This window comes from Heterocephalus glaber, unplaced genomic scaffold (assembly GCF_053883595.1).
Source record: "Heterocephalus glaber isolate CG9 unplaced genomic scaffold, H.glaber_assembly_v1.0 deba00001613, whole genome shotgun sequence".
NCBI lineage: Eukaryota > Metazoa > Chordata > Mammalia > Rodentia > Bathyergidae > Heterocephalus > Heterocephalus glaber.
The window spans coordinates 27,390,641-27,505,880 of record NW_028258384.1 but is presented as its reverse complement, the minus strand read 5'-3'; the positions used below and the strand labels follow the sequence as shown (position 1 = coordinate 27,505,880).

General features: G+C 39.3%; 5 protein-coding genes and 3 pseudogenes across 13 annotated transcripts; 5 read left to right on the top strand and 3 right to left on the bottom strand.

The window, feature by feature from the left end:
• Window positions 1-15,079: 15,079 nt before the first annotated feature.
• Window positions 15,080-15,601, top strand: LOC101712868 (chromobox protein homolog 3 pseudogene; annotated as a pseudogene).
• A 4,596-nt stretch (window positions 15,602-20,197) lies between these two features.
• On the top strand, window positions 20,198-28,723 carry LOC147822526 (sorting nexin-3 pseudogene; annotated as a pseudogene).
• An 11,765-nt stretch (window positions 28,724-40,488) lies between these two features.
• On the bottom strand, window positions 40,489-43,729 carry LOC101698755 (cytohesin-2 pseudogene; annotated as a pseudogene). Its single transcript, XR_015445590.1, has one exon. The product of XR_015445590.1 is annotated as a cytohesin-2 pseudogene (transcript).
• A 5,174-nt stretch (window positions 43,730-48,903) lies between these two features.
• On the bottom strand, window positions 48,904-54,548 carry Hnrnph2 (heterogeneous nuclear ribonucleoprotein H2). 2 transcript variants are annotated; one of them, XM_004872571.4, is made up of 2 exons: window positions 54,369-54,548; window positions 48,904-51,146 (listed from the first exon to the last, which is right to left on the bottom strand). In XM_004872571.4, exon 2 carries the CDS (start codon window positions 51,091-51,093, stop codon window positions 49,747-49,749), a length of 1,347 nt encoding a protein of 448 aa, XP_004872628.1. In that variant the 5' UTR covers window positions 51,094-51,146; window positions 54,369-54,548; the 3' UTR covers window positions 48,904-49,746. The 2 variants fall into 2 exon arrangements, with proteins under 2 accessions (XP_004872628.1, XP_004872627.1); XM_004872570.3 differs by having other exon boundaries at window positions 54,357-54,545.
• Gla (galactosidase alpha) lies at window positions 54,504-64,244 on the top strand. 4 transcript variants are annotated; one of them, XM_004872569.3, is made up of 7 exons: window positions 54,504-54,626; window positions 58,848-59,022; window positions 60,295-60,472; window positions 61,035-61,126; window positions 62,598-62,759; window positions 62,971-63,168; window positions 63,847-64,244. In XM_004872569.3, the coding sequence occupies exons 2-7, from the start codon at window positions 58,861-58,863 to the stop codon at window positions 64,126-64,128; spliced, it is 1,074 nt and encodes a 357-aa protein (XP_004872626.1). In that variant the 5' UTR covers window positions 54,504-54,626; window positions 58,848-58,860; the 3' UTR covers window positions 64,129-64,244. The 4 variants fall into 4 exon arrangements, with proteins under 4 accessions (XP_004872626.1, XP_004872625.1, XP_004872624.1 ...); XM_004872568.4 differs by having other exon boundaries at window positions 54,609-54,961; window positions 63,076-63,168; XM_004872567.4 differs by lacking the exon at window positions 54,504-54,626 and adding an exon at window positions 54,660-54,961.
• A 1,842-nt stretch (window positions 64,245-66,086) lies between these two features.
• Window positions 66,087-68,927, bottom strand: Rpl36a (ribosomal protein L36a). Of its 2 annotated transcripts, none has more exons than XM_021250484.2 (5): window positions 68,732-68,927; window positions 68,291-68,372; window positions 67,859-67,926; window positions 66,472-66,594; window positions 66,087-66,162 (listed from the first exon to the last, which is right to left on the bottom strand). In XM_021250484.2, the coding sequence occupies exons 1-5, from the start codon at window positions 68,732-68,734 to the stop codon at window positions 66,142-66,144; spliced, it is 297 nt and encodes a 98-aa protein (XP_021106143.1). In that variant the 5' UTR covers window positions 68,735-68,927; the 3' UTR covers window positions 66,087-66,141. The 2 variants fall into 2 exon arrangements, with proteins under 2 accessions (XP_021106143.1, XP_021106142.1); XM_021250483.2 differs by having other exon boundaries at window positions 68,267-68,372; window positions 68,732-68,925.
• A 4,838-nt stretch (window positions 68,928-73,765) lies between these two features.
• Window positions 73,766-107,007, top strand: Btk (Bruton tyrosine kinase). 3 transcript variants are annotated; one of them, XM_087196670.1, is made up of 20 exons: window positions 73,766-74,007; window positions 80,510-80,624; window positions 83,033-83,203; window positions 83,725-83,823; window positions 87,338-87,406; window positions 90,283-90,364; window positions 96,139-96,267; window positions 96,692-96,759; window positions 97,833-98,020; window positions 98,404-98,466; window positions 99,050-99,104; window positions 99,372-99,451; window positions 99,842-99,969; window positions 100,704-100,778; window positions 101,321-101,492; window positions 102,000-102,216; window positions 103,228-103,292; window positions 103,855-103,973; window positions 104,554-104,711; window positions 106,806-107,007. In XM_087196670.1, the coding sequence occupies exons 3-20, from the start codon at window positions 83,063-83,065 to the stop codon at window positions 106,875-106,877; spliced, it is 1,980 nt and encodes a 659-aa protein (XP_087052796.1). In that variant the 5' UTR covers window positions 73,766-74,007; window positions 80,510-80,624; window positions 83,033-83,062; the 3' UTR covers window positions 106,878-107,007. The 3 variants fall into 3 exon arrangements, with proteins under 3 accessions (XP_087052796.1, XP_004872630.1, XP_021106140.2); XM_004872573.4 differs by lacking the exon at window positions 80,510-80,624 and having other exon boundaries at window positions 73,767-74,007; XM_021250481.2 differs by lacking the exons at window positions 73,766-74,007; window positions 80,510-80,624 and adding an exon at window positions 80,655-81,011.
• Window positions 107,008-107,545: 538 nt separating this feature from the next.
• Timm8a (translocase of inner mitochondrial membrane 8A) lies at window positions 107,546-114,773 on the top strand. The gene is made up of 2 exons (XM_004872574.3): window positions 107,546-108,376; window positions 110,018-114,773. The coding sequence occupies exons 1-2, from the start codon at window positions 108,245-108,247 to the stop codon at window positions 110,177-110,179; spliced, it is 294 nt and encodes a 97-aa protein (XP_004872631.1). The 5' UTR covers window positions 107,546-108,244; the 3' UTR covers window positions 110,180-114,773.
• Window positions 114,774-115,240: the final 467 nt, after the last annotated feature.

The window sequence follows — 115,240 nt, the reverse complement described above, 5'->3', positions numbered from 1 at the left end:
GGTGGAATCTCAGCATTGTTTTCATTTGCAACTCTCGAATGACCAGTGATGTTGAACATTTTTTCATGTATTTATTTGCTATTTCTACTTCTTTGTCTGAGAAATGTCTATTCATTTCAGATGCCCATGTTTGAATTGGGTCTTTAAATGTGGGAGGTCTGATCTTTTTAAGTTCTTTATAGATTCGAGATAGTATACCTTTGTCTGAGGAAGAACAGGTGAAGATTTGTTCCCACATTGTGGGTTGTCTCTTCACACTGCTGGTGGTTTCTCTTGCTGTGCAGAAGCTTTTTAATAAGAAGAGATCCCACTTGTTGATTGTTTGTGCTAGTTCACGGTCAACTGAGGTTTTGTTTATGAAATCTTTTCCTACACCAATGTCTTCAACAGTTCTACCTAACCTCTGTTCCAACTGGTTCAGAGTTTCTATTTTAATATTTAGATCTTTGATCCATTTTGATTTTATTTTAGTTCATGGTGAGAGATATAGGTCTAGTTTTAATCTTTGGCAAGTTGAAGACCAATTTTTCCAGCACCATTTATTAAAGAGGCTATCTTTCCTCCACTGAGGGTGTTTGGCTCCTTTATCAAAGATGAGATGGCTGAGTGTGCCTGGCGTTGTTTCTGCATCTTCTAATCTGTTCCACTGGTCCTCAGGTCTGTTTCTTTGCCAGTACCATGCTGTTTTTATCACAGTAGCTTTGTAGTAGAGTTGCAGGTTGGGGATTGTGATACCCCCTGCCATGTCTCTGTTACCTAGAATTACTTTTGCTATTCTGGGTCTCTTCTTGTTCCAAATGAATTTTTGGATTGTTTTCTCAAGGTCCATGAAGTATGCTGCTGGGATCTCAATTGAAATTGTATTAAAGCTATATAGCAGTTTTGGAAGTATGGCCATTTTCACTATATTAATCCTTCCTACCCAGGAGCAGGGGATGTCTGTCCATTTTCTGATATCATCTTCAATCTCTCTTTTCGGAGTGCCATAGTTTTCAGAGAAGAGGTCTTTGATTTCTTTCATTAGGTTGATTCCTAGATATTTCAGGTTTTGGATGCTATTGTAAAAGGAATTATTTGCCCTATTTCTCTCTCAGTGAGTCTGTCATTGGTGTAGAGGAAAGCTATTGATTTTTGTGTGTTGACCTTGTAACCAGCTACTTGACTGAATTTGGTTATTAAGTCTAGAAGACTTTTGGTGGAGTTCTTGGGGTCTTCTATTTGGAGTATCATGTCATCTGCAAATAATGACAATTTGACTTCTTCATTACCTATCTTTATTCCTTTTATTTCTTTCTCTTGTCTAATTGCCATGGCTAATGTTTCCAGAACTATATTGAACAAGAGTGGTGATAGTGGACAGCCTTGTCTTGTTCCTGATTTTAGTGTGAAGGATTTCAGTTTTTGACCATTTAGTATGATATTGGCTGTTGGTTTTTCATAGATGGCTTCTATCAGTTTGAGGTAGAGACCATCTATTCCAATTTTTTGTAGGGTTTTTATCATAAATGCATGTTGGATTTTGTCAAATGCTTTTTCTGCATCTATGGAGATAATCATATGGTTTTTGTCCTTGGCTCTATTGATATAGTGTATTAAATTGATTGATTTGCGTATGTTGAACCATCCCTGCATCCCTGGGATGAATCCCACTTGATCAGGGTGTATGATCTTCTTGATGATCTTCTGCATTCTATTCACCAGTATCTTATTAAGGATTTTTGCATCTATGTTCATTAGTGAGATTGGCCAATGGTTCTCCTTTTTGGTTGGGTCTTTCTCTGCGTTGGGGATCAAGGTGATGCTTGCTTCCAGGAATGAATTTGGCAGTATTGCTTCCCTTTCAATTTCATTGACGAGTTTCAACAGTAGTGGCAGCAGTTCCTCTCTAAATGTCTTGTAGAATTCAGCAGTGAAGCCATCAGAGCCTGGGCTTTTCTTAGTTGGTAAGTTTTTAATTACATTTTCAATTTCATTGGTTGATATTGGGTTGTTTAGAATTTTTAGGTCTTCTTCATTCAACTTTGGTAATTCATATGTATCTAGGAATTTGCCCATTTCTTCTGTGTTTTCCATCTTATTGGCGTATAGGTTCTGGAAGTAGGTATTGATGATCCTCTGGATTTCTGTTGGGTCTGTTGTAATTTCACCTTTTTCATTCTTAATTGCATGGATTTGGGCCTTTTATTTCCTTTTTCTGATAAGGTTGGCTAAAGATTTGTCAATTTTGTTGATTCTTTCAAAGAACCAACTCTTGGCTTCATTGATTTTTTTGTATCGTTCTCTTAGTCTCCATTGCATAGATTTCTCCTCTGATCTTTATAATTTCCTCCCTTCTTTTTTTTTCCCACATTAAGTTTATTGGTACATTTTCGGTATAAAATACAGTTACATTCATCATTGGGATCTTGTACCATTACATGAATATCTTGACTCTTATTTTTTCCCCTTCCTCTGCCCTCCCTTCACCCCCTCCACCCTTCCCTACTTGCAAAGACTTTGTTTCCACTTTTTTCCTTTTCTCATATTTTTTCACTTCCTTTTTTCCGTTCCCCTACCCCTCCCACTTCCTCTGCTCCTTTAGAACTTTTCTTCCTGTTACACAATATGACTTATACATTTTTTAAATTATAACATCAAGATCTAGGAGACATTACCACAGATTTTACAGAATTTAAAAGGATATAGAAAGCATATTTCAAAAATCTGCTTTGAAATAAATTTGACAACTTCTAAGAAATACCTTGGAAAACAAATTAATGAAACTAACTCTGGAGGAAATATAAAATTTGAATAGCACCTATTAAAGAAAGTATATTCCTAGCTTGAAAACCTACCTATATGACAACAGCAGGCTCATATACATTTTAACTGATGAATTATATCAAACAATTAAAGCAGAAAAAAGAAGGAACACTTCTCCCCTCATTTTAGGAACTCAACATTGTGCTAATCCTAAAACTGGATAAAGATAATAGAAGAAAAAAGTATGACCATAGATAGAAATTTGTTTAACAAAACAAACTGTTGGAAGTCAGATTGGACAGTATGTAGAAAGTGGTTTTATTTTAGGGATGGCAGTGTTGGTTCAGCATTGGAAGATCCACCCTCAAAAGTCATCATTTTAACAGAGGAAAGGAAAAAGCCATATGATCCTGTCACTAGTTCGAGAAAAAGTATTGGACTAAATTCTACAGCTGGCCATGGTAAAAGCTATCAGGAGCCTAGAAGTAGAACAGAACCTTCTCAACAGATTAAAGACATGTACTCCATACTTCCAGCGGGAACACCTTGTATGAATGGGGAAGATACAATGCTTTCTCCTTAAGGTGGGGAACAAGGGCAGATATGCTTAGTCTTTATCTGTCCATTAAACTTTGAAACCTAGGCCCACGAAAATAGTCTGGCAAAAAAATGACACAACTAGGATAGGATTGGCAAGGTAGAAGCAAAGTCTTTATATGCAGATGAAATGATCATCTACAGAGAAAATACTAAGAAATCTGTAGGAGCCCCTAGAACTTGTACTTGAATTTAGCAGGATTAGAAAACACAAGGTATATATAAAAATTCAGGTCTGTGTATACTTGCTATAAATGAAGAATTGGATATTGAAACTAAAAAATTATGTAGGAGTACAAAGGACCTAGAAAAGTTAAAAACAAATACAAAAACAAAAACAAAAACAGTGTTGGAAGAAGTTTAGTACCTAATTTTAAGACTTCTTCTAAAGCTACAGTAATCAAGGCAGTGTTGATGTAAGGAAAGACATATAGATCATTGGAATAAAACAGAGAATCTAGAAATAGAACCACACACATATGGTCCACTGAGTTTTGAAAGATTATTTAACATTAGCATTTTATAGAATAAAAACTCAATTCTGGAGCCAAGGAAGAGATAGTGTTTTCAGCAAATGGCACTAGAACACCTGGTATCTGTATATTAAAAATTAACCTCATCCCTTTATTTCCATACATAAAAATAACTTGAAGGGATCTATGAACCTAAATATGAAAGCCTAAAAGTATAAAATTTAAAGAAGAAATTACAAGGGAAAATGTTTATGAATTCCAGGTAGGCAAGAACTACCTAAGATACAAAAGACATGATGTATAAAAGAAAAAAATTGATAAATGAGATGCCATCAAAATTTAGAACTTTAATTGACATCATTAAAATTAAAAGTAGTCCTTAAACAGACCATATTTACAATGGGTATAACCTATGACCAGAATATATAAAGAATTCTTAGAGCTCATTAACAGACAACCCAATTAAAAAGTAGACATAAGAAGATGATAAATAACCAGTACAGCACAAAGAAAGGTGTGCAACTCTAGAATCAGAAAATTACTAATCAGTACAATAACAAGATTGAATTATTCACTCATTAGGGAGACGAAGTTAAAAGTTTTCAAAGCCTTGTCATGACTTTTTCTTTTTGTTGGATTCTCCCCCTTTGCCTTTAATTTGTCACGCCCAATGGATTCATTCTGCTGGGTTTCCTGGGGTTGTGATCCTCATTGGCTTTTCCTAGGGTATTGTCTAAAAGTTTTTGGAGTGCCAGTTTGATATTCATGAAGTTCCTGAGGTGCTCTTTATCATGAAAGTATCTTATTTCTCCATCAATTTTGAAAGATAGTTTTGCAGGGTACATCAATCTGGGTTGGAGGCTGTTTTCCTTTAGGGCTTGAAATACATCACTCCAAGCTCTTCTTGCCTTGAGAAGTCTGCTGTGATTCTGATGGGCTTTCCTTTGTATGTGATTAGTTTCTTTTCTCTCACTGCTTGTAGAATTTTGTTCTTCTGTTGGATTTCTGGAATCCTAACTATTATATGCCTATGTGTAGATTTTTTTTTGATCAAGGCTATTTGGAGTCCTATATGCCTCACTTATCTGTATGTCAAGTTCTTTTCCCCTGCTTGGGAAGTTTCCTGCCATCGCTTCTGTGAAGAGTTTTTTTATGTCATCTGCACTCCCTCCTCTTTCTTCATTGACTCCAATCAGTCTTATATTATTCTTCTTTGCATCATCTAGAAGCTGCTGGATTGATTTCTCATGTTCCTTCACAATTATCAAGCAATTTTTCTTTTCCTGGTCACTAATTGCAATCTTATCTTCTATATCTGGAATTCTATCCTCACATTGGTTCGTTCTGCTGTGCAGACTTTCGATGGAGTTTTTAATCTCCTAGAAATCTATTTACATCTGTTTTATGCATTCCATTTGTTTCCTATGTTGGGATTCCATCATGTTCCTCAGATCCTCTATTTTTTTTATCTGTGTCCTCTCTAGATTTATTAATTATGTCTTGCACCATGAGCACAATCTTTGCTGTTATCTGAGTAATTATTTCTGATTTCATTTTTCCCAGATCCTCTTTTGTTGCCAGTTCAGAGAGTCTGGGTGGTTGAGTACCAGATTGTTCCATCTCGTTTCCCTTTGAGGTTGCTGTAGGTGATCCAGAAGTCTGGTTTTGAGGCTTGTTTACGTGTCTTCTCATTTCCATGGGGGGCGGGGTTGCTTGTGGCACCCGCGCCCCTTACCTTCTCTTCCCTAGGAGCTTGGGATGACAGCAAGAGAGCTTCCTTCCGGGTTCTGGGACCGGCTCACCTTCTCTGCCCTAGGAGCTTGGGATGGCGGTGGGGGAGCTTCCTTCTGGGTTCTGGAACCTGCTCACCTTCTCTGCCCTAGGAGCCTGGAATGGTAGTGGGGGAGCTTCCTTACAGGTGCTGGGACCAGCTCAGCTTCTCTGCCCTAGGAGCTTGGGATGGCGATGGGGGAGCTATCTTCCGGGTTCTGGAACCAGCTCACCTTCTCTGCCCTAGGAGCTTCTCTGCCCTAGGAGCTTGTGATGGTGGTGGGGCAGCTTCCTTCCGGGTGCTGGGACCAGCTCCGCTTCTCTGCCCTAGGAGCTTGGGATGGCAGTGGGGGATCTTCCTCTATTTCCTCCCTTCTATGAGCTCTGGGGTTGTCCTGTTCTTCTTTTTCTAGAAGCTTGAGGTTCAGCATCAGGTTGTGTAATTGGGCTCATTCTGTTTTCCTAATATGCGTATTCACTGCTATGAATTTCACTTGTAAGACTACTTTCATTGTGTCCCATAGATTCCGATATGTTGTATTGTCATTGTCATTTAATTGAAGGAACTGTCTGATTTCTTCTTTAATTTCCTCTGTGACCCATTGGTTATTCAGAAGTGTGTTGTTCAATTTCCACATGCTTATGAAATTTTTTGAGTTTCTTTTGCTATGGATCTCCAATTTCATCGCACTATGGTCTGATAATATACAGGGGATAACTTCAATTCCTTTGCACTTACTTAAACATGTTCTATGTGTGAGTATGTGGTCTATTTTGGAGAATGACCCATGTGCAGCTGAGAAGAATGTGTACTCTGATTTTGTGGGGTGGAAGACTCTGTAAACATCTGTTAAGTTCATTTGTTCAAGAGTTCAATTGAGTTCTAGTATTTCATTACTTATTTTTTGTCTAGTTGATCTATCTATTTGTGACTGTGGGGTGTTGAGGTCGCCCCACTACAGTTGTATTAGTGCATATATGACTTTTCATGTCCGTTAGTATTTGTTTTATATAGTTGGGTGCACTAATGTTTGTTGCATAGATATTTATGATTGTCATCTCTTCCTCTTGGATTCTTCCCTTTACAAGGATGTAGTGTCCTTCTTCGTCTCTCTTAATCAGTGTTGGCTTGAAATCTACTTGATCTGCAAAGAAGATCGCTACTCTTGCTTTTTTCAGGTTCCCATCGCATGGAGTATTGTTTTCCACCCTTTAACCTTCAGTCTATGAGTTTCATTTTGAATGAAGTGTGTTTCTTGTATGCAGCATATTGTTGCATTTTGCTTCTTGACCCATTCTGCCAGTCTGTTTCTTTTGATTGGTGAATTGAGACCATTAACGTTGATGGTTATAACTGAAAAGTATTGACTTGTCATTGACATGACTTTTTCACTTTGTTGGGTTCTCCCCCTTTACATTTAATTTCTTGTCATGCCAGATGGGTTCATTCTACTTTGTTTCCTGGGGTTGTGATCCTCAATGTCTGTTCCTAGGATATTGTGTAAAAATTTTTGGAGTGCTGATTTGGTATTCATGAAGTTCCTAAGGTGCTCTTTGTCATGAAAGTATCTTATTACTCCATCAATTTTGAAAGACAGTTTTGCAGGGTACATCAATCTGGGTTGGAGGCTGTTTTCTTTTAGGGCTTGGAATATGTCACTCCAAGTTCTTCTTGCCTTGATGGTTTGTGTTGAGAAGTCTGCTGTGATTCTGATGCGTTTTCCTTTGTATGTGATTTTCTTTTCTCTAACTGGTTGTAGAACTTTGTTCTTCTGTTGAGTTTCTGGAATCCTAACTATTCTATGCCTATGTGTAGATTTTTTTTTTGATCAAGGCTATTTGGAGTCCTATATGCCTCACTTATCTGTATGTCAAGCTCTTTTCCCCTCCTTGGGAAGTTTTCTGCCATTACTTCTGTGAAGCGTTTTTTATATCATCTGCACTCTCTCCTGTTTCTTCATTGACTCCAGTCAGTCTTATGTTATTCTTCTATGCATCATCTAGCAGCTGCTGGATTGATTTCTTGTGTTCCCTTATATTTTTGAAGCAATTTTTCTTTTCCTGGTCATTAACTGCAATCTTATCTTCTATATCTGAAATTCTGTCCTCACATTGGCTCATTCTGCTGTGTAGACTTTCAATGGAGTTTTTCATGTCCTGTAAATCTATTTGCATCTCTTTTATGGATTCCATTTGTTTCCTATGTCGGGATTCCATCATGTTCCTGAGCTCTTCTCTAGATTTATTAATCATGTCTTGCACTAGGAGCACAATCTCTCCTGTTATCTGAGAAGTTGTTTCTGATTTCATTTTTTCCAGATCCTCTTTTGTTGCCAGTTCAGTAGGTCCAGGTAGTTGAATATCAGCGTTTTCCATCTCATTTCCCTTTGGAGTTGCTGTAGGTGATCTGGAAGTCTGGTTTTGAGACTTATTTACGTGTTTTCTCATTTTGATTGTGGGGGCGGGGGGGGTGCTGTTGGCAACTGTGATGATCACCTCCTCTGATCTGGGAGAGGTGGGACAGGGGCTGGGACCAACGGTAGGGATGGTGGCCCAGAAGCCCCTTCCTCTGGGCTGGGAGCAGCAGGACAGAAGGTGGCCCAAAAGCCCTAGGAAAGAGTTATTGCTAGATACTTGAATACTTGAAATATGAGGTGCTAGTTATGAGGAAAAAAATCACAACTTTACAAAAGAGGGATTATATCACCACAAACTTAACCTAGTTTAAGTTGTTTGGGGTTTTTCCCTAGTTCCTTGAAATAAATGCTTTGATGTTTTATTTCCAGTTTCTTACATTCACAGATTTTTTTTCTTATTTTATGACAAAATAAAACAAAATTTAATAATAAAATGATAAGAATAACAATAGTTAACACAGCAGTGTTGTGTATCCTTATCTTTAATTACTCAGGGTACAAAAATTGACAACAGAATTCTCTTTTACAAAGAAGCAACAAAATCAAATTTATTGAGGTATAATTTGAAGACCATAAAATTCACTTTCAAAATATAAAGTTCTGTGAATTTTAATAACTGCATGCAGCCATGTAAACACTACCACAATCAAGATGTGGGATATCTTCATTACTTCATAAAGTTCCCTCGTGTCCTGTATAATATACCCTCTTTTCTCAAACTAAACCCCTGGAGACCACTGTTATGGCTTTTCTTTTCTTTTTCTATTTGTCCTTTTTCTTTCTCAGTACTTAGTACTAAATTCAGGGTTATAGAGCTGGGCTCAAACTCCCCTCAAAGAAAAAACTCCCACTATTTTTATACAATGAAATGCCATACAGCAATAATTATAACTAATGTTATCTACATATAACAAAATGGATGATCAATAGATGGATAATGTTGAATGGAAAAAGCAATATATACAGTAGTTGATTCCATTTAGATAAAATTAATAAACAGACAAAAGTAATTTATGTTTTTAGAATGATGGTTACACATGGTAGGAGAGAGTTTAGCAACTAGAATGAAATACCAATGGGAATTTTAGAGTACTGGTAATGTTCTTTTTCTGCCAGACTCCTGCAGTTAGTCTCTAATCCCCACCTATACAGTGTGCGATGCAAGGTTGAAGAAAAACTTAAGACCGAGTTAAAGAGAAAATGTGAGCTGGGATGGCCAATGCTCCTTTGGCAAAAGACACTGACTGGCCCGCCTCTTCCACAGAATTTCATTATTCATCAATCGGGGTAAAGGTGCATGTATAGATGCACAGTACATGATGTTACCATGGAAACTAATGCAGGCAAGGCTTTAAAGAGAAGAGTCAAAGCATTTTCAAATTAGAAGCAAAAGAGACAAAATATATGGTTGTTATTAAAGCATTATCCTTCAAGCTATGAAAGCACTAATTGTGGGAATGGAATTTGGGTGCAATTTACTCTGACCTCAGCTGTGGATATTATCTTGCATTAGCCCCACAGCTTCATAGGCTATTACTCTGGTCTCAGCTGTGGCCGTTAGCAGGGAGGTCATGTTGACCTGCACACTGCCGCAGTGCTCATGAGATGCTTCTGTGAGTCACGTACCTTTAGTCAGACTCACTTCTTAAAGTAAGCCAACCGAGGGATTTAACTCTGCAGCCTGCACTGCTTACAGCATGTTTTAGTCATAATGAACATTGAGGGCTCTGGCATATTTCCAAATCTGAGTTCCGGCCATACAGATATGTTCATTTTGTGAAAATGTATCAAGGTTTATATTTATGGTTTGCATAATTTTTTGTCTGTTGTACTTCCACACATTTACTTTTTTGAAAAAATAAATAAATTTCACCAGTAGTCAAGAATCTAAAAATTCAAATGACAGTGAAGTATTATATATTCTCACAAAAATTATAATTCTCGGAGTAAAGACCAGCAGCAAAGTAAAGCCCCTCCAGGACCTGCAATCAAGACACCTGGAAAACAGTAATGTGGTGAAGAACAAAAATGAAGTAGATCTCTGGGAATTGGGAGGGAGCTGACAGGAAAGCTAGAAACTACAGACAAGCCAGAGAAACTGAGAGCAACACAGAGAAAGGAACAAAGCAGCCTGGAAAGCTCATCTCAGCTCCCAGGAAGAGGAACCTGTCTCTTCTGACACAAGGTAAGCCTGGAGAAGGTTGGTAGCCCAAGGGAGAAACAACAGACTGGACTCACAGCACTAGCCCCAAGAAAAGCCCATGATTATTGTAAACTGTAAAAACTGGATGGGGTTTTACTCTGAAAGTGACACCTTCTGCATGGCAGGCTAGAAATGGAAAAGATAGCCAGTGCAAAACCCACTACATTTGAAAATGTTTAATTCAGAGTCATTTGGGGAAGAGATTAACTGTATAAGATTGAGCCACAGAACAACTCTACCTCAGGATTTCTGGAGTGACAATACTATAGTGACTGGGTGGGTGACTGCCACAAAAGACAATCATGGAAAGAGCACAGGATAGACATAGACCCCCCTGAGAAGTTTAAGCTCACACTGGGGCCCCAACTTCCAAGGTGAGAAGCCAGGCTAGTCGTTCATGGCTATCAGAAGGGGTTGGGTCTGAAAAGTGCCTACGTTCAGCCTCCATCCAGAACTCAGTGTCCTGTTGGCTTTCCATATCTAACAATGTGAGCAAGAATGTTCCATCAAAATTCCAATGAAATTTTCCAAAAAGATAAAATTCTAAAATTGTTAGGGAACAAAAGACCCCAAACAGACAAAGCAATCTTGAGCAAAAAGAACTAAGCTGGAAGTATCATACTACCTGACTTCAAAATATAATGAAATATATAGTCACCAAAGTGAGGCAGGGGGCTAGGGCACAACTAAAACTAACTGGGAAATTAGGTGTGACCTGTTAATTACAAAATCCCAGCAGGTAATGGCAGACTAGCTGGAAAAATAGGCATAACCTGTGATAATTACAAAATCCCAGGGTGCGTGTGCAGAACAGTTCTCAAAGCCCTGCACATAGACTTCTCATGAGAACTCAAGCTAGATGTCAATAAGATGGCCAAGACCTGACACCAGTCTCAGGAGTGGGAGATATAAAAAGGACAGTCATCATTGAGATATTCCTACTGTGTTCTTTCATAGTAATCCACCCTCACACTATAGGGTGTACCTTTTTCCTACTTTTATTTAACCCATACTGGCTCTGCAGAACCTGTATCTTTTCCTACCTTTAATAAATGTAAAACCTTGGTACTGTTTGCACTTGTTTTGACCAATTCTTTGTTCAGGACAGAAAGAACCTAGAAATCATTTCTAGAAGAAGATTCCAGGACCCCAAAACCCAGTAACAAAAGTACCATGACTTTGGAATGAAAATAGATAAACCAATGGAACAGAATAGACAGCACAGAAATAAATCCACTCAGAAATTTAAAATAGTAGAGTAGAGACAAGTAGCAAAATACAGCTTCTCTGGGACCTGGAATCAAGACACCTGGAAAACAAAATCTTAGTGAAGAGGAGAAAAAGTAGATCTCTGGAAACTGGGAGGAAGCTGACAGGAAAACTAGAACCTGCAGAGAAGCAAGAGAAACAGAGCACAACACAGAGAAAAGAACAAAGCAGTCTAGAGAGCTCACCCAAGCTCACAGGGACAGGGACCTATCTCCACTGACACAAGGTAAGCTTGGGGAGGGTCAGCAGCCCCAGGGAGAGACAACAGACCAGGCCAGAAGCACTAGCTCCAAGAAAAGTCCAGGATGATGGAAACTCCAAAAACAGTGTGGATTTTACTCTAAAAGTGTCTCTTTCCACATGGCAGACTGGAGTTGGGGAAGAAATCCCATTCAGAGCCCACCATATTTGAAGGTGTTTAGTAAGAGCCATTTTGGGATGAGTTTAACTGTTTAAGACTGAATAAAAAAAAAAACTACAGAACAACCATACTTCAGGGGTTTTGGTGTCACCCTACCACAGTGGCTAAGGAAGTGATGATCACAAGAGACACACATGGAGAGGACACAGGTTTGAGATAGAACCACTGAGAAATTTAAGAGGATCAGAGGGGTACAGGTTTGACAGTGATGGCACTAATTCCAGTAGACAGCTTGACCTCCCTGCATGGCTGCCTGTGTCCAGCACATAACTCAGTGGTTTGTTTGCTTTCCAAATCTGCAAATGTGAGTGTGGATAAAGCTCAGCTTAAATGGTTGCCACGGGCTGGGACGTACAGACAGAGGGGCCTCTGGAGAGAGGAGGGAGGCATCTCACAAACCCACAGGCCATGGGCTGGGGATTTAGCTCAGTGGTTCCACTGCCTGCCTCACAAGCGCAAGGACCCGAGTTTGATCCCTGGTACCAAAACAAAAACAAAAACAAAAAAAACAATAAAAAAAACCCCCACAGGCCATAAAGCTAATTGGAGAAAGCTGTGACTTGGGGTTCACAGAGGGACACAAAAAGGAAACCACCAACAGAGTGAAGAAGCAACCCACAGAATGGGGGAAAAATTTTACCTGTTACTTTTCAGACAAATGATCCAGAATATACAAAGAACTTAAAAAAAGTAGACCACCAAAATTTAAAGACCCACACCAAATTGGGCATCTGAAATGAATAGACATTTCTCAGGTGAAGAAGTACAAACAACAAATAAATACATGAAAAAAATGTTCAACACCATTAGTCATCCAGGACATGCAAATTAAAACAATACTGAGATTCCCTCTCACTCCAGATAGAATGGCTATCATCAAGAAATGAAACAATAACAAATGCCAGTGGGGCTGTGGGGAAAAGGAAACCCTTCTCCACTGTTGGTGGGAGTGTAAATTGGTACAACCACTATGGAAATCAGTATGGAGATTCCTCAAAAAACTAAACTTAGAGATTCCATTGGACCCAGCTGTTCCCCTCCTACATATCTTCCCAAAAGAATTAAAAGCATCATACCACAGGGACATATGTGCACCCTTGATTATAGCAGCACAATTTACAATAGCTAAATCTTGGAAATCACCCAAATGCCCATCAACTGGTGACTGGATAAAGAAAATTTGGTATTTATGTACAAAGAAGTACTACTCTGCCATAAAGGATAACCTTGAGTCATTTGTAGGAAAATGGATGCACCTTAAGACCATAATCTTAAATGAAATAAATTAGATACAGCTTTAAATATCATTTTGCCTCTCATGTGTGAAAAACCCACAGGATAAACAAGGAGCATAATGGAAGATAGATATTGAGAAGTAGGAAGAACATGTTAAAATGGAAAGGGGAACAAGGGAGGGAGGAGGAGTAAGGGAAGGAAGGGAAAAAAGAAAAAAAGAATAGAAGGGGAAAATGGAAAAAGAGCTCTTATAAATGGGGAGGGGAAGAAGGGTTGACAGAGGGGAGGGGAATGGGAAAAAAAGAAGAATCGAGATATATCATGTATAGGTACAAATTCCCTATGATGAATGTGATCATTATGTATACCTAAAATGTACTAATAAACCTAATTAATTAAAAAAAGAAAACAAAAATTTCCTGAAATTAATAAGCAAATTCAGTAATGTAGCAGGACACAAAATCAACAAACCAAAATCCATAGTATTCCCACACATGAATAATGAACCCATTGAGAAATTAGGAAAACAGTACCATTCACAAAACTTCAAGATAAATTAAATACTTAGGATTTAACCTAACCAAGGAAGTGAGAGACTTCTATAATGAAAACTATAGTACTTAGGAAAAGGAGATGAAAGAGGACATCAGAAAATGCCAAAATATCCCCTGCTCTTGGATAGGCAGAGACAATACAGTCAAAATGGCCATACTTCCAAAACTGATAAATAGATTTAATGTTATCCCAATCAAAATATCAACAGCGTTCTTCGTGGTACTAGAAGAAAATGATCTTAATATTCATATGGAATAAGAAGAGGCCCAGAATACCAAAAGCAATCCTGGCAAATATCAGCAAAGCAGGAAGCACCACAATCCAAGATTTCAACTTATAATACATATCTACAGAGATAAAAACAGTATGGCCAGGCATGGTGGTGCACGCCTGTAATCCCAGTACCCAGGAAGCTGAGGCAGGAGGATTGCCATGAATACGAAGACATCCTGGACTACATAGTGAGTTCAAGACCAGCCTAGACTAAACAGCAAGACACTGTCTCAAAAAAATAAAAATAAAAACAAACCAGCATAATACTGGCACTAAAACAGACATGTGGATCAGTGCAACAGAACAGAGGATGCAGATACAACCCCAAGCATGTTCAGCCATCTGATCTTCGACAAAGGGGCCAAAAACATATGCTACAGGAAAGATGGCCTCTCTAATAAATGATGTTGGGAAAATTGGCCATACACACACACAGAAGACTGAACCCAGACCCATATCTCTAAATGTACTAAAATAAAATCAAAATTAGTCAGAGTTAAATATTAAAACATAAATACTTAATCTGCTGGAAAATCAAAGATGTAAAACTTTTGAAGACATAGAACTCGAAAAAAGACTTCCCAGAATAAAAGACCCAATCAAAAATTGGTAACTGAAATGAATAGACACTTTTCAGAAGAAGTACATATAGCCACCAAATAAATGAAGAAATGTTCAATATCTCTGACCATTAAAGTACTGCAAATTAAAACAATACTGAGTGTCTTGGTTACTTTGCTCATTGCTGAGACAAAATATCCAACACCCAAAGTTAAATAAGGAAAGGTTTATTTCAGTTCACAGTTTGTAGAGGTTTCAGTCCATAATCGGCTGGTTCCAAGGCAGAGGGGCATGGTAGAGGAGCATGGCAGAGCAGGCAGCAAAAAAGCAGCAGCAGCAAGTCTGCCTTCTTTCTGTCCCTTTATATTCCATCCAGGCTACAATCCTTTTGTATGGTGCTACCTACACCCAGGTTGAGCCTTCTCATTATCCACACCCAGAACTATGCTAAACCAGTCAGTGAACCAATTTAGTGACCACACACCCTTATTCCTAGTATCACACCCTTAATCCCAGCATCACACACCCTAGATTGGCCTCCAATAAAACTACATTGCAAAAAATGGGAAAGAAACAAAATGGAAAAAGTGAAAAAATTGAGAAAGCAGAACCTGAAGAATTTGTGGTAGAAAAAGTACTGGACCGTTGTGCAGTCAATGGGAAGGTGGAGTATTTTCTGAAGTGGAAGGGATTTACAGACGCTGACAATACATGAGAACCTGAAGAAAATTTAGATTGTCCAGAATTAATCTAAGCATTTCTTAATTCTCAAAAAGCTGGTAAAGAAAAAGATGGTACAAAAAGAAAATCTTTATCTGACAGTGAATCTGATGATAGCAAATCAAAGAAGAAAAGAGACGCTGCTGACAAACCTAGAGGATTAGCTAGAGGTCTTGATCCTGAACAAATAATTGGTGCCACAGACAGTAGTGCAGAATTGATGTTTCTCATGAAATGGAAAGATTCAGATGAGGCTGACTTGGTGCTGGCAAAAGAGGCAAATATGAAAGGTCCTCAAATTGTAATTGCTTTTTATGAAGAGAGACTAACTTGGCATTCTTGTCCAGAAGATGAAGCTCAATAACTTACATCATATGTATATATGTATATATATATATGTATATACATATGTATATAATGGGTCTTGGTGTTTGATTTACTAGTGTGAAAAAAACAGCATTCTAATGAAAATCAAGTTTAATATGTTGGTTTTGAAAGTATTTGGGGAAGTTGTTGGATTTTGTTTCGCATCAATAGCACTGGTTACTTTGAACAAATAAAAAGCTTTCTGTAGTTTCTTCCTTTATCAGAAAACAGCATTTGATAGCCTGATATATTTCCTCTGCTTTTCTAAATATTGGGAAAATTATCCATAGTCAAACTCAAAAACAGAACTCATTTTTAGCTCACATGCTTAAGGACCATTCTGAGTTTTTTGTTTGTGTGTGTATAAATAAAATACTTATGTAAATGTTTTTGTTTTTAAACATTCACCAGAACAAAAACTATGGGTGATAAGCTCATGTTTGAGATGCCATCATTCTGAGCAACCTAAGAAATAAATCACAGTTAAATTGAAAGTTTTCCTGAAGCCATAACTTTTCAAGTTAAATAGATGATTCTGTGGTTAATTGGACAGTTTAAAGTGGGTATTTTCAAAGCAGCCATATCAGAATCCATATCTGTGTGTCTAGTTACAAAAATACAGCAATTTGCTTGCAAAATTCCTGAAAAAAAATTGTATTACTACCAACAACTTCCCCAACCAAATAAAGTAACTAGTCAACCTGGTTTGTTTGAATTAGCTAAGGAAGACTTGTTAAGGGAACGTTAAAGACTGCTCATGACCTATTCCCTTACAACAAGTTGAAATCTGTATTCAAAGTCAGGATTCATGGATGTCTAAGACTTGGCTCATGGAAACCTACTGAGTGGCTAGAGGTGGTCACAGTTTAGGACCTGCTAGAATAAATGAGTGAACAAACTTATAATTTAAATTATTGACCTGCATGTTTTTCTTGACCCCAACTTGTTCCTTACATGTAGGCTCAACCTTCAGTATTCAGGTTACTGTTTCAGCAGAAGCCAGAAAAATAACTTTGTAGTAGTCAGAATGTTATCCTACTGTATATTGTTTACTTTATTGTAAATAATGGTGAGCAGTGGTCAATAGTTCTATATTTAAAAAATATATTTGCATGGCATGCATTTTCCCATTATTTTACTTTCCACCTTCTGTAGCTTTATATAAGTGGATTTCTTCTAAGTTACATATAGTTCTTTTTTAAATCCAGCCTGAAAAAAAATATGTTATGTGCATGGACCAACTCTCCACGAGGAATGTAATCATTATGTACTGCAAACATGTACTAATACAAAATAAAATTAAATAATTGAGTTTTTTAAAATAGAAATAAAATCCAGCCTGACAAGTTTTGTCTTTTAATTGGAATGTTTAGGCTGTTTACCTATAATGTAATCACTGATATAGCTGGTCTTAAACCTACTATTTTACTATTTGCTTTCTATTTATTCTGCTTGTTCTATGTTGCTTTTTCTTTTTTCTTACTCTTTTTGGATTGGTTAATCATTTTTTTCAGTTCCATTTTCCTTATTACCTTAACTATATATTCTATTACTATTCATGAACTGATTATATATGTAAATGATCAATCTGACTATGTAGTGCTATCTATGGAGTGCCCCTAAGTAAATATTACATCCTTTCCCTTCATTCCTCAGTTCTGTGTCATTTCAAAGCCTCAGCTCTTTCCTCTATATATATCACTGCCTTGGAGACCAAGAGGTGTTGGTCCTTATGCCTTGGCCCTTTCGCACAATGTAGCAGATTTTATTTCCATAAGAGTAGTTGACGAACTGGTACTTATCTGCATTATAATTTCATCATATATGTTTACCATTCCAAATAAGTATAAAAGGCCAACATTTAAGAAAGAAGCAATGTGATAAAATTGGGAAATTGTACCTATTAACACCAGAGTAAAATGAAACCTGGAAATTTTTTTTTCCCCCCTATCTTCACCTCTCTTCAATTATAGGTATAACTTGACATTAAACCTACCACTAGATGTCAGCGATTTCTAGAACGGTGTGGGCTATTCCAGTTGTGAGATTTTGGATTTACTCCCTTTCTTTTGTTTGTTTTTGTTTTCATATATTTTCCAAGTGCTCTACAAACAACATATGTATTAGATTTCCCATTGCTGGACACAATACCCAACACTCACAATTTAAAGGAGGAGAGGTTTAATTTGGCTTATGGTCTCAAGGAATTCAATTCAAGGTTGGCTGGCGCCAAGACAGAAACTGCATAGGGGAAGGGCATGGCAGAGCAAAGATACTTAGTTCATGATGGCTGAGAAGTATGGCCAGGGAACAGTACCAGAGAGGAATGAGTAAGTGACCCTATATCGTGCCCAAGGCACAACCCACCCAGACACACCCGGGAGCATGTTCTACTAATCTTCTAGACATTTTTTAATCCAATGAAGTTGACATATCAGGATTAATAGTCACAAAATGTATAATTTAAATCCTAGGAAAATATAAAATTAATACTACACATAGTAGGAGAGCACCTTATCCATCCCTCTTTATTACAGAGCAAAACAATACTGTTCACTGTCGCTACCAAGCTATCACTAGGTCTCTTCTTTCTCTAACTCCAGTATCTTTCTCGAATGACAAGACCTGGTTCTTATCTTCTCTGAGACTCAGTTTACATGTGTTTAACATGAAGATAACAATCCTCCTTAAGAGTTGACCAAATACTTCATAGCGGCACAGTTTGTAATAGCTAAAGCTTGGAAGCAGCCCAAGTGCCCATCAACTGGAAACTGGATCAAGAAAATGTGTTTTTTTTAATAAAATGGAGTACTACTCAGCCATAAAGAACGAAAAACTAGAGTCATTTATAGCTAAATGGATGCATATCGAGGCCATACTCTTAAATGAAATAAATAGGACACATATGTGTAAATACCCAATAGTTTCTCTAGTGTGAGAAACTGAAAGTGTAAATAAGGACTAAAAGGTATAATAGATAATGTGAAATAGGAAAAAAGGTCCAAAGATGAAGGAGTGAAGGGAGGGGAAGGGGAAAGGAAAAGAGGGTAAGGAAAAACTACGAGAAAAGAAAAAATAATGGAAATGAAATCTATGTAAATAGGGAAGGGTGGAGGGGGTGAAGGGCCCACAGGCAATGGGGAAAAAAATAAGAACCAAGATATATCATGTACAGGTACAAACACCCAATGATAAATGTAAACGAATTGCATACCTAAAATGTACCAATAAAAGAACTAAAAAAAAGAAAAAAAAAAGTTGAACAAATGTGGCATGTCACCATGTACTTGCAAAGGCCAAGGTCTATCCACTTGCTAGAGAGGTACAGAAGGAATACAGGAGTCCGTTGAGGGAGTAACCCAGGATGCAGTTTGCCAAGAGTGCATAGGACTTGGAAGACATGGTTAGAAACGTAATCTGGATCCATGTGGATGGAATCTTGAATGCCAGCTGGGATGGACTTTGTAGTTCCCTTGGTCGGCAGTGGATTGCCTCTGAGGGTGTTGGTATGATATCAGAGCCAGCATCAGAGAAATTGCCCTGGGCAACTAAGTAAAGTGGTGTGGAAAGGATGTTAAATCAAACTTTTGGGACCAAGAAGTCTCTGAAACTAAAGGATTTTGAGCTATTACAGATGCTAGCCAAAAGGTGAAGGACCAGTCCTGGGGCAAATTACCTAAGCTAACCAGCCGCTGGGCCAGACAACAGTTGGAAAAATGGCCACTGGCTCTAAGGGCCAGAGTGTTCCATAATAAAATTTTGGAGAGAGAAAACATAAATTGTTTACATTGGACCTACACTGGCTATAAGGAGAGTTGAACAACATGAAGTGGGCAAAGTCCTGCGACAGAAGGATAATCCATAAAGAGAAGTTTTTGCTGCTTCTTGGTTTACTTGTTACAAGAGCAGAATGCAATGTGGCCTAGGTGGGTAATCTTCAGCATACAGGAAAAGAATGTAGACCAGCTTTTGATGATTTAGCTTGAAGCTGGCCTTCTCATCACTTTCCTCTCCCTGTTCTTGGGTCTTTAACCGAATTCAGGCCATCTCAGAATTCTCCTCTTTATCAATAGGCAAGTGGCAATAAGGGTTGGAAAGCCATTATAAAGGGGCATGTTACTTGGACACTAGAACCATATGCTGTCTCCAGAGAGCCCTCACTACTGTACAGTGTGGACAGGTAGGCCCATGGGGAATTAGGGGGAAGGGAGGAAGAAATGCATATAAAACTGAATAGATATCCTTTAGTATTTTCATACAAAAAAAAATTAAAACACTGTATTTGGGAATGTAGCTCAATGGTAGAGTGCTAGTCTACTATATGCAAGGTCCTGGGTTGGAGCGCCAGCACTACACAAAACTAAAAACACTATATCACCTTACGTATACTTTTTCAAAAGCAACTTTTAAAATACCATTTTGTCCCAGCCTCAGCTAGGCCTCCTAGGTTCTGGACGTGGCGTTCTGGCGAATGAGCTATCTGTCCCTTGGCACTTGGGAAGCTCTCGGGATGGGGGGAGGAGCTTCGCGCGGAGGCGAACTGTTTTTTCGCCTTGTAATCGCCTCTCGATCACTGCGCGAGCCTCGAGTCCTCGCAGCGGGCGGAGGCGGTGGCTTTGGTGAAACGCGAAGGGGCGGAGGGAACCCTGGAGGCGGCAGTTACAGCGAAATGGCGGAGACTGTGGCCAATGCCCGCTCGCTGATCACCTCTAAAATGTAGAACCTGAATGCCGCCTACGGGCTGTCCAGCAGCTTCCTTGAGATTGATGTGAGGCTGTGAGGGTCAGCCGGGCGGCAGCTCCACCACCTACGAGATCAGGGTCAAGACAAATCTTCCTATTTTCAAATTGAAAGAGTCTACTGTCAAAAGAAGATACGTGAGCATTTTTGCATCTACTTCCTTTCAGAGGAGATGATGGAATATTTGACAATTTTACTGAGGAAGGAAACAGGGGCTAGAGCAGTTTATAAACAAGATCACTGGTCATACTCTAGCACATATGAACGTTGTCTTCATATGTTTTTACGGCATGAAATAGTAAATAAAAGCTATACTCCATCTAAAGTAAGATATGCATGATATTTGTCAAGAAGAGGAAAGAATGTGGCCATTAATGATTCAGATGCACCAGTGAAGACATTGTAACTAACCTTTAGTGTGCCGCCCAGAAATTGGTATAACACGCTTTCATATACTAATACTCACATGTTCAGTTTTGTTTTGGCAGTGGACAAGCTGATTTGCTTTAGTGAAAATCTCTCAGTCCAGTCTTTATAAATAGCTCTTCCTTGCTGTTTTAATGTGGTACGTACTACAGCCTCACAAGCCTTTCTCATACAGTCAATCTGCAGTTTCCTAACTAGTTATTGACTTGGTGTAATTTGCACAGTTTTTGTATCATGTTGCTTCTACAGTCTGATTAGCTAGAATACTCCCTTTTAATGTGTATGAGCACTACACCATTCGTTTTCAGTGCCACACACATTAAGATACACAAGTGTGCAGAATGTATTTTCCTTCTGGCCTGTAATATCCTTCACATGGAAGACTGAGGGAATTTTTTATATTCTATATTAAAAATCAAATTCATATACTAAAATCATTTGTCTAAAAATTTAAGCTGTTTTCAGATAAAAATTAAAATGAATTTCTGGTATGCAAAAAAATACCAGTTTGTTTCTTCTTTAAAATCTATAAGCCTCTTCATTGAAAAGAGGAAATGAAGATAGATGCCACCCGGTGATCAGAATTAGGACAGTAGTTCTAAAAATCTAGGGATAGAGGATTTGCAAAGAGAGAAGGGAATAAGGGAGGAGCTTGCTTCCCTGACGTCAGTCAGATCTTTCTGGAATTTACCACCCACTGGCAGCAATCCTCTAAATACAGGATTTTCTCCAGTCTCTAAACCCTAAAACTAAATATCCACTCCCTGTCTGATCTGAAGAGAAAGCTGCGGGTGTGTGTTCATTATTTGGGATAAAGAAGTTTGAGGCATAGATATATTTGTAGATAATTTATATATCAAGAAAAACATTTATATAAAATATATAAAAATACACCAAATCTTCAAAATTATAATCATTATATATATTCTTCTGTAATTTGCCTATTTCACTGAATATTACGTCTGGTTTTCACTGATATTTTAATCTTCACTGAGTACAGATATTGCTCTTTAAGTGATTTTCTGATATTGACTCACCTATCTCTTGGTTAGTCTAGGTAACATATTATCAATATGAACCCTGTATAGTTTGCAGATTTTCTACTTTTCACATAACTCATACCTATATTTTCTGCCATATGCAGTATTTTAAATTTTTCAATAATATTGTTAATTAAAATTATATGCTTTTAAATGTAAAATTAGTATAAAATAAAGTCTGTTTTTGAAACAAACCATGGCAGTGCACACCTGTAATCCCAACACTCTAGGAGACTGAGACAGGAAGATCACAATTTCAAGCCTAGTCTAGGTAACTTAGTGTTATGGTTTATATGTAAAATGTCCCACAAAGCCTCATGTGCTCCCTGGTGGGGCTTTGGGAGTAACTGGATCATGGGTGGGTAGTAACTGGATTAGTCAACTGATTGGATTAGCATGGCTCTGGGTTCGTTGGATGGATTTACTGAAGATAGAAGACCCACCCTGTGTGTGAGTGGCAGCAGTCAATAGGCTTGTAACCTGAATGGTAAAAAGGAAAAGGGAGGCTCAGTGCTGCTGCCTTTTTGCTGCCTGTTCTGCCATGTTCCCCTCTGCCATGTCACCCTGCCTTGGATCCAGCTTACTATGGACTGAAACCTCTACAAACTGTGAGCTAAAATAAACCTTTCCACCTTCAACTTATGTATGTCAGGTATTTTGTTCCAGTAACAAAGAAGTAACTAAGACACCTTGTGATTTAAGGAAAACTTGTCTCAAAATAAAAAAATTTTAAAAGGGCTGGGGGTGCAGCTCAGGGCAAAGACCCTGGGTTCAATCCCCAGTACCTCTTAAAAAATAAATCATACCCATTAGGAAGCTATTATTTACAAAAATATATTAATAAAGTATTGATGGGGATGTGAAAAAATTGGGACCGTTGTGCTTTGCTGATCAGAATGTAAAATGGTAGAGCCTCTGTGGAAACAGTATGGCAGTTCCACAAAAAGTGAGGTATAGAATTATCATATGATCCAAAAATTCCACCTCTGGGTATGTACACCAAAAAATGAAAGCAGAGACTCAAACAGGTACTTTCACATCCATGTTCATAGTAACATTATTCACAGTAGGCAAATGGTGAAATAACCCAAATGCCCATAAATTAGGGTATGGATAAACAAAATATGATATATCCATACAACAGAATATTATTCAACTTTAAAAAGGAAGGAAAGTATGTCAGTTGCTATAATAGGGGTGAATTTGTAAATTATTGTGCAAAGTGAAAGAAGCCAGATACCAAAGGACAAATATATATACTGTATGATTCCACTCTTCTCGGGTACATTGAGTAGTGGAGTTCATATAGATAGAAAGTAGAATGGGGTTGGAGGAGGGGAAAAACAGGAAATTATCATTTAATAGATATAGAATTTCACTTATGCTAAATGAAGAGTTCTGAAAATGAATAGTGGTCTACGGCCATACCATCCTGAATGCACCTGATCTCATCTGAAAATGGAGAGTGGTGATAGTTGCACAACAATGTGAATGTTCTTTTTTTTTTCTGGTGCTGGGTTTGGAACCCAGGGCATTGCACAATCTAGGCAAGTGTTCTACCACTGAGCTACATCCCCAGCCCAATGTGAATGTACTTAATGTCACTGAACTGTACACTTGAAAAATAATTAAAATGGTAATCTTTTTGGTATTTATATTTTATAATTGTTTGTTACAACACAAATTGAGCAACTCTCTGGGAAGCATCATATGTCAACCTCCCAAGGAGGTTAGAGGGTTTAGAGACCCCTACGCTATCAAAACACAAAAAGAAAACCTTTACAATAATTCAAGCTTGGACCAGGGATTTAGATCAGTGGTGCCCTGCCCGCCTCATAGGCGTAAGGTCCTGAGTTCAACCCCCATACCGCAAGATAATAATAATAATAATTCAAGCTTAAACTACTGTACTCTCCTAAACTCCTACCCACATTCAAGGATGAGGATTGCACAAATACAAGAAGGTAGGAGATGGTCTTAGAGGCTGCCTACTCTACTTGCTCCTCTGTTTATTGGCTACTGGAAATGCATCATATATTATATGAATTCGCCACATATAATTTGTACATATTTGCTGTAATCTCAGACAAGCTTTACTGCTTTTTTGTCATATATGTTGTTTTTTATTTTAAAAACAATAATAATTTAAAAAGTAATGTAGCTCACTATTTTTAAAAAATTAAACAATGCTCTCTGGCCAGCATCAATCACCCAGGGAAATTAAAATACTTGGAGCCCCAGCTTTCAGACACAAGGAGAAAGCTTTAGAGTAATTCCACGTTTCACTATTTAACAGGATTTACAAGGGAGTTTCCCTGGTTTACTTATCCTCTTATCTTCCTATACCTTTATCTGATTACAGATTTGATAATAAGTAAATTGAATAATTTAAAATGAAGGGAGATCTTGGGGTCCAGGATCATAATCCCTCACCCATAGGGATTCCAGGATGAGAGATGTGATAAAAATCACCAGTGCCTCCGGGCCTTTATTCAGCCTGCTTCTTTATCCCATCAATATCCCCAAATACTATCCTTGGGGCTGCGAATTTGAGGCATGGGTCTCCCCCTCCTCACTCAGCCATCTTGTGAATTAACTCTTTTGCAAAACTCGCCTCAATGATTAGCATACTGTGTAGTGGGAAAAATAGGCCTGTCTAGTAACAGTGGAAGGAATAATAGAAAATTCTGTGTAGATAATACCTGATGATACTTCTGTGTTAAGAAATTACTTTTGGGGCTGAAGAAAAGTAAAAAAATCTTTATATAATTTCCTCTTTTTAAAAAATAAGTGGGAGGATTTCTTGTGCTTTATCTTCTAGATGACTAAGAGAAATCAATGAGAAAATCTACAAGAACTATCTGGCACACAATAGGACTTCAAAAAATATTAGCGCTGGCATACATATGTTGCTTTCTCTCTCACATAAAGACATGATTTTGACATAAATTGCATAGAACATAGCTATCATAGACAGCTTTTGGAAATGTAAGCCAGAAATAAAACATGCACACATTTTCAGAATGTATTAAGCTTTGGTGTTGTCTTCATTGCAAGATAAATCTTGAGGGAAGAAAATACTCCCACTGTTTTTTTTTTTCTTAATTCCAGGAGCTTACTTGACTCAGGTTAGTTCTGGTTTAACATTAGAAAGGGATCATTCCTGCCTGATCAGTCTGTCTAGAAGTTTATCAATTCCCAGTTAGGGCAGTAGTCTGTCAAAGCAGTAGTAACCAATCAGAGTCTCTAGGCTAATGCAAACATTGTTATCATGTCCAGAATGCTGTCTGGAACAGATAAGCCACTCTGTATATGGAAATGAATGAGTGAATGTCCTTGGGCTCAGTCTGAATGATTACCAGTGTCCTTGTGCAGGAGGCTATAATCACAATTTCTGTTAAAAGGAACATTACAGATTCCAAGCACTTTAGCATATCAGGCCCTGTTCTGTGTTTGGGACACATTAATGAGAAAAACAAAAGTCCTTGCTTTCAATGCAACTATGATCTGGGGTCTTAGAATATACAGGAGGAAATAGACAATAAACAATGAAATACCACATACACAATAATGCCAAGTAGTGATAAGTGAGATGAATATGAATGTGGATGTACGGTTTAGCAGATGAAATTTTTGTTCCATCAACAGTTTAAAGCAATAGTTTATGCCAATTTGGGTATATTGAATGTACAAGATAAGTATAGAGTATCATGTACATAGCAAAGATGCTGTCAGAGATTACTGGGATGGGGATGGAGATTAAAGAATATTGAAGTCATGACAAAAGGACACAAGAAGCCAGGTGTGGTAGTGCACACCTATAATCCTAGCATTCTGGGAAGCTGAGGCAAGAGGAGAATTGAAAATTTGAGCCCAACCCGGGCAATTTAACAAGACCCTCTCTCAAAAAGAAAGAAAAGAAAACCTGAGGAGGTTTCTACTGGCCAAAAAATAGTACTTGAGCATTAAAAAAAGACCATAATATATTGAAGCACATTAAATATGTTTTTTAAACTGTCAAGCCAGGACTCAAGAAATTATACAAACAATTCAAATATGAAAAATATTCAACCTTATTCATAATAACAAAAATTAAAACTATATTGTTATATGATTTCTCACTTAACAGACTGGCAGAAATTTAAAGGTTTGACCACATAGTCTTTTGGTTAGCCTATGAACAGACATTCTTATACTTTGATGGTAGGAATGTAAAACAACATCACTGCATTAGAAGAGAAATGGTCAATATCCAGCACAATTACCTTTCACTCAACAATCTCACTTCTTGGAATCCATGCCAAATAAACACTGGCAAAAAATACGTTATGACATATTACTGGATTATTTATTGCAACTCTATACGTAATAGCAGAATGACAAAACGTAAACTAAATGTTCCTCAGTAGGACTCGCAATACATCCACTAGATGAAGTATTATGAAGCTATAAAAATGAAGAATATATACTCTGTATGCTACTTTGATGTGATCTCCTGACAGATTGTTAGGTGAAAAAAGCCAAGTGGAGAGAATTATATGAAGTATGCTACCATTTGTTTATTAAAGGGAGGAAGGAATGTTGAATACATAGGTTATTGATAAATAATTTTTTAATCTGGTCCATCTAATTCTTACACCATGGTAGTTTAGACTGTAGGATTGGCACCAACCTGACGGCCTAGCTCTGTGAATACCCATAAACCTAGAACCCACCTTTCCACACCAGCACCAAGATTTCTATGAAGAAAGTTAATTCAGCTCAAGAGGCAGTAAAGAGCCAAGAGATCTGTAGATTTCAGGTCAAACCTGCTCCTGCAAAAGATGAAACTATACCAAAAACAAAAGTCAATAGGAAAAAAAGATAAACCTTTAGGAAAAGAAGTACAAACATAAGGAAAAGGAGGAGCTAAATGAAAACCCACTGGAGTGGCTAAAGAAGACAGTAAAGACTGCAGGAAAGGAACAAAAGAGGATAGCCTCCTCTCTGAAGCAGCCCAACAGAAAGAAGCCAAGTTTGACTGGCATATTTACACCAAGTCTTATTGGTGGTCCCAGAACTTCCCTCTACAATGTGAAAAAATGGCTTTTATCAACTATTCCAAGAGCTCAAGGTACATATTTTTAAGAAGGAAGAAATTTCACCTCATTTCATTTTTCAAAATATACTTAGATAACAGTAAATGCTTTGCTTAGGAGGTGAAATCATGTATTAACTGTTTTTCTGTAAAAACAAATTTGTAGAATATTGAATTAAAGGAAGCTTTGATTACCTTGTATGTCAATTTAATACCCATAGACTGGAGACTAACGTGGTTTTATGTTTATATAAAACATAACTAAATGGTAATTTAGAGTTGTGATTATGCAGTTAACATGTCATAAATATTCAAATATTACTTATTCAAATTTTACTTATGCATATTATTTTATGGATTACCATACCACAAAGCAATCCAAGATTATTGGAGTTGTCAGAAGCATTTAGAGCCAACACAAAAAGGATTACAACAACCAATTTAAGCACAATTTAAGAATAATAACTGTAGAAACATCCTAGAAGTGGTGAGTGGGAGGAAGGCGGAGCATGCTGTGGAGGCTCTGATGTGCATCAAGTGTGACCCAAGGGCCCTGGCTGGGGGGTGAGGGAGGTAAGGTCAGGAAAAGCTGGAGCCAATGGGACTCAAGCCAATAAGGGACCCTTTTTCTTCCAAGGGAAAACCAGTGGGGAGAGAAGGAGGAGAAAGAGGAGGATGTGAAGAGAGAGGAAAAGAAAGAGGAAGGTGAAAAGAGAGATGTGTCTGTAAGTGCTCATCCATGCTCAGAGGGAGAGGGTTGGAGAGAATAAAGGGAGAGAAAAGCAGAATAATAAGTGGGCTAGCCAGGAATTTAGCTCAGTGGTGCTGCCGCCTGCCTCGCAAGCTCAAGGTCCTGAGTTCAATCCCCAGTTAAAATAAAAAAAAAAAAGAATGTAGAGTTTAATTTATAGGGCTGGGGATTTAGCTCAGTGGCACTGCACCTGCCTGGCAAGCAAACGGTCCTGAGCTCAATCCCCAGTACTGCAAAAAAAAAAAAAAAAAAAAAAAAGAGGGCTAGGGTTGTAGATCACTTGTGCCAGAACCTGGGTTCAATCTCCAGCACCGTAAAAAAAATGGAAAGGATAGAGCAATCATCGAGAATAACTCTAATGAACTGATGAATTCAAATGCATTAAATATATTAAATTCCACCTTCATAGAATGAAGTATAGGGAATCCAAAGTGCCTCTCATAGTGACCAAATAGTTTTTGAGAGGAATTTTTCCTTTATAGGAGTTTTTCAACTAACAAATGAAGGAAAAATTACAAAAGTGGAATCTCACCATCTTAAAAAATGCCAGTAAAATAATGAATCTAGGCAATAATCATTGACTGCTGCTAACATCATAAAAAAGAGATTCACCTACATATATCTCTTAATAAAAATCCACACCACACTTACAAAAACTTTCTGCCAAAAATCAATCCTGAATCAGAACAAGCCTCTAGATCTACAAATTTACAGGAAATAGAGGGAACAAAAGATTGTTAACAGCACAGGAAATCCAGGATGTGAGAGATTTTAAAGGATAAACAACCTGTTTTCTTCAACAACAAAACTGAAACCATAATATAAAAAAATTTTGAGGGGAGTACCGGGGATCAAACTCAGGACCTTGCACTTGTGAGGCAGGCACAGTGCCACTGAGCTAAATCCCCGGTCCTCATAATTGAAAATTAAAATAGAAGATCAGGTAACCAATTAATTAAGAGAGACATAAGAGAAGTATTAATGAAATACAGAGTGTATGGACCTTATCTGAGACCTGTTTCAAACAAATTGCATAAGAAAAATTAAACAATTAGGAAAATTAGAACACTAAATTGAGATTTAATAAGATTAAAGAATATTGTTAATTGTTTTCATCAATAATAACAATAATATTGAAGTTATGGATTTTTTAAAAGTCCATACTGGTTAAGGGAATTAAGTAAAAGTGGCTATGAGTTGATAATTGTTGAATTTAATTCATAAGAACATAGTAACCCATTACTAGTCTACTTTTATGTATATTTGAAAAGGCCCATAATAAAAAGTAAGAAGTACATATCTATAATGTTTTAAAATTCATGTCCCTACTAAGAGTTAAAATTATCATGGACATAAGTGAACCATTGGTCTAGTTTGGTGGAAATGGTTTGGCAAAAGCAAAAGTGAGCTCAGAAAAGTAAGTATAATTAAATGCATATAATTAAATGTCTACCCATTGGGAAATCTAGCGCTGTCTATTCCCACTCTTTAATTACATAAGCCTATTATATCTTGCTATCAGAGCATCATATTTACTATCAAATTCAGTCTTTTATCTTTTTTTCTTTTGGTACCAGGGATCAAACTCATGACCTTGCAGGTGTTGTGCCACTGAACTAAATCTCTGGCTCAAATTCAGTCTTTTGTTCCTCTTGTTCCTTCTACCTGGGATTTCCTTATCTTTCCAGCCCAAGTACAGACTTCCTTGGACAGACACACAAGGTCCACCCTCTCTTCTTCTACCCCTAATTTGTCTGGGTTCTTATTACATGGAGTATTGTTTTCCATCCTTTGACTTTCAGTCTATGAATTTCTTTTTAAGTTAAACATGTTTCTTGTATGCAGCATATGGTTGGATCTTGTTTTGTAGTTAATCCATTCTGCTAATCTGTTTCTTTTGTTTGTTTGTTTTTTGTTTCTTTCTTTCTTTTTGGTACCGAAGATCAAACTCAGGACCTTGTGCTTACCAGACTCAGGCAATGCCACTGAGCTACATCCTCAGCCCTAATCTGTTTCTTTTGATTGATGAATTGAGACCATTTACATTGATGTTTATAACTAATATCTATTGACTTATCCATGTCATATTATTTTCCTGTTGTTGGTTCCCTTTCTTTACCCTTTGTCTAATTGTTTGCCTTGCCTGGTGGATTCATTCTATGGAGATTCATGGAATTGATGTCTTCATTGTCTTTTTCCTAGAATATCCTTCAGAGCTTTTTGGGGTGTTGGTTTGGTGGTCATGAATTTCTTCAAGTGTTCTTTATCGTGGAAGTATCTTATTTCTCCATCAATTCTGAAAGATAAATGTCTTAGTTATTTTTTTCGTTGCTGAGACAAAATACTCAACACCCAAAGTTAGAAGAGGAAAGGTTTATTTATCTCACAGTTTGTAGAGGCTTCAGTTCATAGTTGGCTGGCTCCAAGGCAGAGTGGCGAGGCAGAAGGGGATCACAGAGGAGAAACACAGGCAGAAGACATCAAGCAACAAGAGACAAGAGACCAAAGACCTCTTTCTGTCCCTCATATTTTAAGCTACCTATCCTTAGGGTGGATAGCACTCAAAAGCACGTTGGAGCACCGTTAATCCTACCCAGAACTATGCCAAACCAATCAGTGGACTAATTTATTAACCACACATCTTGAACCCAGCATCACACACTCCAGATCCAGCCATTGAGAAGTCAGCTGTGATTCCAATGGGCTTTTTGTTTGTTGGTTGGTTTTGTTTTTGTACTGGGGATTGAACTCATGACCTTGCGCCTGCAAAGCAGGTGCGGTGCCTCTGAGCTAAATCTCAGGCCCCCGGGGGGCTTTTCTTTAAAGGTGATTTGGTTCTTTTCTCTAACATCTTTTAATATTCTGTTCTTTTTTTTTTTTTTTTTTTGTACCGGGGATCGAACTTGAGTCCTTGCACTTGTGCAGCAGGCGGCTAAACCACTGAACTAAATCCCCAGCCCTAATATTCTGTTCTTTGTTGAATTTCTGGAATCTTGACTATTATGTGCCTTAATGTAGTTTTTTTCTGATCATGGCTAGCTGGAGTTCTGTATACCTCAGTTATCTCTATGTCAAATTCTTTTTCCATGCTTGGGATGTTTTCTGCCATTACTTCTGTAAAAAGGTTTTTATTTATTTTGTGCTATCTTCTGATTTTTTCATTGATTCCAGTCAATCTTATCTCATTATTCTTTGCATCACTCAGCAGCTGTTGGATTGATTTTTTTGTAGCCGCCTACTATTTTTAAGAAGTCTTTCATTTTATGATTGCTAACCATAAACCTATCTTCTAGATCTGATATTCTGCCCTCACATTACTTGATTCTGCTGCATACACTTTCAATTAGAATTTTTAATCTCCTAGATATCTGTTTGAATCTGTTTCATGGAATCCAGTCCTTTCCTATGTTGGGCATCCATGGTTTCCATCATTTTCCTAAGCTCCTCTATTTTTTTAATCTGTATCTACTCTAGATTCACTAACCAAGTCCTTCATTATGGTCATCATTTCCTTAGTTATCTGTGAAATTATTTCTGATTTGTTTTTTCTAGAGACTCATTCATCTGCTTTGTTACTTCTGCTGCTACAATTTCAGAAAGTTCAGCTGGGTAGCTTCTGATTTCTACCACAATGCCCTCTGGATTTGCCTTGGTGACATCTAGCTTCCATGTCTTCTCATTTTCTATTTTTTTAAAATTTATTTTCTCCTTTGATGCTTATAAATTGCTTATAGTAGGTAGTTTTATTACTAGAAATGACTACTTTCAAGAGATGTCTTCTATGTGTAGCTGGCTTTTGGCTTTTGAGTCTGTCCCAAGATCCTGCCTCTTCAATTCATTAGGGATGAGAAGTTGCTGCCTATTTGGCCTAGCACCCAGTTCTTTGGTTTTGGACAACAGTATTGTCTATGACTCCCAGACAATCTCAGTATTGGCATACAAGGAAGAACAACTGATCACAACAACTATGTCACCTTGGCTAGAGTAATACAGTCAGTAATAATACAGTAATACAGTAACAATAGCATCAATCACATTCTACTAAATTGCAAACTATAGTAACTGTTAATTTGTCACATTTAACCATAGGTACAAGATTTATAGTTATATAATAAAATCTGAAACAAATCAGAAAATTATATACAGTACAAGAGAAATGCTGCAAAAACCAATGCAGTCCTTGAGGGATAGCATTGAAGACTCAGCAGTCTTGGTGTGATGAGGGGGAGGGGTTGCTTTGTGTTTCATATTTCCTTGTGTTTTGCTCTCAGCCATGTGGTTTGTACTCTACATCCACCTGCACATTTGAGTATGGCCTGGGGCAATTACAAAGCAAGGCCAGACCAGGGCAGATTTAATTTGACTTTCCCTTTCTGAAGTCATTTTCTTCCTGATGAAGATCCAGAGAAGCAGTAAATCTATCCAATATTTGAAGGAAATAATAAAAATGTTGCTACCCTAATAATTGAATTTATAATAAGCTTGTAAGAAATGTATGGAGAATTGTGTTTTTTGTTTTTATTAGTATGTTTACAGCACAGAATTATTACATTCATCATGAAGAGTTGGTACCTATACTAAACACTTCTTTTATGTCCCCTTCCTCTACCTTCCTTTTCCCCTTCCTTTCACCTCTTGGTTCTCTTCCCATTTGTAAAAGATTCCTCTCTATTTCCTATCTTTTATTTTACTCTTTAATTTATTTATACTATGGGTTCAACACAAAACATGTACAGTCTTTAATAATGGCTTATTCAGACAATGAAATTGCTCACAAAAACACAGGAATGATTTTGCTTTACATCCTGGGAATCAACTTGATACTAAAGAAAGGAGAGGGAAATTTTTTTTTCTTAAATTCTTTTATTGGTACATTTTAGATATATAATACAATTACATTCATCATTGGGAACTTGTACCTTTACATGACGTATCTTGTTCTTATTTTTTCCCTGTTCCTCAGCCCTCCGTTCACCCCCTCCTCCCTTCCCTAGTTATAAAGACTTTGTTTCCATTTTTCCTTTTCTCATATTTTTTCCTTTCCCTTCCTTCCTTTCCCCTACTCCTCCCAATTTCCCCTACCCCTTTGGACTTTTTCTTCCTATTTCACATTATCAAATATTTATTTTAATCTTTATTTACACTTTCAGTTTCTCACACCAGAGAAACTATTCAGTATTTACACATGTGTGTCCTATTTATTTCATGTAAGAGTATGGCCTCAATGTGCATCCACTTAGCTATAAAAGTCTCTAGTTTCTCATTCTTTGTGGCTGAGAAGTACTCCATTTTACTAAAAAATAAGAACACATCTTCTTTATCCAGTCTCCAGTTGATGGGCACTTGGGCTGTTTCCAAGCTTTAGCTATTACAAATTATGCCGGTATAAACATGGGTACACATACATCACTGTGGTATGATTCTTTTAATTCTTTTGATAAGATTCCCAGCAGAGGAATAGCTGGGTCAAATGGGACCTCTAATCCTAGTTTTTTGAGGTATCTGCATATTGATTTCCAGAGTGGTTGCACCAGTCTGCACTCCCACCAACAACGGAGAAGCGTTCCTTTCTCCCCACACCTCCACCAGCATTTGTTATTGGTTGATTTCTTGATAGCAGCCATTTTTTCTGGGGTGAGGTGGAATCCCAGTGTTGTTTTCATATGGATCTCTCGAATGACAAGTGATGTTGAACATGTTTTCATATGTTTATTTGCTGCTTTTACTTCTTTGTCTGAGAAATATCTGTTCATTTCAGATGCCCATTTTTGAATTGGGTCTTTGAATTTTGGGGGTCTGATTTTTTTCAGTTCTTTATATATTCTAGATAGTAGTCCTTTGTCTGAGGAACAGCTTGTAAAAAAAATTTTCCCACATTGTAGGTTGTCTGTTAGCTCTGTTGGTGGTTTCTCTTGCACTGCAGAAGCTTTTTAATAAGATGAGATCCCAATTGCTGATTCTTTGTGCTAGTTCACATGCTACTGAGGTTTTGTTCATAAAGTCTTTTCCTATGCCAATGTCTTCAAGAGTTCTACCTAACTTATCTTAGAGGAAGAATATTGAATAATCCCACCCAAATAATTTACATAGCATCTAAGTCAGAAATAAACATATTAAAAGGAAAAATGCATTTCTATTTCTTCATAGAGTAAAAATTATACTTTTAATTCAAAGAAATTTAGTCAAGGTGATATGACATTTCAAATGAGTTACTATTCTTCTGAACAGGCTTACACACAGTTCTATAAAGAGAAAACATTAAATTAGATTAAAATTAGATTTCAATTGCATTAAATTTTTATTGTATTATTAATGAATGCTTACAAAAATTTAAAACTATAACCTCTACATTATAGTACTAATGTGTATGTCCATTTTGGTAAAAATTGGTGATAATGGTGAGGCCTGATGATAGCACTGATTGATTCTTCTGAATTTAATGCAGCAAGTTAATTTAGTCATGAACAGAACCATGGATTAACACCATATCTAACTTATAATATCAAAAGTTGAAAAATGAAAAGAAACCCAGCCATGAAAAATCAAACCTATTCAAAATTAAAAATAGGGCATAACTAAAAAGATTTACTGATTTACTCATTTTTCTTACATGAAATAAAATTACCTTAAGAAAAATATGTGTATTCTTATTTTAACACTTTTGAAAAAAAGACTGTTTTTCTTGATTGGAAGCTAATTTTCACTTGTACAAGAGTAATTACTAAAGTGAATTAGAGGGCCCAGGATTTAGCTCAGCAGCACTGTACCTGCCTGGCAAGTGCAAGGTCCTGAGTTCAATCCCCAGTACCAGAAAAAAAATTGATTTAATAAAACAAATGCGGACAACATAGTCTCCATGGTTACAACTATTTGTGTATTTGATGGAGGCTCCCAAACATAATTTTTATAACCAGCTGCACCCGCAATACCTAAACCACTTTTTAGAAACTCCAATTCCTGAGTCCTATATATTAAAACAGAACTGACAGTACTATTAAAAATAAAAGAAAGAAAATTATGTACAGTAAATATTCCCACAATAAAGTGATTTTACCCTCAGAGGAGAAAATTTAAAATGGATAAGGGAAAAATAGAGAAATAAAAGAAGAGAAAGAGATTAGAAGCAAGGCTGAAGGACAAAGGAGGATTACACAAGCTCTGGGAAACTGGTGAAAAAGACAGGAAGGAACTAAAGAAGGAAAAAGCAAAAACAAGAACTAAACAAAACCAAAAAACTAATAACAATGTTCACATTCATGAAAAATAAAAAACAAGCAATCAAGAAAAAAAAAAGCAAATTTATAAAATAGATTTCTCTGTGATTTAAAGTCTGTGTTTAGCTTCTGGGGTCCACAGTTTTGTGGTAGTGTCTAATTCAGGGCCTGTCTCTGCTGTCAGGGGTATACAAACGAGGCAGACAGAGCCCAGATCCATGCTAGATGATCCCAACAAGCCTGCAGTAGGATTAGGGTCGGGTATTGGATAATCCCAGTGAGCCTCCAGTTAGGAATACAGCAAGGTCCTGATTCTGGCAGTCTTTCAAACTTTTGAAATTGTTTAAGTCTGTTTGAGTGTGAATATGGAAGTGCAGACTCCCTTACATGTGAATACTTCAGGGTTGTTATTTGTTCAGAATGCCTAGCAACAGAGACAGCCCATGCCTGACAAGGTCTCTAAGTTCTATCCTACATTACAGAAATTCTTGGCCAGCACAGAACCTAGTGCTAATAGTGCAGGATCCTGTAAGGCATGAGTAGGCAGCTCAGCATGAGCAGCTGTTGGCTGAGATTGTGAAGGTGGGGAAGGGGATAATACACAGTACAGCATATGTTTCTTGGAAGGAAGAAGCCTGCCTGACCCATCATCATCTGCTTGTCTATATAACTTGGATTCTCCTTCCACCTATTCCTTTCTACTTAGCTTTACCTACAGCCACTTCAACCTTTTTCTGGCCAAATATCCCCTTGGGCCCAAATTACTTGCTTCCTGCTTTGTCATTGCTAACATTCACATTAGATAATTTGCTGCGCTTTAATCTTCCTTGGCCTGCTACCACCACGGTAGTAAGTTTTAGCTGGTATTGTATGGTCCCTTTTGATTAATTTAAGTATTTAGTTTTCATCTTCCTTCCTTGGATCTGTTTGGCCTCTCATGACCTGAGATTTCTGTTTAAAAGACTGATGTTATTGTCTCGTGTAGAGGAAACTAATAAAGTATGTGTGTGTAAAAAAGAAAAATTCAGGCTGATCCTAGCCTCTGGTTGTCGAGTTGTGGCCAGAATTGTTCAGCCTATAACAAACACTCTGTGTGTCTCTTTGCCAGCTTGTCCTTGACTCCCTGACCCTGGATGTCTCCCACAGTTGTGCCTCTCCCAGTCACTGGGAGCCCTGAAATGAAGTGAACCTGTGGCTGCTCCAAGTCCTGGATTCAGTTGGCCCTTTACTAAAATGGCATCTGGCCAAGCTCCCTCTCCAGGGCATGCTTGGACTCAGTCACTCCAGCTGTTGTAGCTCACAGCATTCACTGTGTCTCTAGATTCAACCCTCCTCCCCCACACTGCAAGCCAGAAGTCAGGAAGACAGTGCAGCTTGCCACTTCCTTTTTCTGCATTGAGATCTGTCTCTGCATCTTCCCTGTGGGATCCAATTCTCCCTTCAGATCCTTCCTGGTTCCCAGGGACCCACCTCTCCCCTACTTATCTTCCCCAAGTTGTTATATTCCAGTGTCTGGATTCCGAATCGTGGAGAGGTTGATTTGCTGCTGTTTACTGCTCCAATATCTTCCCAGAAGTCTGAGAGTAACACTATAATCTCAAGTGGTGACATATGAATATTTTTTTTCTTTTTTTTGGTGCTAGGAATTGAACCCAGACCCTTCTCACTAAGCTACATCCACAGCCCCTTTCTTATTTTTATTTTTATTTGTTATTTTGAGACAAAGTCTCACTAAGTTGTCAAGTTGCTCAGGCTAGCAGACTGGACTCAAACTTATAATCATCTTCCTTCAGCCTTCTGGAATGCTGGAATTACAACCATGTACCACCATATCTGGCTAGGAATGTTATCTTTTGTCTCTTTCCACTTATTTGAAGATCTCATTAATTGTGGTTAATATGCAACCATGTATTGGTTTCTAGAATCTTAACTCCCAGATTTAATATCATATAAATCTATGTACATATGTAATGTTTTCATTTTACTCACTTTAGACAGTTATTTGAAGACTTTGGGGGATGAAGAGAGGAGATACTCAGGGCAAGCTATATGTCTTTCTGTTGGTAGGCAGTGGTATGCCTCAGTATCTGGGTGACAAGATCAGAGCAAGTTTCAGGAAAACTGATCAGAGCAGCTGCAGGCTGTTAAAGAGATATTATTAGTTGCAGCACTGTTCACAATAGCAAAAATATGGTAACAACTTCCATTCATTGACAGTTAAATAGATAAAAATGTATTATGTATATACAATAGCATACTATTCAACATTTTTGAAAAGGGTATCTTGGGCTGAAGTTGTATAGAGTTCATATTTATATGCAAGGCCTTGGGTTCAATCCTCAACGCCCCCACCATGAAAGAAGGAAAGTTTGCCTTTGTAACAACATAGATGAACCTGGAGGATATTATGCTAAGTGAAATATGGCAGGCACATCAAGACACATCCACATGATCTCATTTACATGTGCAATCGAAAAAAGTGGAGCTCATAAAAGCAGAAAGTAGAATGGTGGTTGCTTGCAGATGGGAGATGGGATAAAAGAGATGGTCAAAGTATAAACAGCTAAGTTAAATAGAAATTAATATACAGTCAGAGAGGGACTGGGCTCTCAAGGAAGTCAGCAGAAAAAATTAAAATCTGAGAATTGTGGCTGGGGGCACATCTGAAAAAGACCAGGCCTCAAAATAAAGAGGCAATGGTCAGATCTACATGTTTTCCTAAAGGATAAGCCGTAACTTGGAATTATACTATAATTAGCACCACTTGGTCCAAGAAGTCCAGCTAATCATCAGTTCCTCATCTCTTCTCCAAAGTGCCTTTGTTCTTTCCATCCACTCTTGCTACATGACCTGCTTCCCTATTGGATCAATATTAGCTAAGCAGCTATACTTGTAATCCTATAGGTTGATTATGGCTTGACCCATGTTGTACCCACATTGTGACTTTGCTGTATTAATTACGCCTGACAAAGTGCCTCAGTGGCAACCCACTTTCAGAACCTCTCCTGTCTCTCAGGCACTATTTCTCAATAAATCTTTCCTATTATTAACCTCCATTGTTACTTAGAAGTCATTCTTCGATTTTGAGGGACACAAACTCCCTACATCCAACATCTAGCAGGTTGGGAATGATATTTCTCCTACATCAAAAAGGTACAAAGTTTCAGTAAGACATGTTTTGGGAGTGTAATATATAGCCTGGTGACTATAGTTAATAATAATGTAGAGTATACTTGAAATTTGCTAGTAGAATAGACTAAGTATCCTTACCACACATAACACACACACACACACACACACACAATGATAACTATGTGAGGTGATGGATGTGTTAATTAACTTGATTCTGGGGATAATTTCTCAGCAGCCTCTTATCAGTTCCTTTCATTGGAAGGAAATGTACTGGGGGGGTAGAGAATGGGGTGGGGGGCATGAAGGGATTGGAGTAGCCCTTTGAGACCAAGGTACCCCTTAGTTCTTATGCCACTAATGTTTCAATATCAGTCAGCTCCCACAAAGCTGCTAGCCTGAAGGTCACCATGCTTGCTCCTGCTCAACTCCAATTATTGAGAGTACACAACGGCCAGCTGCCTGCCTGAAGGACAACCATCCCAGGCCAGTTCCAATTCCCATTCTCACCACCCCCCAACCCCATAAGAATCATGAGTCTGTAAGAGACCAGGCTGCTTTATCCTTATACCAGTGGTCCCTCTCAAGTTTGTCCTAAATAAACCCATCCTGGCTGTTGACTTCCTATCTTTCTTCCTCTGTTTAACTAACAGGGCATGTTTGAGGGCCTCTGAAATCCAGGGGAGAGAGGGACAGATGCATTCTTACCAAACTCTCTCTCCCTCCTGAGGCACCTGCTGCCTCTCCCTTTCCCTGCCTCCCACTGAACTAGCAGAAGAGAAAAAAGGGACCCCAGGCTAGGGAGCAAGAGAAGAAGAGCTAGTTCCAGCACTGGTCACCACCTTCACCCCACAGGTCCCAGTGTTACTGGCTGCTTAGGCTCATATGCGCAGGTTCATCTGCTCACAGCTGACCAAATCAAAGGAGGCCATACATTTGGGTAAAAAGGAAAAAGTAGTATTAGGGGCATTGTGATGGGTAAAGTACACTTGACCATAATTTTCTAATAAAAATATGTACTTTAAAAAAAAACATGTACTTTAGCATAATGGTAGCTGGCTGTGCATCTCAGTAGCTGTGCTGGGGGAAACAATCTTTGTGTTCACTCACTTGGTATGACGAACAGCAAGGTATGCACACGTGTGTCAAAGTATAAATGGGTTTTACCTACGTTATGTGCATGTTACATTTTTGTGTATTTATAATTTTTATTACATGTTTTCTTTTGATTTTTCTTATAGAAGTAGCCGGATTCTGTACAGTGTGCGATGAAAATCTGCTTTTACAGCTTTGGGAGGAAACTGAAAATGAGTCATCAGATGATTCAGCTACCAATGATGATTTGGATCACGTAAGCCAAAAAAGTTAGCAAAATATGACAGAGAAGTACAGAATTAAGATCTTGGAATCAAGGTGTAGATGAGGAAGAAAACAGTAATGTATCCACTTAGCTATAAATGTCTCTAATTTCTCATTTTTTATGGCTGAGTAGTACTCCATTTTATAAAAAAAAAAAACCCACATTTTCTTTATCCAGTCTCCAGTTGATGGGCATTTGGGCTGTTTCCAAGTTTTAGCTATTACAAACTGTGCTGCTATGAACATGAGTGCACATATATCACTGTGGTATGATTCTTTTAATTCTTTGGGGAAGATCCCCAGCAGTGGAATAGCGGGGTCAAATCAGACTTCCAGTCCTAGTTCTTTGAGGTATCTCCATACTGATTTCCACAGTGGTTGCACCAGTCTACACTCCCACCAGCAGTGGAGCAGGGTTCCTCTTTCCCCACAGCCCTGCCAGCATTTGTTATTGGTTGATTTCATGATAGCAGCCATTCTTTCTGGAGTGAAGTGGAATCTCAGGTTTGTTTTCATTTGCATCTCTCGAATGACCAGTGATGTTGAACATTTTTTCATGTATTTATTTGCTATTTCTACTTCTTTGTCTGAGAAATGTCTGTTCATTTCAGATGCCCATTTTTGGACTGGATCTTTAAATCTGGGAGGTCTGATCTTTTTAAGTTCTTTATAGATTCGAGATAGTAGACCTTTGTCTGAGGAAGAGCAGGTGAAGATTTTTTCCCACATTGTGGGTTGTCTCTTCACACTGCTGGTGGTTTCTCTTGCTGTGCAGAAGCCTTTTAATAAGAAGAGATCCCACTTGTTGATTGTGCTAGTTCACGGGCAACTGAGGTTTTGTTCATAAAATCTTTTCCTATACTGATGTCTTCATGAATGACATTATATTGTATACCTAAAATGTACCAATGATTAGAATGAATAATCGATAATACAAAATAGGAAGAAAAGGTCCAAAGGGGTAGGGGTAGTGGGAGGGGCAGGGGAAAGGAAAGAAGGGAAAGGAAAAATGATGAGAAATGGAAAAAATGGAAATAAAGTCTTTGTAAACAGGGAAGGGTGTAGGGGGTGAAGGGAGGGCTAGGAATGGGGAAAAAATAAGAACCAAGATGCATTATGTAAAGGTACAATTCCCAATGAGAAATGTAATTGTGTTGTATACCTACAATGTACCAATAAAAGAATTTAATAAAGTGCAAAAAAAAAAAAAAGAAATATCTAGCAACTTGAAAAAAAAAAGAAAACAGTAATGTAAATAAATATTTGGCTAGTCAAAATGCTACAAAATGGTCTTGTATACCTGAATGATCCAATGTTAGAACTAGGTCAGACAATGTTATTAGGTTCTTGCCAAGGGTGAAACCTATCAGATGCAATGCCAACACTGCAATTCAATGTTAGAAATTGTTTGTAATGGGCGATATGTTACAAGATGTTTTGAAATACACTAATAATGAAATAAAAGTAAAGCATTCTATATACATCAATAGTAATACTCAAAAATATATTTATCATGACATCTCACTATCTGAACTAAAGGACTTCATAGCAGGATTTTATCATTCTAATCGTCAGAATCTAAAGGATTTATGGAGAAGTGACAGATGTGACATTGAGATTTTAGAACAATATTGACCCTCAGAGATTTGGTTTCTTTCAAAATTGCCTATGTTTTGATGACATAAAGACTCGCCAAGAAAGAAAAATCTCACAATTTGGCTGCTATTTGCTCAGTTTTTGAAAGCTTTGTTTTGAACTGCCAAGCAATTTATATGCCATCTGAATACATGACAATTGACACACAACTTGTTTCATGATAATAAGATTTTTTTTGAGTGGTTAAATAATTAATAAGATTACCAACAGAATGTTAATTACAAATCAGGAGGAGCTGGAGGAAGATGGTGAATTTTCCAAATGGAGGACCAGGGTCCACAGCCTCTGGGCCCAGGGGTCCGGCCACCTGGGCAGGGCAGCTCCATAATAAATAACAGAGTTGGGGGCAGGGAACAGGGCTGCTCCTGCTTCTTCTTGACGGAAATCCTCTTCTTCCTTGCTGCCAGCATCTCACAGAAGGGGTCCACGCTCACAGCAGCCTGAATGGACTTGATCCACTTGTCCTTTTCCTCCTGCATGGGGGCCGAGATCCGGTACACCATTTGGTTCCCCTCCACCACCCATCCATCTGCTTCCCTTTTGCAGGCTTTGATGAGCTGCCCCTTGTTGTTGGGGATGTAAAGCTCAAAGCAGTCTGGCTTCCGGGGATCATCCACTTCTCTGATCCTCAGGTTTTCCAGGGGAATGATTCATCAGGGCTCCTTGTCCATCGTGTACTCGAAGTAGTAGAGGCAGTTGTCAGTGAGGATGAAATCAGCACCTCTTTCACGTCTTCACCCGGCCCCCCAGCTTAGGGAGCCAGCCCTCCCGATCCAGGTTGAAGAAGGTGTATATCAGGTCGTTCCCGTCATCCTCAAGAATATTTTAAGGGCTCATTCCGGATGCTGTTCTAGAGAGTTCCTGAGCAGCTCCTCAGGCGGGTCCCCGCCCTCGTTGATGACCCGGTTCATGGCTACAAAACGCTCTACCTCAGGCTTGACCCTGTCGTTGGGATTCTGAAGGCTGGTGTTCAGCATGATCACGGCAAAGGACAGTACATAGCAAGTGTCTGTGGACTGGAAAACCCCAGGGTTGCACAGGCAGTATCGCTGAGCAAAGGCCTCCATCATCAGGTCAATTTTCTGGGCCTCTCCAGGGAGGTGAAAGCTCCACAGAAATTGCCTGAGGGCCTGCACCAAATTGAGGTCGGTGAATTCATGCAGATCCACAAAAGCATGAAGCACTGCCAGGTTCAGTTCTTCCCTCTCCCCCAGGTAGTCCCCGGTGGCGGTCTTCTTCAGCCCCTCTCCCTTGTACAGGAACTGGGCGATCTCCTTGGGTGTGTTCTGCAGCAGCTTGTTGTCCACCAAGAACTGGATGCCCTTCTTGGGGTCCATGTTGAATTTCTTCCTGCCCATTGCCATCTTCCGGTTCTGCTGCAGTCTTGCTGCCTTCATGGGCCTCCAGAACCTCCACCTCGCTCATGGCTTCGCTGAGCTCCTCCTGGAGGCTCTGGATCTCCACCAGCAGCTCCTGTTTCCCCTGGCTGTTCTCCAGATCCATCCATTCCTCCGGGGTCAGGTCCAGGAGCTCAAACACACGGTCCTCTATGGCAGCTAGGAAGGCCCGCGGGGAGTCCGGGGCGGTCGGACCTGGATCCGCGTTGGCCCACGGGCTTAGGTGAGCCCGCTCAAATGCCCAGGGAGCCACGGCCGCCTCCTCAGCGCCAGTCCTCAGCACTGAAAAGATTCTGCTTTCCATGATGATAAGATTGATAGTGAAGCCAGGCCTGGTGGTGCATGCCTATAATCCCAGTACTCAGGAAGCTGAGGCAAGAGGATCCTGTGAGTTCAAGGTCAGCCTTTGTTACGTAGCGAATTCCAGGCAGCCTGGAATATATTATGGTGAAGAAAAACAACGTAATATTGATACTGTCAATGTTACACCATGATGATAAGATTGATAGTGTGGCCAGGAATGGTGGTGCATGCCTGTAATTCCACCACTCACAGGGCTGAGGCAGGAGGATCCTGTGAGTTCAAGGTCATCCGATGCTATATAGTGAGTTCAAGGCTAACCTGGACTACATAGAGAGACCGGGTCTCAAAAACCCAAACAACAACAACAAAAAAGATTGATAGTGAATCCTCAACACAAATGAAGCCACAAATGGGCACATTTTACAACAAAAGGCAGAGTAGATGTTGTTGATGAGTTATGCAGCAACTCGATATGATATCACTCGAAACACAAAGTGTTGGCCAATGGATGTATTTTACTGGATCCTATATATGTCAAGCATAAATAATTTCAAAGTTTACAAAGAGAATAACAAGCACAAAATATCTCAGAGAAATCTTCCTAGAGGATTGGGACTAGAGTTCATAAATGATCAATTACAACAGAGGAAGAACAGCATGTATCTGCCCAAAGAACTCCATAAAAGAATTCCGGAGCAGACTGGTGAACAGACAGGTGAACCATCACAAGAAACTCCAAAGAAAACAGGAAGAGCAGCGAGATGTCAAGTGTGTGCTACCAAAGAAGACAGGAAGACAACACACATGTGCTGTCAGTGTGAGCGATACTTGTGTATGGAACATGCTGTTCTCATGTGTGAAAACTGCCTTAGGTGTGATAATTGATGTAAAGATTATTTCTGTGGTAGTTTTATTGGTATTCTCATTGTAGTTCATATAGGCATTTATTTCTGCTATTTATAATAAATAAAATACTTATTTTTTCAGATATTGTAAGCAGGTAAACAGTTGATGTTGAAAATGTTTACGTTTATTCTAAACACTCATTACATATTTGTTTGTTATATTGATATTTCATTTTTCTGCTAAGTGCACGTTATATAATAGGAACCTCCTGACAAAAGGAAGAGAAGTGACAAGTATGGCCAGCCAAACAGGAAAGGAAAGCTAAGCACACGTGCTATCAGTGTAACCAAGACTTGTGTATGGAACATGCTGTTGTCATGTGTGAAGACTGCCTTATTTCTATGGTAGAGTTTTATTTGTATTTTCATTGTAGTTCAAATAGGAATTAATTTCTACTGTTTTTTTTTTAGATATTGTAAGCAGGTAAGAAGTTGATGTTGAAAATGTTGATATTCTGCACACTCATTACATACTAAAATTTTAATATTTTATTGATATTTTATTTTCCTGTTAAGTATATATTAATATAAAAGCCAAAATTAAAATTAATAATTCATCAGTAGAAATACTACTAAAAAATAAACGTGGGCATCACACACCCCCATGACTCCTGTTTTTTAAAAACTTACTGTTTTGGGCTGGGGATTTAGCTCAGTGGTTCTGCCACCTGCCCCACAAGTGCAAGGACCAGAGTTCAATCCCTGGAACCAAAAAAAAGAAACAAAAAAAACCTCACTGTGTTGCCTCTTGGGTTTAACTCAAAGCTAGCTCCCTGGACATGGAGGAGCTCATTAGCCTCAAATCACCATCTCACTGTTTATGTTTACAAGTAGGCAAGGGTCTTTTAGGGTAAGGAACAGAGGGAAGGGGGGCACAGAGACAATGCAGATCTCCACACTTGCTTTATCACTTCCAGCCACCTTCACCTCATCCTCCTCTTTTTTGTGGAAAACAAACCAGGCTCCAGGGCTTCTGGGGCTGGCATCTGCATATTCTGTCACTTCTTTTGAGGTGGGAGGAGGAGGTCAGCAGGAGGAAGTTTGGAGTTCTGGTTTTATAGTGCTAGTTACACGAGTCCAGCCTTACACTACCTCATTTGGGTCCCAGCAATGACCTTCTCTTTCATCTTCCGAAGATCATTCACTCCCCCCTCCCTCCAGCATCCTGTTTCTTTCCTCAGAGTTCATTCTTACCTTCCCTGAGACTCAGTTTCCTCATCTCTAAAGTTAGGATGGCAATGAAACAGGACATCTTGTGTAGGAAAAACAGGCCTGTGCAAAGGAAGGAAAGCAGGAAGAGAGAAAAGGAAGGAGGGTAGCCCAGGCCGGGCTGTACCCTACATTGGAGCGCCACCTGTAGCCCACCCACCAGCCAGCCTTGTTCCCAGACCTAGACCTGCCACTTTGTTCTCCTTGACCCTGGGGCAAACAAGGATGAATGACTGAGTCCTAGAGTCAGTTTAACATGCTAGCAGCCAGAGAACTCTTGCCTCTAGCAGGCGGAGGAGCCCCCACCATCTGGCTCAGTTTACTTTTATTTACTCAAACACAGGTACAAGCAATCAAAGTAACACAAGATTCATCTGCTTTCCAGTATCCATTAGTCCATACTCTAGTAAACAACTTAACCTCAGCTGTCTTAACTTTTCCCTAGACCCTGCAATATGCAATCACCTCTGAGTGCAGCCTTTCTCCTTTGTGCTCACAGGGGAGGCCAATTAGGCCTCAGTTCTCTGGTCTCCTATAAGAGAGGAAGGAGGGAGAGAAAGGATCCTGGAAAAGGGCCTTGTCAATATGGAAGTAGATGTCCTAATGAGTTGATCCAAGCATTAGAACAAATAAATGGTTGAGAAAATAAGTATGAAGTCATTGTGGTTCTCAGATGAGGTTGCTCAGTACAAATCTCTTATTTCAGAAGCCTGACTGTCCAGAGGACTGAAGCCATGTATGTGCGGTGCACTTGGCTGTGCTGACCAGAAAAGACAGAGGGGAAGGTGAACTCAGCAGTCCAAGCAGGTTTATTGCTAAATGTGAGAGGGACCTCTCTGTCAAGCAGAACATAGAAGATGTCTCCTGCAGGCTATGAGGCTTTTTTAAATATTTCTTTTTGCAGGCTTTTGAGGGGGTGAGTCAGAGAAGCAGTGGGCTAATGTGTCCTTTATGTCCTCTATAACCCACTGACATGTCCTCTGTGGAACCTACGTTTCTCTGAGATGGCAGGTGGACTCATTTGAACTGGTGGTGTCCCTGTGTGGGCTTTCACTGGGCACTGCTGGGAGAGGAGTCTCCACATACAGGCTCTAGTCAACACCTAACTCCTCACCTCCTCAGTGGGATTTTTCACTCCCCTAACATGGTGACCCTATGGATGTGCCTGCTTTGCATTCATAAGACTGAATGGCAGTCATTATGGGAGCAGGTGGTGAACAGGATCTTGTGACACTCTCCACCTGATATCAGGCTCAGCAAGTGGAATTTCATTCCAACAGCAGCTGTTTTATAATAGCACCAGAGGCCCATCTTGAAGAAATCATTTTTACTACTGATAGCACTAGGAATTCTCACTGATTGATGGAAAAGTTATTTGATCTGGAAATGAATTCCTTATCAATTGGCTGGGGGATGAGGAAGAAATGTGCCATGCTTATGCACAGGATTGTCTGTTTTGGCTACCCACTTTAGGATTGATAAATAAGTGCAGGAATAACTGAATAGGTAAATAACAGAATCTAAGCATAAGCCAATGGTTCTCTGCAGCAAAACTATCTGGAGCACTTGTTGAAATAGTTCTAACTGGGCTGCACCTCCAGAGTTTCCTAATGAGGCCCCAGGTGATGATACACAAACCACACTCTGAGAAACACAGGCACACACCATCCGTGGAGAGGCCAGTTTTGCCTGATCCTACCAAGATTTAACATGAATCCCCTGACTCAGTGGCTGGGGGTGTGAATGGGATGCCCACTTTACCTCCTAGAATACTCTCCTGGGTAGTGTTAGATTTGAGTTTGGGATCATTTGGGGTATGGCTGTGTGCACATCCAGGGATCTGTGCAGCTGACCTGACAAGTAGTGCTGTCCCTTTGCACATCTATAATGCTGACCTCTCCTTTGCTTCCAGAGCTTTTTTCTTATCCAGCAAACAAGCAAATGTCACGATCTCAAGATCTGGCCTATCCTCTCCTGGGATTTGGGAACACCTAGTGGCCAAATAGAGAATCGCCACTCATAGTTAAGAGAAACTTCTGGAAAATTCACTGAGCCGTGTGAAAAACAAACACCTACTAGAAACACCTACTAGTTTACTCTCTGAGAAAGGCTTCCTGTTGGGCTTAAGAGAGCTGAGTAAGACCAGCCCATGAATTATGAGTCAAAATATGAAATTTATTTCGAGAGAACTGTATAATTGATACCAATAACAACACACTTGATTAAACATTTGTAGAGTGGCCACACATGTGGACAGAAACACGCATACACAAAGCCAAAATGTTTCCTGGCAATTGTGATAGAAATTATAAGTCATCAGAGACTCTCAAATCTCCCACTGCATGTTCAGTTTGAAATTTCTCTAGACAGTGATTAATGAAGTGTCTCTGAATAAAAGTGGTCAGGTAATATCAACTTGGTATTCCCATCTCAGGATATTTCTTTGGGTCCCGAGGTCTAAATAGCAATCCAGTTCCAAGGTAGTCAGATCTATGAAAGTTCAGGTGCAGCTGAACTGAGGTACTAATCTGAGGAAACCTAAGACTGAAAGTCACTGTGAGGTAAAACTAACAGCCACTGTAATGCAGACAGAAATGTAAGATATCCCCAGATGAAGGTGCCATGGGTACAAGGTATTATAAATAAATAATCAGATGTGTTTTGTACCTTAAAAGAAATTTTAAACTATTTGTTACAGGAATCAAAAGGAAGGCACTAAGAAATCAGGAAAGTGCTTCTTAAAGTTGCTTTTTTAATTAGACCTTTTTTTCGTTAGACTTTTGGCAGTTGCACTGTGATGAATCTCAAAATATTGCCTTGGGACCAGCAATATCAGTACATTCTGAGACAATATCCAGAGCTACTGAATCAGAACGTTCCAGGTAGGAGGCCCAACAATGTTTTAATAGGCCCTGCAAGTGATACTGATGCAAGATAAAAGTTTGAGAACCATTAATTCAAAACAAGTTTTAGATTCCCTGGTAGCGAGGAACAGCAAGCAGCACATACTAAAATACCAGCACTTGGGAGGCTGAGGGAAGAAAATCTTGAGTTTGAAGCCAGTGTAGCCCACAATGGCTCTATTAATGAATTCATGGAGATAGGATTGTTTCTATAATACTGTATAGGCCTACTTTTTTTTAAAGACAGTCTTGTATTCCGGGTTTGCCTTGAACTCACTATGTAGACTGGTCTGGCCTCCAACTCACAGCAATCCTCCTGCCTCAGCCTCCCAAGTGCTGGGATTATAGGTGTGCACCACCTCACCTGGCCCTACTTCTTTTTTAACAAATGTGTGCCAAATCTTCTCATTCGTGGCTAAATGAAGAATTTTTTACCTTTTTGGATTTTAGAGAATATTGTTTTGATAAAGTACAAGGTCTCCAAGGGTCCTGTGGAGATGGAAATAAGTTTAGAAACAAAGAGGAAAATGTTCAACTTAATATTAGTACAAATTAAAATAGCAACAGTGTATCATTTTTCAACACTCAAACTGGCAAAGATTAAAAATAATGTAAGCCAGAGATAGTGGTGCATGCCTGTAATCCCAGCACTCTGGGAGGATGAGGCAGGAGAATTCCAAGTTCAAGTTCAGCCTAGGCAATTTGGGGACTGAGCAAGATGATGACGCAAAATATAAAATTCAAAAAGGGCTGGGGATGTAGCTCAGTGTGAAGGCCCTGAGTTCAAGCCTCAGTAGAAAGAAGGAAAGAAGTGAGAAAGGGAAGGGAAGGAGGCAAAGAGGGAGGGAAGGAGGGAAAATAAGAGAAGGGAGGAAGGGAAGGAGGAAGGAAAAATATGTATCATTAAGGATGGTACAGGAGAAAAAAAGCTTGCACTTTGGGGGTGAAGACCAAGTACCATAATGTTTCTGGTAAGGTAAGAAACATCAAAAGCTTTAAAAATGTGTATACCTTTGACTCAGCAATTCAAAATGTAGAAATATCTTAGAACTAATGATATATAAAATGATGTATATATGAAAATGCTAGTGTAATATTTAGTTTAAAAATTAAGAATTTAAACTTCAAGGGATTTTAAAGTCAATTAAAATGTATCCATATAATAAAACATCATTTAAAAAAATCAAGCTATTTTTCCAGTTTTTAAAAGGAAGATTTATTTAACAAGTTTCACTTAGTACAATACATCTAAATGGAAATCACAATACAAGGAAAGATTTAAATCAAAGCCTCAGAGTTCCATACAAACGACATGACCAAACTCCTAAAGTATTGGTATTACATCTCAAAATTGTCCCAGATCTTTTTAAAAAAAAGTGAAAGTGTACACTCACGTGCCTTACAGGATATTAAACTAAAAAGCTAGAATTAACAAACATGCCAAATGTTTTCACTTTGAATCATAGACACAGCTCCTATATTTGAGTTTTACAGAACAGCATGTTTCTCAACATGCATCTGAAGTTTTCAATGTACTGTGGTATAAGAGCAACATTTAACATAAGTGAAACTGCTTTAACCTAAATATGCTTACTGCTTAGGTACACTCCTACAACATAACTAACTTGAGGAAAGCTGAAAGTTGTTTTATGTTACGGTCAATACTGAACTTTGTTATTATGTCCTAGATGATGTTTCAGTGTTCAAAATTACTTAAGTTTTAAAACAATCTTGATTTCCACTTTACAGTAAGCATGAATCACAAGCCTGTAATGCAAAACTGTTAATTTTTTATTTTCTTAAAAAAGGAGAGAAAGAGGAGGAAAGAAAGAAAGGAGGAAAGGACAAGAAAAAAGAAGAGGGAGAGAAAGAACGGGAGAGCAGGCAAGCTAGCTGACCAAGAGTAATCAGAATCAATTATATTTTCCATTTACCAATCATACTAGATATACTAGATATACCTCCCATTCTATCCAACTCCCATAATGCACAGCTTTTATTTCTATAGTAGCTGTTTAATGCTCTTTCTCTACCTTAAGCGAGGTTTGACTGATAGTCACTGGAGTTTTCCTGCAGAACTTGGTCATATCCACTCATACTGCTCTGACCACCATAACCACCTCCATAACCACTCAGCTGCTGGCTGGCAGGACCCCCGTAACTAGACTGGTTAGATAAGCCCATCCCTCCCATCATTTGGCTACCATAAGCACCACCACTTGCCCCTGCTGTAGAATTCAAAAAGAGTTCTACATAGCTATGATCATAACCTCCTCCACTTGTTCCTGCAGTAGAATTCAAGAAGAGCTCCACATATCTGTGCTGCATATTAGCTTTATCTTTTGCCATAGCTGCCACTGCATCTTCATGAGTAGCAAATTCAACATCTGCCTCACCGGTAACCCGCCCATCAGGTCCAATTTCAATGTGTACTCTCATGGGGTTAAGAGGCGAGAAAAAATTATAAATATCATTCTCAGTGGCTCTGTAAGGTAACCCCCTCATGTGTACACAGTGCCCCGTGGTGCTCTGGAAACTAGACCCACCATCTCCATATCTATGATCAGTCATTCCTGAGAAACAGTAATTGAGGTCTCTTCCAAACCTATCAGACCCAAAGCCATAGCCATCATTATAGCCACCATAGTCATCATAGCCTCCATACCCTCCACCATATGCACCCCGCCTCATCCTTTCAAATCCAGCTCCTCTGCCAATGCTATTATATCCTCGGCCAGCTCCAGGCCTATCATAAGGACCTGGCCGCTGCATAGCCATGAGCTTTCGAGGGGGATCATAGTGGGTTCGGACTTCAGCTCTGCTACTCTTGAATATTTCAATGTACCTGTGCCCTATTCTTTCCTTGTGTTTCTTTAAGGCTTTTTCAGCTATCTCCTGTGAAGCAAACTGCACAAAGGCTTCCCCCGTGCTCCGCCCCTGAAAGTCCACTGGCAGTGTCATCCCATTTGGCACAATTTCCAGCCCTGAAAAGAACTGAACAATCTCTTCCTTGCTACAGCCAAATGGGAGTCCTCTAAGCCGGACGAAGCCATCATTGGCAGTATCAGGACTGTTTGGACCTGTATGCTTCAACACCCAATCCATTTCAACACTGTTGGACTTGAATACTTCAACATATCTGTGACCCATGGTTTCTCTGTCCTTCTTCAAAGCCAATTTCACTTCATCTTCTGATTCAAGTTCAACAAATGCTTCACCACTTGGTCTGCCTTCTCTGGTGTAGATGAAACGAATACCTGCTGTGCCATTCTGGATTTTGCAATCAGAGAAGAAGCGCATCACTTCATCAGCTGAGCAGGACCAGGGTAGGCCCCTGACCTTCACCACGAACCCCTCCCTGCCTTCTGTGCTCAGCATCATGATGACTGTTGGGCTCTTGATGGCAAGCTTGGCTCAATGCAATCTTAATGTGGCTGAAAAAATAATTAAGAGACTATTGTCATGGGAAAATGTTCACAATATATAGTAAGAGAAAAAAAGCAAACAATATAAAACAATTACACTGGTACCTCTTTAAAAATATATCCATATAAACAAAAAGACTATACCAAATGTTTAACTCATTCATTCAACCATTACTTATCCAATGCCTATTATGTGTCAGGTATCATTAATGGTTATTTCTGGGTGGTAGGACTATGGGAGCTTTTTGTTTCAGAGGATTTTTCCCCCCTTTGGATATTTCTATATGTTCTAAGTTTTCTGCTCTGACCATGTATAAACAACATAGACAGTAAATAAAAAGACCTAAAAAGCTGACAGCAACAAAACCAGTAAAAGATATCAACAAACAAAATACAGCTAAATGTGATTAAAGATGAAAAACTTCATCAGATCAAAGGATTAAACAGAATTAAAACACATGAGAAGATACCTGCAACAAATACATTAACATCATATAAAAATATGTGCAAGTCAATAAAATCAGGGAAATACTAAGGCCTAAGACATAAATGGAAAATAGACATTAATGGGAACTTACATATTCAAACGTTTTTAGGTACCAGGTCCAGTGCTCACCTCTAGCACACAAGGATCAATAAACCAAGAAAAGGCTTATGGTCCTACAGGGCACTGAATGTCTTTACTAAAGACAAAAATGCAAATATACATCATACCTGCTATGACAGAACACTGCAGTGGGTAAGGAAAGTATAATGGAGGAACTAGTTGGTCAGTTCTATCAGATAGAGGCAGGATGGTTAAATAAAACAGATTAGCTCCTTCAGAGATCCAGACAAATTTAAAAAAATTTGATGGAACATAAAATAGGGGGCAAACAAGAAGCAAGGCTGACAAGGTAGAGATCAGATCCCAAGTGATGTCATCATAACTCTTTCAGACACATCACCCAGGCAACAGTGTGGCACTAAAACAAAAGGGGTTCTAGGTGCAGTGAGCAATAGCATGGCCTCTTAAAGATACGTTAAGGGATTCAGTAAGAAAACAAAAGTAAAAAGGGGAAGGAATATTGATCTACATGAAAAAGTAGAATCTTGGGACATGATAGCAGATTAAATAGCACAGGATACAGGAGAGGAATCTGGGAAACATTCAAACCTCATCAATCATTGGAAATGCAAGTTAAAACCAGAATTAATCACCTATTTTTTACCCATCAAGAAGTAGAAATTAAACGGTGACAATAAGTCAATGCTACTCAGAATTCACAAACTAATACAATACTAGAGGAGTAAAAACTGATAAAATATTCTGGGAAACAATTTGGTATTAATCACACTTTTTGACAGTAAACCCACTTCAGATTATGTACTTTAAAGATCATTTTAAATTCAGACCAAGACTTATGGAGCTGTATCTTCTTTGAAAGGCATTTTATTAAGAAAAATGTAGTGTAATTCATGTAATCAAAAATTATAAAAATATTTAACATGAGAAATGACTTATAATCATAAATGATCCAAGATCACAGCTACTTTATAATATAATCTCAAAATAAATGTCTACATACTCCTTGACCTTGCTAGAATTCCTTCCAGGAATCTGGTCAACAGAAATACTTACAAATGTTCTCTGCAGCACTATAATGGCAGAAAATTAGAAACCTAGACAACTGATCAACAGGGGTATGGCTTAATAAAGTATAGCTTATCCTTAAAATGGAATGCTATGGCAGCCATCTAATAAAACAGCTCTATCTGCTCTGACCTAGATTTTCAAAACCCATTAAATGAAAGATTTATACATATACTATGATTTTATTTATATTAAAATATAAGCATGTTGGTAAATGTATATAAAATAGTATCTAGAAGTATATAATACAAACTTGTTTTTGAGAAAACAAATGGAGGGCAGGAGAAACGAAGTAAGACTTTCACTTTTTATCCTACAAATTTCCATATAATTTTAATTCTTTAAACTGACTGTATTGGAATATAAATAACAATGTTAGAAAACCGTAACCATGGGGAGTATGTCAAATGTTAAAAGTGGTTATTCTGAGTAGTAGATTTATGGCTTTTTACATTTTATTTTTTCAATTATTTGTGCATTAATTTTCCACAGAAAGAATAACTACTTTCATTTCAACAAAAAAGCAACAAATTAAAGTGTTTGCTTTTCTGGGATTTGATCTATTAAATTTTATAAAATTTTCTAATTTTTATGTGGATGGTTTATCTGACATGGTCTGAGAACAATGGGACTCTTAGAAAGTAAAAAGTGAATAGCTGCCATAAAGTCACACTGAGAACTAAATTCTAACATTTACTAATTGTTTAATGTGTGCTCGCTTCTGCTATGGCGACAGTCTTCCTACAAACCATCCTTAGGGCTCAGTGACAGACCACCCCTGGGATAAAAATGAATCCTGCATCATTCTAAGCCTTAATAGTCTCTGTGTAATGGCCAAGAGGTTGTGCTTCCTAACATCTCCTGCGAACATCAACAAAACTCTGTGGCCTTAAGCAGGAACTCGGATTCCATATAAAAGGTAAGAATCTGTGTATTTGTGTGTGTTATAATACAAATTTCTTTAAAACTAACGACAAAAAGTTGAGTATTGATGAATTACGTTTGTCTTTAAAATGTATAAAGTATATTGTAATTTTCGAATGATCAAATTCAACATGTCGATTATTATTGTAAGCAGAAAAACAAACGTTATTCAAATTCTCAAGTGAAAGCCTTTATTGGGCGCCTCTGGCGGTCACGCAGCGTTTGCCTAGCTGCGACTCTACTGATAATTAACTTGGGACCTTTCCCGACAGTCACACAATCGGGCAATATAGACTGAGGGCCTGAATGGCTGGACATGCACTCAGACCAATGGTCTCAATACGTTTTTCTTAATTCTTTTCAGACATTTTTCACTGTACAGTCCCCGCTAGCGTCCCTGAGACCGGCTCGGACAAGCAGATACACATACATACATACACACACACACACACACACACACACAGCCAGGAACGTCCACCATTTCCCCACCAGGCTTAGCAAAGGCGGCTTTCCGGCAAAGAGACGAGGGGGAGGGGGAGGGGAAGGGAAGCGGGGGGGAGGGGAAAACAGTTAACGAAAAAGGCGGAGGCAGGCCGAGAACCCCACATTGGGTCCTTCATCATCATCAACCCCGGGTTCCCACTGTCCACCCACACACCAACCTCTAAAGATACCGGGTAATTTTCCTCCTTCTTCCCTCAAACGGCTATAGCGAGATGGTAGACGACGACCAGAACTACTTCTGCTCACGTAAGCGATAGATCACGTGACCGCCTACGTCATGTGAGATCTCAGTCACATGAGCAACTCACGGTTTAAATTCGGGAACTCTGAGGTGCTGCATTTCCTTCTGGTCTGAAAATAAGGCGGGCCGATATCAAGAAACGAAGCGTATGATTGGTTGGCGATGCGTCTTACGTGATTAATCATTGGTAGGCCTCTAGAGATAGCCGTCCAGTTAACTGAGAAATAATAACGTCATTATTTAATAATTCATCGGCGATTGGTCCCTAAGGTTAAATTTAAAAGCCCAGGTTACTTGCAGAAGTCTCTTTTGTATAGTCATTGGGATAATGAAGCTTAGGAGCACAGATCAGCGGCTGGTCTGTACGCTTATGCTCCGCTCCCTGGCCCTAGTTCTTTATGGAGTCCTTGCAGCCAGGGCACTGAACAATGGCTTAGCGAAGACGCCTACCATGGGCTGGCTGCACTGGGAACGTTTCATGTGCAACCTTAACTGCCAGGAAGAGCCGGATTCCTGCATCAGGTATCAGATACTGGATGCCCCCTTCCTTTGGCTTTTCCGTATTTAGGTGTGTTTACGGAAGTGGAGGGTCTCAGCTGGAACCTTTGAGCCCGAGGGTGAACTCCCCTACCGTTGTTGCTTTTTTGTCCCTAGCAAACTGTTCTAATGGGACTAGCCATAAACTTTCTCCCTTCCTAGAGTAGGTGTCGAGTCAGCTGCACTTGCTTCACTTCCTTTCACTCTCTGCTCGGTAGCCCAGATAGACTTCATTTACCTCCTGGTTCTATTCCGATCCTTCTTGTGAGCTTTTGCTGTGCCTTTGCTGGGCTCTAGGCGTGAGCTAGCCATAAGCACAACTGGAGTGTGTAGAAGGGATGGAGAACTAAGATTCATGTGATTTCTTCTCCTTTTTGGATCACGGGTCCCTTAGCTGTAACTGGAGCGAGTTAGACCTTGAAGTCTTTGAGATTTCCCTCAGCTCCTCGCCCCGCCACCCCCCGTTGAATGTGGCGTCCCACTGGATGGTTGACCTGGAGGAACTTTAACAGGTCAAAATTGAGAGTTGTGACGATTACACAGGTAGTGAATTTATCTAATCCTTACAATCCTAGTCTATAAATTGAGATAACATCTTTTTTTTTTGCATCAGGGAGATGACTCAGAAAAAGTTATAAAATAGTTCCTATCTCACATAGGTGAGTTTTCAGTGAGATAAACCTATTTAAATTGCAAAGCACAGTGTCTGACTCCTCAATTAGTCAAATGAAATGCATGTTATTTTCCTGGCGTCTATGGTCAAGCGAATGTTCTGCAAATGTGAGTATATGTATTTTCTGGAGAGGAGATCTTTAGATTTTCAAAGAAATCTGTGATCTAGAAAAGGTTAAGAATCACTGGGAGATATTGTTGAAAACATTAGGTAGCCCACTAAACATAGCAGTCACAGTAACAGTGTCTTTGTTCATAAATGGTCCCTGAATATGTCTTCACAGGTAAAGTCAGGATGTTGATCACAAATCACAAAAAAAATTGGCCTTCGAAGTTTCAGACTAAGTCTATTGTGACCCTGGGCTACAGTGTGTGGCAGTTGTTCGTTGTGGATTTCTTTTTGTCTTTTTAAGTGGTGGTTGCCTTATTTTTGTCTGATTAAAAAACTAATGCATAATGATTGCAAAAATTGTAGATAGTAAAGAAGAGAATAATGAAAATTAAAACTCCATTTCACCACTCAGAAGTAATCATGATTAAAACGTTCTTGGGCCAGGGATTTAGCTCAGTGGTTCTGGCACCTGCCTTGCAAGAGCAAGGTCCCGAGTTCGATCACCGGTACCAAAAAAACAAAACAAAACAAACGTTCTTATAGCCCTTGCAGTTATTTACTATGTAAATGAACAGGTTTTTTTCACTATTTCCCATAAAAATAGTATGTTTATGTCATGAGTGGTTAACCACAAGACTGTAGTACACTGCATTATATGTATATATCATAATTTATTTAAGCAGTTCTTTTTGATAGCTACTTGGGAGTCTCAGTTTTTGTACATCATCTGATTCTTATCTGATTCTTTCTTTAGGACACTGATTAAAGTATGTTTTTGTGATACATGTCAAACTATCCTTCCCAAAGATTTTATAAGTATGCATTCCCAATGAAAATTTTTAAGAATACTGTACCTGTTTCCCAAAAACTTGGCCAACATTGCAGTCTTGTAAGTTTTATTATTTGCATTGAATTTTTTGTTTGTATGTTTGGTTTGGTTTGGTGCAGTGCGGTGCTGAGAATCAACCCCAGGGCCTCATACAGGCTAAGCAGGTCCTGTCCCTTTGAGCTACACCCCCAGCCAAATCATTTACATTCTTCAATTACATACTAAAAAGGTGGAACATCTTTTCCTTTGTTAAATTGGCTCCTTGCATAGCGGTTCCTTTCATGGATTACCCCTTTGTGTCAGCTTCCTATTCAGTTGGAATCTCTGGGGGTTGTTTTGTTTTATTTTTGTCTTGAATATGTTGCCAATACAGGTAGCTCTTGTTGTGTATTGGTTTTGATACTTACGTGATTAACATCAATTCTTTCCCTGATGATTTCTGGTATTGAGGTCTGTAAACAAAGAAATCATAAATGAGGTTAAGAAAAAAGGAAAGACAAGTGATGAGTATGGTGATACACACCTGTAATCCCAGCTATTCTGGAGGCCAAGGCAGGAGGATCACAAGTTCCAGGCTAGCCTACTCAGCACAGCAAGACTCTGCCTCAAAAAAAAAGGTTTTTTTCAGTCCAGAATAGATTTACAGATCTGGAATTCAGGTTTAGTTAGACAGAACCAGCATTCCTCAGAGAGCAGGTGAACTTGGGCTTTCACACACACAAAAATAAATTGGGTAGCTCAGTTTAGCATTCTTTGCAGGAGATAAAATCCCATAGGTATCAAATGGCTGCATCTCTTTCAGAACTTTCTCTTGAATTCCATATATCTTTGTATTTTAATGCTAAGCTACACTAGCTTCCTTTATCTTTTATAGTACACATTTAATCTTTTAGATGAACTTTTTAATCTTCCCATCAATTTCTTTTAAAACTTGGGATTTGTTCAGGGCTTTATTAAATATAACATTTAATAACTATACAGAGCTTTATAAAGGATTAGCTTTTTTAAAATATTGAGTTTTCTTTTTTTGCTTTTTGTTTTTTTGAAACAGGGTCTTGCTCTGTAGGTCAGGCTGGCCTTAAACTCACTGTGTAGCCCATGCTGGCCTCAAAACAAGGTAATCCTCCTGGCTCAGCCTCCCCAGTGCTGGGACTACAGGCATATACCACCACACTTGGCATAATCATTTCTTTTCTTTTTTGTGGTACTGGCAGTTGGACCTACACCCTCATGGACGCTAGGCAAATGCTGTAGTGCTAAGCTACATCCTGAGTCCTACGTTTTCTTATCCAAGAACGAAATGATTTTTCTCCATTTAAGGGCCTCATAGTTTTTTATGTTTTGTTTTTTTTTTTGGTACCGGAGATCGAACTCGGGTCCTTGAGCTTGCAAAGCAGGCAGGGGAACCACTGCGCTAAATCCCCGGCCCCAAGGGCCTCATAGTTTAAATGTGGGCTCTTAAATTTATCTCTAGATATTTGAAGTTTTCTATTTTTTTTTTTCAGTTGCTCTTGTGAATGGGATTTTTAAAATTAATTTTATTGGTATACTTTTGACATACATAATAATCATAGGGAATCTGTACTTGTACATAAACATGTGTGTCCAATTAATTTCATTTAAAATTATGTTCTCAAGGTGCATCCATTTACCTTAAAATGTCTCAAGTTTATCCTTCTTTTTGGCAGTGTAGTACTCCATTGCATGTAAAAACATTTTCTTTATCCATTCAGCTGTTGATGCGCTTCTGTTTCCAAGATTTACCTGTGAATGGGATAATTTTCTCTAAATAGGTTAGTGTTGATATCTAAGGAAGTTGTTTATTACGTTAACTTTGTTGCTTCTTTCTTTACTGAACTTTACTTGTTCTAGTAACATTTTTGTTTTCTTCCTGTACCCGTCATTCCTACTTTAAGTCATTCCTACTTTAATCGTTTGAAGTTTTTTGTTTGGGGATTTTTTTTGTTTTGTTTTGTATTGCTGGGGAGGGAACCCAGGGCCTTCCACATGCTGGGCAAGTTCTTCACCGCTGAGTTATATCCCCAGTCCCTGGTTTGAAATTCTTAGGGTAGCAGTATTTAGGGGTAAGGGGAAGAAGATAAGAAAAATTGGAAGAACATCTCATTTTATCTTGTGCTACTTGTCATTACTACCACAGTATAAATGGATTTTAAAATCCATGAAATCCGAAGGGTCCAATAGGAATACCTAAGCATTTACCTAATGAATTGTAATGATTATGGGAATTTCTCTTTCAGTGAGCAGCTCTTCATGCAGATGGCAGAGCTCATGGTCTCAGATGGCTGGAAAGATGTAGGTTATGAGTACCTCTGCATTGATGACTGTTGGATGGCCCCCCAAAGAGATTCAGAAGACAGACTTCAGGCAGACCCTCAACGCTTTCCTGGTGGAATCCGCCACCTAGCTAATTATGTGAGTTTATAGATCAGTGGTGGTGAACCTATGGCACATGTGCTGCAGTGGGCTGTTATTGAAAGCTTTAAGAGGTTTGCCATAGCTGTTATAGATTAATTTGTTTTTTTAATCCAAGGGTTTTGTAAGGACTTTTGTCGATCAACAGTCCTCATGACAGAATGACTGTTATCGGAATGTTGAACTGTAAGGCTTATCAGGCGGTATTTTCATCCCATCAGCATATACATGTTTTGCAGTAGTTGGGGTTTTTTTCTCTCTTGTTTTTTTGGTTTTTGGTTTTTGAGACAGGGTCTTGCTATGTAATGCAGGCTGGCCTTTGAACTCACTATGTAGCCCAGGGTGGCCTTAAATTCATGGTGATTCTCCTGCCTCAGCCTCCCAAGTGCTGGGATTACAGGTGTATGCTTTGCAGTAGTTCTTGAGGCCTTTTGTTAAGACCATCAAATTTTCTGAGAAGAAAAAGGAACTTGGTTCTCTTCACATGTGTGGATGTGTTCACATATAAGCTTTAGGCAGCAATTGCAGTTCAATTGTAAACTAGAATTTTACAAGATAGAATTATAATATTCTGGAGATTATTGAAGACAAATAGGGCCTAACACTAGCTAAAGTTGATGAAGATAGATTTTATTCAGTACTGTTGCAGTGGAGGAAAGAGACATACTCAAATCCAAATGCAACAAAGACAAGTGAGGGTTTATATCCAAGGACAGATTGAGGAGGTCAGTAGATGAAAATTTACTAAAGGTAGAAGGGCTAACTTAGCATGATGCTTGCTCTAACAGCTTTCTAGGACAGACACAGCCAAGGCCAAGGTGAAAAGAAGGCTCAGAGAGCCTAACTAAATTTTATTGAAGGAGAGAGTCTTTGTTGAAATAAATCTGTTACTGGCCTGGGGATGTAGCTCAGTGGCACTGCCTCACAAGCACAAGGTCCTGAGTTCGACACCCCACCCCACCCCCGCCAAAAAAGAAATCTGTTACTGTCCCAGAAAGGTACCTTTTAGTAACCCCTCAAGAAATTAGAGTAGCTGATAGCATTTTCTTCAGTGCTGTGCTATAGCTCACAGATAGTTTAAACTTCGCAGAATTGAGGGATTTGTTCTTTGTCTCCCAACAGACTCATCTGGAAAATGAAAATGAGGGCTCATGAAAAAAGGCTCCCAATACCTAGTGAAGCACACTTGTCTCTGCCCCTGGCCTGGAGTGGGTCTCTCTGCTTCTTCATGATTGTCCTTGTATTTGTAGTAACTTTTTCTTCTCATTTCAGGTTCATAGCAAAGGGCTGAAGCTAGGGATTTATGCAGATGTTGGAAATAAAACCTGCGCTGGCTTCCCTGGAAGTTTTGGACACTATGACCTTGATGCCCAGACCTTTGCTGACTGGGGAGTAGATCTGCTAAAATTTGATGGTTGTTACTGTGACAGTATAAAGCATTTGGAAAACGGTATGTTTCAATCGAGAGATTTAGCCATAACCAAAGGGAATAACTTTGAGGCCAAGGTAGCTAAGTATCCAAAGAACTACTCTTCAGATTTTAAAAACCCAGTCACAGTATTGGAAATAATCCTTCTCAATGTGCCAGAACTCCTACTTCTTTTCTTTCAGTGTTTTTATTTATTCACTTATTCATGTATGTGGAATCTGTGCATGCCTAACCATGGCTAATATTGTGCACTTTTAATTCAAGAGGGCTCTAAGAATTAAATACAATTAATAATTGTAACTCTTTGTAACATCATTTAGGAAAAAGTCCAGGATGTCACAGTCACAGAGAAATCATCTTTATTCTTGCTTTTCCTCAATATACACACCATCTCTGTGCTGCCTCCTCAGAACAATCCCAGTAGTCTAGAAGATACTCCATGTAATTTATATACAAAGCAACAACCTGTCCCTGGCACTGGTTTAAAATGTAAACATGGACCTTCCAGAAACCTCCTCAAATATACAGCCCCAACTGGAAATTCCATTCTTTCCTTTATTTTACCCGTTGTTTTTTCATACAGGTTATAAATATATGTCCTTGGCCTTAAACAGGACTGGCAGAAGCATTGTATACTCCTGTGAGTGGCCTTTTTATCTGTGGCCCTTTCATAAGGTAAGCTAGTGAGCCCAGGATCTGATTTTCAGAACTTGACAACTAAAGAAACAAAATTCTTCAAAGCCCAACCACTTTTCAACACTGCTATAATTATCCTCTAAACTGTCACCACCTAGCAAGTCATCTTTGATTCTTTCTTTTATCTCACCATTCATGCCTCATCCATCAGCAGTCCTTCCTAGCTCCAAAATATCTTGAATCAGCCCACTTCTTTTCATCACTGCATCCACTCTGGCCTTCCAAGCCATCTTATCTCTCACCTAGACTGCTATGATGGCCTGATCTACTTCTACTCTTTCTCCACCCTCATCTGTTTTCCAAGCGGCACCTGAGTTATCTTGTTAAAATGTCAATGGGATTTTATCACTCCCCTACCTAAAACCTTTAACTGGCTTCCCACTGCACTTGGAATAAAATCAAACTCCATTGATCTGGCCCTTACCTGCCTCAGGAGTGATTGCTTTTTCTTTCACTACAGTGGTTTTCTTTCTACCCCTTGAACACCACTATCACTTTTACACTTGCTTTTTATTTTCTGCAGGGAACCTTCTTCCCCCAAGATATTTAAAGGGTCAGCTCGTAACACTAAAGTCTCAGACCAGATAGCACATTCATTTTAAAGTAGCACTCTGTCCATTCATTCTTTATCACATTAACCCATTTAATTACCTAAGAGCTTAGCATTATATAGGATATTTGTTGATTTGTGGAATATAAATTTGTGAGGTCAGGTACCTTCTCTGACTGTATCCCTGAATCCCTAGCTTATGATATGTGTTGAATAATTATAGATTGGATCTCTATTATTTTCTTGAACTCTCTGGAAAAGTTTCACCTTGTCCTCAACATAAACCTGATATCCCACTTACCTATTTACAAACTTTTATTCATTCCATTAACAAATTTTATATATATATATATATATATATATCTGAATATATATTATAGTCAGATCTCACTATGTTTGATGGAGTCCTGTATCATTTTGCAGCTGTTTTTACTTGTTGAAATCATTTTATTAGCCAGGAGTGGTGGCACACACCTGTAATCCCAGCACTTGGGAGGCTGAGATGGGAGGATCACTATGAGTTCAAGGCCAGCTTAGGCTACATAGTGAGCTCAAAAGCAGCCTGAACTCAAGATCCTGTCTCAAAGCAAACAAAATAAGATATCATTTTATTAGAAAAGCTTGAAAATACAGTGACCTCTAAAGAAAATTAGAATCTTCCATAATGCCAAAACCTACCATTTGGTAAGTTTCCAGCATAAACAGTATTAAGGTCACTTTAGGGATTTTTAAATTATATGGTCTACTTCTGAAGGCAAATTTCTTACAATAAAATTCCCTTATATTCAGACTTCCTCATGAAGATCTTCAATCTATAAACTAAAGAGAAGTGGCCTCCTTTAAATTGGACAGTTTTCATCTCACAATATTATAAAGTAAATAAGAGCCCTGTTTTCACAGCCCAATTATACAACTATCCGACAGTACTGCAATCACTGGAGAAATTTTGTTGATGTTTCTGATTCTTGGGAAAGTATAAAGAGTATCTTGGACTGGACATCGTTTCACCAGGAGAAAATTGTTGATGTCGCTGGACCAGGGGGTTGGAATGACCCAGATATGGTAAGGATCTGAGCATTCCTTTTCGAAGGGTCTATAACAGGCCTATTTCCTCTTACACATTCAGGGTAAATACAGATAAAGTTCCTGGGAGTAGGCTTTCTGTGAGAGTATAGAGAGTAGGGTGGTATGGAAGTGGCTCCTATGGGTCATCCAGATAGCTTTAAAAATGTTTCCATCTTCTTTCGTTGAATTATTTCATTCTTTGTCCTAGTTAGTGATTGGTAACTTTGGCCTCAGCTGGGATCAGCAAGTAACTCAGATGGCCCTCTGGGCTATCATGGCAGCTCCTTTACTCATGTCCAATGACCTCCGACAGATCAGCCCTCAAGCCAAAGATCTACTTCAGAATAAGGATGTGATTGCCATCAATCAAGACCCCTTGGGCAAACAGGGGTACCGCCTTAGAAAGGTATAGTAAATAATGTTCCGTGGGAGAAAATATGCTAGGAGCATGTTCTTCTGCTTCTGGTTTACAACTAATCCAAGAGTTTGAGTGGGTTTTGTTATTTTGGTTTTGTTTTTTTTCGGTACCGGGGATCGAACTCGGGTCCTTGCGTCTGCTCAGCAGGCAGCAAAAAACCACTGAGCTAAATCCCCGGCCCGGGTTTTGTTGTTTTTGTTGGTAATAGAGATCAGATCCAGGACCTTTACACTGAGTTATTATCCCCTTTTCTTTTTTTAGTTGGAGACAGAGTCTTGCTAAATTGCCCAGGTTGGGCTTGAACTTGTGATCCTCCTATCTCAGCCTCTCAGAGTGCTGGGATTAAAAGCCTGTACCACCATGCATGGCTTTGGGTGTATATTTTAAAGTGGCTTTTATGCCCAAGCACCAAGTTTTTCTTAAGCCTAAATCTGTCACATAGGAGCATAGGACTGATATTTTGAGAACATTTGTTTTTTGTCCTTTATCTTGATGCTGTAATCAGTAGTAATAAGACTTCTTGCTAGAACTATTATTTTCAAAATGTGCTACAGGATTTTAATTCTTCCTATAAATGCTTTCTGGTTCTGACAAGACTGATTGCAAACTAACAAGGCAGTTTATTGCTGTTATCAAGCAGTCACATCTATTTTCTTGGCTTTTCAGGAAGACAACATTGAGGTGTGGGAACGACCTCTCTCAAATTTAGCTTGGGCTGTAGCTGTGAGAAACCTGCAGGAAATTGGTGGACCTCATTTTTATACTATCACAATTGTTTCTCTGGGTCGTGGCGTGGCCTGTAATCCTAGCTGCTTCATTACTCAACTCCTTCCTGTGAAAAGGGAGCTGGGGTTCTATGAGTGGACTTCAAGCTTCAAAACGCAAATAAATCCCACAGGCACTGTTTTACTTCGGCTAGAAGCCACCAGAATGCTTCAAAAAAATTAAATGTGCTTTAAGATGTGTATTTTGCCAATGTGACTACCCCACTTCCTGTCCACAATCTTCATCCATTTCCACCTAAAAAGCTAGATTCCCTTAAATAAAATTTCTCAACATTGGAATTTTCTTTTTTGCAGTCTTAACGCTGGCACCCTACCACTAAGCTACACTCCCAACTCCCAAGATGGAACCTGTAAAAACTACTTCTAAAGGTATAAGGACAACAGTTTGGAAAAGGCTTTTGAAACTACTGTTCTAAGAAATAATAGCTATAATTTATTGGGTATTTCTGTGCCAGGCACTGTAATGGACAGAATGTTACTGATTCATTTTAACTCAACAATACCCTCAAAGCAAGTGTTTACTCACTGTAAATTGCAGAGGCAGGATTTAAACCCAAGCTCTTAACCATTGTACTGCTGCCTAATGAGGTACTTGGGTGGATATTTACAATATTAATGTAAAGAGAAAATTAAATGTGTTTCCTTAGGTGAAGGGCAAAAAAGTTGCTAGGCAAGAATAACCCCAGGTTGTAAACTGTATCTAATAAATGACTACTTACTCTCACCAAGAATAACCAGATACATTATAACCTAAGATACAAAACCCACCACCACCCTTTAAAATGAACTGTCTTACTTCATATGAGGCAGTGATTTTCAAATAAGGGTATTCAGACACAGAAAACTTAAAAGGGAATTTCTACTTTTTTTCAGGTAGGGTCTTAACTAAATTACCCAGGCTGGATTCAAGTTTATGACCTGCCAGCCTCCTTAAGTGTTGGGATTACAGGCATGCGCTATCATGTAATCAACACTCTTTAATTCCCTACTTCTCCTGTTTTGCCTGAGAACAAACCTATAACCAACCACCCTTCTCCCAGGAGCAGAAAATATTTAAAAAGTATATACCTCACCCATCTTGAATGTGCACACAAGAGAAAGGCCCATCTGAAATACAAAAGTGCATGTTGGAATAATTTTACCCATCAGGTAATTACCAATCTTTATTTTCACCAAAATTTGAGGACTAATATGTTCTTGGTTCATTTAAAAAGTTGTGATTAAAATTACTAAACCTAAGAGGCGGGGCTTTAGCTCAGTGGTTTCGCTGTCTGCTGTGCAAGTGCAAGGACCCGAGTTTGATCCCTGGTACCAAAACAAAAAAAAATTACTAAACCTAAACCAGGTGTGGCAGCACATGCCTACAATCCCAGCACTAAGGGAGGCTGAGGCAGTAGGATCGTTGAATTTGAGGCCAGCCTGGACTACATAGATCTTGTCTTGGAAAAAGTCATTAAACCTGTACATGTCCATAGATACACAAACTAATTTAGAAAACTGCTCTGCTTTGTTGAGATGCACCTCCAGTTATGAAAATTATATAGTATATTTGTTTTACCCTACAGTTTTGCTGAAATACAAAGAGCTCACCATCAGCAAGAATGAAGTGTAAGAACATATAATTTGAAACTATATCAAGACACATTAATAAAAATCCCTGATTAAGACTGCTTGGGGCACTCAACAGGCTGAAAGTTGTATGTTCCAGTCTTAAAAAACGGAGGGGGAGTTTGTATGTATAAGTCTAAAGAACATACATTATATAATACATATAATCTATTGGTGCCTGAAAAACACAACCAAAATTCCTTATCAAAGGCCTTAAATACCAGTATGTTAAAATTATTCAACTCTTGATGTACTTTAGTCACTATGGCTATATTACTGACCTGTCCCCATTATCCTGAAACATGTCACTTAGGTAACATAACCAACTACTTTTTAACAGCAAAGGATCCCATGACAGCCCAAGGGCTTAAAGATTAGATAATCACAACATTTGATGAGAGCTCAGACAGTCAAATTCAATCAAATACTAAGAACCACAAAGCATGAATTTCTCACGGGAAATTTTGTTGATGGCTCTAGCTTACTTCTTCCCAAAAGACAAAGTACAACCAATGAAGTGAACATGGCTAGGTTTTATTTGTCTTCATAATAAAACAAAAGATGAAGCTTAGAACTGGATCACTTGGCCCTGTAACAAAAAAAAAAAAAAATTGAGTTTTGTATTTCCTGAGGAGATCACCATGCTATATTAGAGCAAGTCTTTTATTCTTCCTATTGTTTGAAACTTTTTGAACATCAACATGATGCTTATGTTGATGCTAAAAAAGTTTTGGATTTTGGACCAAGAATATTGCCAAACATTTCAGATAAGGGATATGTAACCTGACCCTTCAGCTACAGATGGCAGTTTTTTGAGAAGCACCTCAGATCTCTGTGCCACCATGAGCAGAAATAAATGTTCACCTCTCCAAATAAACCTGTAAGAAATGAACTGTACCTTTCTCTTCTTATCTCCTCCCAGTTCAAAATGCTTGCATCTCTTAATAGCCAGCATTCTCTTAGATCTGCAGTTGGGTTCAACACACTCAAGCCTCAGCACAATCTTCTTTGTAGTTTTGGCCTGTGAAAAAAGTCAAATCCATCAGAAAATCACCTCCTTAAAAAATAATGACTAAGCTGGGCGTGATGGTGCCTGGCTGTAATCCCAGTACTTGAGAGGCTCAGGCAGGAAGATCGCTGCAAGTTTGAGGCCAGCCTGTGCTACACAGTGAGTTCAAGGTCAGCCTCAACTACACAGTGAGAACCTGTCTCAAAAACCCAAGACTAGGCCTGGGATTTAGCTCAGTGGCTCCGCCACCTGCCTGGCAAACGAAAGGTCCCAAGTTCAATCCCCAGTACCAACAAAAAACAAACACACAAAAACCCAAGACTATGTTAGGTTCAGTGCTACTTAAAGCTTTGCAGATAGACTTCAAAATATTTAGCTAGACAGAGAAAATAACACCCTAGAGAGCTTATCAGTTAGGCTCTAATCATGTTTCCTTGAATTTGTGGCCTTTCAGATCTGCAGTTCGTTAAGTATTTCACGCAATCAAAAAATGAATTAAAGGGCTGGGGATTTAGCTCAGTGGTTCCACCACCTGCCTCGAAAGCACAAGGTCCTGAGTTCGATCCCCAGTACAAAAAAAAAAAAATGAGTTAATTCAAGTTATGCTCTTCACTAATATTCAACTTTTTAAGCCTGCCCCTTTATAAAGCTAGAATTCTCCTGCTAGTCTCCAGTTTTTCAGAAAGCCAAAACCTTCCCATATTCTAAGTTACATAAACTTGCAAAGGAACTTTTTTTTCACTGTACCTAAATGCAGTCATTAACATTTCCTGGAACCAGGTAAGAACAAAGTGCTAAGAAATGTTGGAGGGAATGCCCTGTTTCAGGCAATGTGGTAACTACTTGCCTTGTGCATGTCAAGCAAGCACTACCAGTGAGGTACATCCCTAGGCCAAGTAACAATCTCCTCCTCTTATTTTGCAGGGCTAGGGGTGACACCCTGGACCTCACCCATGCTAGGCAATCAATGGACCACTGAGTGCTAAGTACTTAAACATGATGATAGAACAGGACAAATGAAAGGACTTACTAGCATACTCACTTCAGTTCTTAAACAAGAAGTAAACATTCCTTGACTTTTGACTCTTCAAAAAGGAAAAAAAAAAAAAAAAAAGGTACACTATTGTAAACTAGAGTCAGACCTGGGCTGTACTCCCAGCTCCATTACCTGTCACCACAGCCTGCAGTAACTTTGCTGATATTAATGGTAGTGATGTGTGTAGACTATAGAGATAACAAAATGTACCCAAGAAACTTATTAGTAACCACTACTAACCTTTTTCCGGAAAATCGGCTTAGTCTGTCCACCATAGCCACTCTGCTTCCTGTCATAACGCCGCTTTCCTGGGGGGGGGGGGTTATTCGTTGATATAATAAGACCATAAATCACAAAACACATGAAGTCTTAATGGGTTTATATCTAGGGCTTTCCAGCTGAAGGTTTAGAAAAAAAAAAAACTTTCCAAGCACTCTGGGAGCCTGAGGCAGAAGGAGCCAAAGGTAAATTCAGCCCGGGGAACTTAGCCAGACCTTGTCTCAAAAAGGACTGGGGATGTAGTTTAGTGCAAAGGCCCTGGGTTTAACCCCCAATACTGAGGAAAATTTGAAGGAAAAAAAAAAAGTGGGCTTGTAGTACACTTCACAAATGCCACACCAAAAGCAAATTACACAGAAGCTGTCTCACCCTGGGCGTACAGAGAATCCTTGCCTTTCTTGTACTGTGTCACTTTGTGGGGTTGGTGCTTCCCACACTTCTTACAGAAAGTTCGCCGGGTTTTAGGAACGTTCACCTAGTAAACAGTTCAGAACGTTAAGTTTTATCATATTACATTAACAGCTGAATAATCCCACGACTCGACTTCTAACTCTGTATAACACACGACTCCATAACTGACAAAAAGGTGCTCCAGACCCATTGTGCTTCACGCTTAGTGTTCTCCGTTAGCCCCAAAGAGCGAGATCTTATTTACTCCACCCACAAATCAGCCTCATCGATCCCTGACCTCTGAGCCCGGTCCCTTAAGGGGTCGATCCCGACAATGCCGGGTTTCTTTGCTACAGTGGAGTCACGCAGGCACCTGGACTTATCCAGAGAGAGTACCGCTGACGCGGGGCATAAGGATTAAACGGGATATTACTAGGGACCTACCATGCTTGCAGGAGCGCTACCAGCCCGGAAAGAAAGAGGCTGGGCCGGAAACGGAAGTATATGGGAGATTCTGGGTCGCACTTCTTCATGGGAGTCGGAGGGAGCGGCCGTAGAGCCTCCTGCTCAGTGCGTCGCGCCCTCCAGTGGCTGAGAGAACTTGATTTGGAGCCGCTGGTGGGAGTTTCAGAAAGGACTCTCCCTTAATTCTGGTCCACTGTGAACTTGCTCCTGCCTCAAAACTTTGCAACTTTTTGTTACAGAATTTCAAAACTTTTGGCAGACCCAGATTCTCTGGCCTCGCTGTCTCGGAGGGAAGCCCGAACTAGTGTGGAGTGGACCCGAACTAGTGTGGAGTGGAGAGACACTCCATCCCGTTCCACTGCAAGAACACTGGGAACATCTTTCGCAGCGAACTGTTGGCTCAGTGAAGGCTCTGAGGGAGGCAACTGCTCCAGTTCGTTTATCACATGGTCAGCTGGTCCATTCAGCAGATGTTTATTGAATGTCTATTCTGTGTCAGGCACTGTTCTAGTGGAGAGACACAATAATATGCTCATTAATGTAAATTATGGACTGAATACTTTGAAGAAAAGGATCAGTGATCTGCACTAAAGCTGCACCTTTTATGCTGAGGGAATAAGTTGGATGCTGTAGGTTCTGAAAAGTTGCAGTGAAATTGTTCAGCCTGCAACAGCAGTGATCGTGCCGAGAGAGAACTTATCCAGCAGCTCCTCCCTTCCCTTCCCTACTTGGCAGCGGGCAGGTACTAGGTTTCAAGGCAGTCCAGCAAGCTGGGCGTGGTGGCGCCCACCTATAATTCCACTATTCTGGATGCTGCTGTGAGGCAGGAGGATCACAAGTCCAAACCCAGCCTGGGCAACTTACTTTGCAAGACCCTATCTAAATAAGGATGTAGCTCCGTATAAGGGCCCTGGTTTCACTCCCTTAGTACTGCTGAGGGGAGAGAAGGCTGTAGACAGAGACTGGGGAGTGCTGAGATTTAAATGTGCTGTCTCATACAATTCACACAGTAATTCTAGAATGTAGGTGGTATTATTAGTCTCATTTTACAGATGAGGTAATTGAGACTGTGGGATGTTAAATTATTTGCTCAATGTCAAAAGTATTTAGTAAGGGTCGGGGATTTAGCTCAGCGGTTCCAGCACCTGCCTCCAAAGCCCAAGGTCCTGAGTTCGATCCCCAGTACCAAAAAAAAAAGTATTTAGTAGATCCAGGATACAAACCCAAGTAATTTGGTTTCAGAGGTTTTTTCCTGTTTTCAGACAGGGTCTCATTACAGTATATTGCTCAGGGTATCTCCTATTCATAATTTTCCCTCACCACAGCCTCCTGAGTGGCTGAGATTATAGGCTCACACCACCAAATCAACCCTGGGTTCTTTTCCATTATAAAATATTGCTGTTGTGGCCTGTGAATTATAATAGCTAACAATAATGGAATACGCTAGGTGTTCTTCTAACCGGCTAACATACAACTTCTTTTAAACTTAACCCCAGGAGGCATGTACCATTATTAGCATTTAACAGGTGAGGGAACTGAGGCATAAAAGGTGTTAAATTCACTTACCTGAAGTCACACATGTGGTTATTTTTAGCTAGAAAGTGGCTTTCACTTAACCACTACATCACTTGGAAATAGGAAAATCTGCAGGGTACAGAATGGTGAGAAAAGAATTGGGCTGGGATCCAGGAAGTGCACTATTAGGAGCCTAAGGAATTACAGCTAAGGAACTATGAGAGCTTGGAGTATCCTGCTTTCATAATGCTCCAGGAATACCCACGAATCCTGAGCTGACTCTCTGATCACTCTTTTTTTGTTGTATGGTCGGTGGGATTAAGACAATAAAAACATTTACCACTATCTGATACATTTCCTAAAAGTTTCTCTGCCAAACTGCTAGCCTCAAGTCTTACAGCATTTTTCTCTATCTAGACTCTTTTAAGCAATCCCACTGACTTTTAGAAAGTTAAAGGCTTTTTATGTTACTAATCGGGAAATATAAAGACAGTGAATGAACATAGCTCTTCTTCATCCCATCAACCTTTGTTCTATCATTTCCCATGTGACACTGCTTGAGTTTTGTTATTGTTGTTTTGTTTTTCAGTATTGGAGATCGAACCCAAGACTTTCACATCCCCAGCCACCCCCCCCCCTTTTTTTTCTTTTTCTTTTTTTTTTTTTTTTTTGGTACCGGGGATCGAACTCGGGACCTTGCGCTTGAGAGGCAGGCGCCGGAACCACTGAGCTAAATCCCTGGCCCCCCTTTTTTTTGCTTTGAGACAGGGTCTCACTAAGTAGCTAAGTTGCCCAGGCTGGGTTTGAATTTGTGATCCTCCTGCCTCAGCCTCCCACAGTGCTGGAATTACACGTGTGCACCACCACCGCTGGCTCATTTTAAAATATTTAATTGAAAATTACATAGGCTCAAGGTATGCAATGTGATGATTTGATATACATATATATTGTGTGGTGATTACCACAGTCAAATTACTTAACATGTCCATCACTACCCAAACTTACCATATTGTATGTGTGTGGTGAGGACACAAATCTGCTGTCATCACATTTCAGTAAACAATACTGTATTATTAACTACAGTCACCATGCTGTGCATAAAATCCCCAGAACTTACACATCTTATCACTGAAAATTTGTATGCCAACCCTGGTCTGTGTTTTGGAATTGCTCCTGCTCATTAATTTCCCCTAAACTGAGGCACTCAGAATTTAACACAGGACTTTAGGTGTGGCCTGATCTTGCAAAGTAAGTAGCAGGTCCACTTTTAAATATTTTACTTCTTTTTCATGTTTTCTTTCTTTTTATAATATATTTTATTAGTGTCTTAATTTTACAAAATATTGAATTTCAATGTGGTATTTTCATATATGCATATATTTTGAATACATACATCCTCTCTATTACCTATCCTTTTACCACCAAATGCATTCCCCCTTGCCTTCCTCTTATTCCTTTCTTCCTGGCTAATCATAGTTTCCCTCTACTTTCATTTCACTTTTTATAGATTCCATATATTAGTGAAAACAGATGATACTTGACTGAGTCTGGCTTGTTTTGCTTACTATGATGATTTCCTGTTCCATATACTTTTGTGCAAATGATATAATTTCTTCTTTACCACTGAATAATACTCCATTGTAAACTCATACCACATTTTCTTCTTTTAACTTTTTAAAATGCTCTTTTGGTTTTTTGAGACAAGGTCTCACACTATGTAGTCCAGGCTGTTCTTGAACTCATGCAATCCTTCGACCTCAGCCTCCCAAGTGCTGGGATAACAAGTGTGCACCACCACGCCTGGCCACATTTTCTTTATCCATTCATCTGTTGATGGGAACTTATGCTGGTTCCATACTAGATATTTTACTTCTAAAAGAAAGCCAAACATCACCTTGGCTTTTCTGGCAGCCGTGTTATCAGCATGACATTTCTCTTGGATACTGTCGGCTTTTAAAAACCACTGAAGCATTTTTACAAATTTTACTGCTACCCAACTTTCACCTGGAGTCACACCAGGTAATCAAGGTCTTTTGGGGCACTAATTTCCCTGCTTCAGTCATGCAAGATACCTCATACAACATTACACCATTCACAGATTAGCTAGGCTACTTTCTTCATTTTCTTCAAAGGTCATTAATAGAAATGTTGAACAGGATGGCACCAAGAACTGAACTATATATTACATTGAGGATCTCTTGAGGTGACACTAGGTGATTTCATTTGCACTATTTGGACGCAGTCCTATTGATATGGATGAATATTGTAGGGAAACAGCCGTGAAGAAGAGCCTAGGTTCACTTTGCCCTTTCCCTTGTCCTCTTTTCTGTCTAGATCTCCCACTGTGTGCCTATCAACTCCCAGTCCCCACCCCAAGTTGGACCTTGAGAAGAGATGGGGCATGTGACAGCAATGTGACAGCAATATGACAACAAGCAGCATTTCACTGAAGAAAACAAATGGGAATGTGAATGCCTGTGACCAACTTTCACACAGTGACTGGAACAGCTATTATAGGTGGCTAGGGAAAGAATATAACTTGTCAGTGAGGTAGGGAGATCCATACAACACTTGCTTCCCATCTATCTTCTGCAGATATGAGTATTAATCACCACCATCCTACAAATGCATTTTTTTAAATCCTGTTGCCTTAAAAATTCTGACAGACTTGTGGAATCTGGTGTGTTTCTGCATTAAGGTACAGAGCTTCAGGGCAAGAAACTATAGGAGTGCCCATGAGTCAAGGTAAACAAGCAGATCAGTCACCAGTGGCTCTGCGACGATTGTGGACTGCAGCATTCCAGCTGCATTTCCTCAGAGAATCCTTGGGTAGAAGATTATAGCAAGAACTTAAGCTAGAAGGCTGCTGGAGAAACACCCACACTTTGAGTAAAACACCTAGTATGGTTTATTGCTTTACAGGATTAAAGGGAAAACTGTAAATTGTTAATTTCTCAACCTTAAACGAAGAAAATCAACACTCACAGAAAATGGGGAAGGGCATAAGTCTGTGCGTGGGCTTATATTCTGGCATTTTATCTGTAGAAAGAATGCTTTCTTAGAAAATGACTCAGCGGGGAAGTCTTGTCTCTACACCTGTTGGGCTGTGTACTTTGGGGTCTCTTTGTGAGTACTCTCTATCCTTCACTCTTAAGTTTAACTCTGTGATCCTGAGTCTCCTCTGCCTCAAAGAATAGGAGACTCTAAAGATATTCTTCTTGGGCAATCTCTTTGTTCTGTCTCCACCAGCATGGGCATGTCTCTTTCCTGTAGGCCTGCTCTTACTGTTTGACTATTCCTATAGTGCTTTAAGTATACTGTCCCTTTACTTCCAAGCAGGCCGAATGACAGCCTGTCTGCTCAGCCCAGCCCCGTCTAGTCTCAGTGACCCTAGTAATGGTGAGAAAAGTTCTTTCAGAGCTGGTCTCCAGATAGTAATGTCAGAGGTCCCAAGCAAATGAGGGGCGGGGACAGTTGGGGGGGGGGGTGGAATAAGGACAGCAGCAGGGAACCAGATACCATGCTGCTGAGAAGAAAAAAAACGACATTGGTTTTAAGCCAGGAAACAAAAAAAGGGAACTGAGTGGCTGTGAAAGGGTGGGGTTTGTTCAGACTGTCCTTCCTCTCTGGACTGTAAGAATATGTGTCCAGGGCCAGTGTCTTCAGAGACCGAGTCCAGCCTTCCAAGTTCTGGCATCTCAATGCATCTGGGAAGCTATCTGCATTAAATCAGGACTGAGGTGAGTCTGGGGAAGGCAGGGAATGGGAGGCAACAACATTTACCTTTCTTGGGATCCCTAAAGGCCAGAGAGAAAGCATGGCTGATGTCATACATCTGCCAGCTGAGGAAGCTGATAAGGGTGGGAGTATCATTAGTACAAGGCCTGGGCAGACCTTTCCGGTGATTAGAGGTCTGTAACGGTCCTTTCTGAGAAGGGCTGTGGAGGAAACGAGCAAAATGTGACCGGTAACTATCTGAACAGGTAGCAAATGTTGAAAAAACACCTTTGCAAAACTTGGTGGAAAAGAAATATTGCCAAGTGGCTGTGGAGTAAAAGCAAGCCCTTAAGTCAAATATTGCTTGAATACCCAAAATGTATAATTGTGTCAGGGAAGCCCTCAGAAGAAGAAATTCTAGGAGGGAGCTTATCTGAGAAAATGGTAAAAGCTCACATGCCACAATAGGCAGTTTGACCTGGGGAAAGGCCCCAATTGTCTAATGATGTAGCATACCTGTGAGGTCTTGCATCAGGCCAAATATTGCCAGGATCAGAGCTAGCTTGTTGCAAGGATTATGTGGAAGCTGCACCAACCTCATGGTAATTATGGGTAAGATAAGAGGCCAGAAGAAAGTAGCCTCAGCTCAGCCCAGACAATGTGGCCAACCCCTGAGGTTCTGGTATACTTTCTTCTCTTACCATTGCCCACCATGTGCATGGCTTACTTTTCTCTTATCTTCATTATTTCTCCTTTCATTTCTTCTCTTTTCCTCCTCCTTCTCTCCCTTTTGCTACCTATATCCCCCCTTTTTACATTCTTCTTTATTTTGTTCATTACCATATCCTCTGACACAGAGCACTTAATAAATAATTGGTGAATTACAGTACATTGAATTTTTCTTGCCCTTTTATTCTCCAGCTCTTTTTCCTTTTCCTTTCTCCCTCCCTATGTGCCCAGTACCTTTCTTTAGGGTTGTTGTGAACAGTTAATGTGTACATAAATGTAAACCAGTTAACACAGGGCCTGGTAATGGTAAGTGGCTATATTGCAGCATTTGCTATTATTTTTATTATACCTAAGACCTGCCAGTGTCCCCATAGGGCCTACCTAGAACAAATGGTGTGGTATTTAGAATAAAAGGGATTTAGAATAAAGGGACCCTGATCAAGGCATTCTTAGATGAGTTGTCAGACCTCCAATTTCCCTGCTACCCAGCTCTTTAAGCTGAAGTCTCTATCCATTCCTTGCATTTCTAGAGGCAGGGCCACAGCAAAGACCAGAGGAGGGTTAGGAAGGATGTCTACAGAGCTCAGGGGCTGTTCTCTCTGCTCTTAATTGTGCATTACTTCTGTTCCTTCCCTCATTTTGCGTGCCAAGTCACTGAAGCAAGAGTCCTACAGGCTCTCTGGAGCTCCAGTCATTTGATAAAACAATGTCACACACCAAATAAGCCACAAAATGCCAGTACCCATGAAAACCTAAAACATTACATCTAAACAGTATCCTTTAGGGATTTCCCTATCTGCTGTATTCTGACCCCTTTTATATTCAATTTTAACTACTTGCTTGTGTTAAAATCCAAATTCCTGTTGCTTGTGGCTATTGATGTTTTCATTTAGAATTCTTTGTAAACCCCTTAAGATAGGACTAGTGTAACTTTCCATCCATTTCAGGAGTATTGGTGCATTTTTAAATATCACTATGATTCGTTATTTCCATTCAAGCAAATTTCCCATAGAGTTTCCTTTCAGTGGACTAGACCCATACCAGGAAGTCACTTGGGTATACAGGGAAGATACAACTTTTGAAAACTAAAGTTTGGGTCTTTTCCAAAAAGTCGTCAGATACCTGCTATTTTCCTCTCGGTGATACTGAGATGTGATTGCTAACTCCTGAAAAGAAGGAAGAGTTAGATAGAATTTTCAGGGAGGCAGTGCTCAATAAGAGGCTAGAGAAGCTGGGCCTAGTGGTACATGCTGTCTGGGAGGCTGAGGCAGGAGGACCCCAAGTTTTAGCCCAGCCTAGACAATTTAGCAACTTAGCAAGACACTGTCTCACAGTGAAACATAAAAATAAAAATTTAAAAAGGGCTGGTGATATAACTCACTGTGAAGGTCCCAGGTCCAATACCCAGTACAGAAAAAAAAAAAAAGAAAAAAAAAAAAAACTAAAGAAGAGATCTTGACCTCTTTTACTCCAAAGCTGCTTGGTTATGCATGAAGCCATGGAGAGGGGGAGGAGAGGGAAAAACTACTCTGAGGACCCTGAAACAATTGGGCCACGTGTAACTTTCAGTTTCTATGGGGCTTCACAAACAATGACTGAGAGCATTACAAATTTAGAAGCCTTAGTCCCAGGCTTTCCTCCCAACACTTTGAAAGCCCTCCCCAGTTCCTATTAGAGTTATAGTGGTTATTTGAACCTCAAAAAAAAGCACATCTCACTGCCCTGCCTACTTGAGATGAAAATAGTCTATTAGTTCATCCCTAGAAGAAAGAAATTCTAAAAAGTCAAGAGAAATTAAATTTTAGACAAAGTGGGCACGGTGGTACACACCTGTAATTTCAGCTCTCAAGAGGCTGAGGCAGGAGAATCACCGTGAATTCAAGGCCAGCCTGGGCTACACAGTGAAACTGTTTCAAAAAAAAATTTTAGACAAGTTGGAGGTTGGAATATACTGATCTTCAAGATCACTGATTCAATTTAAAAAAAAAGATTCGCCTACAATAAAACCAGGATACAAATCAAAGCAGGAAAGAAATAAGTATGTGGGGAAAAGAGACTCAAAAACTGTAAGGAGAAGAAAATGGTACAATGTTTCTGGAGACTATTTTGGCAATATATATCCAAATGCACAGATTTTGACTCAGCAAAAAATGCTTATATGGAGATCCTAATAACATGGGAAAGCAACCAGGAATAAACAAAAACTTTAGCTCTTTCTTAGAAGAAGTATGTTGAATGGGTGGATGATGTTAAAAAAATAAGAAAACCAGGGCCAGGGATTTAGCTCAGTGGCACCACACCTGCCTCGCAAGCACAAGGTTCTGAGTTCGATCCTTGGTACCAAAAAAAAAAAAAAAAAAGAAAAAACCATAAGCAGTATGTGTAATATAATCTCAAATATGATAAGAAACAGATAAAAATAGAAGCAAATGTGCCAAAATGTTTCTTTTTTTTTTAGTACCGGGGATCAAACTTGGGACCTTGTGCTTGCAACGCAGGTGGCGGCACCACTGAGCTAAATCCCCAGCCCCTCCAAAATGTTAATATATCTGATTAATAAGCTTATAATTGAGTCTATTAAGTAATTTGTTTATTTATTATGTTTTGAGACAGGGTATTGCTATGTTATCCTGGCTGGCCTTGAACTCACAGCAATTCTCCTTCCTCAGCCTCCCAAATTCTGGGATTACAGGCATGTGCCACCATGCCCAGCAATTTTTTTTCTTTTTAATATCCTATACCTGAAACATTTTTCTCTAATGAATATGCTATTTTGATGGGGAGGGGAAAATCAGTAACCTATTTAAATCGGGAAAACAAAAAGGAAAAGAACACCAAAAGGGCATACACAGGAGCACCCTAGCAGTCACCATTAGGGTAGAGAGACAATACTGAAAGTATTACCACTAATTTGACAATGACTATAAGCTTGCAGATTGAGTGTCTGGCTCTTCTTCCATCATCACTTGGCCAGAATCTGTTGTCTCTAGGGCAGGACAAAAGAGAGGATGAATGACTGAGACCTAGGAGTTTCTCAAACCACAGAAAAAAAAAAATGTAGAATGCTTATAACATGAAATGCTGTGGAGAAAAGCAGAGCCCCAAAACATCTTGAAAATGACTACAGCAGATGAACATTCCCCTGGTTAGCATGCAGCCAGAAAAGTGATTTTGGCTGGAAGTGTTCACTACAAATGTGGTTATCTGCAGTTCTCACAATGAAGTTTATCGTAAAATAATTAGGTTTTTTACTAGATCCTGAATAGAGCTTCTTGGGAGCATAACAAGATTAATTAGGTTGTTCTGTTACTATAGTTATATTTTAAAAACTTCTTCTGGTTCGAAGACCAAAGAATTCTCAATCAAAATCTCAACCAGAACCTAAGGTATGCAACGTGGGTCTGAGAAGAGATTTTTAGCAGGCCAAATTTAGCCCATCAATTATATACTCCATCTAGAGACTCTTGATAATTCTACCAAATTTAATATTAAAGCATCAAGAAGATAGAACTGAAAGGGAACAAAGAATAATACAAAGTACATAGTCCAACAGACAAGCTGGCCCTAGAGTTTGCCACTTTGTAAAAATAACTGAGAATTCATTCTGAAAGAAAAAGCTAAAATCACACATAAAAGAATGAACTAGAGCTGCCAAAATAGGCCATAAAACATTACAGTGTGGAAAAAAGGGCAAATGGGTAGAAAATACATAAAGTACATATAAAAATTTAAAACATGCAAATGAATACTATGTATCATTTTTGATACCTACATATGCACTAATAATACAAAAACACTAAATTCAAGATATCAGTAACTTCTAAGGAGAGGAGGATTAAGATTGTAGAGTACACAAAGGGCTTTTTTGGGCGAAAGGTGGCTTTTAGCACTATTGATAATCTTTTATTTCTAACAGAAATACCTGATGCAGGTCAGATGTAGTAACGCATGCCTGCAATCCCAGCACTTGGGAGGCTAAGGAAGGAGGATAGCTGTGAGTTCAAGGCCAGCTTGGGCTATGTACTGAGTTCAAGGCCAGCCTGAATTACAGAGTGAGACTCTGTCTAAAACAAACACAAAAAAATACCTGATGCAATTAAGGCACAATGTTAAGATTCCATAGAATTAAGTGGTGAACCCATGAGTATAATGTTTGATAATGTTATTCTCTGTACTTTCTATTTGAAATATTACATAATATATAAAAATATATTCAATCGAAGTTTTACATTTACAGTACGCAATAACAAACCCTAGGAACAGAGAAAGAATGCACCTCATTTAAATGCTATGCTTTCATTCTATTTACCATGAAACATCCTGGAAAGAAAACATCAAGTAACTCTAGGAATCCATTAGTGAGACAGAAGCTCCTCTGGGGAAGGACATAAAGAAGGAAAATGAGCCAATGAGTTGGGCGTGGTGGCAAACACCTATAATCTCAGTACCCAGGAGGCTGAGGCAAGAAGATCTCAAGTTCCAGGCAAGCTTGAGCTATGTAGCTAGTTCAAGGCCAGCCTGAACTACATAGTGGGGGGGGGGGGAGAGAGAGAAAGAGAGAGAGAGAGAGAGAGAGAGAGAGAGAGAGAGAGAGAGAGAGAACCAGTCTGGAGAAATATAATATGCAGAGGAAAGTGCCCCAGGGTCCTGAATTCACTTACCCCCCCCCCAGTTTATCACCATTTCCTTTCTTGCTGAGCATTCATAAAAGATGCAAAGAAGTCTGTCCCAATTACTTTTTGATGACAGCCTTGGGAAATAACAAGGTGCTGAAGTGGATGGCATCTTATCTCATTAAAGGAAAAAAATCACTCTAGAAATAATGAAGTACCACAGAAACAGCAAGGACTATAAATGGGTGAGGTTGAAAAAAATCACATATTCTCTATAAGTCTCAGTTTCCTCATCTGTTTGTTGTAAAGAATCAATGAAATAACACATGTAAAATGCCTGACAGGAACTGGGGCTGTAGCTCAATGGTAGAAATCTTACCTAGCATGTACAAAGCCCTGGGTTCCATCCTCAGCACTACAAATAAATAAATCACTATATATAAATAATTGAAAGGTAGATGGTACTGAGAGAAACAGGGATTTCCATCTATCCCCCTATGGAGAGAAAAGGAATTATTAGAATATTGCTGGCCAATTAAGTAGTAGTTTAAAGGAGAAATAAAGAGAAAACATTGCGTTTAACTGGTTTTTGCTAACTCGCGTTTCATGGACTCCCACCAATCATAGGCAGACGGTATAGGTTTCTGCATCTTGCTCTGATGTTGTCCTTAATAGTGTTTTATCTCATCATAAGTAAAAGATAAGAGCCAATGGTGATTTAGTTTACTGATTCTGCAAATGCTGTCTATATTAATTCCTTGGCACAGTGCAGTTTGCATGATGGCTGAACTTGTATTAAGAAGCTTCCTCTTTCTTAATTCTGCTGCTCCATACAAAGCTGTGAGGCTACAAAAAGTTGCTAAATGAAAATCCTTGCACTTGCAGTTTAACAAAAAGAACATTATAACACTGAAACTCTATTTTAAGTGAAAAACTCTGCATTTCTATTATCTTTCCTACCTCTCTTCTCTTTTTTTCTATATGAACAACTGCATGTGTATGTGACACATTCATATCACTTCCGTTTCCACCCCACCTCCTACCCCCTGAGTGAGGTGTAGAGTCAGCCCTCACTGTGCATATTTTGTGGTTGAATGGACTCTGTACACTGCCAAAATTGTTAGAGGAAAAAATTAGGGCTTTCCATAATAAGTATCCACAGAAGCTCTATACTCCAATGCAGAGCTGTCTACTAGCCACCAACCTGCTGGAAGAATAGAGATGGATACCTCTACTTTCACATTATCAGCTGATGGACCAATGGTGCCTAAAGAAGAACTACCACATTTTCAGCCCATGTGAGTCTGGACTGGATAACAAATAATAGGAAAAAAACAGCCCAAAAAGGGGGATACCAAACCATGGAAATCCCAGTAATCTTTCAGCTCGGTAATCTGAAGATAAGAGGCCATTTCACACCCTGCTCAGAGGGGTGATGGCTAATGAGAGGCTCACTTACTTCCTCATATTTAAACCAGCACTAAACCCTACCCCAACAGAGACATTTAATTAAGAAAGGAAGGCTTCCTCTTGTACAAATTGGATTTGTTCTAACACAGAAAAAGAGCAGAGGCAGCATCTAGAAGGACTTGCCTTATAGGAAATAAGAGCAGAAGCCAAGACTGAAGTAGATGCTGGGTCTGAGCAGAGAGTGCATTCACCAAGATCCTGCAAAAAAACTAAAGGTAAAATGCTAGATGTGCTTTATGCAGCTACGGGAAGCACAACTGGACATGGTTTGTTAGGAAGCTTTTACTGTTTATACTGCTCAGTTTCTCAGGAGTTTTATTTTGTTTTCTGTAACTTGAGTCTTTGATTGTGAAGAGGTACTTAATTGTACTTCACCATTGAATAAATGTGATATTATTACAGAGATTTCAGTGAGTTAGCAGTTCCTGAGAATACAGTACTATTGCTTGGTTACCACTACTTCTGGGCAAATGAATAATTGTAATGTTAAAAGGAACCTCTTTGGAGTTTGAGCTGAAACTGAATGTTACAAAGGACTGATCTGGTTATAAACTCTGCTGCTTGTCACACCTGGGAGAGACCATTTGAACCAGGTATTCTGAGAAGAGAGCTGTGTGGCAGACTATGCAAAAGGTTTGCATCTTTGCCTAATTTTTCTTTGAAGATCATTTACAAAATAGATTGAACAAATCTACCACTAGAAGACAGTGGCATCTACATGGTAGACAAGAGGCAAAGTAATCATTCTGAACATTCTAGTGTTCTTTTAATATATTTTTTCTTCGTAGTACGATAATAGAACCATCTATACCACAGGAAAGAGCAAAATAAGAGCCCCAGACTTTGATAAAAACCACTCCCTTACTCTCTTAATGTGAGCAATAATCTGTGCTTCACAAGTAGGAAAAAATGCTGACTTTATTCTCTTCCATGGTACCACCAAAAGTATAGGAGTATAGTCTTTAAAAATTAATCCCACCTTGGGGCCGGGGATTTAGCTCAGTGGTTCCTGCACCTGGCTCACAAGCGCAAGGACCAGAGTACCAAAAAAAAAAAAAAAAATTAATCCCACCTTCCTCATAGGAAGACACTGAGGAAAGGCTGGTGATTTTTTCATTACTTACTCAGTGCTCCATTTTTGTGACAGTATTTATTTTCACTTTATCTAATGAAGGTTTGGAGTTAGTAATAAAATTGTGCATAAACTGTAGGTGAATAACTGATGTGAAATGTTGTTTTCTGTAAATAAAAAGCCACAGGTGGATTTTGGGAACTTTCTTTGCTTTCTGTATTTAGTTTACCTTAACTGACTCCTTGTGGAGTATTGTAAATTTAGTAAGGCTAAACATGTTACTCCTTGTAAGGGAGCACACCTGGCATCTGTACTGGTAAGATAGTTGTATCCCTTTTGCATGATGCTGTCTAAAAGAACTAATCTAAAAAAAGATGGAGGAAAAGGCCAAAAATAAACACTCCTTCCCCCTCAATTTGTGCTTTTAACTTGAAAAGAAATCTTCTATCCTTTGTAGCTCAGTCAGTGGGTGATGGGGAAAATCAGTTGAATGGCCGTTACTGTGTATCCATAACTGCAGGTGCAGCCTCCATGTCCTTACTAGACTGCTTGGTTACAGACCCCAGTCAGACAATGTTTGAGAAATTACATTCACTGTCTAGGAAACTGGGAACTGAAAGTCCAATATCTGCCTCAGTGGAGTTTTGGCACCTGCATTATCCCTTCTGGGAATATCAGGGTCAACAGCTGCACAGAGACTTATGCTGTTCACAGATTGTGTACATGTATCATAGAGAGTGAACAGTGTAAAGCTGCCCCGTGATGTTACTAAGCACACAGAAACATACATGTAAGTCAACACCAAAAGCATTCCATTGCCTTCTGTAGAACCTAGTTTTTGTCAATTCACAATGTATCATCAGTCTTCCCCATACAATGTGTATTCATTATGCCTGAACATTGACAGACCTGAGGACTGTTGAAGGAGAATGTCAAGGTAGGAACAAGGCTTTTTTTTTTTTTGGTACCGGGGATCGAACTCGGGACCTTGTGCTTGCGAGGCAGGCTCTGGAACTACTGAGCTAAATCCCTGTCCTGAAACAAGACTTTTTAAAGTAACATTGCACATTATTGTTCCATCTTAAATAGGTAGCTAGGCTGAGGGGGAACCGGAAGGTATGGGGATTAATGTGCTGGAACCTCAATAGCTTTCATTATCAACAGCACACAAGTGAGCTCCAGAAAGAAGAAGCAATGGCTGCAGTGATACTGGAAAGCATCTTTCTGAAACGCTCCCAGCAAAAAAAGAAAACATCACCTTTAAACTTTAAGAAGCGTCTCTTTCTTTTGACCATGCACAAGCTTTCCTACTATGAGTATGACTTTGAACGTGGGGTAAGTTTCCCAGCTGTGAAGCCCGAATTTCAAGAGTTGAAGGAGTTGGCTTTAGACCTTCTTTGGGGAAGAGGTACATCTTTCTAGATAGGAAGAGGGAGATAGAATAAACCTAAATATATTCCAACTCAGCAAAATATTTCCTAGCCTATAACTACCTATAACCATGCTGGTGCAAAAATTTAAAGGTGCTAAGAAGTCACGGGGGAAGTCTTACCATGGAATCTTGCAAGTGGTGAATACTCATTGAAGGATTGTTGGAGAATAAAATCCAAGAGTTGGAAATTGCTTCTTACAACAAAGGTGCACACAGTCATTTACTTTTCCATAGTATTTGTCCTCCATTTGGTAGTCAAAGGTTAGATTAATAGATCTGGAAGTGTTTTTCTTTTTTCAAAATAACAGCTCCTAATATAGCACGTTGGTGCCACTTTATCATGTCGAACGATTAGATAACAAAATCTAATCATCTGCTTAATCACTCAATCTTTCTCCATTTTCTTACTCATTCTCTTTTTCAGAGAAGAGGCAGTAAGAAGGGTTCAATCGATGTTGAGAAGATTACCTGTGTTGAAACAGTAGTTCCTGAAAAAAATCCTCCTCCTGAAAGACAGATTCCGGTAAGAAGAAACCAGTGTCAGAGAGGGGGAGCCACGGACATTAACAAACTCGGACCTTTGAAATTTGTAAACAGAGTGATGATGCTGTGCATTGTGAAACACAGTCATGTTCCCTTAAAGTTTTTATTTTGCCATGGATTGTTTATACTGAGACTCGGCATCTTTCTTCCACGTGTAGAAAATATCATTTAACCTGGAAAACTTTAAAACACCGGTTTTAATTAATGCCATAGCAAGTTTTCAAACTGGGCAGAGTTGATTGGTTTTACTCCTTCAGTTGCCAAGACCCAATTTTGAGACTTAAGTATGTCTGAATGTCAGAATTCTGGGGCTCTGAGTCACATGAGATTCTCTCTCTATCTCTCTCTCTCTCTCTCTCTCTCTCTCTCTCTCTCTCTCTCTCTCTCTCTCTCTATATATATATATATATATATATATATATTTTTTTTTTTTTTTGGTACCGGGGATCGAACTCAGGACCTTGCGCTTGTGAGGCAGGCGCTTTCTTTATATTTTTAAAGGAGGAGAGGCTTATTTTGACATTTCAGTCAGCTGGCTCCAAGGCAAGATAGCATGGCATGGGAGCATGTCAGAGGACTAGCTACTCATGGTATACAGGAATCAGAGAGTGTGCAGAGAGGAGCTGGGGGTGGGGGGCGCTAAATGGTTCCAGGCCACGCCCCATGAGATTCTTTAATATCTCTGTTTATTTTCCCCGTACTTCTTGGAACTTTTCCAGGGCATAACACATAATGACTTTCAAGCTGATTTTTTTCCATTTAGTTTATTGGTACATTTTAGGTATACAATATGTTTTCATTTATCACCGGGATCTTGTACCTGTACATGATGTATCTTGGTTCTTATTTTTTCCCCATTCCCCTGCCCTCACTTCACCCCCTCCACCCTTCCCTATTTACAAAGACTTTGTTTCCATTTTTTCCTTTTCTCATATTTTTTCTTTTCCCTTCTTTCCTTTCCCCTTCCCCTCCCGCCACCCCTACCCCTTTGGACCTTTTCCTATTTCAAATTATCAATTATTCATTTTAATCATTTTAATCCTTATTTACACTTTCAGTTTCTCACACTAGAGAAACTATTCAGTATTTACACATGTGTGTCCTGTTTATTTCACTTAAGAGTATGGCCTCAGTGTGCATCCACTTAGCTGTAAATGTCTCTAGTTTCTCATTCTTTATGGCAGAGTACTCCATTTTATTAAAAAAAAAAAACACATCTTCTTTATCCAGTTTCCAGTTGATGGGCAATTGGGATGTTTCTAAGTTTTAGCTATTACAAACTGTGCCACTATAAAAAATAGGGAGGGCCAGAGGGGTTGAAGGGAAGGCAGGGGAATGGGGAAAAAATAAGAACCAAGCTAAGAGTATGTAAAGGTGTAAATTCCCAATGATGAATGTCATTATATTGTATACCTAAAATGTACCAATAAAATTAATAATAAAAAGGTACTAATAGGTAAAAATGATGAAAAAAAAGAACTGTGCTGCTCTGAACATGGGTGCACATATATCCCTGTGGTGTGATGCTTTTAGTTCTTTTGGGAAGATTCAAGTTGATTTAAAAAAAAAATCATTGGCTGCGGGTTTAGCTCAGTGGTTTCACCGCCTGCTGCGCAAGTGAAAGGACCTGAGTTTGATCCCTGGTACTAAAAAAAATTTTTAAATTAAAAAAATATCATTTTTGTTTTTTTCATGATTACAAGAGTAAATGCGCATTTGTTATAGAAACTCTGGAAAACATGAAAAAGCTCAAAATTATGATGAAATGATGTATAATCCTATTTATCCAGCCAAAGAAAGATTAATATGTTAATGTATATAAGCTTGCAGATATTTTCCTCACTAGCAATGCATGCACATGTACTAATACATAGATTATATATTTAGAATATAGTCTCATACTATACATCTTGCTTTGTAACATACCTTTTCAATTTAACAATATATGAGAAAATTTTACTCACGATAATATCCTTTAATAACATTTTAATGACTGCATAATATTCCACATCACTGATGTATTAAAATTTGCTTAACTAATCTATTATTACATATTTAGCTTGTTTACAATTATATGACAGTATAAAACATGTTGAGAGGAATATCCACACATACATCTTTGTGTACTTTTCTTATTCTTTTTCTTTTTTTTTTTTTGGTACCGAGGATCGAACTCGGGTCCTTGCACTTGCGAGGCAGGCGATGGAACCACTGGGCTAAGTCCCCGGCTCTTATTCTTTTCCTTATACTTTCCTAGAAGTAAAATTTAGTTCTTCTGCTTATGAAATCTGCACACTTTGGTTATTTTTATCATTTATTCTATTGTATTTTCTAAAAGTGGAATTGAAATTTCATATATTCCTACAAGCTATGTATGAGAGTATCAATTTCTCTACATTCTTTACAATACTGAATATTTTAAATATTAGTTAATAACCAAGAAAAATAGTATTACATTGCTGAATTATTTTGCAATTTCTTTTTACTTATAGGGTTGGATGATTATATGTCTATAGCTCATTTATATTGTTTCATTTGTGAAGCCTATTAACCTTTTTGGCCCATTTTTATTGATATATTTACTGTATCCTTAGTATTTTCAAAGAGCTCTTGATATGAGAATATTAATCCTTTAATAGTAATGTATATTTAAAATAGTTTTGCAGTTTATTATTTATCTTTGAATTTTGTTTATAGTATTTTTGTCATATGGACTTATAAATTGTGTGTCATCAAATTAGTTCATCTTTTTCTTATTAGTTCTGACCATTAGCATTATATTACAAAGGCCTTGCCACGAGATTATATAAACATTTATTTTTATTCTTATTAGTACATGTTTGTAGTACATAATGATTACATTCCTTGTGTGGCGCTAATACATGTACATAACACATTTTAATTACTTTTTCATCCTCTTCCCCTCCCCTCCCTTCCCCTTCCTTACCCTCCTTCCATCTCTTGGTCCCCTTCCCCTTTTCCTTTCCCTGTTTCCTGTTAAAATGATCTCTTACATTTGTTCTTGGTCATTCATAGCAGTTTTCTTTTTGTTTGTTTGAGACTGGGGTCCATTGTGTAGCCCAGGCTGGCCTTGAACTCCCGATACTTTTGCCTCAGCTTCCTGATTATTGGGATTACAGACATGTGCCTCCACGCCGGGCCATAATTTCAGTTTTTTATATTAAGCTCTTTGATCCATCTGGAATTCACTTTGGTATATAGTGTGAAATAACTAATTCCCCTCCTCTTCCCAATATTAGTGGTTAAATGTTTGTCCCAGCACCCGTTATTGAGAAACATCCTTTTTGCAAATGATTTGAAATCTCTGAGGCTTTCTTGAGTGCATACATGCTGGATCCCATGGATATGTGTCCCTACTACTATGAAGTAATCAGTAAGAATTGACTTTGTGTAGGAGAGACTTCTGAAGCTACCTAAAGAAATCCAAGAAAGAGCAATGAACCAACCAGTAACTATACTTTCTTTCATTACAGAGAAGAGGTGAAGAGTCCAGTGAAATGGAGCAGATTTCAATCATTGAGAGATTCCCTTACCCCTTCCAGGTGGGTTATTTTCCTCATCAACTCTGGAAAGAACCCTGAAATGTAGTCATTGTGGATGGGATACATGGCAGAAGTAAAGATACTAGGTCCTAGTGAACAGAAGCTGAAGTGGGAAAAGGAAGCTGTGTTTCTGAACCATTTTGCCTACTGAATAGTATGCCAAGCCTGAAACAACGGATTTTGTAAAAGAAAAAAGCTTTATTCCCAAACATGGTAGCCAACCATGGAGGCAAACATGGAGGGAGAAAATGGGTATATTTATGGAGTAAAGAAATAGGGTTCACCCTGTTAATGGATCCAGACAGATGATTACAGGTGAAGTAATCAGTGGTCTGTGCATCTGTAGTCATAATCCATCTTCATGGGTCTTCATGTGTGTTTAGAAAATGGTGACATTAGCATAATCTAAGAGTGAAATTTTCGGCCTCCTGATGTCAAAAGAGAGTAGGCCTAAGTGAAAGAAAATGGTTTTCAATTCTTTAAAAAATAACCTAGGCAACCATTATTATCATAGATTATTATCTGCCCCACAGACAGAGGTGTTATCTACAGCAAAGCTAGTGTGAGACTAATAGTCAGCTTTGGGACCCCCAGAATTAGTGATATTTTTTGTTATAAAACTAAATTTTTTAAGTCAAATTTTTATTTTTTAGTTTTGACTTTTTTATTTAATTGGTATATGTTTGTGATCATAATTATATTTGCTTAGGGAAATAGGTATATATGTCATATCTCGATCATTTTTATACCTTATCCTCCCTTTCCCCAGAGCTAGCGATTTTTTTTTTCTTTTTTGGTACTGGGGATCAAACTCCGGTCCTTGCGTTTGCAAGTCAGGCAGAGGAACCACTGAGCTAAATCCCCAGCCCAAACTAGCGATTTTTAAAGTCAACTAAAAGCAAGTAATTAAGGGGGAGCATGGAGGCTCAGAGCCAGAGAAGAAAAAAGTAAAAAGTGTTAGTTTGTGTAAATCAGACTAGGTCAGCTGTTTTTGTTGACTGGTAATTATCAAAGTTGGGAATCTGTCCTCCCAAGGAGTATTGGACACAGAGGTATTATTCTTTTGATGGTTACATTCCTGAGAATGTCTCTGAGGGTCCTTGAGAGTTGCTTTCCTGAGCTGCAAAAGATACATATGTATAATTGTAAGTGCTTCTTTTGGTAAACAACCCAGCAAATGGTTGTGGTCTATCCTAGCAAGGGTTCCATTTTAGCTGAACCAATAAATATGACTGGTAGGGCTGAGCCTGTTTTTCTGTTTTTCCAACCTAACATAGTTTCTTTCCCTTTCTGTACCTCAAAAATAATACACAGCAGCACCAATTTTATTATGGTGTTTCTGTTTATGATAACTGCATTGAGAAAGATGCTCTGCTTGTTGAGTGAGCATTTCACTTTCTTTTTCATTCTGCCTATCAGACTAATGGTGGTCATGTGTGTTGAAAGGACAGAAAAAGGGAGGGAAGAAGTACTATTAGGAAGCTCAACATGGGGGAGGCTTTTTTAGGCTTATGCATAAACCTAAATTCTATTCTAGTCTGAAATAGCTAAACACCCAGCCACATAGCATCTATTAAGTAGACGTAATGTAAATCATGAAGGAGAGCAAGATTTGCTCTTCACTTTGCCTTGCTAATGTCCTGAGAACTCTGTAGGGCACATGCTGTGAATATAGCCGCTTCTGCAAGAGTGAAAGCCAGCAAAGGAAGTGGAAAGTCTCAGGGGAGGAGGCTTTCTGTCATGGATTTATGAGCACAGCAAGACTAACAAGCAACAAGAAAAATGTAAAAGTATCTTATTCATGTTCCTATTACAAAACCTGTGAAGGAAGGGTGTCTCTGATGTAGATTTTACTATCATTGTCTTTGAACAAGATGATAGTGTTAAACTGTGCTAGTGGATAATGCTAAACAGTAGATAATTCATAATTTGATTTATTTTTGACTTTGGAATCCATTATGTGATATCTAATAACTCTCTAAAGGTTAAGACCAAACCATACATCTCCTTAACACCTACATGATGTCTCTAAGATGGTAAATGTTAAAAAAACCCTGAATGACTTTATGTTTATGCTTAATATATACTTTTTCCTTCTGAAGTAAGTTTGTGGTCCAAATTTGGTTTATTTTGATTTGTGCTGCTGATAGGAGGCTACTAGGTAGGAGGGTTAGCCATGAATTAAAACTTTGTTCCATATTACCCAAGTGAATAACTCTTATGTATTTATCAAGACTTAAGTTATATAGATCACTGCTTCAATTATCTTCTGTTTCATAAACTCAAAATTCAATTTTCTTCAGTATTTATTTTTGGTTCCAGGGATCGAACTCGGGACCTTCTGCTTGCGAGGCAGGCGGTGGAACCACTGAGCTAAATCCCCAGCCCGTTTTCTTCAGTATTTAAACCCAGTTTAATAATAACATCATAAAATATGATCTACTTTTGTTGGAAAAATAAAAGCCCTACCTCTACCAAAAGCTAAGGGAAACATTACAGACTAAATATACACACAAACTGAAACACCAAATTAAGAGGATCTAAGAGTATTCAAAGGGGCCAGAGATTTAGCTCAGTGGCACAGCGCCTGCCTCGGCAAGCACAAGGTCCTGAGTTTCATCCCTGGTACCTAAAAAAAAAAAAAAAAAAGAATATTGAAAGAATGAACCACTTCTAAGTCTTACATCCCTGAATATAAATAGTTCAGAAATACTTCGGGTAGATCACATGACCCCTGCACAAATGCTGACTGAAGACCTTGCCTTTGTTTTCTACAATAGTATACAAAGTTGTACCTTTAGATTCATTGCTTTAGAGTCTTTCTTATTTTTTTTTCTTAATCCTAACTCCTGAAGTCTGTGTGTCCATTGCTCCAGGTTGTATATGATGAAGGGCCTCTCTATGTTTTCTCCCCAACTGAAGAACTGAGAAAGCGTTGGATTCACCAGCTCAAAAATGGTGAGAATTATTTGGAAAGTGAACTAGTTTTTAAAGGAACAAAGGGAGAAAGGGAGAGAAAGAGATTGAGAGAGAAGAAAGGAGAGAGAAGAGAGAAAGGAAAGAGGGAAAGGAGAAGGGGAAAGAAAGAATAAAGCTAGAAAAGAAGAAAGAATGAGTGGAAAGAGAGAAAAGAGAGGGAGGAGAGAGAGAAAAGAAGAAAGGAGGGTGCGAGGGAACATGACAGAGAAAGAAGTATTGTATTTTGCCTCAATATTAATGATACAGTTTAGTATTTTATCATATGAATAAAAGATAACACATTAGATTAAGAATTTCAACCCAGTTCCACCACTATCTAGTGCAGTTTTGTAATCGTGGGCCCCTGATTCATTACTTAGAAAAAACAAGTCTCATTCTTTACACCAATTATAAAGGTCAGGTGTGTTGTTCGATGATTATGCAGTATTTAGAGTCCTAAGTGTGAAGTAACTAGATCCAAAAAATTAAATAGATGATATAGGAAAGTATTTGAGGCCAAAGAACCTTCCTTATATCACTTACAAGCTGAGCGACTTCTTGCAAGTAGGCCAATGAGTTTATTTGAAAGTCAGCTCTTTCTGAATGGGAATAATGATAATGCCTGGTGAACATACCTCCACAGTGTCCTAAAAATCAAATGAGAAGCTAAGGGTATAGCTCAGTGGGAGAACACTTGCCTAGTATGTATGAGGTCCTGGGTTCAATCCCTAGCACCAAAAAAAAAAAAAAAGGATCAAATGAATCAATAAGGTATGTGAAAGTACATGAAAAACTATAAAGCACCATATAAGAAAACGTACATTTCTTCATTGTGGATATATATTTTCTAAGGAACTATTTTATGTTCCTTGCTTTGTGAGGATTTAAACTTGAACATTGTTTCAGCATTTCACATGGACCATACAGTATTTTAAGATAAACTGGATTATAAATGCTTGCAGGAGAGAGAAAGAGAAAGAGAGAGAAATTAACTAGTTGAGTTGACATCAGGAAAGGCGGCCTAGAGAAACAGGAAGGAGGGAAGCCTGATAATAGCATGGTTGGGTTATTGCATGACAGCCCTTTGTCTTTTTTTTTTTTTTACACAGCCCTTTGTCTTAATAAACATTTAGATTCTGATACTCAGTGGTTGGCTGGCTACCAGCCGTGTTCACTCCCTTGAAAGCAAGCATTATTGGTGGAAATTATAAGTCTAGCTGTCTTAGTTACTTTTTTCATTGCTAAGACAAACTACTCAACACCCACTGTTTAAGGGGAAAAGGTTTATTTAGCTCATAGTTTGTAGAGGTTTCATTCCATAATCAGCTGGCTCCAAGGCAGGGTGGCATGGCAGACAGGCATTGCAGAGGAGAAACAGTTCATGGCTAGCAGAAGGTAGCAGAACAAGCAGGGGACTACTACAGCTCTTTCTATTCCTTATATCTTATCCAGGCTACCGGCCTTTAGGGCGAGTAGCATTCACACCCTTAATCCTAATGCCCTTGATCCTACCATTACACCATGAATCAGTCCCAGAGTCACACACTCTAGATTGAGCCACCTCTGAAAAAGCTCCACCTATGAACACACGAGGCTCTGGGGGGACATCTAGACAAAAGTCATATCACTATCAAACTGAAAGAGGAAAGGAGAAAGGAAGAAGAAAATTTATTGAATTCTTGCTATGTGCCAGACCCTGAGCTAAATGTCTTATATTTATTAACTCATGTAGTTTTTACAACTTAGGCTAAAACAGAAATAATAACTAACACTTAGTGCGCACTTATTATGTACCAGATTCTGTGTCAAGTGATTCAAATGTATTGATTCATTTAATCATCACAATAATTTTATGAAGTATGTATCACTCCCCTATTTATAGATGAAGGAATTGAGACTCAAAGAGGTCACCTAACTTGCTCCTGGGCACATTGCTAATGAGTAGTGGATCCTGAATTCTTACCACATCTCTGGGTGTGATGAGCCTAAGCTCATTACATAGTTTTATTCTGATTGCTTTCCAAGCCCATAAATTTCACTTGTAGTTGTCTGCAAAATATTTTATAGTAAAATTATATGGAGTACTACAAATAAATATTGTCCTGCATGACACATTTCATTCAGTTCTTGGCATACATTGAGTTAATGGGCCTGCTTTAACTCTGAAGGTAAAAAATGAGCAAACTCTTCAATAGTGCTTATTATGATCTGGGATCTTCTCTAAGTTCTTCATATTAACCACACACATATTAACTCATCCATTCTTCATATTAACCACACAAAGCAGTTATTTTCATCACCCTCAGGTTACAGATAAGAAAACTGGGTTACAAAGAGGTTAAGTAACTTGCCCAGAGAGACTCAGTTAGTAAATAACTGGGTCGAGCTTTGAACTTAGGCTCCAGACTTTGTACTCTGAACCAGTATGCTATTTCTAAGCCAGAGAAATATTGCCAGAGGTGGAGAAAGGAGCTCCAGAGGGCATATTTATTTGTACTTCTTTGATTCCCTTCACAGTACTTTATACAGTGCCTTGCACACAGAAATGGATCAATAGTTGTGTTAATTGATTTTTTTCTGAGGGAGTAAACAACCACGACCAACTTGGGTACCACATTGATAGATGGATAGAAATGAGTCTGGAAATAGGAGAAAGTGAAGCAGACAAACTAAGAAAGAAGCAAAGGAAAAAGACTGTGGCATGTTAAAGTTAGTATCTCCTTTACACATCAAATACTAATTTTAAAACCAGTCAAGTTTAGCCCAACAAATATTTTTGAGTGCCCACTATATTGAAGGTATGAGTAATAACCAAGAATACGGAGATACAGGTTGTAAGCTTGGTTTATTAACTCAGTTGTTAACTTTACCATGTTGATTATGCACTGGTATTAATGTTCATTAGCTAAGTAAAATTACTATGGACTAAAAATAAAGCTGAAACAGAAACCCTATCACTTCAGCTGGGCCCTTATGTAGGGAGGTAGTGTGGCTAAGTGAAGTTTTGCCTTCTCTTCCCTTCTGTTTTACTGAAAGCATTTTTTCCAGTAGTTCCATCCTGGTGTATTCCTTGTCAAATCTGCCTGGACTGAGCACAGGAATCAAAAAGTAGCCACCTACTAACAAGTACCATAGGAGACTTAGATGAAAGCCCTAACAGTCTCAGGATAGCCCCAGTGCTAACAATGCTAAAAGTGAGCTACCCTAGGAGCCAATCAAATCCCACTGTAGTGATTCTTATCTCTCTTGGTAAAATGCAACTAATACAAATAAATAATATGAAAAGGTGACTTCATCAGAATACAAATTACATCTGCAGGCATATTGACCATGAAGGGGCATGAGGAAGCTTTCAGAGGTGCCAGATCTGAGTGAGGGTTAAACAAATGTGTACAAATGTAGCTGATTATATATTTTAGATGTTTGTTACATATAAATCATTTTAAAAGTAGTGCCTCAGGTATCCCATATCCAGCTGCCATATTTTCTCAATGGCACTTTCCATGCAAAGGTTGTATCCCTATTTAGCCACAGACTGTCCTTCTATTTCCCTGAACATGGCAATGAGCACTTCTATGTTACAGCACCACAAACAACCCAGCCCCTTATTCCTGATAAGCATGTACTCTACCACTTAGCTACACCTCAGCCCTACATTCATTCTGAATCTTTGTTTGGGAATGCTCAATAGAGTCTATCCTAATTGCAACATCAAAAATAAGCAAAGATTAGGGCCGGGGATTTAGCTCAGTGGTTCCACCGCCTGCCTGGAAAGCGCAAGGTCCTGAGTTCAATCCCCGGTACCAAAAGAAAAAAAAACAACTAAAAATAAGCAAAGATCTGACCACACCAAAATGAATGGAAGAATAGCATTGGCAAAACTCCAATAACCAGTATGGAGAGGAATGATCAATGCATGCTTCAAACAGAATTTTAGACATTATCCTGATAAACATGGATACCAAAGACCAGCACAACAAATACTTGGAGAATGTGTACTAACCATAACTGCTTCCCAAATAATGCACTTGTGCATTGGTGAAGCAGTCTTTCCTTGGCTGTCCCACTTGGACACTCTGCTTTTGTAATCCTCTTTTAAGTAGCTGGAAATACCAGCTCTAATTTAATCAACAAAATAAGGGCCATCTTCAGTGGACCTCTTAAGATGCAGACACTATTTGTGAATGTAGGGAGAGTTCTTAATGAGTGTGTTGGGGGTGGGGAAGGTAAGAAGCTTTATTTCCTCCTCATTTGCATATTACCATAGCTTAGTTCACTGGAGTGACTAGTTGTTGATTAACAATTCTTAGCATATTTACTGGTGCCCTGCCCTGTAGGCAGCACAGAGAACCTAAGGGTCTTCAAATCACTGGGTAAAGGGGAATGGCATGGAGGTAGAGGCAAGAAAGTGGAGGTGGTGGGAGCAATCAGTCCTGGTAGGATCTATCAGTACTATTATTCAGAATTACTCCTGCTTAGTAATAATTAAAAGTAAACAGACTTTTGGCCAGTTTTATCACTGTTTTAAAATCTCTATAAGTAATGCAGCCGTTTATGGTCCGCACTCTATCTGAATAGCTCCTACCACCCTGCCCAGGGTAATGAAGAGAAATTCTGAAAAAGTGGGGGTTGGCAGGGGAGAGTGGTTAGAGGTTTTCAAATCCATGTTGAAAAAAGCATCGGGATGGCACTTTAGAAAAAAAAGATTTTGTTTTTCGTTTTTGTTCATTTGTCAATAAAATGCACCAGTCCGCCAGAACTGCTAGACTTCCCCCAAAGCCTTAAATGAGTGGAGTATAACTAGCAAACCTTTAAGCATTTGAGTTGTTTTCTACAACAGAAGATTTTGTTTTGTTTCTGCTGTTGTCTTTTTTCAAATTTATGTGGGATGCTTCTTAGCAGTAAATGTTGAAATGGATAAGCCTTCAAATGTGCATGCCCGAGTCTTTGCCATAAAACTTGCTATTGTCAGTTGTTTCACTTGTCTTTGCTTCTCTCGGTTATCTCACATCATGATCCCTGAATTTTTTTTTAATTTAACGTCTTGAGATGCCACAGTATTGTAAACCTCCTATCACAGTATTAATCCTCCTATCACAGTATTAATCCTAATCACAGTATTAATTCCTCCTATCTATGAATGACTCTTTGCAAAATACTTTAGCTTCTTGGAGGTCTTTCAAGACTCACATCCTTGTGAAAGAAGTGGAGCTGCTGTGTTTATATCTGGCAATGAACTCAGCCTAGCTCAGTGGTCCTAGGAAAATTGGAACGATGCTTATACTAGAGACAAACTCACCTTCATTTGCCCTTGAACTCAGCTCTGTTGATGATTCTAGGAACACAGGAAGCCTAATGCTGTAATTTCTCACTAAGGCAAATATCCCTGAAAGGTACGGTGAGAATTTGGCTTAAGCACATTGTTTTCCTATCTGAAAAACAAATAGCATAAACAATACCTGCTTGACAAGAAGATTTGTAAAGCCTACTGGGAAAACATAGATAATATTTCTGTTATTGGGCTCTGGAACTATCAGATACTCTTTTATCATGTTGATTGGAGAGAGTCATCATGACAGACACTGAAGACAACTGTTTGGAGCCAGGGCACACAGGCATGCAGAACAGTCATGTGAACCAACTGGTTCATGATCTGCTTTCCTTTAGAGTGGCTGAGTGTTTGAGGCTTACCAGTAAGCTCAAAGAGGAAAACACAGAAATGGATTCTTCTGCATGTCAGATGTGATCTCTCTTTTTTCTCTCCTGTTAAACAGTAATCCGGTACAACAGTGACCTGGTACAGAAATACCACCCTTGCTTCTGGATTGATGGGCAGTATCTCTGCTGCTCTCAAACAGCCAAAAATGCTTTGGGGTGCCAAATTTTGGAGAACAGGAATGGAAGTAAGAGAGTCAATCAGTATAATTTCTCCTTCTGTTTTGTTTTGTTTGTTTTTTGTGTGTGGGTGTGTGGGGGGTTCTAAAGATTAAACCCAGGTTCTTGCATATGCTACAAATGCACTCTGTCACTAAGCTACATCCCCAGCCTAATTTCTTCCTCCTTTGAGTCTATTTCCATCACATTCCAAACAGTCTGTCAAACCCAGTGACACAACATAAGTGACTATTTTGGCCACTGCACAAGCAAGCCTGGAGGAGGGGATTAGTGGGGGCTGAAATCCAGTTGGCAATCTGCTTTCTACACTATGTGGCTTGGCATTCAGACACCTTTTATAACTTGCCAAAAGGCACTGTGTCCCTGACCAAAGCTGCTCCTATGCACTTTCCTAAATGTATTCCACGTCATCACTGGTTTCTTATTTTGCAGGCTTAAAACCTGGGAGTTCTCACAGGAAGACAAAAAAACCTCTTCCCCCTACACCAGAGGAGGACCAGGTACCTGTATAAAGGGAAATTGCATACTGCTGCTACTTAAGTGGAATTTTACAGTTAAACTTTGAAAACACACCAGAGTCTTAGAATGCCCTGGAATTTAGAAGTGTTAACTGCTGTTCTTGTTGAGTCAGGGGATTTGTCCTTCTACTTAGGATTTCTTTTTCATGAAAAGAAAGCTCTTGGAAACCATTTAATCCAATCACCTGTTTGAAACATTTTTATTTATTTATTTATTTTTTGTATTTTGAGACAGGGTCTCACTATGTAGCCCAGGCTGGCCTTGAACTTGCACGATCCTCCTGCCTCAGCCTCCTGAGTGCTGGGATTACAGGTGTGCACCCCCACGCCCAGCTGAAACATTTTTAATGAAAATGGTTTTTAAATTTTTAATGAGAAATATTTTCAAACATACAGTAAAATTGAAAAAATTTATTTTTTTTTCAGTACCGAAAATCAAATCAGGACCTTGCGCTTCCCAGGCAAGCGCGGTGCCACTGAACTAAATCCCCAGCCCAAGCTGAAAGAATCTAGCACCAAACTTCCATATCCCTGACTCCTAAATTCCACAAATAGCATTCATTTTACTTTAAAACTTGATTTTTTGGGTACCTTTTTGAGATCCAGAAAGCCCTTTCTCATATATTGTAAAAGTAGGACAGATATTAGGACAATCATTTTATAAAGAAGGAAACTGAGGTTCAGAGCCATTTACTAGTTCTGTGTACTAGTTAGAACTAAGCAGCTTTCCTGGCCTTGGCTGTATATGGTTTTTGCCTGGGAAGCTTTAACAATACTGATGCCTGTGTCTCACTCTCAAAAATTTTGACATAGTTGGTCTGCAGGAAACTACCTGAACACTGAGACTGCTAAATACTCTCTAGGTGATCTTCATGTGCGCCCCAGGTTGAGAATCCTGTCACAGATACTTGAAAATGGTTGTTGAATGAATGTAGAGTAAAGCTTTTATTATGGCTGATTTGGGTTAGAATGCTGTCTCTAGTAAACTAGAGTTGGGAAGAGAGTGCTTGATGACTAGTCAACCCTCCCCCCTACTTTTTCTGCTAACTATATAGATCTTGAAAAAGCCACTGCCCCCTGAGCCAACAGCAGCACCAGTCTCTGCAAGTGAGCTGAAAAAGGTTGTAGCCCTTTATGATTACATGCCAATGAATGCAAATGACCTACAGCTGCGGAAGGGTGATGAGTATTTCATCCTAGAGGAGAGCAACCTACCATGGTGGAGAGCACGGGATAAAAATGGGTGAGTCTATGCCAGCCCTTTCTGAACTTGTGCCTGCCTACTCTACACCTGTGCAAACTGCTACAACAAAACTCTCTTGCTCAGAATCCTAATCAGAGATTGTTCTTCCCATGGCAAAGTGAATATATTCTCCCTGCAAATATTTCCCAGTGTGCAGCTCTACATGTGGCCTCTGTCATCTCAGAATCTCTGTTGTCATTTGTCATCTACATGTAACCAATGCCTCATGTTCAGAAACCCTTCGGTAACCTAATCAGACGTGTTTCTCTTTGAGGGTGGATGTATTTGAGATTGATTCTGAGGTCATGGATGTGAACATATGAATCTGCCTCCCTGAAATGGGAAAATGCTATATGATCTATCTCACATTGTCTCCTCTACAGGCAGGAAGGCTACATTCCTAGTAACTATGTTACTGAAGCAGAAGACTCCATAGAAATGTATGAGTGAGTATGCTTGTTCCCAACACACAATCTTCCAGGAGGAACAAATATAGTATATACTATTTTATACTTTCAACAAACTTTTTATTTCAAAATACATATTAAAGTTATTGTTAACTGGGTCAAATGATGCCACCACCTCAAGTTAAGACCTATGTCTTACTTTGACATTGGGGTGACCCCAAACACCCTCTGCTTGTGAGTGCTGGAGAGGTTTCCCTGCTTCCAAATCCAGAAAAATCACACTCAAAGTGAAAACCTGATGGGATACATTTGAAAGTATAAAAATTGCAAACTTGTACCCATGTCCTCTCCCTAATCATGAATGTGGATTGTCCTAAAGGGACCCAGGGCCTGATCTCTTTCCTGCAAACTCTGAAGTCTGCCTTTGCCCTCAACTTTCCATTTCTGTGAATCTTCACTCTGAGCTTGGGAAAGGATGCGGTGTGCTATTTGGATAGTAAACCCTCTAGAAATAAGATGCGGGTGATTTGACTGAATCACAGGCATGGATAAACCCTGGAAGGTGTCCTAACCTTCCACCTATACTTATGGTCTAGAAGTCATACAAGCACTCTCTTCATAGGTGGTATTCCAAACACATGACTCGAAGTCAAGCTGAGCAACTACTAAAGCAAGAGGTGAGTGTGGGGCCACATGCAAGTAGCATTCTTTGTGCTGAACTGAAGACCTGCTTTTTCACCACCTTCAGGCAAGGCAGTGTCAAGGACTTCTTCATCTGGAGTCCCAATTACACTTTTCAGTATTAAAAGCAAGAAAGCCACAGCTCAAGCATGGAACTTGGCAGTAAAATGAAGGGCTGTTTATTTTCCCTCCAGTGTGGGCAGGTGGGATGCAGATGAGGGCATCACTTCCTCCTACAGTCAGGTTCTTTTTCATTGTTTCAGGGTAAAGAAGGAGGTTTCATTGTCAGAGACTCCAGCAAAGCTGGAAAATATACTGTTTCTGTGTTTGCTAAATCTACCGGGTGAGTGCTGCTGTTCCTAGGCCCTGGAGACAAAGGACAGGAGTTCCCTCCTAACAGCTCCTGAATGATGTGTCCCTCCCAATTCTTCTATCCCTCAGATTTTTTTTTTTCTGTACTGGGGATTGAACCCAGGGTTTTTGCCCTGAGCTACATCCCCAGCCCCTTTTCATTTTCTATTTTGAGACAGGGTCTCACTAAGATACTAAGTTGCCCAGGCTGGGCTCAAACTTCAGATTCTCCTGCCTCAGCCTCCCACAGTTCTGAGATTATAGGTGTACATCACCACACCTAGCTCCCTCTATCCCTTAAACTCAAAATTCATCTCACTTCACTTTTTGGTTCATACTGATTCTTGTTCCCAAGTTACTGACGAAGCATCCACTTTTTCAGGGATCCTCAAGGGGTGATTCGCCATTATGTTGTGTGTTCAACACCTCAGAGCCAGTATTACCTGGCTGAGAAACACCTTTTCAGCACCATTCCTGAGCTCATTAATTATCATCAGCATAACTCTGCAGGTGAGTACCAGGGACAATTGATAAAAAATGTTGGAAACAACAAGAGAATTAATTCAAGACAAAGTGGTGAAGGGAAGAATGTGCCACATCAGACAGTGTGAATTAGCTGTAAAAGTGACCTCCTGTGATGGTGGCTAAGAGTTTAGTTAAGATGTCGTTAGACCTTACACCCAAGAAGGACTGACTAGCTTATTATTATTTGGTTATTAATGCGCAGTGCTAAAACATGGAAGAGGCTAGTAACTAATCAACAAATATTCATTAGCAATTATTCATTTTCCTACTGTGTACTCAGGAGTTTCCTTGGATCTCAGAGAAGACACAGGAAAATTCTTTTTTTTTTCTGAGAGACACAGGAAAATTCTAAGTTGAGGTCCCTGCCCTCAAAGAATATACAGGTTAGACAACATCAGAAGACAGTTTCTAAGTAGTGTAGAAATTCTAAAAGCCGAGGGATTGATGAGACCATGAATACAAGGGAAACATTTTCATTGAGAGGTAGGATGTGAACTAAGCATGGGCTGAGAAGTGGGAATATATTTCAGTAGGGGGTATATTTCATTTAGTGTTTTCTCCATTGTCTCTGAAAACTCTTGTGAGAGGACAAACTTCCAGAAAAATGTGGATTCATGTACTAGAAAGCTGCATACTGAAAGAATGAGGCTTTAAGTGTGAATATGAGGCACCCCATCCACTATGCTGCACCAACACCATGATCTCTTTCTATATTTCAGGACTCATATCCAGGTTGAAATATCCAGTGTCTCAACAAAACAAGAATGCACCTTCCACTGCAGGCTTGGGCTATGGTAACTGCTTATTTCTCTGGGGTAGGGAAGACTGGCCAACTGCAAGGACTTCCTTTGCAGACCTTGCCTTAAGGAATGGCCTTTGAGGTATATGTTCTGTACCAACTGCCTCAAGGAAAGTCAAGACAGAGCCAACCAGAAGTTATTTAATGATTTTATCCCTCCAGTGACTCCCAGTGGGACTGTAAAACATAGATTCACAGAGCTTTGTTGCTTGGGTCTTTTTGTTGTTTATTTTTAACTGTGGTAAAAATTTTTAGCATTAACCTTGAATTTAGCTGTAGTCATTACATAATCATAAAGGGATTTTAGGAGGTTGTTTAGTCTATGTTCTTGCCTATGACCAACTTGAACCTAAAGTTTCCAGATTCCTCCAACCAGTAACTCCTGTCCCTGAGATTTACCCGAGTAAAGATGGATTTGTACCCTGAGGATTTCCCCTTTACAGATTTTCCTATTTCTACCCTAGAGGGATTCTTACCTATCAAAGGTATTATATATACATGTCACCCTAAAGAATGACACCAAGACTTTGTTGTTAGGATCATGGGAAATCGATCCAAAGGACCTGACCTTCTTGAAGGAACTTGGGACTGGACAATTCGGGGTAGTGAAATATGGTAAATGGAGAGGCCAGTATGATGTGGCCATCAAGATGATCAGAGAAGGCTCCATGTCTGAGGATGAGTTCATTGAAGAAGCCAAAGTCATGATGTGAGTTACAATTTAAATCCAACACAGTCCAGTTACTGGTATCTAGGAATTACTAGGACAACCCACTGTGGCCTAAGGTGACTTAATAAGAGAAATTTGGGATCGGAGCCTGATGTTGACCTTTAATTGGTGAGAGTTCTAACTGCTAAGGTAATTATTTCACTCCCTTAGATACTGGTGGAGAATAGTGTTGATCATGGGTGTATACCATCTCAGTAGCATTTGGGGGTAGATGTAAAAAAAATGTGACTTCCAAAAGAAAGGATGATTCTAATTTTGCCTTAGTATTCTTTCAGTCCTAGACTTGTTTCAGTTAATAGGCTCCAAAGCCCTGTTCACCCCCACATACTAGGTACTTTGGGGGTTTGTGGTGGAAAGGAAAAAATAAACTTAATATTATGATACTTTATCTGATGTGCATCCTAGGTCAGTCCCTTTCCTCCTCAACCCCTTTATGATTAGTGTGCAGAGCCAAGGGGGAGGACTAGTTCCTTGCCTCTCCTATAGGAATCTTTCCCATGAGAAGCTGGTGCAGTTGTATGGTGTCTGCACCAAACAGCGTCCCATCTTCATCATCACTGAGTACATGGCCAATGGCTGCCTCTTGAACTACCTGAGGGAGATGCGCCACCGCTTCCAGACTCAGCAGCTGCTGGAGATGTGCAAGGATGTCTGCGAGGCCATGGAATACCTGGAGTCAAAGCAGTTCCTTCACCGAGACCTGGTGGGACCTCAGAAGGATTGGCCTGTGATTGAGGGCTGAGGGGGTGGAAGTACCAGTGGAAGATATACATTGTTCAGAGGGTTGCTGATGCCAGAATTTCAATTTTGTCTAGAAAACACTAACAGGTTTGCCTCTGCCTCACTGTGAGCCAGTCAGGTATTTCCAGCCTCAACTCCATGAGGTCAGCTATGGTGGGAACTAAGAGTAGCCACCCAGACTCAGCTCCCTATCACCCAGAAGGAAACAGTGGAGTCATTTAGTGGTCATTCTGGATTCAGAGCAGAAGGGAAGCTCTGTGCTTCCCAATGGGACTGCTTCTGGCATGGAGTGATCATAAGTTATATCAGAGTCAAACCGGGGGCCTGTTAGGTGTATTTGGCTCACATGGTTTAAAAAAATGTTTTATAATAGTTAAACAAACTTTTCACATTTTAAAAAAGCAACTAGAATTTCCAGCTTCTCTAAAAAATGTAGATCATGTTGGAACCCTGGGCCCACATTCTCACAAACCACTTAACAATTATCTGGAACTGAGGATCAGGCTGTGCTCTTTATTTCTTGCAATTTCCACCTGCCCCACTTCACTCTTACTCTGCCTGCCTGGCTCCTGGCAGCATCAGAGTTTGTGGCCATTTCTTTTAGCTAGGCCAACACTTAAATTGCCCTAGTTCCACAGGCAGAAAGGCATAAAACAAAACAACTTTGTCTTTTATTCTCCCTTAATCCTCCCAGCATTTCAGTGAAGGAAGCAGCGTTATGGAATTGCCCATGTGAATGAATGAAATTCTATGTCTTCAGTGCTTTACTTAGAGAACTAGAGAACGACCTAACAGGTTGCTTTCCATGCCATGGAAATGAATCAGTTTTACATTGGTACCAGCTGACTCCTATTAAGTAGGAAAGTCTCTCTAGTTGACAGCATTCCTGGCTTCATTCCACTGGTAGGCAGAAGCTTTGTTTGTTAAACCTGTGTGCTGGGGTGGGGTCTCACTAGTATCTGTTGCACTACAGGCGGCTCGAAACTGTTTGGTAAATGATCAAGGAGTTGTAAAAGTATCTGATTTTGGCCTGTCTAGGTGAGTATGCCTTTTTCCATTTTACCCTTTCTAAGTATAAATATCACAGTACAAACATGGGGAGGTACTATAGGTTTAAATCTCCTTTCCTTTTTCTCTCCCCATGCTAGTGTTTCCTATCATCTTACTATTCATTTTCTTCCTCTGAATTAAATCAGGTCAGGGATTTAGCTCAGTGGTTCTGCCACCTGCCTCGCAAGCACAAGGTCCTGAGTTCTATCCCTGGTACCAAAAAAAAAATTCAAAGATGAATTATCTAGATCACTTCTTTCATTCTTTAATTGTTATATCCCTCTCCTTTCTCTCTTTATCTCTGCTCCCTTTTTAAAAAAGCTATTTCCTCAGTATCTTATCTTGATCTGTTAATCCAGTTGACTTTCTGCCATCCTTACTGTTTCTTTAAACAGTCTTATTAATCTTATCCCCCCTGGTAATTGCAGAAAAGAAGGAAGGGAAGGAGAAGAACAAAGAAAGAAAAAGTGGGATAGAGAAGAAAGGAGTGCCTATTAGCAATATCAGGCTGTCTAAATCCCAATGGAAACATGTTTTGAATCCCCTGTAGATATGTCTTGGATGATGAATACACCAGCTCAGTAGGCTCCAAGTTTCCAGTCCGGTGGTCTCCACCAGAGGTCCTTATGTATAGCAAGTTCAGCAGCAAATCTGATATTTGGGCTTTTGGTAAGTGGATAAGATTATACAAGTTATACCACTCACACGAAAAGGAATGGTAAAATTCACACTTTGCAACCTGCACAGAGAAATTGTTCTTGTTGGCATTCATCTGTTCCCTAGGGAGTACTACATGTCAGGAACCTCACAATTTTCTGAGAATAAAACCAGTAAACTGGACAAGATCTCTGCCTTCTTAGCTTGCAATATATTGAGGGAAATAATTCAGTATTCAACAGCTTCTGAATACTGATCATGTCCAGTGGTGGCAAGCCTATGGTGCACGTGCTGCAGTGGGCTGTTATCACTGAAAGCTCTAAAAGGTTCACCATCACTGGGACATTCTGCCAGGTCTTCTAACTACAAAGACAAATAAGATGCTGTCTCTCTTCTAGAATAGCTAATGGTCTAGAACATCAGTCTGACAGCTATCCAGTGTAGTTGGTACTGTAGCAGAAGTCTGGACAACATTCAAAAGAACAGAGGGGATAACCTACAGATTGTAATCTTTGAGGTTAATCTAGGAAAACTATTAACTCTGCTATCCCAAAAGACTGCAAACTGAAGTAAATTTTTTTTTCACTGCTAGGGGTTTTAATGTGGGAAATTTACTCCCTGGGGAAGATGCCATATGAGAGATTTACTAATAGTGAGACTGCTGAACACATTGCCCAAGGCCTGCGTCTCTATCGGCCTCATCTGGCTTCAGAGAGAGTATATACCATCATGTACAGCTGCTGGCATGAGGTAAGTGTTTCAGTGTGACATCTTAATTTCCTTGAACCTATTTTATCACTTAGCTGGCCACTGCCCACTCTCCATGGCCACATGACAGCTGGGCACAGACTGACAGCTGCACATATTCTCTGACCCAAGCCTGCCCCCAAATCCTCTGATGGCCACAGGCTTTCCCAGACCCACCCCAATTCTCACTACAGTTGTTATTAGCAGACACCAATACAACTCAGCTTTAGGGAGAGAGGGTGTTATGGGGCTGTCATCATGTAGAAGCAGCCAGCTAAAGGCACTCAGATACGTGTATGGACATTCAAAAAAGGAAAATCATTAACGTTTACACAATATTAAAAAGCAACCACCCCCAAAAAAACCCCTACCTATTTAAGGTCCCTTCCAAGCCTTACAGTTTAAAAAATAATAATGAATGCTTTTCTGCTTTCACCTCAGGCTGTTTCTAAGGTCCTTTCTCCACTTTTCAGTAAATATTTGGCAACCTTAATTTGGCAACCCAACCGTTCAGTAGGAACTAAATTTGTGCTGTTTTTTGTTTTGTTTTTTCTTTTTTTGGGGTACTGGGGATCGAACTTGGGTCCTTGTGCTTGCACAGCAGGTGATGAAACCACTGAGCTAAATCCCCAGCCCATTTTGTGCTTTGTTGTTTTTTTTTTTTTTTGGTACCGGGGGTTGAACTCGGGACCTTGCACTTGCAAGGCAGGCGCCGGAACCACTGAGCTAAATCCCCGGCCCAGTAGGAACTAAATGCTCAGCTCTTAGTTCTGCCCCACCAGAAACAGGAAAGATAGTGTCCAACAAGCACCTGTGTGATTCTGCAGCCCTCTTGGTGAGACAAAAGTGGATATTTGAATCAGCTTATGGCTCCTTTCCCTTGAACAAATGACACAGGTCACAAAGAAAGTGTGGAGGAAGGGAAAATCCTTTGGAGTAATTTTCCTTCTTTTTGCTGTGTGATGCAGGATTAGGGGTGATTGACTATGCTCGCTCTTTTCTAACCAGGAGATCCTCACTCTGCTGGTTAAAAGCTACTGTATTTCAGATGGCACTTTCTCCCCAGTCTATTTACAGTAGTGGTCACAAAAGGAGATCCACATCAGAATCCCTGAGAAAATCTCAAAAATACAGATTATTGGTCCTCTTCCCCAGAAATTTTTGATCAGATTTGTCTGAAATGTAATCCAGAAATCTTTTTAAACTTCCCAGAAAATTCTGATATGGTACTGTTACTTTTGAGAGCCACTGATTCAAAGGACAGCGAAACTGATGACCTTTTGGTTTTGATAGACTGAGACCATTCTGGCATGAATGTTCCTGAATCATTAAATACCCTAGGAATTTATGGTCTATAACTGTCAAAAAAACAACCTTAGGGCCGGGGATCTAGCTCAGTGGTTCCGCCGCCTGCCTCGCAAAGTGGAAGGACCCGGAGTTCAATCCTGGTACCAAAAAAAAAAGAAAGTTAAAAAAAAAAAAAAACAACCTTAGTTGGGAAGCCACACTAACAAAAGGTCCCAGGTGCTCAGGGCTCCTGCCCAGACACAGTCTGTGGTTTGGAAATATTAAGTCCTTCGTTCACTGTGATTTTGGAATGACTGAAACAGTGTTTGAAAGCAAGCTTAAATATTATCATAACTTGTAGAATTTGTTCTGTCAGCTACTTAAACATGTTTGGTAGCCATTTTTCTCCTGAAGCTCCAAAATAATAATGCATTTATTATTATATAATAAAGCTGCCCTTCATTTAAATTAATGTTTGTCAGTTTAATTTGCAAAATGTCCTTATTAACACTAATAACCTGAGTTACAAAAGATTAAAAGTGCACAGAGATTTACTTTATGAAGAGCTATTTAATTTTGGTGGTTCTGATGGTCAAACCCAGGTCCTTGTGCATGCTAGGCAAGCACTCCACCACTGAGCTATATTCTCAGCTCAAGAACTGCAATCCCTCCCCTCTCTTTTTTTTTTTTTGGTAATCAACAAGGTATGCTGTTGGGCATATGGTGTATACTTAATAAACATTTGTTGCTTACTATTGTGTTTCTCTTGGAATCTAGCTACTGTAACACTCCACTTTTCTTTGGTTTCAGAAAGCAGATGAACGTCCTACTTTCAAAATTCTCCTGAGCAACATTCTAGATGTCATGGATGAAGAATCCTGAGCTGGCCCATGACCTTCTTAGTTTTCTACTCCTCACCTCTACAAGCCCCAATTTCACTTTCTCTGAAGAAATCCCAGGCTTACAGGTTTTGGAGTCTTTCTGCTTCCCCTGAATACATGAAAGCCCCTCAGGAATGTCTCTTTTCTTTGATTCTCTGGGATAGTGTTTCTGAGCAAAAGCAAAGGAATTTCTGGGCCTGGTATTTCCCCTCCCTCCCCCAAGACAGGAAATTTCCCAAAGCTATTAAGACAGACTGAATTTGGAAGAGAATCCTTTCTAGGGAGGGAGGGGTGTAAATAACCTCATAAGGGATCCTACTGCTTTTTTGGCAGGCATTAGAGCTTGGGCGGTGGGACAGGATTTGTTAAGAATAAAACTGTCACTGGGCATAGTGATGCATGGCTGTAATCCCAGCACTCGGAAGCCTCAGGCAGGAGGATCATGGTGAGTTCGAGGCCAGCCTGGACTACATAGTAAGTTCAAGACCAGCCTGAACTAAATAGCAAGATTCTGTCTCAAAACACAAAACACAAAAGAATAAAACTGTCATTAAAATAAAAGGGGACTATTTTGATAAAATAAAATCCAGAAAAGAGTAAAAAGTCTCATATCTCAATCATGCAGTCTACCTGAAGCGCCCTACCTGAAGTTGCAGAAAACTTGTGTGGCACTGGTTTGGCATACTCCTACTCCGAGAATGCAACAGGATCTTCGACATTTAACCCCTGTGGCTCTAGTTGAATACTGCCTCTGAATCCAAGATGAATTCACAAGGCAAAGCACAGCGATTGGTACACAGTAGTGAAGTATTATTTGAATGAATTTAAAGTTGGGGACAAATTCTGCCAGAGCCTCATTTCCCTGTCAAGAGAGGAAAACACCGAAGATGGAGTCAAGGGCCTAGAAAGGCCAATTACCAGGCTGAGCGATCCCGGGCGAGCAGAACCCCCTAGCTGGGAAAGCGCGGGCCTATTTGGAAGCAGTCAGGGGCGGAGCTGTTGGGCCCGCCGGCAATGGGCCACGTGGTCTGAAGTAACTTCCTTTCCCACTCTTTGTTCTTTTATTTTCGGATTAACGCCCTGACAGCGCCTGCCTCAGCCGTGGAGGTGTAGGCTAGATGCTGCTACGGGGTTGGAGCCAGGAGAGTCCGGACGGTTGGGAGCGAGCCTCAACAGCCACGGTGCGCGAACCGGCCCCGGGACAGGAGGCTACCGGCGGGCTCCGCGCCGGCCTCGCGCCGACGCAGTGCACTCACGCCGCCCCCCCCCCCCCGAGCCAGGGGATTGTGGTTCCGGTTCCGTCGCCGAGACACGTGAAGGTCGGCGAATTGGTGCGGAGTCCGTTTTGGCAAGCGTGGTTGAACTGGGATGGATTCCTCTTCCTCGTCTTCCGCAGCGGGTTTGGGCACAGTGGACCCACAGTTGCAACATTTCATCGAGGTGGAGACTCAGAAGCAGCGCTTTCAGCAGCTGGTGCACCAGATGACTGAACTTTGTTGGGTGAGGATCCTAGGGCTGGGTTCTGGACACTACCCACTTTCCTTCTGTCCATGCCCCGAGGGACTTGCCACTACGTCGGGGATTTGGGAAGAAGGTGAACTCAGCAGCACTCCCCGGTTTTCTCAGGTTCCTTAGGCCAAGCCAAAGGGTGACTCCACTTCTCAGTGGCTGTCACTCTGAACCTCTGCTTTGTTGGACCAGAGGACTAGGGATGTCAGAGTTAAGCGGATATCCCACCCAGCACTTTCAGGCATCTGAGGTTGAAGCTGTTTAGTGCTGGGCAAGACTGATCAGATACCCCAGTACTGGGATTTATTTTGGGGACCCTGAATCCCAGAGAGTCCGTGAATCTGCTGGTCCTGGACTCGTTGGGATTTACTTAGATTATACAGTTGTTCTAACCTTTCCTGTGAAAAATGAGAGATTCTAGCCCACTAAGTATAAAAGTGGCATAATCACTTCCAATATACACGTTTATTTGCCCGCTTGTTGGGTTGTTGTGTAATACCGAACCGTTTAGGGTCTGAAGGTTGAGGAATTCATTCCATCCTGTCAAGGGACTTTGGCAAAGGGTAGAAGGCAATTGGAGCTTGAGATCAAAGTGTTCTTGTTGCCAAGGATAGCACACTGCCCTTCCTTGAGTACAAATTAACAATTTAGAGGCCAAGGGTAATATGTCTTGGAATTGGAATGTCTGAAGCTTGTACATACAACAGAATTATAAATGAAATTTATTTTAACCACTTTGAACCATTACAGTCATCGGTTTCCACTGTCCTTTCCCATCAACTTAGAGTATGGTTGGACTATGACCCTTACCAAGTGCTTTAATTTGGTCTGCCTTGAACCAGAGTGCTTTGAATTTTTTATTTTTTTATTTTTGAGTCAAGGTCTCACTATGTTGTTCAGGCTGGCCTTGAACTCACTATGTAGCCCAGGCTGGCCTCGAATTTGCAGCCTCCCCAGTGCTGGGATTACAAGCATCTGCCACCAGGCCCAGTGGTTAGAGTGCTTTGATTCTTCTTCTTTTTTAATCTTTGATGCATTACATTTGGGGCAGGAGGGTTGTGCTTAAAGACTACTTTAAGAATTTGTAAGCTATGCACTTTTTAGGAAATTTCATATACTTTTTCATTCCTTGTGAGAGGATTCAAGAATCTCAGGCTTAAGTAGATAAGATTACAAGATCTCAGTTCTTCAGGGTATCTTCCTGTAATGATTTATTCTTTAATTCTTTTGTTCTGCAATTAATTTAACGTCATTTAATCCAAGCAGCATTGTGGAGTTTCATCTAAGTTCAGCAAAATGTTACTTTATTTGATTTTTCTTGCTCTGTGTCTATCTCAGATCCACCATTTTCTGGCCCTATGACTTAGGGCAAAAGATCTCTGTGCTGCAGTTTCTCTCTTAGTAAGATGAGGATTAATAATAGCATCTATTCCATAGGGTTATTGTGAGAGTTTAAGCTTATAGAAAGTTGCTTCAATTAGGGTAAGCTACCAAATGTGAAATATTATTAACATACCAGATACTGTTTTTAGGTGATATTTCTTCTAAGAAACAATAAGTCATCTGTCCTGTCCAGTCATTGTCCCTCCTCACCCCAGTTCCCTTTTCAATTTTGTATCTTGTCCTGAGCAGGAAAAGTGCATGGACAAACCTGGGCCAAAGTTGGACAGTCGGGCTGAGGCCTGTTTCGTGAACTGCGTTGAGCGCTTCATCGATACAAGCCAGTTCATCTTGAATCGACTGGAACAGACCCAGAAATCCAAGCCAGTCTTCTCAGAAAGCCTTTCTGACTGATCTCAGCAATTACCTCTTTGGAAAAGGAAGGTAGTTCAAGAAATGAAGAGCTATTGATGGGATGGTTGAAGAAATGGCTATGGGTGTACTGACTCCCACCTTTTGTCACTTTGTGGACACCTTATCATCTGAAAATGAAAAAGACCAAATTTTTATGTGGGGTTTCAGGTTATATGTGTGTTTGGTTGTATTTTAATGCCAATCTTGTGAAAATGATTGATAGATGAATGGGAAATTATTAGATGTATATTACTGTATATGGGGCTATGCTTTTCTCAAGGTCCCCATAACTGCTTCCTGTAATTTTGGTAGTGGGACTGCTTTCTATTTTTTGATAGTGGCACCACACATGGATAAAATCTATTTGTATGAATTCATTTCAGATTTTTGGGGAGATCTTTGTGTCTGTCAAATAGGACAGCAGTAAGATAAGAAAAAATTGGCAGTAAATGGGGCATCTTATCTGGTGATTGACTGACAGTATTGAAAAAAAAATCTACGGAGTATTTGTACAGTGCATTTCAGTATTCTAGGTTATCTCCCTCCCCTATACCATAATTTTCATAATTTATCATATTAAAGTATGGGTTCAAGGTAGACCAGGCAACCCAAGAATCTAGAGGCCTTTAGTTATAAAAGTAGTCTAGCAAGTAGACATAATTCTCATTACTAGTTGGCCACAGGAAGAAGTTAACCTATCCTATATATCAGAGTACAAAAACTTCAAAGATGTGCGTAAAGAAATTACACAGATTTAGGCCAGTCAAAAGCTAACAGCAATTTTATGTACAGGTGTATGCCTGATTCCAATCATTATAGATTCAATGGGCTGCATTCTTTTGATCACTGAAATTAAAAATTATACAAGATTCAAATCTGATTGAGAGGCTTTCTATGTAGTTTGAGCTGGCCTTGAACTCACTGCATAGCTCAGGCTGGTCTTGAACTCACAGGGATCCTCCTGCCTTAGCTTCCTGAGTGCTAAGATTACAGATATGCACCACCATGCCTGGTTCCATTCTGGTTTTTATCTGCACCTTATAGAGATTTAATATAGGCTCATTCCAATACTGAGATTTAGTTTGTCTCTATTCTAGTGGTTCCTGACCTTCTTGAAAGGGGAATCTTGAGATAAGATAGGGGAGAAAGAAATTCTGTGTGAACAGTTAAATCCCTGAGTACAGTAGAACAACTTGCATTGACTGTATTCCCTTCCTCTTCAAATTCTACTAGACTGGAATATAGAACTAAAGTACTTAACTACTTGTTGGGGAGCCTCTAGTACAAATCCACGAGAATCATGCAAATACACATTTTTAGGATACTTTTTTTTTTTTTTTTTGGTACCGGGGATTGAACTCGGGTTCTTGCGCTTGCAAGGCAGGCGGTGGAACCACTGAGCTAAATCCCCAGCCCATTTTTAGGATCCTTAAGTCACTGTTTTACCTTTTTCCCATATAGGCAATACAAGAAAATTTTTACAAATCATGATGAAAACACAATTCAACCAACATTTAAGTGGTAACTCCACGCCACTGTTTCTAGTGACAGGGACTGAGCAGTATATAAAAATAGCTGTAGACCTTGAAGAGCTTATGTTGGAGCTAGGAGAGATAGGTAATACATGCATAAATATGTCAATATAGTAAGTGCCACGGGCAAAAAGAGTAAGTGTGTTATTTTATAGAAGATTATTAGAGAAGACTTCCTTGGGAAGGTGGCATTTTAGCAGAGACTTGAAAGAACTAAGTGACCAAGCCTTGTGGCACTACAGAAGAATGTTCTAGACAAAGGTAATAGCAAGTCCAAAGGCCCCCCAAGGTAGGAGCTGTTACCGTATGAGGTCATTTAAAAGAACAGTCTCAAAAGGTTAGTAGAACTGGAGTGCAGGGTGTGAAGAGAAAGGTAAAAAGGTTGGAGAAAAATGCATGACATGGATTGGTGCTGAATAGTGGTGTGCACTGATCATGTAGGGCCTTGCGGGCCATTGTAAGGACATCTGGCTTGTACAAAACAAGATGGGGAGCCATTTGAGGGATTTCAGCAGATGAGTTGTGTAATACACTTTAAGTTTTAGGAGAGTCTGGCTGCTGTTTATAGAACATGCACATGGCGAAGTAGTAGTAGTAAGAATGATGGAATTTTGAAGACTAGGAGAAATCAGGCATTTAGGGTAAGTATCTGGTACAAACTTTGTATCTATATCCTCTTGCTGATATTTTTCCCTGAAAAATTTATTTAATGTGTTTATGTAAAACTCCAAGTTGTAAAACAAAAGGCTTGGGTTAGCAGACCCTTTTCCTGAAATGAAATCTTAACTTAGAAGCCTAATATATAGAATAGAAACACCAAGCTGTTCTGGTGGGGGTGTGTATCTGTCTAGAAACCTGCCTGCTGTTCTCCTTATCTCCTGGTGCCCATAGTGGTGCTGGACACTGCCATCAAACCTGTAGGGATTTACCAAGCATGCTATGAAACTGGAACCAATCTAAAGTTCTTGCCCATGAATCCAAACAAATCTCTATAGACAGTTGGAATTCTAAAATGTAATTCAGTAAACACTGTGTAAAAATAGCATTTACATGAAACAGAGGAAAGCAACTGACTCCTTTAAAAAAATTTTTCTCTATATTATTACTATAATTAAAATTTTTTTAGCCTAGGGTGATTTGATTTCAAAGGTTATATAACAGCACAGCACTTCATATACTTCAGTACCCCTCCCACATCGGTGGTGTTAGGGATTGGACCCAGGGCCTCATACATGCTAGGCAAGTACTCTGCTAACTACATCCCCAGCTCAGCCTTATTTTTGTTGGCACCTTCTAGACTCAAGGTTGATAGAGAAAGGTCTAGTATCTGCATCTTCATTCTATGTAGGAGTAAAAGTATTTAGATTCACTGATGTCAAGTATTACGCTTTTTGTACGATTTGAGTGTATCTCCCAAGGGTTCATTTAGAATAGACATATTAGAACTCATGGCATTTGAGTTCAAAATAGGTTATTTATACCAAAACCAGAATTTATTAAATTTTACGTTCATGGCTTTAATGGAAGCAAACTTATCAAAAATATTTTCATTAAAATCAGAAGCTTAGGGCTGGGGAATTAGCTCAGTGGTTCCACCACCTGCTGCGCAAGTGCAAGGACCCGAGTTCGATCCCCAGTACCAAAAAAAAAAAAATCAGAAGTTTAGGTCTAATTTGCCTGGATGAAGAAGCTCGGCTGGCTGAAGAATGTGTAGAACTTGAGGGAAGTTCTAGTAATCTTGTGCAATTTAAAAGCAAGTAAACATTGAAGAGTCTCTAGAGATGAGAATCACTAGGTAGAAAGGCCGGGGATTTAGCTCAGTGGTTTCACCGCCTGCTGCGCAAGTGCAAGGACCCAAGTTCGATCCCCGGTACCAAAAAAAAAAAGTGTGAGGAGAATCACTAGGTAGATAGGGGCTGTATAGTCATTTCATGCCAAGGAGTGTGAGTGTGTGTGTGTGTGTGTGTGTGTGTGTGTGTATGTGTATGTGTGTGTGTGTTGCTGGAGATGGAACCCAAGGCCTAACAGACACATGCTAAGCAAGCACTCTAAATGAGCTACATCCCCAGCCTTGGATTTTATTTTGAATGTGATATGAAACCTCTTAATATATTTTAAGCATGTGTTTTAGGAAGATTATAATCACATGAACACTAAAAGAGGATAAGACTGGAATTCAAGACCTGGTACATTTTAAGATAGAAATGTAATTCCAAGGCAAGCATGGTGGCATACCCTTGTAATTCCAGGACTCAGGAGGCTGAGGCAGGAGGATAGCTGTGAGTTTGTGGCCAGCGTGGGCTACATAGTGAGTTCAAGCCCAGCCTGAGCTATGATTCAAAGATAGATAGGCTAGGTTTTGATGATTAAATATGAGGAGTAAGAGGAAACAAATTAGGCAGATGAATCACTCAAGTTTCACCATATACAGCCTGTTCTTTATATCATATTACATGTTTATTCCTAAAATATGTGAAAAATATTAACAGCCACACTTGGTATCCATTATCAATAAAGACATTATCAATGAAATACATAATTTCAGGAAGAAATGACTAAGAGGAACAAAGAGGGATATTTAATATTAAGTCATATTTCTTAGAAAATATAACAATTTTTATCTAACATAGCATCAAAATATGCCATGCAAAGTATGATAAAAGTCATCCCCTGGTATCTGTGGGGGATTGGTTCCAGGACCTTTGTAGATACCAAAACTTGAGGATGATCATGTCCCATATATGAAATGGTATTCCTCTAAATCATCTCTAGATTACCTATAATATTTAATACAATGTAAATGTTATATAAATAATTGTATTGTGTAGGGAATAATAAAAAAGTCAATATGGGTTTATTACAAATTTGTTTTCAAATATTTTTGATTGGTAGTTGGTTGAATTCACATGTGGAATCCACAAGTACGGAGAACCAACTGTACTCTCTCTAAGAAACATGCTAAGAAGCTTTTGTCTGTATCAGAGTTACCAAAAAGTTGAGAACCATTAATCTGATCAATTTTGTTGTAGTCATTCATAATATATGTTTATATGTGAGATGAATCCTCTATTTCAAGAAAGTCTTTTTCAAGAAACTGGCAAGCAATCTGTTATTATGGCAACTGTGCCAAGATTCATATTTTTAAAAAGTAAGGTATCAAATCTCAGGTTACAGTTTTTCTTTTAGGCAAGCAAAAAATTCTATAAACATGAAATATTGCAGAAAAAAATCCGTTTACATTCTTTGATGAGAGAAAGGGGATGGCTTTCTAAGTAAAGAATTAACAACTAAATCAATGCTGCCTGTCATTCCATTTTCCTTCTTAAATAACCAAAAGCCCTTTAAAAATGTGCAGCTCAGGGCTGAGGATTTAGCTCAGTGATTCTGCTGCTTGCCTCGCAAGTGCGAGGTCCCAAGTTCGATCCCCCGTACCAAAAAAAAAAATGTACAGCTCAGCTTAAAAGGAAAAAAAGGAGCTAGGCATTGTGGTACATGCCTATAACCCCAGTACTCTGGGAGGCTGAGGCAG

Excerpts from the sequence above, each read along its gene's own strand:
- Hnrnph2 (XM_004872571.4), bottom strand. The coding sequence starts at position 51,093 with ATGATGCTGAGCACAGAAGGCAGGGAGGGGTTCGTGGTGAAGGTCAGG.
- Gla (XM_004872567.4), top strand. The coding sequence starts at position 54,768 with ATGAAGCTTAGGAGCACAGATCAGCGGCTGGTCTGTACGCTTATGCTC. Across the intron at positions 61,127-62,597 it reads ATCTGTGGCCCTTTCATAAG|CCCAATTATACAACTATCCG; the intron begins GTAAGCTAGTGA and ends CTGTTTTCACAG. Across the intron at positions 62,760-62,970 it reads GTTGGAATGACCCAGATATG|TTAGTGATTGGTAACTTTGG; the intron begins GTAAGGATCTGA and ends TCTTTGTCCTAG.
- Rpl36a (XM_021250483.2), bottom strand. Across the intron at positions 67,927-68,266 it reads GGATTCTCTGTACGCCCAGG|GAAAGCGGCGTTATGACAGG; the intron begins GTGAGACAGCTT and ends CCCCCCCCCCAG. Across the intron at positions 66,595-67,858 it reads AGCCGATTTTCCGGAAAAAG|GCCAAAACTACAAAGAAGAT; the intron begins GTTAGTAGTGGT and ends CTTTTTTCACAG.
- Btk (XM_021250481.2), top strand. The coding sequence starts at position 80,958 with ATGCTGGGTCTGAGCAGAGAGTGCATTCACCAAGATCCTGCAAAAAAA. Across the intron at positions 90,365-96,138 it reads GATTCACCAGCTCAAAAATG|TAATCCGGTACAACAGTGAC; the intron begins GTGAGAATTATT and ends CCTGTTAAACAG. Across the intron at positions 99,970-100,703 it reads TCATCAGCATAACTCTGCAG|GACTCATATCCAGGTTGAAA; the intron begins GTGAGTACCAGG and ends TCTATATTTCAG.
- Timm8a (XM_004872574.3), top strand. The coding sequence starts at position 108,245 with ATGGATTCCTCTTCCTCGTCTTCCGCAGCGGGTTTGGGCACAGTGGAC. Across the intron at positions 108,377-110,017 it reads AGATGACTGAACTTTGTTGG|GAAAAGTGCATGGACAAACC; the intron begins GTGAGGATCCTA and ends TGTCCTGAGCAG.